This window comes from Nelumbo lutea, chromosome 7 (genome assembly GCF_056320005.1).
Source record: "Nelumbo lutea isolate HS-2025 chromosome 7, American lotus-T2T, whole genome shotgun sequence".
In the NCBI taxonomy this organism is placed as follows: domain Eukaryota; kingdom Viridiplantae; phylum Streptophyta; class Magnoliopsida; order Proteales; family Nelumbonaceae; genus Nelumbo; species Nelumbo lutea.
This window is the reverse complement of record NC_142690.1, coordinates 33,590,742-33,734,920: the sequence shown is the minus strand read 5'-3', so window position 1 is coordinate 33,734,920 and position 144,179 is coordinate 33,590,742. Positions and strand designations below refer to the sequence as shown.

The 144,179-nt window shown below is 38.2% G+C and overlaps 5 protein-coding genes, 1 long non-coding RNA gene and 2 other non-coding genes across 11 annotated transcripts; 6 read left to right on the top strand and 2 right to left on the bottom strand.

Moving 5' to 3' along the window:
• Positions 1 to 39,493: 39,493 nt before the first annotated feature.
• On the bottom strand, positions 39,494 to 73,290 carry LOC148846035 (uncharacterized). 4 transcript variants are annotated; one of them, XM_088955593.1, is made up of 7 exons: positions 72,940 to 73,237; positions 71,676 to 71,776; positions 63,914 to 64,158; positions 56,769 to 56,846; positions 56,529 to 56,600; positions 53,051 to 53,145; positions 39,494 to 40,650 (listed from the first exon to the last, which is right to left on the bottom strand). In XM_088955593.1, the coding sequence occupies exons 4-7, from the start codon at positions 56,816 to 56,818 to the stop codon at positions 40,037 to 40,039; spliced, it is 831 nt and encodes a 276-aa protein (XP_088811719.1). In that variant the 5' UTR covers positions 56,819 to 56,846; positions 63,914 to 64,158; positions 71,676 to 71,776; positions 72,940 to 73,237; the 3' UTR covers positions 39,494 to 40,036. The 4 variants fall into 4 exon arrangements, with proteins under 4 accessions (XP_088811719.1, XP_088811718.1, XP_088811715.1 ...); XM_088955592.1 differs by lacking the exon at positions 63,914 to 64,158 and adding an exon at positions 58,188 to 58,284 and having other exon boundaries at positions 72,940 to 73,215; XM_088955589.1 differs by lacking the exon at positions 63,914 to 64,158 and having other exon boundaries at positions 72,940 to 73,290.
• LOC148846036 (uncharacterized) lies at positions 63,010 to 63,876 on the bottom strand. The gene is made up of 3 exons (XR_016102412.1): positions 63,745 to 63,876; positions 63,481 to 63,580; positions 63,010 to 63,144 (listed from the first exon to the last, which is right to left on the bottom strand). It is a non-coding gene; the product is annotated as an uncharacterized LOC148846036 (long non-coding RNA).
• Positions 73,291 to 94,438: 21,148 nt separating the features above from the next.
• On the top strand, positions 94,439 to 97,079 carry LOC148846034 (uncharacterized). Its single transcript, XM_088955809.1, has 4 exons — positions 94,439 to 94,494; positions 94,670 to 94,979; positions 95,094 to 95,160; positions 96,661 to 97,079. The coding sequence occupies exons 2-4, from the start codon at positions 94,674 to 94,676 to the stop codon at positions 96,684 to 96,686; spliced, it is 399 nt and encodes a 132-aa protein (XP_088811935.1). The 5' UTR covers positions 94,439 to 94,494; positions 94,670 to 94,673; the 3' UTR covers positions 96,687 to 97,079.
• An 18,790-nt stretch (positions 97,080 to 115,869) lies between these two features.
• On the top strand, positions 115,870 to 119,881 carry LOC148846032 (large ribosomal subunit protein uL22y-like). Its single transcript, XM_088954107.1, has 7 exons — positions 115,870 to 115,934; positions 116,025 to 116,061; positions 116,291 to 116,331; positions 118,886 to 119,116; positions 119,211 to 119,313; positions 119,398 to 119,465; positions 119,609 to 119,881. Exons 1-7 carry the CDS (start codon positions 115,932 to 115,934, stop codon positions 119,675 to 119,677), a joined length of 552 nt encoding a protein of 183 aa, XP_088810233.1. The 5' UTR covers positions 115,870 to 115,931; the 3' UTR covers positions 119,678 to 119,881.
• LOC148846033 (small nucleolar RNA snoR74) lies at positions 116,936 to 117,066 on the top strand. Its single transcript, XR_016102755.1, has one exon. It is a non-coding gene; the product is annotated as a small nucleolar RNA snoR74 (small nucleolar RNA).
• Positions 119,882 to 122,536: 2,655 nt separating the features above from the next.
• LOC148846030 (large ribosomal subunit protein uL22y-like) lies at positions 122,537 to 126,566 on the top strand. The gene is made up of 7 exons (XM_088954106.1): positions 122,537 to 122,875; positions 122,968 to 123,004; positions 123,233 to 123,273; positions 125,560 to 125,790; positions 125,886 to 125,988; positions 126,073 to 126,140; positions 126,283 to 126,566. The coding sequence occupies exons 1-7, from the start codon at positions 122,873 to 122,875 to the stop codon at positions 126,349 to 126,351; spliced, it is 552 nt and encodes a 183-aa protein (XP_088810232.1). The 5' UTR covers positions 122,537 to 122,872; the 3' UTR covers positions 126,352 to 126,566.
• LOC148846031 (small nucleolar RNA snoR74) lies at positions 123,887 to 124,017 on the top strand. The gene has a single exon (XR_016102737.1). It is a non-coding gene; the product is annotated as a small nucleolar RNA snoR74 (small nucleolar RNA).
• A 15,825-nt stretch (positions 126,567 to 142,391) lies between the features above and the next one.
• Positions 142,392 to 143,615, top strand: LOC148846029 (putative lipid-transfer protein DIR1). Its single transcript, XM_088956084.1, has 2 exons — positions 142,392 to 142,755; positions 143,416 to 143,615. Exon 1 carries the CDS (start codon positions 142,443 to 142,445, stop codon positions 142,752 to 142,754), a length of 312 nt encoding a protein of 103 aa, XP_088812210.1. The 5' UTR covers positions 142,392 to 142,442; the 3' UTR covers position 142,755; positions 143,416 to 143,615.
• The last annotated feature ends 564 nt before the right edge of the window (positions 143,616 to 144,179 follow it).

Here is a 144,179-nt window from a genome sequence, read left to right as displayed (position 1 = left end):
ATGAAGATTGGAGAACCTTTGGATGTACTACAAGTGATTGTAATATCTTTTTGAAATTATAGAATGAATGAAGCAAAGTTCCTCTTTGGCTCAATGCTCAACGCGTGTACCTACTAAGTTCTTACGACTCTTCGGCCTCGCGACTAGCAGGGGCACACGGCTTCCTCTGAGGACTATGCCCCCTCGCTAGACTGACACCAAGACTTAATGAATTAAGTAGCGAACACCCTAGCTATGACTTAATGCGTCAGAATACACCAGGATGGTCGAGGGTCCCATGTGCCTAAGCACCCCTCCTCGGCGGCGGCTAGCCTCTTGAACTTTCACACTTAGCACTATCAGCAAAGGAAACCAACCTCCTTGGAGCGTTGCGCTCGACCTCATGGAAACATACGTGTGGGGATATGGGAGTCAAATGAGCTTTGGCTCTGCCTAAGCCCCATGGAGCTAGACGAGCGTCAGCTCTGTCTCGACCACCCACCAATAGGGCAGGCCATCTCAACTTTGCCAAAGCTAATGCACAAGGATACGTGAGCCACGCGAGCCTCGGCTCTGCCTAGGCCCCATAAAGCCAGACGGGCCTTAGCTCTACCTCGGCCACCCCTCAGCACGGCAGGCCACTTTGGCGTCGCCGAAGCCAACACTTAGAAGAATGGGTGACAGGCAAGCCTCAGCTCAGTCTCGGCCCCACTCTCACGTTGACAAGTCATCTTGCTATTTACCCAAGTATAAGTGGGGAAGAGGGCCAGGTGAGCCCCATGCTCTGCTTCGGCCACCCCCCATCGCAAGCCTCTTCAGCCTTGCCTAAGTGAATGCTTACAAGGGCATTAGGCCAGGCATGCCTCGACTTATCCACGGAGGCTTCGCCTCGGCCACCCCTTCACCATGCTTTTGACGCACAAGTAAAATAAAGAGAACTACACTTGTCTCACGCTATGACTTTTCTTTTGGAGGAGCATGGACCCTTCGACAGCAAAAGCATAAGTGCAAAAAAACATAAGGAAAAACAACACAACAAATGAAACATTTGAGACAAAGATAAAAATGCCACTGATTTTCATTATACACAAAAATTTTTGGCTTTACAAAATATTTTCATTGCCCCTCTACCCGAATGCATGTACATTGTCGAAAAAAAAGGGGAAGAAGAAGAAAACAGAAAAAACCCAACTTAGTGAAGGGATGAGAGATCCATCATATCGATGGCTGAATCTTGTAGGAAAGTAAGGGGAAATTTCAAAAGTTTCTCTCTCTCCCATCTAGGAATCACATTCCCTATTTTAGAAAATCTTTAGTTTCAAGGATCAATGAACTGAGAACTGAACCAGATCTAAAACCAAAAGGTAGGAGAGGGAGGTACCTGATACGAAGAAACAATATCTCCCAATGAAAGTGTTCACACCCAAGGAAAACTCAAAAGATTGCTCCCACTGAAGATGACACAGCATAGGGTGGAGCAGAATTAGTAGATTCTTCACAAGAACCGAATCCTTCAGCAAGAAGTCGATGGAGGGAATGTGAGTACAACTTCATATCATTTTTTCTCCAAAAACTGATATCAAGAACACTTCTTGATCGCTCCTACAATGGAGATCGAACTGGCAATGGCGGCAGCAGGAGGAGAGCAGAAAATGGCGCAGCCTTACTGTATCTGTCTTCTCTCTTTTTGTGATCTGAGATCTGTTGTGTTGAGATGAATGGAGGTTCGCCCTCCTCCTCCTTTTGTAGCCTTAAAGAGAGCTCCTAATCTCATTAGGAGTTTCCTAATACAAATTTGTATTTGGATCAGGACTTCTTTTTAAGAGATAAGGATAAGCCCTTATCTTATCTATAGATTAGATCAACCCTCCTAATCTTATTAAGAGTTTCCAAATCCAAATCTGTATTTGGATATGGACTCTCTGAGTGGATAAAGATAACTTCTTATCCTATTTGCTGATCCAAATCTCAGATCTGCCACCTTCTTTAACTAATCAAATTAGAACAGTTCGAATTGGGCTTTAGGCCCATCAAGTCCATGTGCTCACTAACCTTCCAAACTGCTGCCTAGTTGGGTTTCTTTGTATGGCATGGGACCCAAACATTGATCTACACATCAACCACATGGGTTCAGCCTGGCCTCTGTTACAAGGCCTGTCCGAATTCACTGTTATGGGTAGTGAATCCCTGAGCCCATCACCATGGGCTCTTAATGGGCCCAACACTTACACTAAGTGATCCCTGGGCCAAGCTACCTTATAAAAACCGAGGGACTATGGGCAGATGCAAAATTATCCCATTAGGTACTACCCTCAATGGTCTTACACTTAACCTCTCAGCCCATAATTATCAAACACTGCTCGACAAGAGAGGACCTCTCCCTCGGTTGCAAGGAACAATGTTGCATTCTCTACTCACATGGATCCTACGAATTAAAACATTTTGCAAACATTTTGAAACCATAATATATATATATATATATATATATATTTATTTATTTATTTATTTATATAAATGTATTTTGCAAAAACAAATTTCAACGATTGAATATATATATATATATATATATATATATATATTTATATAAATGTATTTTGCAAAAACAAATTTCAACGATTGAAATCGGCTGCCAGCAGCTTTGGTTTCCATCAGAGAGAGTGCATCCCCGATCATTACCTTTGTCCGACAAAGGGGCTGATCCTGTCACTATGATCACCCACTCAGATGAATTCTCAGACTGTCCCAACATACCCAGGTTTTGACCCCCTCTAAGGATCTCAATGATTGGCATATCAAAGACAACCCAATCCAATACCTAGTGTAGTATCATAATCGAGTTTAGGGGTCAGGTGTAACATTTTAGTTTTGCCCACTAATCACTAAGGTCTAGGGTAATACTGGAATTCTGGTCCGGTTCAGGGTTTCAAGTAAACCTACATTGCATGTACCTCGGGTCTCACCCTAGTAGTTGAGACAGGCTACCCCAACCAACTTGGCGGCACATCAGTATCAACCTTAGCAGGATAAATCTCCCTAGACTTATCCAACGGCTATGACCATTCTAAACTAACACGAGTCTCATAAGTGTCTAGTTTAAGGGTATTACACAGAAACACACCACAATAACATGAATCAAATATGTTTTTTTATTCATTTACAATAAATGTCATAATGTACATCATTCCGATTGGAGCTAAGGGCATACACTGTCTAACACTTAGGCCTCACCTCCTATCAGAGGGGGAAGAGCAGAGTTGGCAGCCTCCTCAAGAGAATTAGGGATCACCTTCAATGATTCGGCATCGAAGTCAAGTAGAGCCACCACGAGTGCCTTCTTGGTATCCTTGATCCCGTCCAGGTAAGCCTTGGAGGCAAGATCGACCAATTCCTCGACCCGCTTCTCTGCCTTCTAGGCCCTCTTCTTGGCCTCAGCGGCCTTCTGTTCGGCATCTGCAGCACGCATTGCAGCTCCTTCGACCCTCGGCTCCTTGGAAAGGCTCTCCTACGCCTCCTTTAGCTGTGCTTGAGCCTCCATCCGGAACTTCTATTCGTCGATGAGGCTCTACCAGAACTTATGGTACTTTTCCTCAGTAGTGGTGGCAACTTGCTTGAGCTTCCCCTTCTCCTTCTCTAGCTTATCCATCTGAGCCAAGGTCAGCTTCAACAGGTCCCCGAGACCAACATAGTGAAGGCAAACCTGCAGCGAAGAAAAAGTTAGTTTTCCATAGAGAAACAAAAAGGCATGAAGGAAAAGGGACAAGTATTACCTCGACCAGGCTTCCCAGGCCGTGGGTGTAGACTCTCTTGGGCGGGCTCTCCAGCATCTAAAAGTGGTCCCTCGAGAGGAGGGCCTCGCTCATCGGGGCTTGACCAACCCCCTCCTCCCGAATGAAGTCCCCCTCGTAGACGTTCCACTAGGGACGAAAGATCTAGTTAGACCGCTTGACGAGCTCCTCCAAGGGTGTGGGGGCAGAAAATGACCCCATTCATTGTTTGTGGAACCCCCACGAGGCGTCCCTCATCGAGCCCTCGGAGTAGGCCACCTTTTGTGGGGGCTGATCCCTCGCGGCTTCCTCGGCTAGCCTCTTCTTTCCTGCCTCGGTCTCCTGGGTGGGCTTCTTTGACCTGGTGGCCGACTTCGGCAGCACAGGTTGCTCTTGCCTCGGCTGCACATCCTTAGCGGGCTTCTTCCCCTTGGTACGGACTTGTGAAGTTGCTCCCTTCGTGGGAGCTACTGGAGTGGTCCCTTTGGTAGGGACCTATGGAATGGTCCCCTTAGCAGGGACTTGACGAGAGGAACCTCCCTTTGCAGGGGTAGAGACCTTCTCCTTCTGTCTGTCAGCAAGCCTCTAAGGTGTTTTAGCCCGCTCCTTTTGCATGGCGTGAGCACATTCCAACACAGCCTTGTGGGCATCCATCGACACCTTTGCAAAAAAAGCAAAGTCATCAATAATGTAGCAAAAAGAAAAAAAAGAGGGGAAAAGGATGTGTTAAGGGACTGCAGGGCCTCTCCTACCGAGGGGAGAAGGGTTGAGCCCCGCAAAAACTAGTGGGACCTCCTCGACCAAAGGCCGAGCTCGGACTCTCCCCAGGTTGAGCAACTGCATGAGATCATCGTTCTCCTCACTCGTGAGTAGGGGGACACTCTTCTCCATAGCCTGAGTAACCTATCCCCACCTCGACTTGAAGGACCAACCCTCGATACATGACAAATAGAAGAATTTCCCTTCCAATTATGCACGGAAGAAGGGTTGTCTATAGGCTTGGTCCTATGGGGTTGGAGGTTGTACATGTCATCATCGGAAGAATGCTTCATTGGCACAAACAACACCCTGGAAGATTCTTTGTGTTAGTTCCATCCACTGGAACCGAGCCACCACTAACATGGCCACTATAGTCCTAACGGCATTGGGCACTAGTTGGCTAAGAGTAATCCCGTACGCCCTCAACAGTTCAGAAACCGGTGGATGAAGGGGAAACTGAAGACCGAACTGGAGAAAATGTTGGTAGATGCAGATCTCCCCCTCCTTTGGAGTCCATGGCTGTTCGCCCACTTCGGGCACCCTCATACCATAGGACGAGGGAATGAAGTACTACCTTGCCAGAGTTTTGACCTGGTCCCCATTCAAAGAATACTCGAAACCCAAGTGGAGGACATCGGTCTCAACTACTGCTTGGGCAGCCCTCATCCTGGAAACAGGGTCTAGGGTTTCCTCCCCCTCGGCTGGGTAGGACCCTCGGCCTCTCTCAGTGTCACGGAGGCGGAACTCTCACAGGGAGGGTCCTTGCCTTGATGGCTGCTTTCAGCACTCTCAAAGGCTACCCTCCCCTGAAGCACCTCAACCCCCTATTGAAGGGGGGCAAGAGTAAAAGGACTCAAAGGAGAAACGGAAGAAGGGGAATGGGAAAAGCTCCCCTCCGACTCATTTGGAAGACCATAGCACTCAGGTCCAAAATCTGAGAAAGACATTGTTTAAAATTACCTAAGAAATGTGGAGGAAGAAAGAGCGAGACTGAAGCATTGAAGGTTGGAGAGTCTAGAATCTTAGTTCACTTGAAGGCAAAGACGCTTAGAGGCAAATGACAAGAGTAATACTGCTAAGGGCCCTATTTAAAGAAGAACGAACGGCCCAGATTTCTTGCGATCCAATGGCTGAGAAGCCACCGCCTCCACAACCCAATCGTGGCATGCCATGTGACGTTCAGCCTCGAAAGGCAAAATGACATGCCGATAACGACTCGGATCATTTCAAATCTAACGGATGGGAAGCACCTCCGCACTTGCGACCCAGCCATGCCACACCCTTGAACGCTCACCCTCGGAAGACGAAACAACAATGAAGACGAGCCAACGCGTCCACCCAAAGCGACACACTCACACATTGGTTCAACTAGAAAGTCATCCTGCGCATGAATCCTTGGTCCTCACGGGGCCTTCGACTTCATAGGTCCTCGACCTAAACAACCTCCGGCTTCACAGGCCCTCGGCCTAAACAGCCTTCGGCCCCCTAGGTCCTCGGCCCAAATGACGACACTTAAGCCGCCCACACTGGGCGTGTCTCTCGGGCCACCTATCCGAAGTAGTAGTGCCATAGATCACTCGCAACCTCGGCCCAACCTACAAAGACGAATCGGGCAGAGACACGAAAGAGGACACCACTGTAGGGTACACCTCAGCTGTCGGGCCCACTAGCGCTCACCACTACTACTCCCATCAGCCGAAGCTGAACTCTCCTCCTCAGCCTCGGGAGTGGGGGGACCCAACCTAACCCATTTAAGGCTGGAAAGCCTATCCCATGAGCACTAGACCTGGGAACAAGATCCGCTACAGTAGGGGTTACCTTGCTCCCCTCGTACGGAGCCAATTGCGGAGCATTCACATGATCCTTCCAATCCCACTGTACGCTTCTACACAACTCCCATCTCAGGAGTTCATCTCCACCTACCTCTAGGCAACTCAAGTATAAATAGGGGTGCCCCCTCCAGGTAATGGGACTAATCTAATATAATCTACTGTCTGAATCTGGAACTGGGCTCACAAACTATATTCTGGTTCCCCTCTTCGTATCTCGTACTAACTTGACCGTCGAAGACTCTGCCTCGGGTTCTCACCCAGGGCCTCTGACGCATTCTGCCTTTTAGTGCCTCGGCCATCTACCTTTGGCGTTTGCAGTACTCGGAACTCATTATGCCTCAGCCTATAGACCTCAACCTCAGCACAAGCTCTCTGAACCCTTGAAACCTTCGGAGTCTAGGGGCAAAATTACTTTGTTGTCCTCGGCTAATCCGAGCACCAACATCCTTCATTGTTTGTGGACTAACTAATTGTTTCTAATCACTATCAAGTTCTTCTTCGTTGCATATGACGACGGGTGGTTGCCCTAAATGCCTCCATGAATTCTTCACTCTGAAACCTAAAAGCCAAATTTCTCTGCTCATTCTGCTAGAAAATGGGATAACTCGATTCCGTGTGTAACCCTTTTTCAGGGCTCCGGCGCACAGCTTCACGGTTGTTTAGGTCCCCTACTGCTTTTCGCTTCAACTTCTGCTAGCTAGAAATAGAAGTTGTATGGTATTTCAAAGAACCATGTTCACTATGCAAGATCGCCCATTGTTGCTAATTCAGAAGGAAAATTTTTACAAGCGCTTAACAAAATTCCGAAAGAAAATTTAATTGAGCTTCCTGCAAGTCATACACAATTAACAGCCTGCATTTTGGGCATCGCTTTCCACATTTATCAGCTGCATATCTTAGACATTTCTCGTAAAAGCTGCGAGAAGAAGAAGAAGAGCAAGAATTCTTAAAAGGAGAACATTAATCAATCAAAATTTTCCTTTATATGTGACCACTGGAATCTCTGTTCTCCAGCAAACCTCCTGGAAACTTTGTATAGCTTCTTCTAGAGAAGCTGAAGAGAACGCCTCGACCAACTGGTCCATAACTCTTTGATCCTCCTGGTCATCTCCTGCGACTTCTCCATTCATGCGTACTTCTCTGTTGCCGCGCTTGCGAGCTCGCGACTTCTTCTACGAGGGCATGATCTCTTCAACAAATGCTGAATTCTCTTTGCAGAAATTCTCTTACATAAAACAATAAATATAGATGACGAAGAGCGTGTTGATTAAATCCACAGAATGACGAAAACAAATCTACGAGTTGCAGACACTTTCCGACTCTATATAAATAACGATGATGCGAATCTTTGAATTATGAAGGGTTTGCAGTATTGCAGACGTCGATCGTTGGCGGTGCTGGTTGAAACTCTAATTCAGGGAGAAGAGGAGAAGGCGAGGGGTTGAAAATTGTCTGAAAACTTGGTCCAGGCCAAATGTTCTGAGAAGCCAAACCGAAGGAACATAGCTTTTGCAGAAGGCTGCGGGAAACAGGATTAAAAAACCAAACGTGGTTGGCTCGGTTGGTAGATGTTGATTACTTGCTTTGGTGTGGGACGTGGTGCATTTCTGATCAGATTCAATCACGTCACCTTCTACATGGTCCTCTGTTTCGCATGTATGAATTAAATTAAAGGGGAACCGTTATTACCAGAAAAACTTCAATTCTAAGCACACATCATTAAAAAACGATTTGTAGTAATAGATTGTTCTTCAATCAAGAGGGAACCATTGCTATCAGAAAAAATTTCAGTCACAAGCGTACACCATTAGAAAATGATTTGTAGGAGTAGATTGTTCTTCAGTGAAGGCGTAGAATTCAATTAAACTTCTAGTTATGAAAATTCCTTGCATTCAAATGCATTTACATTAAAGAACCAAGAAGACATTTCTCTCAGAATCATTATTACTAGAAAAAAATAACCGTAATTTTATAAGTCGAACTCCTTTCAAGGATTCACCGAATATAATTCACTTAAACACATGGGTGGTTCAGATGATATTTCCAACTACCTGTTCTGGTCTGTTGCTCAACTTGGTGCAAAGTGCAGCCTGATGTTGCATAATACTCTTGCTGTAGCTTCATTTGTAAAAAGCAAGATCCTCAAGTGAGAAGAAGAACGCTTGTGAAATCAAACAATTTATTGAAGAAAGAAAATTTTGCAAAGCTCTTATTAATGGTGCCCAGGGAAGAATACAAAACAGTATAGAAAAAATTCCATTTCTTGCATTTGCAAAAGATTTCTACTCCTTGCATTTGTTTAGCCATCTAGGGTTTTGCAAGCAAGCCATTCGTTTTTTTAAACCTCTTTCATTCTTCAAACTACACAGTCAAATTCATTTTTTTATTTTTTCTTAAGTTCCAAAAAAAGATTATAGAGAAATAACGCCCCTAACTTGCCATTTAATTTAATTCGCACATGTAAGACAAGGGACCATGTAGAATATGACGTGGTTGAATCTAATTAGAAGGAGATCGGCTTCAGTTAGTGCAAGGCCCGAATACTGTTGGAATAGCCTTTATAGCTTTGCATGGGGAGCATCTCCCTGCTTCTATGCTTTATTTCATTAAGAGATATTTCCAATGCAAGACTATGATGGTTGTTTGAACGGGTTTTGCACTGAGTGAATCCCATTCCAATTAGAAGTGCACCACCTCCCACATGAAAAGTGAGTGCAGGAAATCCAAGTTTTGAGTTGGTATTGAAATACCTAAAAATGATGTGGCATTAAAAAGTAAGTAAATTAAAAAAAAATGAAAATTTTAGAATGAGGATTTTGGAGCAAATTGAAGAAGGTGACTCGTGGACCCATAGAGGTGTTTTAGGAGGAATTTTAGGTGGGAGATATATTTTAAGAGGGGGATTGGCTAAGTGATTGGGAACATGAGAGAGAGTGAGTTGGAGTGGGACTCTAGTGAAGAGGAGAGGGCTGCCATGGGTCACATGGAAGGGTTAGGAAGGGGGAATGGTGGAAAGAGAGGGAATTAAGGACAAAGCAAAAAAAAAAAGGTTTGGAGAAAAGAGAGGCATGCTGATATGGACCATTTTGAGTTATTTTATATTTTAACTTTTTAATGACCAATTTGATCGAACTCGACTCGAGTTGGTCGATTTTCTAGTATTTCTGATTGGCTTTGGTTTAGCAATTTTCCAACCCAACCAATTTAGGTTAGCTTTAGTTTGGCCATTTGTAAACTGACCCGACCATAGATATATATTAATGTTTTGTATTTTAAATATAAATTTTAATATGGTAAAGTAAGAAAATTCCCATATTTCTTAGTCTAAAATATTTTATATCATAAATTTATTTTTTAATTAATCTATTAATAATACCACTGCAATTTATTAAATTTAACTTTTAAGTTTAAATCTTTTGAACAAACAAACCAAACCGAAAATAGACCAAAACTTATACAACCCAAGTTGGCGTGTTTTCACTAATGACTAGTCAATTTCAAGTGGCAAACTCTCGACCTAACCAGGTTGATTTGGCTGGCGAAACAACCTGCAATCGAATTGAACCAATCTTTGAACATTCCTAATTTCAGCTAAATTAATAGTCTAATTTCTAATAAATAACAAGAGTTTAATCTCTAATAATTATTGAAAATTTATAGAAAAAAATACACAACTGTTAAAAATAAATTAAAAATGAAAATACAATAGATATTTGATAAAAATACAAAAATTACAAAAGTACAATAAATACTGAAAATATATTAAATTAGTCATTAAATAGTGTAATTTCAAATGATAGTTTAATCTCTAATAAATATTAATCAATAAATTATAAAAAATACATAATTACTAAAATTAAATTTATAACAAAAATTCAATAAATACAATACATTAAATTTTAAAGTTTAATAATAGTTGTTTAATCTCCAATAATTATTCACAATTTTCTGTTAAATAACAAAACAAAAATAGATTTATAAATAATTATTGAAAACATATTTATCAAAAAATTACAATAAATAATTACTGAAAATACAATAAATATTAAATTTATTATACATAAATATATAATGGATATACACTATTTTTGTAAAATTATTACTAATAAATATTAATTTTTTTGAAAGTTATTTTCTATAATTATTAATTGATATAACTGAAATTAGTTATTTACAATACTATTTCTCTATTTAAATAATAATGTTATTTATTTTTTAAAATATTAATTATTTATTGAATTTACTAACCCATAAAATTATAATTAGTTCTATTATTACATAATTTGTTATTAATTTTGTAAAATATTAAATTATTATTAATATAAATATTATGAAATCTATTATAATTATGTTTCTACTTTTAAGATTTTTTTTAGTTTTAGTTATTTTAACTTTTTAAAATTAGTTATATTAAATATTTCGTTATTTAAATATTTAAATAATATGTAAAATATTTAAAAATTTTCATTATTTGATTTTTATTTATTTTTAAGTTATTACATAATATTAAATATTTTCTTATATAATTATTTAGCTATTTTTAATGTTTTGCTATTTAAGATATTTAGTTATTGAAATATTAAAATAATTTTTTAATTTTTAATTTTTATTATTTGAATAATATTTAAATTAAATAATTCATAAAATTGTAATTTATATTATAATTAATTTTTGTATTTTCAATAAATATTTTTAAATTAGGCTCCGTTCGGTGCCTTTGATCTCTTAACACTGAAGTGGTTTTGTACCACTTTCAGCGCTAAAGAGGTGTTCGGTGACTCTTAACACTGAAGCCTAATTATAACTAAAGTACAAATGACTTGGTTCATTATTTTAATAGATTTGACCCATATTGCCCCTTTAATGCTCAATTAACTTATAACATCTCATATGAAGGTCCATCGGACCCACCACCAATATTTTATTTTCCCTACAATATTATTATAATGTAATATTATAATATACTACAATATTCATATTATATTGTTATAATAATAATAATAATAATAATAATAATAATAATAATAATAATAATAAAATAGTTCATTAACTATATTATTCATTATCATCTTATAGTGTTGTTAATAATTACTTATATTAGTTATAATTATTTACCAATTATAATATTACAATGAAACCAATAATTATTTATATTAAGTAGTATTATAAATTATGAATAATAATATAATATTCATAATACTAATATTATAGTATATTCATATAATATTACTAACATTATAAATTAATGATTAATATTATAATATTCATTATAATATGTTATAGTAATATTATAATAGAAATCAATTAATTACAATATTAATTATCATCATACATTTCATTAACTATTAATTATTAATAATATTTCATTAATTAATAATAATATTTCATAATTATGTAATAATTAATTATTAATTAACTAATCAATCAATCATTATTAATAGTAGTTAAATTAATTATTAACAATAGTTATTAATTAATCATAATAATTAATTAGTAATATTTATTATTAATTAATTAATTATTATTAATTATTAAAATATGTATTATTTAATCATAAAAATAAATAAATATTGGTTAATTAATAATTAGTGATTAATAATTATTGAATTAATTATTAATTGATTATGAATTATGAATTATTAATATTAAGTATTATACTAATTGATTGCTAATTAGTAATAATATTTCATTAATTAATTAATAATAATAATAATTCATAATTAAGTAATAATTAATTATTATTAATTGATTAATTATTATTAATTGATTAATTATTATTAATTGATTAATTATTATTATTATTATTATTAGTTAATTAATTGTTAGTAATAAATATTAATGATTAATAATAAGTATTGATTAATGATAAAAATAATTAATTATGAATTATTAATTAGTGATTAATAATTAATGAATCAATCGTTAATTTATTATTAATTAATTACTGTTAATAATTAATATAGGTAATATTTATTATAATAATTTTTAATATTGTTTCTTTATTGAATTATATAGATAAACAAAAATTCACTTATATGGGGTTAAATTGGACATTTGACATTTTTCAGAATTTAGAATTTGAAATTTAGAATTCATAACAATATTCTCTACATTCAAAGTTCAGTGGAAAGAAAAGTTCACCAATACCAATATACCTCTTAATGAAATTATTGCACTTTTAGAGGTCAGACATCAGACATCAGACATCAGAGCAAATGAACAGGCCCTTAGTATAAAATTTTGTTACAATAGGAGTTAGAGATAATGTATTATATATATAGGAATTAGAGACAATTTAGGAGAAAGTGGGGAAAATGATGCCACTTGGCTAAACATTAGAAAAGCAAATCCCTCTTTCTTTATGGTTATTAGAAATAGTTAAGATCATGTTATTTCCTTATTGGTTTAATGCATGGGTAATTATTTGGAATTAAAAAAATTAAAAATAAAAAAAAAACAAGAAATTAAGAAGGGGGTTTGGACTTTGGAGAAAAGAGAGGCATGTTGTTGTGGACCGTCTTGCTATACACACACATTTATATATAATAGATAATACTAAACTCCCTTGCACTTTCTAACAATGATGCAATTATACCCCTTTCATTATCTCCATGTTAGAAACTTAACTAAAAATGTCCATAATACGGTTTAAGTCTTTATCTATGAAGGCTAGATTTGAAAAGAGTACAAATACAAATATGTAGAGTGCAAAACCTTGTATTTTGTATATATATTTGTATACATATTGGTATTTATACTTCTTCCAAGCTTAGCCAAAATTTCCATTATGCCTTTATTTGACATTAAAGGTCTTTGTAGTTAAAAAATTGCACTTGTTTGATCAATGTATCGGCATTGTACATATTTGTATTTTTACTCCTTTCATCCACTACATTTCCACTGCAGTTTACAAACCCCTTAACACTAGAGTTGACAATTTGACCCATCCTTGTGGGACTCGCCTTGCCCCACCCCGGTTAGGGTGGTTTCTTTAACCACTGATCGGGGTTCAAAGCAGGGGTGGTATTTGTCCATCTTACCTTGACTCCAGCCCCAAACCCGTCTCAAATATATTATATAACACAACATAATATAAATGTTATGTTAGATTATATTATAATTTTATATATAATATTATACTATATTATATTACACTATATAAAATAATTCTAGGTTTCAAAAAAATAAAAAAATAAATTTGTAAGTAAATAAGTAGGGCCAAGTCGGGGTGGAGAAAATTTGGGCATCCCCATTCCCTATAGAGACAAGGATAGGGTTAGGATTTCTAACCCAATCGAGGTTCGGGATGGGGAGACAGGGCAGGGCATTTGAGTTCAGGGTCGTAGATGGGAAAGGCAAAACCCAGCCCTGCCCTGCCCCACTGCCATTCCTACTTAACACATAGAAGTAGAAAGCTTCACCGATGAGGAAGCAGCATGGGTTTTACTTGCAACAACATCGATAAAACAAAGTGGAATGTTGAAGGATTCACTCTTAAAATCATGTTGTCCTAATAGGGATAATGTCATCACATGAACGTGAGATCTTGGTCGTTAAAGTCGTTTTCCCATTAAAAAGGACTCACTCCATGGTTGGCCCCACATGTTGGTCATCAATCATCAAAAAGTGGTATTAGGTCCACACATGCATCATAATAGAATGTGGTGCTCCTCACTTCAGAAGGACTAAAATTTCTCAATCAACTTTGTTGGTGATAGGATGTGGGCCCAAGCCCACTCATTTGAAGTTTTTATTTTATTTTATTTTTTGTCAAGGGTCTTTGGTGTCTTTTTAACTTTTGTTTCTTTTATTTTCTCTTTGTGCTTGTCAATAGGTGTTTTGTATTTCATTATTTCGGGAGTCTTCAGTGGTTTTGTGGTCTCTGGATTATGACCTTTGTTTGATGGTGATTTCTTTATTGACGCCCATTGCAAAAATCTTGCTTGGTGACACTCCTAGTGCTCAATTGTTTTAGGTTGTTGTTTCTATCTTTGTGATGGTGTTTAGTGAGAGTTGGTTTGTTTTTATTGCTTTTTAGGTTTGAGTCTCGATTTCTTTGTTCTATGCCTGTTTTCTTGTAATCTGAGCATTATCGATGAAGAGTTGTCTTTTGGTGTAAAAAAAAAAAAGTTGCTCAATCAACCACTGTTTTCAAAACCGGACCGGACCAAACGGTTGGACTGGAAAAACCGGGAACTGGTCCATTTTCCTCCAAAACCACTGATTTTGGTCAATAAACTGTTGAACCGGCAAGTTAACTGTTTAGACTAGTAACCAGACCCCTGACCGGTTCGGTCACCGATTCCTTTTTAAAAACCATGCAATCAACACCTCACTAAAGTAAAGACAATTTGGGCCAAGCTTAGCCATCCATTTGTATCTAAGTGAGCCACACAATTCTTCCAATCCCTTGATCCAACGCCAAGATGCTTCATTTCTTAATTGTGTAGGTTGACATAACTCATTTTTTGCCATGATCGATCTTGCAGTTATGTCTTGAAGAGAGTTCGTTTTGTATTTATTTAGATATCAGAAACTTTCTCCCTTGCACAAACCCAAATCGTACAAGATATTTGGTTTTGATCATGTCTCTTCTCCTTGTTCCCTCCAATACTTCGCCATCAATAGCCCAACAAGAAGAGTAATATATATTCCTCATCTTCAACACCTCTAGCTCACTGTAGTAACCTACCTAGAACCGGATCCTTGTTTCAACCTAACTTAAAGTTTGTCGCTAGATTCTAGCAATCACCACCTTTGAACAACAATATATATATACCAATGCAATTACTATCTAGTCCCTAGAACACAATTCACCCATTAATTGAATGCCCTCTCTCATCATCTTGTTGTAAGGCCTGTTACATTAGTATGTAGGCCAAACCAACTAGGATTTATTAGCCAATTTTCAAAAAATTTCTATCCAAATACCAAGAATTGGACTCTCTAAATTTGGAGAATTGAATTCTACTAATATTGATATAGCATTGGATTGAACCTGATTTGTTTTCAAATAAAATTATTGGTGTACCTAATATGGAGAACACAATACACAACTCCTAGAGTGGTGGTTTATGCTCAAGATTCAAGATCAAATCGCCCTCCCAATTGAAGATGGCATAGTTGATGTGAAGAGGTCGATCTTGCAATGTAACTAGTTTTAGTCGATTTGTCTTTCCAACTAGCTTAGATGTGTGTAGTTGTTAGCTACTTATTTTTTGATGTTTTGTAAAAGAAAACACAACAGAAAACCAAGAGAAAGACTACTTCTCCTAGACCGGTGATTCATGCCCAAGATTCAGGATCAAACCACCCTCCCAATTGAAGATGACATAGTTGATATAAAGAAGTTGATCTTGCAACTAGTTTTAGTTGATTTGTCATTCCAATTAGCTTGGATGTGTATAATTGTAATTAGAACAATCCAAATCTGCTTTGGTAATAATCTAAACTGCTCCAACATACCCAGTATTTGACTCCAAGAAGATTTCACTAGTTGCATATTAAAAGCGGATTGGTTTAAGACCTACTACAGTACCATTATCAAGTTTAGGGTTCAGTGCAACTTTTTAATTTCAATGTTTCTTAAAAAACACCCACTGACGGTACTTAGGATCTAGCCCCAACAACTAAAACAAGTTCCTCTACTATTTCGTTAGTAGATCAATGTTACACTTGTCAAGATTAACTCTCCAAGTTTATCCAATGGTTGAAAACTTTCTCAAAGTCTCATAAATGTCCAATTTAAGGGGTAATACATAAAAATACACCAATCACAATCATGAAATAATAATAAATTAATTTATCATTTCATAAATCTCAATATACATCAGTCTTATTAGAGCGAAGGGCAAACACTATCAACATGTCCCTCAAACGCATGTGAGTGGCTTAGCTAATGAGTTTGCCACATTATCTTATGGTACCTTCTAAATTTGGATATATCTTCTCTCAACTATCTCCTGTATAATATGGTATTTTCTCATAATGTGCTTAGACTTTGAGTGAGATCTCTGATTCCTCAGCACGAGCAATGGCTCAAATGTCATAACACAATAGTGAAATGGGTGACATGTTGTAAGGTACAACTTCTTATTCCCAGATGGATTTCTTCATCCAAACTACTTCCTTGTCAACCTCATTTGCGATAATGTATTCAGATTCAGTTGTGGAATCTACTATGGATTCATGTTTGCTACTTTTCCAATCAATAGCACAAGACCTTAACATAAAGATATACTTTCTTACATCTAGATCCCATTTGGACATCGATATCTGTATACCTAATAATTTGTAGTAACCATCATTAAAGACAAGACAATATTCTTTTATTCTTCTTAGGTATTTAAGTATGTTTTTGACAATCATCCAATGTTCCTGTGCTAGGATGGACTAATATTTACTAACAACACTAATAACTTGATTAATGTCAAGTCGAGTGCATAACATAGTGTACATGATGTTGACTATGGCAAAGGTATAGGGAATCTTTTTCATGTCCTCTATCTCTTTAGAAGTCTTAGGTGACATATTCTTAGAGAGAGTGTGCCTAACAAAAATGAATCCCTTCATGGAATCTTGCAAGTTGAACCTCTTAACGATCTTATCAATGTAAGTAGATTGGGACAATCTAATTAGGGGTGCTGAATCGTGGGCCTATTTTTGAAACCGAACTAGTTTACTAATTTTTGGAAAATCGATAACCAAAACTGAATCAAAGCCGATTGGTTAACCCGTTAACCAATTCGATTAACCATTGGTCCAGTTCGTTGTTTTTTCAATTTTTTTTTTATATTTACAATATATGTTATAAAAAATATAATAAAAAACTAGAAATATATATATATATATAATATTTTAAATAATAAATAATATACTATATATTATATATATCTATATATAATGCATATTTATTAATTTATAATATATAAAAAATATTAAATATATAATGTACATAAATATACATAAAAAATATAGAAATATATATATTGATTAGTTTGGTTAATCATCGATTTTTTATATTGGTTAACCAAAACCGAACTGGTACCTTTGGCTTTTTATAATTACTGAATTGAAATTGAATTGACTGGTTTACAACAAGCGAGCATACCTTTGTTCACTTCTTCTCCACCAAGCATAGATGTTTAAGGATAACTGTAGGTCGATGGCTACCTAAGGAAACTTTAATTCGACCTGCTCCCCGGTTGGGGGGCATCTACCTCATCCCGATCAGAAGGAGAGGTTCACCATGATGGGGGGTATTTCTTTTTTTCTATTCCGTTTTAGGGGCACCATCCTTTTTTTTTTTCGGCATGCTCCTCAGATTTGCGGATTCGCAGGGGACCTCAGGCCCTACTTAGTTGACTGACAATAACAAAGGTTTGTGAAACTAAGTAGTGCCTTTTGAATTGAATCTTAAGTAGTCTATCAATGGTGCGAAGCAGCTTTGCCCCTTTTTAGTAGGGGAGTGAAAGGTTATACCTTAGAAAGTTAGCGAACATCGGTTCTTCTATGTAGGTATTGCGTTTCCCCTTGACTCTCCTAACATTGAGCTAAGTGAGCACTCCACTATGCGTAGTAGAATGAAGGCTACACATCAACTTTCTCTTATCTATTACCTTAAGCGTCTTCGCTAACTCACTCGCCTACTATACTATACTATAGTAGGGTAGGCTAGGCTAAATCAGTAGCTTATAAATGGTTGTTTTGTCATCTTGCCTTGTAAGCAAGGCTCACAACTTGGTAGATAATGCCTGAGGCAAGTCGATATGATATGTTTTATATCATATTCCTACTGTGAAGAAATAGAAATGACCAATTTTAACCAATCTTATGATATGTTTTATATTAATGTGACCAAGTCGATAATGCCTGAGGCAAGTAAGATTAACGGTTTTAGCATTCTTTTCATGGAGATGTGTTCCGAAGTTGTTTCAATCATATTTGTTTATAGGGAATGATGGAGTACATAACCGTACTTACATACTTTAAACACTGAAATTAAATTTCTTTTAAACTATGGAACATAAAGACAATCTTTAAGTATAATGATTCATTCCCTAAAACCATAAACTACTATTTAACTACAATTGTTATAGATGTCCTCATGTAAAGCATGGCCTCGTCATCACTTAATTTTCTACTTTTTTTTAACCTTTGCAAAGTATTACATGCATGAATAGAAGCCTAGGGTCAATACACTAGGATGCAAAAGTGACTAACATATTGGTCTCTATGACTTAAGTTTTGAATACACCTTCTTTCTTCTTTTTGAGGGGGCTTAAATATTAAGGACAATTTCTCTTCTGTTGCCCCATCTGCTTGTAGAATGAACACTCATTAGATTACTTATCTCTCTTCTACTTCTTGGGTTTGTGGCCTTCTTCTAAGGCTTTCTCCTGCCCTTATGTATTTTTTTAGTAAACTTGTTGTTAGATAGTGTATGCCCTTAGCTCCAATCAGATTGATGTACATTATGTCATTTATCATAAATTAATAGAGTACATAATTGATTCATGTGATTTGTTGTGTTTCTGTGTAATACCCTTAAACTGGACACTTATGAGACTCATGTTAGTTTAGAATCTTCATAGTCGTTGGCTAGATCTGTGGAGATTTATCCTACCAAGGCTGACACTGATGTACCGCCAAATTGGTTGGGGTAACTTGTCTCAGCTGCCAGGGTGAGACCTGAGGTGCATGCAGTGTGAGTTTTCTTGAAACCCTGAACTGGACCAAATTCCAGTATTTCCCTAAACCTTGAGATAGATGGGCAAAACTGGAATGTTACACCTGACCCCTAGACTCGATTATGGTACTGCACTAAGTGTCAGATTGGGTTGTCTTTGATATGCCAATTAGTGAGATCCTTAGAGGGGGTCAAAACCTGGGTATGTTGGAACAGTCCTTGAATTCACCTAAGTGGGTGATCATAGTGATAGGATCAGCCCCTTTATCGGAAAAGTGAATGATTGGGGAATGCACTCTCTCTGATGGAAACCTAAACTACCGACAGTTGATTTCAAACGTTGAGATTTGTTTTTGCAAAACATATTTATATAGAGATACACACACACACACACACACACACACACATATATATATATATATATATATATATATATATATTGGTTTCAAAAGGTTTGCGAAAGGTTTTAATTCCCGGGATCCATGTGAGTAGAGAGTGCAACATTGTACCTGGTAGCCGAGGGAGAGGTTCTCTCTTGTTGGGCAGTGTTTGAACATTTTGGGCTGAGAGGTTAAGTGTAAGACCATTGAAAGTAATACCTGATGTGCTAATCTTGCATCTGCCCACTGTTCTTGGGTTTTCATAAGGTGGCTGGATCCAAGAACCATTTAGTATAAATGTTGGGCCCATTAAGAGCCCATGGTGATGGACTCAGGGGTTCACTATCTCCTATAGTGAATTCGGCTAGGCATTGTAACAAAGGCTATGCTGAGCCCATGTGGCTGATGTGTAGATCAATGTAAGAGTCCCACGCCATACAAAGAGAGCCAACTGGGCAGCAGGTTAAGGAGTAAGTGAGCACATAAGCTTAATGGGCCTAAAGCCCAATTCAAACTGGGCTTAAGTTAGTTAATTAAAAGGGGCAAGATCTGGTTTATAATCTGATTAGGATTAGCTGAAGGATAAGATAAGTTTTATCCATTTAAGAGTCTAGATCCAAATATCAGATTTGGATCAAGAAACTCTCTCCTAATTATATTAGGAGGCTAATCCAAAGAAGACTATAAATATGGGCGAATTCCTCAGTTTTATACACAACAATCTGCAGATTTCTCCCCAGTTCTTGCTGCCTCTACCATGTTCGATCTCCACTTGTGGAACTGATTAAGAAGTGTTCTTGATATTACTTCTTGGTAAAAGAAGCAATTTGAAGTCGTGCTCACCAGCCCTTGTTCGATTCTTGTTGAAGAGCCATCCTGTTGATCCTGCCTCACTACACACCATGTCATCTTCAATGGAGGTGGGTTTTGGTCTTCTCTTTGGGTGTGAACTTTTGCGTTGGGAGTTACTGTTACTTTGTACAGGTACATCCCTCACTTCCCTTTGGTTTCAAATTTAGTCCGGTTTTGGATTCAAGAACGAACCTTGAAAATGTAATTTTCTAAATCTAGGAATTGGATTCCCGGGAAGGGAGAGAGAAATTTTTTAAAATTTTGCCCAACCTTTCTGCATGGTTTGGCCATCCATTCGATGAATCTCCCTTTCCTTCAGGAGGTACCTACATGGCAATTTCAGCTAGCTAGGGCATCGCCTAAACAGTAACTTAGGGGTCATTTGATAATAATTGAATATGCTGAATTGAAAAAGCTTATTGCTTTGTCTTTTAGTGAATAAGTTCTTAAAGAGGTTTTGGACTCCTTAATGACATAAACTGATAATACTAACTCTCATTAACAATATTCCCAAAAATTGTCCCTATTTAATCCTTGGGCCTTGCACATCATAAGGCTAAAAGGCATAGGCCTTTAACAACTCAAGGCCTAAGCTTTTGCAATGGAGGGAAAGCCTATTGAGGCCATGCCTTTAAAACTATAATTATATATATATATATACTGAGGGAAAGCCTATTGAGGCCATGCCTTTAAAACTATAATTATATATATACATATTGAGGGAAAGCCTATTGAGGCCATGCCTTTAAAACTATATATATATATATATATATATATATATATATATATATATATATATATATATATATATATATATGCAAAACAGTCCAACCCCCCCCCCCCCCCCCATTCTTCTCTCTCCCTCCCCCTTCCCACCACTCCCAATCTACAAGTCATCACCCTCTCACTCACTCTCCATTCCACCTATTCTTAGATAATGAAATGGGTAAATTTCTTAAACTACCCTTATGGTTTAACTAATTGACTAAGTGTACCCTTATTGTTTGAAAATTGACTGACGCTACCCCTATTGTTTTTGACATTTGACTAACTCTACCCTTATCGTTAACATCCGTTATTATTCCGTTAAAACCCTCGCACACGTGAGACAATGTGACATTTAAAATTCTTTTAGAACCCAATATTACACCCCTCCTTTGTCCCCTTCCTCCTCAGACCTTCGGTCTCTTTTCTCTTACCTCTCTCTATTTTTCTCAGCACAGTGGCGACAAACTGGCATTGACCCTATCCACCTCGGACTAGGTCCTTTCCTGATCTCTCTCTCCTCTCCCCTCTCTTTCCCCCCTCTTTTTCTTCTCTTTCTCTTTCTTCCTCTTCTTCTCCTTTCTCCATCTTCATCTCTATTCGTATGTATATATATATATATATATTGAGGGAAAGCCAATTGAGGCCATGCCTTTAAAACTATAATTATATATATATATATAGCAAAACAGTCCAACCCCCCCCCCATTCTTCTCTCTCCCTCCCCCTTCCCACCACTCCCAAACTACCAAGTCATCACCCTCTCACTCACTCTCCATTCCACCTATTCTTAGATAATGAAATGGGTAAATTTCTTAAACTACCCTTATGGTTTAACTAATTGACTAAGTGTACCCTTATTGTTTGAAAATTGATTGACGCTACCCCTATTGTTTTTGACATTTGACTAACTCTACCCTTATCGTTAACATCTGTTATTATTCCGTTAAAACCCTCGCACACGTGAGACAATGTGACATTTAAAATTCTTTTAGAACCCAATATTACACCCCTCCTTTGTCCCCTTCCTCTGACCGACAAGCCCTTCCTCCTCAGACCTTCGGTCTCTTTTCTCTTACCTCTCTCTATTTTTCTCAGCACAGTGGCGACAAACCGGCATTGACCCTATCCACCTCGGACTAGGTCCTTTCCTGATCTCTCTCTCCTCTCCCCTCTCTTTCCCCCCTCTTTTTCTTCTCTTTCTCTTTCTTCCTCTTCTTCTCCTTTCTCCATCTTCATCTCTGTTCGACGTCTTCTTGACGATGAACAGAGAACTACCATTGACGAAACCCTATTGGTAGACCGGAGTTGTATAATTCGACAACCAGAGTGCTTCTAGCTTCTACTCTATTCATCGTTGCTTGTGTTTTCCCTCCTTCCAAGAAAATTTAATTTTCTTCATCGATTTCCACCAAATCTAGCAAAGATTTGGTGCCAGAATGCATTGGTAAGCTACGACCTTTAAAAGACTGAGATTTTGAGAGAGAAAGAGAGAAACGAGAATCTCACCTAGTTATGGCCTTCAAGCAAAAGGGAAGCCTGATCCTATTAGAGTTTTCCCAGATTTCAGTTTCCATTTTTCTGTTGTCGGATACCCTACGAATTTCTGAATATATCAGTTTCTTAAAATTTTGTCTTTTTCCCGCTCGGAAGAGATGCTTCAAACTTGGGAAACCAGTCAGGAGCTCTTTAAATCCTGGAATTTTTTTGCATACCCTGCAGAAAAAAATGGCAGAGATGTAAAGGTGGAGTTAACAATATCTCTCGTCTTCGCTTCAAAATTTCGCTTCAAAAAAACGATAAAAAAAAACCCAGTCAGGAGCTCTTTAAAATTTCGGTTTCCATTTTTTTGCATCCTAGAAGTTTTTTGCATCCCTTCAGACTTAGTGGTTTTCCTCTTCACTTCAATATCTCTTGTTTTCTATTCTGCATTCTCCAGCCAATCCCAATGGTTGAGATTCTCTTGATGCGAAAGTGGAGTTAACAACTCCGGTGACTGTACCCAATTGCTTCAGTAACTGTACCCCTCCTTCCCCACCGTAGAATGCACTCCTCGAGTTCTTCACAGGTAAGATGAGCTGGCACAGGACCGGCTCCGCCAATAGCCCCTCAGTACTCTGCCTAACAGCCCCACCACCGCGTGAATGTGGAATACCCCAAGCGTATCATCCACCTTATTAATCAAAGTAACAAATTAAAACGATAAGTCATAACAACGTGTTAATCTGTACACTCCACTACCCACTACCTCTTTTTTTCAATGAATTAAATGCTAGCTAGCTGATCACCTTCTATAGGAAAGAAGACTTCTTGTAGACCATGGAACGCTGACAGACATTATATCCATCACTATATCGCCCACGATTGCACCACCCTTGCACGCACAGTACCAAAAAAATTTCCCATACTATGATCACAAAAAGACCTACCTGCTCTTGGAGTGATGCAAATGAGTCCGGTCATCATGCTTTGAACGGCTCCAATCACCGAGGGCCTCTCAAAGAAGAGCTCCAACAGGATTTGATGAACAAGCATTTATTTTCCCTTTTTCTTATTTTATTTTGAAAATTCGAAGAAAAATAATAGGTAAAATAGTTTTTTTTTTTTATCTTTTTGTTAATGAGCGCGAAGTATTAGTCAATTGTCATAAATAGTAAGGTAGCATTAGTCAATTTTCAAACAGTAGGGATACACTAGCTAAACCATCATAAGGGTAGTTTACCCTAATGAAATTGAGTCTCACCTATTCACGTTTAAAAACAAACAAAAATGGAATCCCTTCCCTTCTTTGAGTAATCTTTGGAGAAAATAACTGACAACATCTCCATAGTCCAACCATTCTGCCTTAATTAAAGGAGAGACAGAGACGTGCCCCTTCACATCTTCATCAAGACACATTTGGTTTCAAAACATCTCGTTCATAGATTTTTACTTCATCTCCCCTACCTTACAAATTCTTAATCCTTATGTCCTTACTTTTTCTTCAATGGCTGTCGAGTTCTCTTGGGAGAATAAAAATAGAGTAGTGCAACAGGTGATGATGGTTTTTGCATCATTGTTTACGTTTGAGCATTTTATTTGGAGCAATGGCCAATTGACTCCCTAACGTTTTTGTTTTGTTTTGTCTTTGCTGGAGTACGTAACACACATAAATCATAGATGACAGTGCCCTTCACAGCTTCACTCTATTTCAGCAACCTCAGACTCGCGATTTACGTTGTTCGGGCACGATAACAAATCAGTTTAATGACAGGTAGGTAATCTAAATTTCTAAGGCACAATCTAAACTCTTATCATTAATTCCTCCCAAGAATTGTTTCGCATGCTACACAGCATTTTTGAGTTACAGATTACCCGTTTTTCTTAATCGTTCACTCTTATTCACTCTCTCATCCACTCTCTTCCGTTTCTGTGTCCATTTTCAAGTTTTTGGATAGAGACGAACAGCGACCACATTAATTCAAATATTATTAGTTTTAATTAGTTTTCTAGCAACGAAACTTGAACAAATGTGATTTTGGGTGAAATTTTCAATGATGTGAGTGTTCATTAGTTTGTAAAATCTTTAAGCACATTAATGAACAAATGTGATTTTACAAACTTGAAGAAAGTATATCGGGTGAAGAAGGAGACATTTTATGGGTTATCAGGTCGGATTATCTATGTGTAAACGGGTCGGCAAGGTTAATGTTCACCAATTAATGTGTTTTACTAGTTACTGTTCACTAATTAATTAATATGCTTTACTGATTATTGTTCTTTCCATCGCTCCGATAACTGGTTATGTAGTGTTCACTAATTGATGAGAGTGTTTCACTAACTAATTAATGTGCTTTAATGGTTGTTGTTCATTAATTAATTAATGTGTTTTACTGGTTATTGTTCACTATTTAGTTAATGTTTGTTAATTACTATTTTTTTGTTAATATTTCAGTAATTTTCAAGCAAAATTTCTCAATAAATTTTTATTAAAAAATAAACCAAAAGTTAATTTCGGTAATTTGAGGAAAATTAGGTAAAATTATAACTTTAAAAATAACTTCAAAATAAGAAGTAAATATTTATATTTCCAAAAAATAAATTTTAGTAAATATCATTAATTAATTTTCTAAAATTCATATTCATATTTTAATTGAATAATTAATTTTTAGTAAATGATTTTTTTATATTTTTAGTAATATTATTGAATAATAATTTTCTGTAATCAACTAATTGGTTATCCACCCAATATAAATTACTGTAAATTGGTAATTAATTATTATTGAATAATAACTGATGATATTTTTTCTGGGTGGATTACCTCCTTTTCCAGTAAATGTCAATGTTTTTTCTAGTTGGAAAACCTCTTTTTTTTTTCAGGAAATATCAATAATTAGTTGGCAACTAATTATTTTTCATTAATTGTTGAAACTCTCAGTGAATATTAGTAATTATTTTCAACAATTATCGTAAATTTATTGAAAATAATAATTTTTATTAATGACAATTGTTTCTAGAAAATAAATTTCAATAATTATCATTAATTTCATTTTCTACAATAGTTATAATAATTCGTTTCACCAAAATTAATGTTGAAAATTAATTTTAGATAGTTCTTCTAACAAAAAATTTAATTAATTATTTGTTAGTAATTTAATTTTCAATAAATTAATTAATTACTCATAAATGTATAGTTAATCTGGATTGTTTGCACAATTAACTTTTCGGGTTATTGGGATGGGTTTTTGACATGATACTCGCTTTCATAGTTTGTCAAAATATTGTGGAAAATACTATTATTTATTATTAAAACAATATTAGATCCGAATATCACCAATTAGTAATTATTGTTTTTAAAAATAGTAATTTACTAATTGTTGTTTTTAAGCCTTGTACTTTGACCTCTAAAAAAAATTAAACAAAAAACTCCCGTGACATCTTTCAAATAATCAATTAATTATGTTAATCAACTTTCTGATTTTCCTGTACATCGCACGGGTCCCGCTTGTTTAATTATAAAATCATAGTTTGGTTCATTTGGTTTGGATGTTTAAACTAATTGCCCCCACCACCCCAACAAAAAAAGTGGTATCATTTCTAGTTGATTTTTAATTTTGTATTCCATTTCCGTCATCAATCAAAACAAGTTTTGTTTATTATAATGAATATGATATTAGAGACATGCACAAATTTTCATAATTTTTGTTTTTGAAAATATTATTATTTTATTATGGTGGACCGATAGACCCATTTTACCTAGACAATTAGACCACTAAGCTACCACTTGAATGGGAAAACAATTTTGTTGTTTGGTTAATTTTAAAATTTGTTATTTTTATCATTAATAAATATACTTCTTATTCATTATATGCTTATTTCTTTTTTTTGTTTAATATGATAAATATATGATATTACAGTGTTCCATTTTTCCTACAATTTTTTTATATTTTTAATTTTTTATCATATCTATTTTTATATTTTTATTTAATTATGACATCATGGATTTGACTAAGATGGTTGAACCGCTAACCTACTATCCAAATAAAAGAATGGTTTTAGTTTTTGTTTAGATTTAAAAAATATAATTTTCTATACTATTAAAATTATGTGGTATACATAGCCATATAGATTTGATAAGCAAATATATAAAATTAGTGGAATTCAATGGTAAGAAACAAAAATGAATTAAACAGGAATTTAGTGAGAGAAAACAGAGATTAAAGCGAATTGTGTAAATTAAAAGTCATGATGATGGTTCGAATGTTATTATTAGAACATGTGTAATAAAGGCCCATTCAGATACACAAGTGTGCCAACGGAGTTGCATGACAAATCACGAGTGAGAACATTTATGTTCCTTATGCATGGGACCCATGTGGGATGTGGCCTCTTGTGTACTAAATATCAGCATGTTGACTTTTATTTGATTCATTGCCAAATTTGCACATTAGTGTTTACAAAAATTTGGTGGCAATTAAGATAGGTAAACAAAAGATTGTGTACTGGTGGATTTGTTGTCCTTTAACTTTTTATTTGTATTTTACACTAATGTTTATTAATTTGTGATTAAAACAAATTGTTGGGAAATGGGGTCATTGTAATTTTGGAGTAGAAGCTATGAGGCACGTCTAAAGACACTGTCTTTAGAACATTATAGGCAAATTCGTTCTTAGGATCAACAAAGCATTGGACAAGAATCTGCAACCAGCAAAGTTGAAGAATCTCCGAAGAAACCTTATGTGAAACTGTAGCAAACCGAACTGAGAGAGAGAGAGAGAAAGTGGATTTCGAAAATGTGTGTTTTTGAAGTCTGATTCCTGCTACTTAAATAGTTTATGAAAGGTAGGTGTTTGGTTTAGAGAATGTACCTTGAATAATCACAATTTCAAACATTGTGACTGTTTAAAAGGTAGTTAACATTTAATGACTGTTAACTTTGTATTGCGCCTCTTGATCACACCCGATCAAATCACGACCATTGATCTCATCAACGATGATCAATGGTCAACATCGCACCAAAACCAAAGCCGCCCTTCGCGAGTAAAGTGCACCTCATTGCGTCGCGTGTGCACGCGTTGCGCAGTATCAAACCTCCATACTCTCCTCTAATATTTCTAAGGAGTGTAAATTAGCTCCTATTAAAATATTGAAAACAAAACTTATAATTTTCCGATGTGGGACAAGTTCAAAACTGGGTTTTGTAAGAGAAAAACTAATTTTTCAATTAAGTATGCATGTGCAATTTCTCATGTAATTGACCAATCAAACCCATTGGATTTAATCTCTTATGAGATTAAAATCCAACAATCCCCCACATTGATTAATCAATTACATAGTTCTCTCTCAATCCAAACTACTATGGCACAATTATGCATACAAAAAATGTTTATCAACTTAAGCATTTTGTTAGTATAGATATCTCAAAGTCTTGTTAAAGTTATTGGTGGTAAGGCCTTAAACCAATTACTCTCAAGACAGACCAGAGACACACAAACACACAAAAATGTCCAATCTCTGCAAGAGTTTCATGTTTTGCTCAGCATTGTTATGGCCATGTGCTTATTTTCTGGTTTCATGAACAATTTCGAGAGCAAACCCAAATTCTCATGAGAAGCGGCACCACTTCATTAAGAGTTTAATTCAACCTCTCATCATCACAGACAACATTGTTTATGTTGTGATGGGAAATTTCTCAATGTCAGTGCTAACAGTCATATTGTTGTAACTTGTTGTTACCCATTAAACCCAATATTGATGGTTTTTCAATTCAAGTCGAGTTACCATTACAGGTCACTAAGTAAAGGGTTTTAATTCAATTTCTTTGGTTGTAGTGATGATTCCATCCAAGTTTTTACTTGACTTCACATAGGTTATAGTGATGATTCCATCTTGAATCAGTTGCCTAAGAAATTTATGTCTCAGACTTTATGTCTGGATTTACCCTTGTAGGTAGCACTGTAGGCTCTTGATAGAGTTGTTTCACTATCACAGTAAATGGAAATTTGAGGCATAGGACTAAACCAAAGTTTTATATCCAATAATAAATTTGTAATCCATTCAGCCTCTTTTCCAGCAGCCGCTAAGTCTATGAAGTTGGATGCCATGGTTGAGTGAGATAGACAAGTTTGTCTCTTGGATGCACAAGAGATCACGCCCTCATCAAGGATGAAAAATCATCTAGAAGTGGACTTGTTATATCCATTACAAGTAATCTAACTTACATCAGTGCACCCTTCTAGTACAACTGGATAATCACAATAAAACAAGCCAAGTTCCAAGATTCTCTTGAAATACCCAAGAACTCTCCCAATTGTCTTCCAGTGCTCTGCACTAGGATTACTTGTAAACCAAATGAGTTTACTTACTGCAAATGTAATATCAGGTCTAATAGAAAGCATAGCATACATCAAGCTTCCTACTACACTAGCATACTCAAGTTGTACAATTTCTCTATCAGTATTTTCTACTAGCTTTATATTAGAATCATATGGCATGTTATATTCTTTAAACCCTAAATGCTTAAATTTGTCAAATACTTTCTCAATATAATGTGATTGGCTTAATGCATAACCCCTACTGTGCTTTTTAACTTTTATTCCTAAGATGATATCTACTTCTCCTAAATCTTTCATCTTGAAAACAGAAGATAAGTAGATTTTAGTTTCATTTATGCCAACCATATTTGTAACCACAATAAGCATATCATCAACATAGAGACATACAATTACTCCATAATTTTTAGTGAATTTTGAGTAGATGCATTTATCAACACTATTATGATTAAAATAAAAGCTAAAATGCAAGAATCAAATTTCTCATGCCACTGTTTAGGTACTTGTTTGAATCCATATAGTGGTTTAACTAGTTTACAGACTCTCTTCTCATTTCTAGGAAGAACAAATCCTTCTGGTTGTTCCATATAAACTTCTTCATTTAAATCACCATTTAAGAAAGCAGTTTTAACATTCATTTGATGAACAAATAAGTGATAAATGGATGCTAATGCTATGAGTGTTCTAATAAAAGTTTTTCTAGCCACTAGTGCATAGGTGCCAAAGTAATCAATTCCTTCATTTTGACTAAATCCTTTGGCTACCAATTTAGCCATAAAAGTTTGTCCAATTTCATCAGTATTGTATTTTCTTCTAAACATCTATTTACATTTGATTGGTTTTGATCCTAGAGGCAGGTCTACTAATACCCATATGTTATTTGACATTATTAAATCCATTTCATCATTTATAACTTCCTTCCAAAAGGCAACATTTCTAGAGGTCATGGCCTCACTGTAGGTTTTTGGATCATTTTCAATGTTTAAGACAATGGATATCTTATTTAAAATCTTTTATCTATCAGCATCAACAAAAAATACAATTGACTGAGTAGAGATAAAATCTGAACCTAAGTGTTTCTATGTTCTTTGTCTTTAACTTCTTCTAGGTTCTATTGTAGGTGTTATAGTTGTGTCATTTCTTCTTTCAGTCTCATTATTATCAACAGGTATTGAGATCTGAGTTTCTCTTTTACGTTTTTTGTCATTTTCTTTGGATTCATTTTCTGTAGATTCAGAACGCAGTTTATTATCAAAGAATTCAACATCTCTAGTTTCAATTATTATGTTAGACTCTAACTCTAGAAGCCTATAGGCCTTGCTATGTTCTACATATCCAACAAACATACTTCTCTTAGTTCTGAGTCCTAACTTAATTCTTTTAGGATCTAGAATTCTATAATATGCTAAGCACCCATACACTTTTAGATATGCTAAATTAGGCTTTCCTCTTGTCCATAATTCATATGGGCATTTGTTATTAACTTTAGAAACAATTCTGTTATATAAATGACAGACTGTTAGGAGTTTTTCCCCCACAAGTTTAAGGGTGCATTAGCTTTTAACAATATGTAGTTTATCATTTCTGTAAGTGTTCTATTTTCGTCTAGTTAATACACCATTGATTTCACATATGTCAGAATGAATTTGTTCTAGAAGTTGATAATTTCTCTCAACATTAGTGAAATGTTTCTTAGCCATTTTAGATTTTACACATATCTCACATTTTTCAGTTGATTCATTATTGTAAGCAATTATACCAAGCTTGATCATGTTTTTTATGGATTTAAAATTCAAGTGTGTTAATCTATCATGCCAAAAAGAGAAAGAATCAACAATATAAACAGAAACTTTTCCTTCATTAATACTTAATTTGAATATACCATTACAACCATATCCCTTTCCAACAAACATCACATTCTTGGATAGGGTTAGTTTGTCGGATTCAAAAACAACTTTGAATCCTCTCTTACAAACAATATTTACTATGACCAAGTTTTTTTTTAATGTCAGGGACATGGAGAACATTTAGGAGAGTCAGTGTCTTTCTGGAGGTGAAGTTCAAATCTACGTTGCCTCTTCCAACTACTTTGGCACATGTTTGGTTTCTCATTTGTACCTCCTGACCATCAGTCATTTCTTCATATGTCTTATACAAGGACTTGTCCTTGCAAACATGGACTGTGGTGCCTGAATCAAACCACCATCCAGAAGACGATTCTGCCATGTTGACTATAGTAATCATGGTCACTAGATTGTCTTCAACCATATTTGCAGACTTGGTTCTGCCTTTCCGATGTTTGCATGCTCGGGCATAATGCCCATTCTTTCGACAAACATAGTATGATCATTTCTTATTGTTGCTCTTCTTGAAGTTCCCATCCTTCTTCTTTTACTTGTAATACAGGGTTAGTCTTTTTCGATTTATTTTCCACAAAATTGACCTTAGAGTTCAGCATACCGGCCAGGGTCTTATCCCTACTGTCTATAATCTGAGACTCTTCTTCAATACGAAGGTGTTGCTAAATTTGCTCCAAGGTAAGTTCTTCAGCCTTGTGCAGAAGCTTCTTCCTTTAATCCTTCCAAAAGGGTGGAAGTTTGGCAATGATTGCTCCCACTTGGAAAGATTCAGGAAGGATGATGTCAAGGGATTGAATTTTGTTGACTATCACCTGTAGTTCATGAACTTGCTCCAGTATGGGTTTATGGTCGTTCATGGTGAAGTCAAAGTATTCTGCAATAAGATACTTATTCGTACCTTCTTCTTGCACCTTGTATCTAAGTTCCAAGGCCTTGTAGATTTCTTTTGGAGATGTAAATTCCTTGTAGAAGTTGTAGAGCCGGTCTGATAAGGAAATCAAGATGTGTCCTCGGTACAAAAGTGAGTCATCTTCTTGTTTTGCTCTTTCCTTCTTTAGTGTTTCTGAGTCTTTGTCAGTGGGTTCAGGAAGTGATTGCAGATTCGGGTCCAACATATATATACTTTTTGAGGGGTCAGAAAGAAGATCATCTTGTCTTGCCATTGGCTAAAGTTTGCTCCATCGAACTGGTCCAGTCGAACAAGATCTTGATTCATCATCTTGATCGAAGTCATGCTTGATTCCGCCTCCATTGTAGAATAACATTCTAAAATTGATGGGAAATGGAGTCACTGGAACTTTGGAGGAGAAGCTCTAAGGCACATCTGAAGACACTGTCTTTATAACGTTATTTTCCCACTCAGTTTCATTGAGTTTTCTGTTAGGTTACAGGCAAATCCGTTCCTAGGATACAACAGAGCCTTGGCCAAGAATCTGCAACCAGCAAAGTTGAAGACTCTCCAAAGAAACATTTTGTGAGACTGTAGCAGACCGGATTGAGAGAGAGAGAAAGAAAAGTGGATTTTGAAAATGTGTGTTTTTGAAGTATGATTCATGCTACTTAAATAGTTTATGAAGAGGTGTAAAGAAAAAGTAGGTGTTGGTTTAGAGAATGTACCTTGAACAATCACAATTTCAAGCATTGTGACTGTTTAAAAGGTAGTTAACATTTAATGACTGTTAACTTTGAATTGTGCCCCTTGATCATACCCGATCAAATCACGATCGTTGATCTAATCAACGGTGATCAGTGGTCAACATCGCACCAAAACCAAAGCCGCCCTTCATGAGTAAAGTGCACCTCTAAAGCGCCTCATTGCGTCGCGTGTGCACGCGTTGCGCGGTATCAAACCTCCATACTCTCCTATTAAAATAATAAAAACAAAACTTATAATTTTTCAATGTGAGACAAGTTCAAAACGGGGTTTTGTAAGAGAAGAGCTAATTTTCCAATCAAGCATGTAGGTGCAATTTCTCATGTAATTCACCAATCAAACACATTGGATTTAATCTCTTATGAGATTAAAATCCAACACAAATTATTGAATCGATTAAGCTATCGCCTTTGATCTAACCATTTCCTTGGCTAACAACTAAAAGGCCTTCTTTGTTAAACTGCTTACCTACATAATTTGGTCAATAGGACATGAGTAAGAGATTAATTTTTTTATAATTTTAGCCATTTTCATCTTTAAAAATAATAGATATCATTTTCCACAAATGTTTTTTTGTTTAACATGATGAATATATAATATTTAAAAATGCTTAATTTTTTAGAATTTCTACGAAAGTTGTTATTCTTTTATTGTTATTATTTAATTTTTGAATCACACATTTATTTATTAGATTAAAATATAATTCCAATTGATTTTTAGAACATCGATTTTAACTAGTTTTTTTTTTATCCTATGCTCAAATAAATTGGTTAGATTGGTTAATTTGTCACTTGAACAAAATCCTATCCATTTACCACCAAACTACTTGTCTACAAAAATAGTGACTTCACTATTATGTTATTGGCATAACAAGTTAAACCATTGATCCATATAACATGGTCAATGGGTTTATGGATCTCATGTGCATAAGTTTTGATTATTTATTTTATATTTTACAATTTTGTTGAGCAAATTAAATGAAATGATGTCTATGGGTTTTTTTCTCAAAAAGGTGGGATTTTGGGTTAGACGTAAATTCTCTTTGCTCATGACTTTTTTATTGTATTAGTAGTAAGTATGCATGTGCTTTGCATGTAATAAGTTTTTATGATGATGATAGTGAATGCTATGTTTCTAAAATTTTTTATATTTCTATCTCTATAAAAATTATTCTTACCTGCCACACGTTTTTTGTTTAATAGGATATTAGAGATGTGCCCCAATGTTTTTTATGATTTTTTATACATTTGTGTACTTTCATCTTTTTAAATTTTTATTATCATTTAACAATGACATCAAGGGTTGACACATTTTCACCCAAAAGCTTGAATTGTTGGCTGACCACCAAATAAGAAAACAACTCCATTTTTGGGTTGGTTTTAAGTTTGTATTTTAGTTTTATCATCAATAAAAACAATTATTCTTTGTTACACTTATTTTTCTTTAATATTATTAATTAATATAGGATTCAATGAAAGAATGATAGTTAATATCCTAAATATAAGACTTAATGAGAGGCAATTGAATGAGGAGAAATGCAATAGTTTAAATTACATTTTGTGCCTCACAATTAGAGAGGACCAAATTAAAAAATACACCCATTTTAGTAAAAAATATTATTTAATGAATGTTAATGGGAGTTATTGCCTTAAATATAAGACTTCATGAGAGGGATTGAATAAGCAAGCAAGTGTTTGCTCAAATTACATGCTTGTCCTTACAAGTAGGGAGGGACTAAATTAAAAAAGTGGGGTATTTTATTCAAACAAAAGTTTCACATTCTCATTCACACTTTTAATAACAATATAGATTTCTTTCATTGATAAACAATAATTATTATTTATTACACTTACATTATAATATAACAATTATACTTTAATAGAAACTTATCCACATTTTCTACAAATTCATATTTTTATAAATTTTTTGTTTTTCTATTTATTCTTTTAACTTGTATTACTTGAATTATGACATTATAGGTTCACTTATTTGATCTAGATATCTGCACTATTCACCCACCACTTAGATGGAAATATCATTTTCAAACAGTTTTAAATTATACATTTCATTTACATCATTAATAAAAACATTTCTTTTCTTATCACACTAAATGTTATTTGATATAATTAAGATATAATATTAGATATATGTTCAATTTTCTATCATTTTTTTATGTTTTTATGATTCTTTATGATTTTTAATTTTAAAAATTTTATTATTTAACTATTACATCGATCCATTTGACCTAAACCACTAACCCATCACCCAAATAGGAAAATTCCATTTCCGTCATTATAAGGCTCACGACCCAAAGTTGTTGCTTGGCCAAGTTAGGCTTGATTTGTATGGCATGGGACCTCACAATGACCTCATGTAAGCCCACATGGATTCAACCCAGGCTCTGTGAAAAGGCTTGGCCAAATTCACTGCTAAACGTAGTGAACCCCTGAGCACATCACTATGGGCTCAAAATGGGCCCAACATTTACACTTAAACGATCTTTGAATTCAGCCATCCTATGAAGACCCAAGTATAATGGACTTAAGTAAGATAAAACCCATCAGGTATTCATCCCTTAATGGTCTCTTACACTTAACCTCTCGACCCATAATGATTAAACACTATTCGATAGGGAAGGACCTCTCCTCTGGCTACAAGGTGCAGTGTCACACTTTCTGCTCGAATGGATCCCAATAATTAAAACATTTTGCAAACATTTTTCATAAAACATAATATATATATGTATATATTTATATCATATAAATATATTTTGCAAAACCAAATATGAAATATAGTTGAAATTCACTACCGACAATTTAGGTTTCCATCAAAGAGATTGTAAACCCTATCATTCACTTTTTTTGACAAAGGGGCCGATCCTATCACTATGATCACCCACTTAGATGAATTCTCGGATTGCCCCAACATACCCAGGTTTTCACCCTCAATGGATATCATTGATTGGCATATCAAAGATAACATAACCCGACACTTATGCAGTACCATAATCAAGCCTAGGGGTTATGTGCAACTTTCCAGTTTTGTCCATCAATCTCCGAAGTCTAGGGCATAAGTGGAAAATGGTTCGGGTTCAATGTTTCAACCAAACACAAACATTACATGTGCTTTGGGCCTAACCCTAGCAGCTGAGACAAGCTGCCCCAACTTCTTTGACAACACATCATTGTCAGCCTTGGAAAGATAAACTCCCCAAGTCTATCCAACGGCTGAGAACATTCTAAACTAACATGAGTCCAATAAGTTCCAGTTTAAGGGATAAATTCACAAAAACATACCAATATTAACATGAAACAATAATGTACTTTTATTCATTTACAATAAATGTATATGTACATCAATCTGATTGGAGTTAAGGACACACATTGTCTAACACAAACCACATACTGATACTTTAGTTGTGTTTTTGCAGAGATACAACCAAACACTAAGGAGTTGCTACTAGAGGCGGCTAAGTCGCTGAAGAAGACCTCGGGCGAGGGCCCTTTGAAGAAATAAGTGTCGAGAGGAGGGGCGTCAGCCGAGAAGACTCACGCAAGCGCCTATTGGTGCTGAGGCTGAGAAGGGGAGACAACCTGCCTAAGCGAACCAGCGGCAGGAGCTCACCACCAAGAAACCAACTAAGACCCTTCAGCCTTCGAGGGGCAAGAGGCTGGCAATGAAGGACCACCCTACCGAGGTCGGTGATGCAAGCACGCCGAGGGGACACCTAGTTGAGGCGGTCATCGAGGGTCCCACCAATCAGGGCCTCGTGACTTGTCCAAGTTGAGGGGCAATATGCTGCTGATGACGCGGTGCACATTCCATCCCCAGTGGAACGTCAAGGATGGAGACTCCTTGAGCACCCCAGGGGTTGGTCAGGCCCTATTCATTGGGATGGTGCCGACAACCAATAGGAACACCATGACCCAGAAGGGCGTGCAGGGTGTCCAAGACACCCTTATGAATCGTATGGCCAAGGTAAGTAGTACTTGCTTTGTCACTTAGGAAAATTTTCTTGTTCTTGCTTTCCTTTTGCTGACGACCATGTTTCTGTTGCAGGAGACTTGCTATGCCGTTGGCCTATGTGATAAAGTGGAGGTCCTTTTATCTCAGCTGAAGGCCTCCAAGGAGAAGAGGGAGTAACTCGAGGTCTAGGTTGCTGAAGCAAAGAGTGGCCGATAGGCAATCGTCATGGCCATGCGAGAGGAGCGTGGTCTGAGGCAGGTCCTAGAGGCTGAGGTCTCGACTGAGAAGGAGTTGGTGCGGTCCTTGAAGGACGCACTAAAATCGGCAGAGAACAAGTTGAATGCTTCCAAGGATAGGCGACTCTCGGCCGAAAAGTGGTGCGAGGCTGTGTTGAAGAGGGATAAGGAGGCCGTGGAGGCATGGAAGAAGACTCTAGATTATCAGAAGGAGTTGGCTTCTTATGGTGCCTCTTCGTATCTGGAGGGCATTAAATACACTAAGCCCCAAGTGTTGGCCTTGATGCCTGAGTTTGACGTCAACCAATTGAGGCTCCTGCTAGATCCAATGGCCAAGGGACCCATGCCCATCAACAGAGAGAAGCCTTCTGAGGACTAGGCCGTTAGAGAGCAGCCCACGCCAACCGAAGCAGCCAAAGGGGATGCCGAAGTATGAAGGATCGCCTTGAGTTGCTCTTTCTTCCCTTTTCTTTTTGTTCAAATTTTGTAAGGGGCTCGACCTCTCCCATCCGAGGCTATTTTTTGTAAAGATGCACAGATGACATCAATGAAACACTTTTTTGCTTAACTTGTGCCTTTCTTTTGCTTTTCTCTTTTTTTTTTTTTTTTTGCTAGGGGCCAATGCCTCCTTCCGAGAGGTCACAAATAGTGAAAAAAGGTAGTGGCCTATTACTTAGATGTTCGTGTAGGAAACCAAGTTAAGGGAGTCCATCCGAGGCCGAGCTATGCCATAGAGGGCTCGGGGCCCCTTTCCTTAGCGGGAAGGAAAGGGAAGCGAATGCCTTATCTCTTCTGGCTTGTTCTCCATCCCCATCAAGGTTGCTAGGCTAATGCCAGCTACACTACCTAGGGTTCGAGGCCCCTTTCCTTAGTAGGAAGGAAAGGGAGCCGAATGCCTTAGCTCTCTCAGCTTGTTCTCTATCCCCATCAAGGTAGCTAGGTCGAGGCCAAGCTATGTCGCAGAGGATTCAGAGCTAAGCGTGTGCCTTAGCTCGCTAGGCTCAACCTTTCTTGGGGATTTTGGGGTGTGAGCCTATGGTCAGCCGAGGTCATGGGGATGTGCTTAGCCAAGGTCATGGAATGCTTCCTGTTTTAGCGAAGTACTTAGCTCATTCTAGTGTGTTTGTTCATGGTAGACCGAAATCTTTGTCTGCTGCCATAGTTGAGGTCCTTGTGCTTTCATGCCTCGGCGAGGAGGGCAAGTGGGCATTTGATTCATTGAGAGCCATTTGCCTTGGTTGTCGTCCAGTCCAAGCATATAACCTTGGTGAAGGTTGTTTGCTTCGGCTAGTCGCACGGCCGAGGGGTCCTGGTAGTTAAGCATAATCAAAACGTTTACACTAAAGCTGAAGTCGAGGGGACCGCAGACTCTTGCCACGCTTCTGTCGAATGGACATGAGGGAGACGACGGTCTTCTGGCACCATCGACTGCTGACAAAGTGGGAGAGGAAAAGATTATCGAACTTCTCCCATGAGCTGATGGAGTGAGGTGGGAGCCCAGAGAACCATTGGCGGGCTGCCCCCTTGAAAGTCTCTTGGAAAGCTTGACATGTCAAGGCGCCAAAATATTTGTAAAGGAGCTTGAATGCTCGGAAGCTTTTTAGGTAGTCGTCTAGGTCAGTGGTTCCATCGTACATCTCCAATGTGGGGGCTTTAAAGTGGGGCAAGAGGGGCTCCAAGGTGGTGGAGTCGATGAAGGCGTCCATTCTACTAGGCGAAGGGTTCTGGCTTGTAGAGGCATCACATCGGCTCTCTTTAACTTGTCGAAGTTCATTTTGCATGGTGTCGATCTGCACCAGTAGGTCGACAATCATTTGGCCGATGGGAGCTTGAGCCTTGTCCTGGTCCTCTCGGACGTGGAACGGGTCAGCCCTATTCCCAAAGTATTCTGACACGAGTACATCCTGATTCCTTCGGGCCCATTGTTTGTTGAGGAGTTCTCATAGAGATTTGATACATGAGAGGGAGAGGCATGGCGTTAGCTTCCAACCCTCGGAGGAGGACTGTAGTTGCCAGAGCACCCACCTTCGTCCTGGGGGCTTTCCACTCGATATTGTCGATCATGGCCCTGACAGTTGTCATGGGACCTGGCTGGATCTCCTCCCTGTTGATTGGAGGTCTTCGACGGGCTGCTGCTATTGGACACTGAGGGTCGGCTCTGTTAGGTCCAATGGGGCACTGGATCAGTGGAGCTTGGGAAGAGCATCCACTGTGAGGCCCCCAGGCTCCCAGCGGGGTGGCTACCTTGTTGGCAGCCTCTTGCCGAGCACCCTACCTCATCCAATCTCTAAGTGATGTTGTCTAACCAGTTGAGGACCATCCTGAATTACATGTGTGCCTATGTCATTGGGACTGCCATGTGCGCCTACATCAATAATAATAGTCAAATTAAAATAACAAATTGATTGCAATCCCGTCAGAAATTGAATTTGCAATCCCCTCCTACTCTACTAGTAGACCCCCCATAAATCACATCACATCCTGCCCGTGAATTTGAAATCAATTAATCCACGGGCAAGATTCAGTCCACCCCTAGTCTAGTAGTAGCTCCACCTAAGGGTGGGTGGACTAAACGGTAAAATCTCCAAAATAAAATCTATAACCTGGTCTGGTGGCCTTTGCAGTTTAATGAACCGTCCATGTCTTACAACGTTGACTGAATCACTTAAATCCTACAATATTGCGTCTTTCTGTTCTCTGGGTAAGAATTTGATTCACCTAAACGTGCAATTGAGCCTACCTTTGAGGCTGACTGATAAATAGAAAAAAAAAAAAAAAAAAAGCCTGACTAGCTATTAGTTATAAATAATCTATTTGACATACCGGAGATAAAGTTGACAAATAACAACTAAATACCGCAAAAGTTGGTCTTTAGCTTTCCAAATTATATCAACAGGCTAAGAAAGAATAATCACGGGAGTATCCCGCCCCTTCTGTCCAGTGGAATATTTGTCGGAAAATTAAAATTTTGATTAGATTACCCTCGGTATAGGAGGGATGATAATTTTCTCCTCATACCACCAATTTGAAAGGATAAACACCCTTGCAATGAGAAACCAACTGGACTAAATAGTATCAAAATTCAAAACAAACCCACGGCTGGACAAATATATCACAAAAGCCCAAGTATCAATTTCTCTTGGCTGAGAACTAAACAATATGCAGATTCAGCTCGTAAACTCTTTTCAGATCAGCAACATACTGAAACCTCTGTTTCCCATAAGATCCCTGGCTAGCTCTCCTTTGCCCAACTACAACATTCGACCCTTTTTAGTATTTCCCATGAACAAGCATGTATAAAAAGTTTTTGGGAAGCTATGAAATTGTCATATATCATGAGTCATGATTTCAGATTCCCACCTTAGTTCCCTGAAGGTATCATACCAACCAACCGCTTTATCATATAAATGCTTATTTGTGCTTTCTCTGGTCAACAAAGTCACGAGTGCTGCTCTTGAGTGAAATGATTATTTAGCTCATCTTTTCAGTATCTATTCATGGTCAATAGGTTTTGTTTGACTGCATTTCACGAGACCAGGGTTCTCCTTGGCTGAGTTTCGGCCCAAAGCATGAGCAAGCATTCTCCTTGCAGCTCCCAAATGCTCTTGTTTCATACTGTCCCTGCAAACATCTCTGCCATAGCTTCCATTCTGCAACATACCAAAGCTTGAGGATTTGTTATGGGATGATTCCTGCATCTTTTCTGTCTGCGATGCATCATCACTTGCTAGGCTTCTTGCTGTTGGTTTACCACATGAGTTACTAGGTTGCAATGTCAACTTCTGGCTGCATGCGAGTCTTTCCCGAGAAAGTTCCAAGCTTGAACTATGACAAACTTCATTGTTCTCTCTACTGTTCAATTTCTCCTTTTCCCCTTCATATTCTATATTGTTTGGAAGAGTGGCCTCATTGGACAGGTTAATTCTTTGACCCAATGCATGTGCAATCATCCGGCGAGCAACCACAGGGATGTTCCGTGGCTTTTTGCCAACAGATTGTTTGGCCTCATTGTCATCTATAGAAAATATTCGTTGACGAGCAGCCAGATAAGCTGCCTCCCTTTCCTCAAGTGATGATCGAAATGAAGGCAGCCTTCTTGTTGAGTCTGAAAGAGAGAAACAGTATAAAGAACTTAGATGCAATCTTATAAGTTTATAATTTCAAATTAACAGTTCGCACATAGATACACAGAAAACAGATTGTTCAGATAGATTCCTACTGTGTGGAGAAGTATTTCATACTGTGTTTTTGAGCTAGCAACTTAAAATACATACAAGTATTTCATACTGTCTTTTTGGTTTTAGTTTTCTTCCTATTTTTGAATTCCAGGGGCTTCATCTATTTATCACATCGCTTGATACTTTTCTAAGGGTATGCACTTTGTCAACACTCTTGGCCGAATAGAGAAGAGAACAAGAACAATCTTAGGTGTCCAGAATGGTCGATCCCCACCTCAAAGAGTCTTATATATTAAAAGATATGTACAATTACAAGAACGAATAGGGCTGAAAGACAAAAAGAGAATAAAGAATACATGTAATGTACAACATTTATTATACTAACAAGATACATCAAGCACAAAATCTCCACACTCCCCCTCAAATTGATGTATAGACATAAACATTAGTTTGCCTATAGGAAAGAGGTGTTGAACTCCTACATGAGGAAGTGATATAAACCCAACAGTGAAAAGATTTCGAGTAAAGTAGCAATCCACCTCGATGTGCTTGGTCCTCTCATTTAAGACTGGGTTAGATACAATCTTGATGGCACTCATAGCGTCTACATAGAGGAATAGGAGTAGGAAGCTGAATACCAAGATCCATAAAGAGAGATTATAACCAAACAATTTTTCACTGCAAACAAAAGGCATTGCCCTATACTCTGCTTCAGTAGAAAACTTGGAGACTGTCTGTTGTTTTTTAAGCTTCTAAGAGATGAGAGAATCACCCATAAAGAAACACCACCCAAAAGTGGACCCACAGATGTCAGGACAACCAGCCTAATCTGCATCAGCATATGCTTTCAACCAAATAGGGGAGGAGGAGAAGAAGAACAGCCCCTGAGAAGTTGTGCCCCTAACATACCGAATTATGCGAAACAACAATCATATGAGGTTGACTAACAACCTGAACAGCATGAAAAATATCAGGCCGAGTCATAGTGAGATAAATGAGAGATCCCACAAGTTAGCGATACAAGGTAGCATCGGGAAGCAATGGACCTTTAGATTTGGGTAACTTAATATTATGCGCCATAGGTATATCAACATGTTATCAATAATACCAGTAAGTTTAACAAGGTCAGAGGCATACTTCTATTGACAAACAAAATACCCTTAATCACTACGATGAACTTCCAGACCCAGGAAATAGGAGAGGGGGCCTAAATCCTTCATGTGAAAGAAATTATGAAGTAACAACTTCAATTCACAGATACCTTCTCCATTATTCCTAGTCAACAACACGTCATCAACATACAATAGAAGAATGGTAATACCTTGATGTCGTCACTTAATAGAGAGAGTGATTGGAGGAACTCTAGCTATATCTACAATACACGGATACCTTCACCATCATTCCTAGTCAACAACACATCATCAACATACAACAGAAGAATGGTAATACCTTGAGTCCATCACCTAATAGAGAGAGTGATCAAAGGAACTTTGGCTATATCTAGCAGCAACTACATCTTGAAAGTATTCAAACCATGCATGGGGAACCTATTTTAGACCATTTAGAGATTTTTTTGAGGTGACATACTAAAGAAGAATCACTGCATTATCCAGGAGGAGGCTTAATGTAGAATGTCTCCTTCAAATGATCATGAAGAAAGGCATTCTTCACATCTAACTAGCAAATGGTCCAAATTGGACAAAGGAGAATGCTAAGAGAACATGGACTATGGTGATCTTTGCAACAGGAGCAAAGGTTACTTCATAGTCGATGCCATACTCCTGACTATATCCCTAGGCAACTAAACGAGCCTTGTATCGATCAACAGATCCATCAGGTTTTAGCTTAATGTTGTAAACCCAACGGCTCCCAACAATAGAGGCATTCGGAGGAGCAGTCACAAGGTCCCAGGTGTCATTCTCATGTAATGCATGAATCTCTGCATCCATGGCTTCCTTCCAATGAGAGCTACGATAGACTAGCCTCTTGGTAGGAGTGAAGAATATCTGTGGAAGATAAGAGTCATAAGACAACAAACAAAGAGCTAATGGTTTAAAGGAAAATCATAGCGGTCAGGAGGTCTAGATATACAAATAAAATGACAAAGGGGAACAAAGGTAAGAGTAGTATCTGAAATAGATGTATCACTTACAGGAGAGTGGTGAGATGATGATCCGAATCAGGAGGAAGGGGAGTGACGGGCACAGGGACTGGAGCACGTAATTGCTTGTGAGAAAAGGCGACAAGGTCCTTCTTAGTAGAAGGAGGTGGAGCATCATATGAATCAAAGTTTGGCAAAACAGAAACAGATGGTATAGAAAATCTAGCAATTCCAACAAAAAAGGCAATATGCTCAAGGAAAACAACATTACATGAGATATGAATACAATGAATAGAGGGATCATAGCAAAGAAATCCTTTGTGGTCAGGATTGTAACCCATAAAAGCACAAATGACACACTGTGTAGACAATTTAGAACGTTTACGAGCGGGAAGACGAACCAAGCACACATCCAAAAACATGATGCATAGATAAATCTAGACAATGACCAAACAACTTCTGAAAGGAAGAGAGATTACCAAGAACATAGGAAGGAATATAGTTGATCAAAAACACAGTTGTACTGACTACCTCTACCCAAAAAGAAAGTATGGGACTCTTGCAACACTAAGGATATGTCTATTCTTGCGCTCAACCACATTGTTCTATTGGGGAATATTTGGATAGCATTGTTGCACTTGATGCCATGATTCTTCAAATAGGATAAAAAGTTTCCAGCAGTATATTCTCCCCTTGAATCTAAACAATGAATATGCACTTGTGATTGAAACCGAACCCATGGAACAACCTAAATGTTGGGAATACCTCTAACTTGTGGAAAATAAAGTATGCCCACATGTACCTTTTACAATCATCAATGAACAATAAAAAAATATTTGTATTCAAGTTGAGAAGTGATAGATGTAGTGTAGACATCACTATGAATAAGCTCAAAGGGAGAGGTAGCATGCTCAAACATGTGAGGAAAAGGTAAAGTACAACTCTTACTTAAACAACAAGAAATACAATATGTATCAAAAGTCTACAAGAAAAGAATTTTATTCTTAATAAGACCTGAATAAAAAAATAATAATTTCTCAACATGTACATGACCCAAATGTTTATGCCATAAATCCCAAACATTATTTCTATGATTCAGAAAGGAACTAGAAGTGAAGGAGCTGAAGTAAGTTGATGATGCTGTTGTTTGAGACTTCTCGAACTCCAATGCAAACAGATAACCCAACCTGCACCCCTTCCCCTTTCACCTTCCCAGTGTTTCGGTCATGAATCAAACATCCATCGTGAGAAAATGTGAGAATGTTGCCTTCGTCAACTAATTGGACAACAAAAATCAGATTATTGAGATTAGGAACAAGAAAGGTCTTGGTAAGAGGGAATGACACGATGGGTGGAAGCTTAAGATACAGACTGCAACCAATGATGTTTAACTTTTCACCATTGGCAATAACAATATGTTTGTGATGGGTTTCAAGAAGGTTTCAAGAAGGTTACTTGGTTGGCTAGGGTAGGATCCTGTCATATGGCTAGTAGATCTAGAGTCAATGATCCAAACATGAGAAGGAAAAGAACAATAACTGGAGAACTCACCAGATAAGCCAATAGCAGAAAAGGCAGAAGAAATAGCAGATGTTAACAGTAACATCAATAGTACCAATCCGATAGGTAGAAGAAATAGCAAATGTTACCAATAACCGGAGAACACAATCATAGATGCCGGAGAATCACCACCAATAGAAGATTTCTTACTTCAATGTGCTACAACAATAGTGTCAATCCGATAAGTTGATCCATCGAATTTCACAAGAATAATATCAACTCTATCAAAGGCCATTTCAGCAAAGAAACAATAGCCCAATCACAAGAATATCAGAGAAAACAAAACGTAGCAACAATCCACTCTAGTCCAGGGGAATAGAAAAGAATTCCAGTACTAGAGGAAGTCAAGAAACTCCACAAAATACCACAAACAACTTCAGAAGAACTCAAAGTTGACAGTCCAAAAAAGGAAAGTTTTAGGACTGTCGAATCTAAAAACTCTCAACTATCAATCTAAAGTCTGAAACAATTAAATGGGAAGCAAGAGAACCAATGGATGACATCAGATATAGGGTTATAGGTCGATTGAATCAGCCGATTGAGAGAAAATTGTCATTTACCAACATATCAGATGTCTTTTCCAAGAACAAGGAGGAACCTTGTGCTGATCAAAACAGCCCTCAGAAAAACTTCAAACTAGAAACTGAGTGTAAGATTAAAATGAGCTTGAGAGAGCCCTTCAATCTGGAGAGAAAAACTTGTAGAGACTGAAATCTAGCCATAGGGCTATTTTTGTATTTTACTTTTCTTTGTTGTATATCTATTCTTTGTATTATTTCTCTCTTGTACATTAAGAGCAGATTTGTCCTTTTACAACTTAATATAAATATATCTTTTAGGGTGTCGACTGACACAACGTGTCACACCCACCATTCGGTTGTTCTCTCTCTGTCTGTCTCTCTCTTTCTTTGACTTTCGAATTGACTCTAACATGGTATCAGAGCAGGTCACGACCTGAACTTCACTTAACACCTCGGCTACTACTGATTCAAGAACTCCATAACAGTATTTGGAAGTTCTTAAGTATCTTCTTTTCTTCTCTTCTTGGATCGGCTACAAATCTGAACTCTACAGATCTGTTTTCTGGACTGTTGCGCCACTGGGTTCAATCTTTTTTTTTATATCTCTCTATAGAGACATCGGATCAGCCTGAAATTTTAGATTTGGTGTCGCCCAGAGCAGATCTATTGAACATCTTTGGTTTGGTTTGGATCGGTTTCGTCTTCGAGGGGTTTTGATCCACTTTTCGGTTCAGCAGAACTCTACAGTTGCCTTTGTTGAACATCAGCCGAAAGGTATTCTTCTTTTCTTCTCTGGTTCGAATTTCTTTTGGTTTTTGGAAATGTGTGTTGTTGCCCTTTGTCATTCGATGGCATCAGAAAGGATGGATGTTCTTTCTATCAAGTTCAACAGTACGAACTACGCACTATGGAAGTTCAATTTCCAGTTCCATGTCAAAGCTAAGGATCTTTGGGGGTACCTAGATGGATCTGTCTCTAAACTTGATGACTCTAACACCAAGGGACTTAATCAGTGGAAGATCAACAACGCAAAAATTGTGCCATGGACTCTAGGCTCAGTCGAAACTGATATTGTTATCCCTATGAGAGGGTACAGGACAACCTATGAGATGTTTCAATACCTTGAGAAAGTTTATCAGCAATCAAATACCTCTAGACAATACCAGATAGAGGTTGACATATTTTCTTACTATCAGGGAGATGAAAGGTCCAGGAGTACTATGTCAGGTTCATTAACATTTGGACAGAATATGAGTTAGCTCACATGGGAGATGATCCTTCAGACTATTGTGTTAAATACATGAAGGAACACTTCGACAGGAGAAAAATTATGCATTTCCTAATGCACCTAAGGCCAGAATTTGAAGTCATCCGTTCTAATATCCTACGGCGAGGAACACTTCCTAACTCAGATACTATTCTTGGGGAGATTTTGAGGCAGAAACTAGATTGACTACTCAAACTACATTGGATGGAAGGAAGGATTCCAACATTGATGTCGTCTTCTTGGCAACTAAACCAAAGGGGAAGAAGGATTTCTCTGTAAGGAGTATGGGCATGTTGTCTCCCATTGTAAGAAGAAAAACACATGCACCTATTGCAAGCAGGTCAGCCACATCATCACTAAATGTCCTATTTGGCCGCAGAAAGGTAGTGGTCCAAATCAGAAGAAAGGGAACTACAAGGCCTATTAGACTGTTGTAGATGGTTCAGATGCCTCCTCCTCTATCACTTCTATAGCTGGACAAAATGACACCTCCAACAGTATGTCTGAAGAAAGGATTCGACAGCTCATGTCCTCGGTCATCTCCTCAGCATTTTCTGCTACCGGTCTGTCTGGTAAGTCACCGACCTATTGCCCTTCACTGAACCACCTCTGGTATATAGACTCAAGAGCCTCTAACCACATGACAGGGGCTACTCTTGGTCAGTATCCCAAACCCCATCTTCCCAATAGACATATTATTACTGCAAATGGTGAGAAACTTGACATACTTGGTTGTGATGATTTGTACTTATCTACCTCTAAATCATCTCCGTTTCATTTATCCAAAACTCTATTTGTACCTAAACTCACCACTAATTTGATTTTTGTTGGCCAACTTGTAGAGGAAGGTAATAATGTCTCATTTACTTCTGATGGTTTTGGGTGTAGTCAGAACCCTTTTACAGGATTCCCATGTACCCTCTTGGTTTTGGGTGGAGGCGGCCAACACTGTTATATATCTCATAAATCGTCTTCCATCATCTGTTTTGAATAACTCCTCTCCTTTTCAATCTCTTTTTCACAAACCTCCAGACCTATCCATGCTCAGGGTTTTTGGTTGTGCTTGTTTTGTCCACCTTCCACCCCATGAACGCACAAAGTTAACTACACAAGCAGCTTTGTGTGCTTTTATGGGGTACAATTCTGAACATAAAGGGTTCCTTTGCTATGATCCCTTGGTTCGTCGCTTTCGAATCTCTTGTAATGTAGTTTTTCTTGAAAGTGTCTTTTTTTGAACATATTGTGAAATTCTCATCTCCTATTTCCTTGTTGCACAGTTTTGATTCTACAGGCACCTCAGATATTCCATTGTCACCTCCGCAACAGCTTCAGACATACTTTAGGAAGCAACGACCTTCTTCAGTCTCCATCCCCCCTTCTGCTCCGCCTCCAGTTGTTGATCCAGTCACTCCAGCTCCCTCAGTAAGTGTACCTAACCTTCCTTTGAACCCGCTTTACGTCGTTCTACTAGAATCTCTCGACCACCTAACTGCTATGGTTATTCACTAGACCATAGTTCCTTTTCTGCTATTTTATCTACCACAGACATTCCCAGACCTTACCAGCAGGCCATAGCAGAACCACACTGGAAAGATGCCATGGATTCTAAGATTCAAGCTCCACCAGAAGCCTCTCTCATTGGAAGTTGATGGGTCTATTCTGTGAAACTGAAATCTGATGGGAGCCTAGATAGATATAAAGCTAGACTTGTTGCACAGGGATACAAACAGGAATACGGGATAGACTATGAGGAGACCTTTGCTCTTGTAGCTAAAATGACTACTATACGTCTTCTAATGACCATATCTGCAGCCAAACAGTGGACAATCCATCAGATGGATGTCAAGAATGCTTTTCTTCATGGGGAGTTAAAAGAGACGGTCTATATGAAGCCCCCCCAGGATACTGTACAGATCCGTAACTTGTTTATCGTCTGAAAAAGTCACTTTATGGCCTAAAGTAAGCCCCTAGGGCATGGTTTGAAAAGTTCAGATCCGTCATCACCAATGTTGGCTTTACCCAGAGTCCTTCTGATCATTCCTTATTCATCTTAAGGAGGAAGCAGGGAGTAACAATGTTACTCCTCTATGTTGATGATATACTCATTATAGAGGATGATACAGAAGGAATTTCTAGGCTACCACAGTTACTTAGTGAATCCTTCAAGATGAAGGACTTGGGGCCTTTGACATATTTCTTGGGCCTGGAAGTGAGCAGAAATTCTCGAGGCTACTTTGTTAATCAACAGAAGTATGCAGTTGACCTGGTTAAACTGGAAAATCTTAGTGACTCTAAGATTGTGGACACTTCACTAGAACTAAACCTAAAACTTAGCAAAGATGATGGGTCTCCCCTTGAAGATCCTACCCTTTATCATCAGCTAGTGTGAAGTTTAATCTATCTCCCCATGACTCGGCCAAACATATCTTATGCAGTTCAGATAGTAAGTCAGTTTGTTTCTTCTCTGAGACAACCACATTTATTTGTAGTTCATCGGATTATAAGATATGTGTGAGGCACACTGTCACCTGGGATATTCTTCTCCTCATCATCTCCCATTCATCTTATGGCCTATGCAGATGCTGATTGGGTTGGATGCCCCGACACCTGACGGTCCACTACGCTGGTGTGTCTTCCTAGGCAACTCCCTTATCTCCTGGAAGTGCAAGAAACAAGCTACTGTGTCCAAATCTTCCACTGAAGCTGAATAAAGGGCTAGTCTTCCGTGTGTAGTGAGATCATATGGCTTTGGTCTCTTCTATTTGAAATACTAAATGAGCCATCATTGTTTGTTCCTCTTTATGCAGACAATATCAGTGCAATAAAAACTGCATCCAACCCCGTCTTCCATGAGCGCACCAAACACATAGAAGTTGATTGCCACTTCATTCGTGATCTCCTTCTTGAGGGTACCACATCTCTTCCTCATGTCTCTTCCGGGCTTCAACTAGCAAACTTGTTGACTAAAGCAATGACACGGGCTCGACATCTATTTCTCATGGACAAACTTATGCTTATTCCTAGGCATCAGTTTGAGGGGGAGTGTAGAGACAGTGAAATCTAGTCATAGGGCTATTTTTGTACTTTTACTTTTCTTTGTTGTATATCTATTCTTTGTATTATCTCTCCTGTACATTAAGGGCAGATCTGTCCTTTTACAACTTAATATAAATATATCTTTCAGGGTGTCAACTGACACGAGGTGTCACACCCACCATTCGGCCGTTCTCTCTCTATCTGTCTCTCTCTTTCTCTGACTTTCGAACTAACTCTGACAAAGCCTAGATCATGGGCTGGTGTAGAATGCCTGAAGTCCAAAGCTATTGCAGTCCAGAAACGAAATTGTACACTATTGCCACCCCAAGAAGAAAATCAGAACTTCGAAAATTTCACCAAATCAGATGCTAAATGTAGGGTGAATAGACCAGGTCAAGGCAACACTAGATCTGAAGTTTGGCCTCAAACCAAGGTCTCCCAAGAGAGATCTAATAAAATCTCTCTTGTTGGTTGTGCAAAGTAGACTGAACAGCAATTAGGGTTGATCAAAACAGCCTTAATCTTTCTCAAGGAAGAGAGAGAAATAAATCCTAATAGGACGATAGGATTAGTGCTTCTAGTGAGAATCAAGAGAAGAGAAAATAGATTAGAGAGCAACCTGCCCTGATAACATTACAAACACCAAATCGGTTGAGAACTCAACAACTGAAATACATTTAGATGTTTAAACTCTGGATTGACAGAAATCCAGGATATCAGTGTACTGCATGCCGCCTGTCCTATCTCCTCAGGGCTTTTCACTTTTTGATTAAATATTCTGTTGTTTCTCTCAGACCAAATGGCCCAGAGCACGGTTGCTGGGTTAGTACTCCAGACTAACTTTCCTTTTTTCTTCAAATTACTGATCTTCCAGCTACTGAGCACCTCCTTTACAGATTTAGGCATGACCCAACAAATCTCCACTGCCTGTAAGAAGTGGTTCCACACCTGGGCAGCAACCGGGCAATGAACACAAAGGTGATCAGCAGTCTCTGAGTGTGAACCACAAAGAGCATGAGTCATCAATTATCTGCAAGCCGCTTCTTTCTAGGTTGGATCTGGACAGGCATTTATTTAAAGCCATGGTCCAGACAAGGAAGTTCACTTTTGAGGGACTAACTGAGTTCCAAATTTGCTTAGATGGAAAGTCTCCCACTGCAACCCTACTACTGAGTCTACTGGCCATTGATTTTATTGAGAAGCTACCCTCTTTAGACCACTTCCAAGTCCACTCGTCCTCCTGAATACAGTCAATACTCTGAGCTTGCAAAATTTCCAGCAATCTCATAGCTTCTTCCATTTCCCAATCAAAAAGAATTCTTCTAAACTGTGGAACCCATGTCACCTCAATTCCTGAGAAACTGTAAGAATTGGCAATCGAAGCATTCTGATTGGAGGCACATTGATAAAGAGTAGGGCAATCTTCAGCCAAAGGGTGATCCAAGTACCAAGGATCCTTCCAGAATCTAATTCTGTCTCCTATGCCTACTTTGAAGCTTACACCCTCTCTAAAGGAAAATATCTCATTATGCCTTTCCATAAAGAGCAGCCCCAATTTGTAAGGGGATCCCTTGACCTCTAGTTTCCCCATTCTACTCCAAACTTGGCAGTTATCAAGCTTCTCCACTAGGCACCCCTTTCTGTGGCAAACCTCCAGATTCACTTACTAAGAAGAGCCGAATTTGTCACCTTTATCTTCCTTAAACCCAGACCCCCCTTCTTCTATAGGAAGGCATATTTGGTCCCATTTGACAAGATGAATCTTCTTTCCTTCCTCCCAACCTTTCCACAAGAAATTCCTTTGGAGAGTCTCCAATCTCTTAGCCACTTTTGTTGGGATAGGAAACAGGGAAAGAAAATAAGTGGGGAGATTTGAGAGGGTACATTTTAAAAGGGTTACTCTTCCTCCAAAAGACATATATTTTGCCTTCCAAGTGGACAATTTTTTTTCCAATCTTTCTATTACCGGGTCCCAAATGGCTGAAGAGGAACTTTTAGCTCCCAAGGGCAGTCCCAAGTATTTTACAGGAAGCTGTTCCACCCGACAAGCCATAACATTGGCGCATTCCTCCAATTTAGGAACCTGACACACTGGAATAATTTGGCTTTTGCTGAGGTTGACTTTCAGACCTGCCACTACTTCAAACCAGCTGAGAATCCCTAGTAGGTTCTCCAACTGCTCTTGGGAAGCATCTATGAAATATGAGGTGTCATCAGCAAATTGGAGGATATTGACTTTTTCCTTCCCTGGGAATATAGTAAGCCCTTCCCACAGACTACATTCAGCTGCCTTCTGACTGAAGAGAGATAAGACCTCAGCAATACAAATAATGAACAGAGGAGAGAGGGGATCTCCTTGCCTAAGCCCTCTGGAGCTCTCAAAAAAACCTGCAGATTGTCCATTTAACAGGATGGAAAATTTTGGAGAGGATACATAAACTTTCATCCAGTTCCTCCATTTTTTACCAAAATTCATTTTTTTCCAAGACACTATCTAAGCATCTCCAACTTACATGGTCGTAGCTTTTTCTATTTCTAGTTTGCACATCAAACCCGGTCTCCCCTCTCTCTTTCTTGAGTCAATCAATTCATTTGCAATGAGAACTGAATCAATAAGTTGTCTTCTCGGCACAAAGGCACTTTGAGTGCTTGAGATCACACTACTTAACACTTCCTTCATCCTTTCAGCTAAAACTTTAGCCAGAATCTTGTAGAAGCTGTTCAGAAGACTTATTTTCCTAAAGTCTTTTAACTGCACAGCCCCCTCAACTTTGGGTATAAGAGTGATAAAAATGTTGTTCAAGCTTCTTTGCAATGAAGCACTTGAGTGGAAGGCCTGAAAAGTATTTAAGATGTCTTGCTTCACAAAATCCCAACACTTGACATAGAACATGTTGGAAAAGCCATCCGGCCCAGGAGATTTCTCATTCTCCAAAATGTTGATTGCTGACTTAATCTCCCCTCCTCAGTGAAAGGTCTTTCAAGGGAGCACCTTTAATCTTCACTCAACCTCTTAAATGGGAGATTTAAAGGGAGAGGTCTACACTTCCAATTCTCCTTATAAAGATTTTTATAAAAAGAAGTTGCAATAACTTTAATTTCTGCAACAGATTCTCCCACCTTATCGTCCCAAATTAGTTTGCTAATTGAAGAATTTCTGATTCTAGCATTTGCCATCTTATGGAAATAATGAGTGTTCCTGTCCCCTGCTTTAAGCCAGATTGTCTTAGCTCTCTGTCTCCACTTTATTTCCTCCTTCACTGCCAGTTTGTCAAAAACAGATTTTGACTTTAACATGAGAACACTGTTCTCTATAAAACTAATTTAAGAAATAGAAATTGACCCAAAAAACTTCTAATTGGTTTAGAACTAAGACAAACCTATAGAGGCACTCAAATTTGTAACTCATTACAAATCCTATTAAAACTAACTTAATGTAAAGAAACCAGAAATTATTAAAATAGTAAATCATGATTTCACTATGAATCGTGCTTGCAAGAATTTCCATAAACCTAAAAGTTATTTATTATAGATGATAATGTTGATTTTTGCTAAGAATGGTAAATTTCTAAAAGCTCAAAAAATACCAATATCTTGATCACCCAAATTTCTGAAATTGCTGTAGGAATCAGAAGAGTGGTTTATCTCTCTACTGATTCTTTTGTCACTTAATCTGTATCATATTTCAAAACAACAATATCATTGTCACCTTTTACAGTGATTCAATTGTTGTCTTGGTTGATTTTCCTATTTCATTACTTATGGTGCTGTATGTTGGGCAAGCAAAGATAAGATGGGCTTTGGCCCAAAACACAAAAGTGGCAAAAGGAAAAGAAAGTCACCTGGTAAAGCTTCTTTTCTCCTTAGTAGTTGGTGTGTTGTTGGAGATTGACATTCATCATACTGCCACAAAATATCACTAACAAGGATGGGAGGTCTGCATTTTAAAATAAAAAAGGTTATATAAACAAGTGATCAACAATATGGCACTAAACAGAACGGAATCACAAAACAGGATTCATGCAGCCAACCCCATATTGTTGGGATAAGGCTTAAATGATCATGATGATATAAACAGGTGATCAGAAAACTTTTCCAAAATCATCATGTTGAAGTAAATGTCATATCTTTCAAATTTGTCCAAAGAAACCATGATAAATGCATCTGCAAGATGAAAAGGAGAATCCAACACAACCCTAAAGTTACAAAGTAAAATACAACAATTAATATTTATGATGACCCTGAAAAGGCTCAAAACCTTTTACTAGTTTTGGCTTCTAGATCTCATTCACACAACCCTAAGGTCTTAATTTGAGCCTCACAACTAATCATGAGATCAAAACCTTTTATTAGTTCTGGCTTCTAGATCTAACTCACACTAGTGAGACTACATTGTATTTGCAAGATCCTCAACCCATGAGATCCTGTCACTGGATCTCGCTTGATCTTGAAACATCACGTTTCTGCAATCTTGTGAGCCCCCCAAAAGGGCTCCTGCGAGGCTGTCTTTCTGTGATATCGAGGTTCCAGTGACCTCACACTCCCAGTCGATGCGTCACTCTCAAATATATATATACTCTCATATTAGCTCCTTGCTTAATTGATCCCCTCCTGATGAGTGGTGCTCAAACTCAACTTCAACAGCTGCATCCTTGGAAATCTGGGGCCCTTGGGAGTGGATGGAGTTGTTAGAGATCATGGATGTAGTATCATACCAAGCTTTTCAGGTCTGGTGGGCCAAGGGAATTCTTTAAGGGCTGAACTTCTGGCCTTGGTTCAAGGTTTGAAGTTGTTGGGTAGGCAGGATTGAAGGAATGTGGAAGTAGAGGGTGACTGTCAAATGGAATTATGTTGGATGACATGTCAAAGTCAAATCCCTTGGAAAATCAGACCTCTAGTCAGACTGGCTCAATCTCTAGGTGCTGCCTTGAATGCCTCATTCAAGTGGGAGCCTAGGAGTGCCAACATAATGGCTGATTCTCTGGCTAAGGCTGGGGTTGGAAAAGTTTGTTTAGATTGGGGATGCCCAGGTCCAGCTGCTAATTTGTAACAAGTAATCAGTTTGCTGTCACTTGTTTTTGTTTCTGTTGTTACTTGTGGTAAGGCTTCTCTTGGGAGGCTCAATGTTGTCCCCTTTTTTTCTGCATAATTTTTGTGTGCAGTTTGGTATTGAATGAATAAATATATACCCTGTTACTTAAAAAACAAAGGCTTCCACACTTTAAACTAGTAAAAGAAGTTCCTTCAGAGCACTATGCCCCAGTCCAAAAAGGTCTCTTTAATCCTTACCTGAACCACAAATAGATTCTGCTCCAGTTGGTCCAAATTTTGGGCAGAAATCTCCAGAACTCTTTCTGGGTGACATCAACCAAAGATGATCAGCACTTCAATCCTCCATACACCCTGCTGATCCTAGAGTGTACAAATTCAAGGAAGAGGAAAAAGAAAAAATTGTGGCTTCGATACCAAGATGTGAATCAGAAGTGTAATATGAGATTTAATCAAAAAAAGTTAGAGAATAGGAAAAAGAAGTTCCGACAAAGGAAGAAGAAGGTTTGAAGAATAGGGTGAAGAGGGAGGAGAATCTAATGTTCTCATTCCCCCTCAAATCCTCAATTGAATTTATCAAACTATTCATAATAGAATGTAAAACTAAATGGATGCCCCTAATAGGGCAGTTGCATATAAACTAAAACATAAAGAGAGCTGTAAGAGCATAAATAATAGTAGGCCCAAAGGATTACAAAGCCCAACAACCCCTCGGCCCACTATCCAAGTATTTCTACAAATTTCAAAAATATTAAAAATAAAATCTATACAAAAATATTAATATTTACAAATGCTATAAATTTATTATAACAAATCTGTATGAAATTTCTGATACTTTGATTTTTTTTTTATTTTAAGTGGTCAAGATTTCCATTGAAGCCAACATTTTAAACCTTAGTTGGGGAGGAGTAACTTTGTGGCACTTCCCTCCACTGAGGAATTCTAAAGTATATGGGTGTGCATTGATTCTTCTGTTTGTGTTTTGGTTAGGCGTTGTGCTTTTTCGGTTGGCCTTAGCCTGTTTTTTTTTCTTTTTGTCATAAAATATCAGAATATTAACTCAATAGTGAAGAGAAAGTGTCATGAAAAAAAGAAAAGACATAGAAGATAACAGTGGAGAGAAAAAACAGTCACGCAACTGCAAGTCTGCAACCAACTATTATTTATTCCTAGAGTCGGTTATAATTTAAATTACCAGACTACCCTTACATGAATTCTCCTTACATCTCTGCACCTTCAAATTAACACTGAACCAGTCCTTGTAGCCAACACACTTGGGAGATAAACCAGAAACTTTCACATGTACAGCACACTGCACACTTTTACACTGTCAAACAGCATACACAGGCTTCTTGATTAACACTTGCAGTCTTCATTCTTCACCAAACACAAGGTACTGTTATCAACAATATTCCCTCCGACCTGCTGTGTTCCACACAGCTTCAACTCTGAACACTATCGTCACCAGCTACCATGTTCGTCTTTCAAAGGTCAATGAGGAAACTAAACTACAACCACAAACACCTTACAATCACCAACCAAAGGTGACTATAAGTGAAAACAACAAGCAAAATATTCACAAGTCTGAATAATTATGAGAAGGATGGATTCAGATCTGTGATATTGCAGGTCTTTATAAAAGAAAGAAAAAGACAGGTTGAAAGAAAGAGATTATTCCCAGGTTAAATTAGCTGAACTCTTTAGGTGTGTAGCAGATTGTGGAAAAAATACATGGGGCCCACACCGAGATTGAATGGTTGTGGGCCCCATGTATTTTTATGACTGGTGTGGAGTGTTATTATTGGTTCCACAGCCTGCTAAACAGCTATTGCATTCAGCTAATCCTATCTCAGTTAATGCTTTGATACCATATCATAAAATATCAGAGCATTAAGTGAATAGTGAGAAAAATGCTTGTATAAGAGGAAAAGAAGAGAGAGGAGAGAGAGAGAGAGATGGTGGAGAGAAAATCAGTCTCCACCTACGCCCAACCATTACTTTTACTAGTTACAACTGAAATTACCAGACTACCCTTAAGTAATTTCAGAGAGATGGACAGAATTGCCTGCTGCCTACCCCAATGCATCCTACACTTGTAACATATTTAATAAATTTTTGAAACATAGACAAACAAATTTCCAAAAGGTTGTATTACCATTAAAAGGTTAGCTAATAAAGCATAGCACCTGAGACTAGGATGGAATGCTTGTAATAAAAATTTGCAGATAAATGAAGGATTCCTATGTGAAGAATTCTTGTAACTCAACGTACATTGCTGATTCTGGACAACGCTCCAAAATCAAATGGCGATCATCTCCATCACCAACAGAGTTATGGGAAAACCTAGGATGTGAAAGCAATTATTTCCATCATTGACAAGCCAAAGGAAAGAAAAGATTTATATTTGAGAAAATAGTTAGGAATCCAGAAAGAAATGGAAAAAGCAACTACATTCAGATAATGCATAAACAGGATGAGAATCTAACAAAAAAGTATTAAAAAGAGACATACCCAAAAATATCTGCAAGGCGATGGACAAGAAGGCGGTTGTAAGGACTCATAGGTTCCAGCTCCAGGACCCCATCTGGACTGCAATTACATGGTGTAAAAATACATTTCTCACATTTATATTTTACACATATAGATTGATTCCCAGTTTCAGAAATTATAGGAGCTATGGGAGAAAAATGACAAAGAAAGAAGGAACTTGAAATGCATCTGTTTTATAAGACTGAGCACTTCATAAAACTTGAGCAATAAATACAGATTCACCCCCTTCCCCCAACCAAGGTTTGCAATTTCGATATTGACAAACATTTCGCTATTAGGAAATAGAGAAATATCAGAGAAATTTTGCTAATTTTTCTAAGATATTTGGAAATATTAAAAATAAAATGAAAACTGATAAAAATGGAATATGTAATTGTGTTTTGTATTATATAATTATATATTATACATTTATACTAATTTATTATACATAAGTATTTTAGACATTGTTTATTATGATTTATGCATATATATTAATATGTAGGGATCACTTATTTGGAATTTTTATTAGAACTTTGGTTACATAAGAGCTATCACACATTTATTAAAGGGTATATAAAAACTTATTGAAGGGTTTAATCATAAACAAATAGGGGCTTATTAATAATTAGTCAAAGTAAATGACTTGTACAAAAATAAATAAGTCCTTATTAAATAAATAAGGACTTATTAATAATTACCAAAGGATTTATTATGAATAACAATTTATGAAGGGTTTATATGTGAAATTTTTTAGGGGTTATTTAGTAATTACATAGGGACTTAATCAGTATTTGAAATTTATAAAGATTTCTTGTAATTTATAAACTTTTAACTTAAACCTTCAGTTATAAACTTGCAGAGAAGGTGAAAAACTCTTTGGTTTCTCCTCTCTTCTGTGATTCAGCTGTGATCTTACAACGAAGATATTTGAACATTTTTTAATATGAAGAAATAAGGAATAAGCCAAAAAGAGAATCAAAGCTTGCACAAGATGATGCTTCCAACTTCCTGCTCGCAAATCACATCGTGTAGGGTTTTGGAGCTCACAAATCTGATGGATGGGGCTAACCAGATAATCAAGGCTTGAGCACTCTTTTTCCATGCATTTTCAACTTTAATACAAGTAAAAATGTATCAAAGACAAAACTCCATTTTTGAGTCCCTTGACCAAAAGGTAAGCTTGCACTCTACAAGCCTTTGTTTCCCTTTCTTCTTCTTTCTCCTTTCTCTATTTTTTCTCTTTTAATCATTTTATGAGGTATTTTACGCTTGTGGCATGTTGCTGATTTAGCTCCTGTTTGTAGTACCTTTTTGTTTTTTGCTTTTAGTTTAATAAAAAATATTAGATGGTTTTAACGAAATTTTAGCAATATATCGGCGATATAGGGAAAAAACGATTACATGATGGTATTATATCACCCCTAGCTATCTTCCAATATATCGGCGATATTTTGGCGATACTACAAACCATGCTCCCAACAGAATACACATAGACAGCCTGAAACAAGAGCTAAGGTATTATCAACAAAATGACAATGCACAAATCACTAAAAAGTCAAGAGCGTTAAACAGATAAATGACAGCAAGGAGGGAGGAAATCAATAAACTGACATTAAATATGATCGAGGTATATCTATTAAATTTTGAGTATTCATTTGATTCTTCTCAAGCTGTGAGGAAAAAAATTCTGAGAAGCCTTTTGAAAAAGCATAAAGAGAATATTCGAAAGTGTCTTTACCTCAAGTTATGTACCTAGTTGTAGGGAACTACCATTGCAGTGGGAAAGCCATTTTCTATTGGAAATGTGATTTTCATGTCCTCATTTAAAGCCAAATATCTTTGCACATTTGTGCTTTTTTATGAAAAAGGTGAAGTAAAATTTTATTGATCTGAAAATGAAATGATACAACAAATGGAAAGGGTGCCAGTGCCAACAAAGAAAACCCAGCCTCAACTACATCAACCATCCCCATAACAATAGACAATTATAGAGCCGACTTGGGGACTGATCAGCAAACTCTTTGGATACAGAAATCCAGGAACCAATATTCTGCAAACTATAAAGATCAACTCCTAGGCACATTTTGACTTGCTTAGAAACACCCTTCTATTCCTTTCAGTCCAGATGGTCCAGGTAATAGCTGCTCGGACTTTTCCATAAATGAAGCATTTATCATATAGTTATGCATCATGCATAACAAGGTCCTAAGGTAATATTGTATAATATTTAAGGCAGAGGGGAGAAACAGAAGGATTCAAGTTGGTGACAAAATGGAAGAAGGAAATCAAGGTTGAGGTGAAAAGTTTCTATTGAAAATTTGAAGATCAGAGGAAAAAGCTGAAGTTCAGAGAAGAGAAGAGAGCAAATGTTTTTCTGGTAGGGGGTGTGGTGAGTTGACTAAAGGGGTTCCTCAATGTGGCAATGCAATCAGTCAGGCGCCAGGCTGGAGGAGCATTCTGAAAACAGAAGGGAAGAACTATTTGTCAGAACAAAGAAAAAACCTGAAAGGGTGGTTCCTCATGCTCATAGAGCAATTCAGACAAGGTCAAAGACAATTTGTATGTTTCCTGGAAGGCTGGAAGATGGTAGCAAAGTCTTTACAGGAATACTTACAAAGGTGCAAAATGACTCAAGAAGTTGAAGAAACAAGTAGGGGAAGTCAAGAGACCACACAAATCCAAAAATGAGGTGAAGAGTTGAAGGTATCTCTGGTTTGCTCTAAGACGGCTCTGAAAGTGGTTGTGAGTGCCAAGAGAGATGGGAGCAGAGAATGGAGGTTCCCATCAAGAAGGAGGTGGGGGATTGGCAAACAATTTTGGATGAGATTGTGAGTAGGCTAGAATTGAATGATACCAAAAACTTATTGTAAGAGGATGGATATGTTTAATTACCATTGCATCGCATAAGAGTATTGCAATTCCTTGGTATTTGGCCTCTGAGGTTCGCTAGTTGGCTGAGTCTCATAAAGGTATTTTCTGCCACATAGCCTCACAACACACATCAAATCCGCAGAACGGCAAATCCCATTACTAAGGTCTGGCCTTGCAACTCTTGTGTTCGGAAAAAAATAGTACTTTACATGTTAAAGGTATAGCAGCCCATATCCCACCACATGGTGAGATGAGGAAAACCACATAGGTTGGTACCTGGTCCTCCCCCTGGACATGCATCTTCACCCAAGGTGGTCCAAGATCCGGTGTTGCAACTAACCACCGCCTTAGAATATTCTGGAATGTTGAGGGTTGTTGATGCTCGAAATAGGCCGAGGACAACACTGTCAATTCGCTCCTAAGACGAGGTGTTGCTGAGTGGTCCGAGGTCCGAGGTGGCCAAGGACTAGTAGGCCGGTCCTGCAAGGAGTGAAGGAGGGAGGACGTTAGAGGCCCCGGGTCAATACTCGAGGCGGAGACTCCAACGCTCAAGTTAGTACTAGGTGGTACGAGGTGGACGAAGCCTGAGGTATGAACACTCAAACGAGGCCACAAAGGAGAATAGGAGATCTCGAGTGCTTGCTCTTGAGTTCAGGTTCCAATCCCTTACCTTGACGGAGCCACCTCCTATTTATACTTGAGGTTGCCTGGAGGTAGATGAGCCCGGACAGTTCGGATGCAGTCCGTATGTAGGGAGAGCGACCATCGAAGGCCGCTAGGTGACTCTGTGCCATTGGTTCTGGAAAGCCCGCCGAGCACTGCTCCGCGTGCACGCTGATTGGATCCATTCGGTGTGTCACCGCCTAACGCATGCTAGCCTCCTATTGGACCGGACCACAAGCACCCACATCAAGGGTCATGCGTGATTGCATGGCCAGCTTTCCCTTTTCCCTATAAATAGGGGATTTGGTCCCCTTGGGCAGGGGAACCTTTCAAAAACGTTCTCTCCCCACTTGAATGAGCTTTCATCGCCATCATAGTTGTTAATGCATCTAGGAAAATCTAAGCGACAATAAGGCACCTAGGCGATACCCAAGCGATAAGAATTTCATTTAAAAAAAAAAAACAACTAAGTTTTTCCTAGTTCTTTAGTTCCATATAAAATTCAGCATGCATATTAATTGGAAAATAACAATTTTATTTATTAATAACATTAAATTTCCTCTCAAAACATGGCAAACCAACATATCTAGGACATAGTACTCCAATACTTCCAAAAATGGTTCTAATATAATAAGTATTTAAAAATGAAATTTCATTTAAATTAGCAACTAAAGAAGGTAATGCTTTTATATGATAATAAAATTTAAGACAAAGAGTATGTAAAAGAGAAAATGAACAAGGGTGGAGCTGCTGTTTTATTTAATGTAAGAGGGAAAGATTATAAAAAAAGCAAAAAAGAAATAAACTTCCTTATAATTGCATTTTTTTTTTCTTTTTCTCTTCTCAAAACCTCTGGATTTTTTAAACTTCAATAGTAAAACTTTAAAACAAACTATAATGACACAAACACAAACAATATTAATAGAATGTAATAACATACATATTAGTAAGATGTAGTAATATGAATGATATTATAACAAGGTACCCACTTTGTCATTTCAGTCGCTTAGGCGGCACATTATCACCTAGATAGGCACCTATTCACCTGGATAGGCACCTAATTACTATTATGAAGATGTTTAGGCAAGGCACCTAGCCAAGGGTACCTAATTGCCTTGTTGATGCCCAGGCGATGCCTTGACAACTACGACCACCATATCATCTTCAGCATTCAAGCTCAATTTTCAAAACCCCACAAGCTATCCTTAGATGATCCTTTTCTTGATGATCTTAATCAAGAATCTCTGGTTTTGGTTTTGATCTTGAGGAAGGATATCACCACAATGAGAAACTCCATGAGCAAATGAGCAACAGACTCCAGTAGAGGCAGTAGATCCAGCACCGCCAATGCCGGAGGTTGAATCTCCCTTGATTGAAGAGAGCCCAATGATAACTAGACAAGTTTGGAAGAGAAGCAACAAGAATGGTTGAATTGGTTGGAAGAGAAGCAGGATCAACTTTTCACTTGGCTACAAAAACTACTTTTAGCAACTGCAACAGCTATAGAGGCCATCAATGGCGGCAACAGCCCTAGTGACCAGAGATTCGGCTCCACAAAGACCAGATCTGGAGCCTACAGTGTTCCCGCCTAGCTACCAAGCTTCCAATCCACCGCATTCCCCTGCAAATCAGCAGCAACAACTATCAAGGCCAGCACACACCTCCCTGCAACCACCTTCTCTAGGTCAGTGCCCACTGTCTCTGGGGACATTGGATCTTGGATCTGCTGCGGAAGCACAGCAGTTCAGAGATCATTTGCAAAACATGACCAAGGAAGAGTTGATGGATCGTCTCCAGTTCATTATTGGATGTACTAGCAAAGCCAAATTCGCCTTGTATCAGCACCCCTCTCCCTTTAGAATCATGTAGAAACCATACCTCGGGGATACTATCCACCCTCTAGTTAGCAACTCTACAACAGCCAACATGGGAACATGCAGGAGCACATCAGTAAGTTTGAATATGCACTAGGTCCATTCTCCAAATGGTAATCTGAAGGTAAGGGAGCTCTTGAGGACATTAACTAGCCCAGCTTACACATGGTTTCTGAATTTCGCCCTAAATAGTATTCAACATTGGGAAGATCTAGTATAGAAGTTTCTAATGAAGTTCTTGAGGACATTAAATAGGCCAGCTTACCGTGGAAAATTTGAGGAATGTCCGTCAAAGCAGCATGGAGGTACTGATAGAGGTTGTTATGCAATTCCAAAAGGTGTCGCAATAAGTACATGAAAAGCATGTTCGAGAAAAGATTTTGTTGATGAGAGTAGACCCTTGAATTGCAGTGTAACATTTTTTTCTGATTTCTATGTTTTCCAGGATTTGACTTTTGGGAGAACGATTGGTACAGGTCTTGTAGTTGATGGTCTCTACATTCTGGATGAAGTTGCTGCTTTGGAGTCAAGTAATACAACAAGTTTTGTGAGTCAGTTTGAGAGTCCGTCTAATAAAGCCCAGCTTTTATTGTGGCATTACCGCTTGGGTCATTTGTCTTTTCTGTCTTTGGGAGTCTTGTTTCCAATGCTATTTAAGTCAATGTCTGAGTCTTCACTTTGGTGTCCAACTTGTCCTTTAAACAAACATTGTAGAACAAGTTTTCCTCCAAGAAATAAAATTGCTGAGTTTCCATTTCAAATTGTTCACTCTGATGTATAGGGCCCTACTACTATTATTGTTGAAGGAGGTTACGGATATTTAATTGTTTCTGCTCCTATGAGAATTTGCTGATCCTGTGCAGCTTCTGTTCTGTTCAATGAGATTTTTCCTTTTCTGCTATCCTCCGGTTTGCTTCTTCTCTCCCCTTCTACAATGGAAGATGATAAATCTGGTGAGGAATTAAATGAAGCACATCAGGTGACAGAAAGTCTGTTAGCAAAACAAAGATCTGGGCTAGGTGAAGACCTTGTGAAACATGTGAGAATAATGGGCTCTTTCATGGAGATACCGGTAGAACCAATTGCTGAAGTGGAAGACCACATCCAGCGAACTCTCAGAGGATGTATCTTTCCTCGAATCCAGGTAGCGAAAGAAAATGTCAAGGCCTTTGTGAGAAGTGCATAGGCTCTTTGAGAGTAAGGATGATATGCAAAAGGTAGTGGATGGAGGGTCTTAGTTTATCCGTTCTAGCTGGATGCTGGTTGAAGATGGATAGATGTCAAACCTGGTAAAAAGGTAAAGATATGGCACCAGAAGGCTCTGGGTGCAGATGCATGATATCCCCCGTAGATTCATTTCAGACCATCACTACAAACTTTTTGCCTCTGCAACAGGAAGAGATTTGCCAGAAAATAAGGAAATTCAGATGAGTATTCCCACCAGAGGTAAGATGATTCATCTAAGGCTTGAAGTTGATCTCCGTAAATCTCTTTTCAGAGATTTCGCCCTCAACAACAATAACGAAACAACCTGGGTTCATTTTGCTTACAAAGGACTGACAAAACTATGTAGCTTCTGTGGTTTAGTCGGCCACCCTTGGAGAAAATGCATACAAATAACCCCCGGTACTTCTCTTAATCAGATCGCGAAAGAAATGGAAGATTGTATAGTAGACTCTCCGGGCGACTGGTAGAGAGCTGAACATAAATCAGACCAACCTCTAAAGTATCCAGACCTTTGCTGAGGATACTCTCCTTGCCGGAAGTTACAGTTGGTCCACCGAGACTGGAATTCAGATGAGGACTCCGAAGAAGAAAGTGGCGCGAACAAAAAACAAAGACTGTCTGAAGGTACCCTTCAGCAGATCAATCTCTCTTCCGACGAAAAGTCTAAAGGTCAGAAGTTGTAGCATGGAGGTGGCAAGTCGGGTGAGATCTTCGAAGCATAAGCAGAACGAGTCCAACTACAGTACAAATCACAAAAAAATAAGAATCACATGCAATGAGATTATAATTTGTCAGATAATTTAGAGAACAGTAAGGTGCATATATACTCCACCCTCTCCGGTGGTTTAACTCTGATTAATCAGACAACAGTAGCAAAAAGAAGAGGTCGTCCTGCTGGTTGGTAAGGTCTCCATCTGTCGTAGCAGAAACTTGGGATTAAATCCCGCCTGCACCTGAGTTGGGGATGTTATGGGTTGGGGGATGGGCTACCCCCTGTTGTGTAGCCCTTCAGAACACATCAAAAAAACAAAAAACAAAAAAAAGAAGAGGTCGTTCTTTCAAGTGTGAAACCTCCCTCAAGGATAACCTAAAAGGCAAATCCATAGGCAGATCCAAAGGAGCCACTTCACTAAAAATCTCAACCACTGAGAAAACCACTCAACCTGCAAATTTGGATTCCAATAAAAACAAGATGACAAAACAGACGAACAGTGCAGTCCCAGTGCTCCCATCAGAGCCCAGCCTGTTTCCCATTGAAGCTGAGGCGGCCCTCAAACAACTGGAACCTTTTGACAACTGGAGGATTCAGACTGGTGGAAGTATTGAGAAACTCTACCAAATTCCAAGCAGCAGCTTGCAGCTATAGCCACTCTGTTAATCCAGGTATTCGATACTCTCTATACTGTGTATTTTTCTTTAGTAGCCTCAATCTATTACATCTACTTTTACTTCTCTCTGCCTTCTTCTAGTTCTACTACTTTGGAAATGAAAATTATTGCTTGGAATGTTCGTGGGGGTGGGGGAAGAGCAACTCAATGTTCTATTAAAAAGATTTCAAATGATTATAACCCAGACTTCTTATTCCTCTGTGAAGCTAAACTCCCTCAGCAGGAAGCTTCAAAACTTTGTAAATTACTGAAATATTTTAACTTTAAAATAGTTGAAGTGCTAGGTCAAAGTGGAGGTCCAATCTGCTGCTGGAAAGATGGACTAAAAGTTGAATCTATTGATTCAAACAACAGACTTATTGAACTGAAAGTCATACAAGGCCCACGAGGTAAAAACTGGTCCCTTCTCTTCCTCTACGCCATCCAAGCAAAGGGTGATAGAGCTCTCTTCTGGCAATATTTCTCACAAAGCAAGAGCTATCTATTAGACAAACCTTGGATGATGATTGGTGATGTAAATGATATCTTGCTTCCAGAAGATTACGAAGGCTCAAGTCACTCCCCTCACATCTCTCTATCTCTGAAAGGCATTCTAAACACCTTCTCTCTCACTGAAGTTGGGAGTTCAGGCCCTTACTTTACTTGGTCAAATAAGCAGTTTGGTAAAAAGCTTGTTAAAGAAAGGCTAGATAGAGCCTTTGCTAGCCTTGACTGGCTGGACCTTTTCATAGAAGCCAAAGTCATAGTCTGTTACGATTCATTTGTCCCATGTTGGTAGTATGGGATGCTAACAGAAGATATCCCACACCGGTAGTATGGAATACTATTGTGTGGTATATCCGTGCTTGGGTTCCCTCCCTCTAACAGTTAGCTTTTAGGGGCGAGTTCTCCAAAGGCACATAACAAATGGTATCAGAGCCTACACCATGCCTCCCAGTTGTAATCGCGTGGCGCAGGTGGTGACATCGATATTGTTGTGTTTGGCTGAGACTAGGTGGACTAATGCAAAGTAGCCTGTGTGGGCGTTGAGACTGCGGAGCGTGGTGGAATGTTACAATTCATTTGTCCCACGTTGGTATTATGGGATGCTAACGTGAGATATCCCACATTGGTAGTACGGGATGTTAGACAGTGTATGCCCTTAACTCCAATCAAACTGATGTACATGAACATTTATTTGTAAATGAATAAAGTACACTACGATTTCATGTTCATATTGGTATGTTTGTGTATTACCCCTTAAATTAGACACTTATAAGACTCGTGTTAGTTTAGAATTTTCTCAACCATTGGATAAACTTGGGGAGTTTATCCTAACAAGGCTAACATTGGTGTGTTGCTAAATAGTTGGAGCAACATGTCTCAGCTGCTAGGGTTAGACCCAAAGCACAAGCAGTGGGTGTTTGGAAGAAACACTGAACCCAGACCAATTTCCAATTATACCTTGGACCTTGGAGATAGATAGGCAAAATTGAAAAGTTACACATAACCCAAAACTTGATTATGATACTGCACTAAGTAATGGATCGGGCTGCATTTGATATGCCAACTAGTGAGATCCATCAAGGGTCAAATATCTGGGCATGTTGGGACAATTTGGGAAATTACTTGAGTGGATGATCATAGTGGTAGGACCGACCCCTTTGTCGGATAAAGTGAATATCAGGGTTTACACTCTCTCTAATGGAAACCCAAACTAATGGCAGTGGATTTCACCTGTGTTTGAAATCAGGTTTTGCAAAATATATATATATTTTTATATTATTAATTTTCTGAAAAAGGGTTACAAAATGTTTTAATCTCGGGATCTATCTGAGCAGAGAGTGTGACACTGCACCTTGCAGCCAAAGGAGAAGTCCTTCCCTGTCGAACAGTGTTCTGATGATTATGGGTCAAGATGATAAGTATAAGAAACCATTGCAAGGTTGATTACCTAATGGGCTTTATCTCACATAAGTCCATTATCCTTGGGTCTTCATAGGGTGGCTGAACCCAATGATCATTTAGGTGTAAATGTTGGACCCAGACTGAGCCCATGTTGATTGGCTCAGGGGTTCACTACCCTAAGTATGAATTTGAACTAATCTATTTCAGAGGTGGGGTTGGACCCTCATGGACTTGTGTGAGACCTTTGTGGGGTCCCACGCCATATAATATCACGCCCAAAGTGGTCATGCAACAAATAGGGACGTGAGCCTTTAAGAGAAATGAGCCTAAGGCCCATTACTAATATGATTACTTAAATTGTCACATGACAACTTAAGTTGTCATGTGATTTGGGTCAAAACTAGGCTTGGATATGGGTATGGAGCATTTATCCTCTTAAGAGGATAATGTTTATCAAAAGAAAGGTTTGGATCATCTCTTAATTGGATTAGGAGTCTTGCTCCATAAAAAGATACAGAGAGAAAAGGGCAAGTTCTTCTTGAATTCCTCTCATTCTTGATCTCTCTTCTTCTCTCTTGTCTCCCAAAAACCCTATCACGACCTAGGCTTTTCAAGAACTGATTTCTATCAGTTTTCTTCAATGCTTTTGCAAGAAAAACATTGAAGAAATTCAGGCTCACTCATCCCACTCGATCCAAGTTAGTTAGATAGCAGATTTGCAGAAATCAGAGTTGTTGAATCGATTTCTCCTGTACACTGCGCCATCTTTAGTTGGAGGACGATTTTGGGACTGATAATAGGCGTGAACTACCACCTTGGGAGCTGCAATTTATGGTCTCCATATCAGGTATAATCTCCTTTCAATTTGGTTTCAAACCTGGTCTGGTTAAGTGCAAGATCGATCCAGAAAATTCAGTTCAAATTCTTTGGGGAAAAAAACTTTCATTTTCTACCTATGTGAGCTGATCATGATGATTGTGAGAACTTGATTTTAAGAACTAGAAAAAACATGTCCAAGGTTTGTTGGCCTATAAAATTATATGTAAATTGAAAAGTATCAAGGATGACCTAAAGAATTGGAACAAGTGCACCTTTGGAAATATAAATAAAAAAGTCAAAGATCTGGAGGAAGAGATTTAATCAATCCAACAGAACCCTCTGGACCCTTAAGCCACATGAAACTTAAAGATCTCAAAAATCAACAATCATTGGCTGACTTACGAAGAGAAGCTCTGGAGGTTAAAATCTCGTGAATTATGGTTAAAAGGAGATAGAAACATCAGATTTTTTCACCTCTAAACAAAGCAGAGAAGATGGAACAGCATTGAATGGCTAAAACAAGGCAATCAAAGTTGGGTGTCTAGAAGAGATCAGATAGGGAAAATCCTCAAAAATCACATTCTAAATATTTGTGGCCAAGAGGAAGATTTCAACCCAAGACTTCTTGAAGGTCTAATCTCTCCATTCTCTCAGAGGAAGAAAAGCCTCAACTAATCTTAATCCTTGATGAGAAAGAAGTTAAATCAGCCCTCTTTGAAATGAATCCTCATAAATCACCAGGCCCTAACGGTTTTACTCTGTATTTCTTTCAGAAATACTGGCATATTCTAGGCAAATATCTCACAATATTAATGCAAAATTTCTTTACCAGTGAAAATCTCTTAAGAGAGCTGAATCATACCCACTTAGTTTTTATTCCAAAGAAGGTTGGAAATGAATCTGCTGATCACTACTGGCCTATCAACCTATGCAATGTCACCTACAGGGTGATTGCAAAAGTGCTTGCTAATAGGCTAAAATCTCTCTTGCCTAATCTCTCCGAATCAAGTAGCTTACATAAAGGGCAGGCATATTACTGATAATATCATTCTAGCTAAGGAAATAGTACACAAATTAAAGCATCAAAAAGGAAAACAAAGATGGGCTACGCTCAAAATCGACATGGCAAAGGCTCTCAATAGGATGGGATGGAATTTCCTTCTTCAAACCCTACGGCAACTAGGTTTCCAGAGAAGTGGTGCAACCTAATTCAGCAATGTATCACTAGTTCACTACAATCTTTTTCCAATTAAACTAAATGGAAGCTCCATTGAATTTTTCCATACTAAGAGAGGTCTCCGGAAAGGAGACCCTCTCTCTCCTTACCTTTTCATAATAGGAATGCAGGTCCCCTCCAAATTGCTGGAAATGGAGGAGGTCACGGGAAGGCTACAAGGAATTAAACTTGCAGGAAGCTCTACACCTCTTGTTTGTGGATGATTTTCTTCTAGTTTGTCAAGCCACTCCAGATTCCCTACTGGCAGTAAAATCAGCTCTAATTCTCTTTGAAAGGATAGCAGGGCACCAAGTCAGCTACAACAAATCTGGTATCATTTTCAGCAGGAACACCTATCGAGTCCATCAAAAACTTCTTTGTAGACTCATGGGTATGAAAAATAATGAACTTCAATAGCAAATATTTGGGGCCGTGGACTGATGAACAAAGAAACAAAAGTAAACCTTACAAAGAAGTGATCACCAAAGTTGAAAATAAACTAGATACTTGGAAGGCCAAAGTTTTATCTCAAGCAAGAAGAACCACCATATTACAAGCTGTAATACAAAGTATTCCATCCTATCTTATGGTCACAAATCTGCTGCCTAAGAAGGTTTTGCTAAAGCTCGAAAGGATGCAAAGAAATTTCTGGTGGCAAGGTGATAAAGGAAAAGATTTTGGTCACAATATATCTTGGAAAAAAAAAATTTGTAGACCAAAAAATGCCGGTGGTTTAGGCCTCAGGTTAGCTGAACCCATGAACAAAGTGCTTTTTGCAAAACAACTTTGTAAATTCCTCAATGGTGGATAAGAACTTTGGATAGATCAATGAAAGACAAAATACTTGAAAAACAAGAACTTCTTCAAATGCAAGGCAAAACAGTCACATTCTTGGTGGTGAAAGTGCATTCTAATGATAAGAGATCAAATCTCCTCTCATCTCTGTTGGAGGGTTGGAAGGGGAGAAAAAATAAATGCCCTAACTGACCCATGGATTCCATGGCTAATCAATAACAAGTCTCTGATTAAAGCTTCATCAGCCCCTCATCAAGGGAATCAAAGGTGGACTGTTAAAGACCTCATTACAGAACAAAGAGAGTGGAATGAGAGACTCCTCCATCAACTTTTTGAAGCCAGCTCGGTCAATGCAATTCAAAACATCCCTATCAATCCTCAAAGAATGGAGATTTTTTTTGCTCTGGTCAACAAAAGCTCCCTACAAATGCCAGATATTTGGATGGAAAAATCTGCTAAATGGAGTTAAAACTAAACTGGTGCTTAAGAAGTAAAGGAGATACTAGCTCCTTGAGGTCACTTGACTTCCTAGATTGGTGGTCAAAGAGATACTCTGGATCAAAGGAAATGAAAAATTACTTCATGGCTAGGATTTTAGCCATTCTTCGTAGCATTTGGGATCACAGAAACAATGTGATCTTCAGAGGCAAATCACCAAATCCTCGTGAAATTGCCTTACTAGCAGACAGGTATGTCCCACAAACAGGAAATCTTCATTTTGCTGAAAATCCTAATGAACAAAATTCTACAGATTCCCTCTCCCTCCATTGGTTCTCTTTTAGTTGTCACTCCCTGGTCATTGTGGATGGATCCTGGGACATTAATACTCACTCAACTTCCACAGGTTTATATTTGTTATCTTACCCCCACAATGTTTGCATTCCAGAAGGACAACCATGCCAAGCAAATCACCCCTCAGAAACTGAACTCTGGGCAGTCATCTGAGGCTTAAGAAGACTAGTTCTTCTAGGAATCCTGAAAGCTACTCTAATATCTGAGGAAAAGGAAGTCTTGTTAAAGCTAAAGGGAGCCACTGAAAACATTAGATGGAATGAACAAGCTTCACTGGATCAAGCCAAGTACATTCTTACTCTTTTTGATAATATAATATGATCTATGCAAATAGGAAAGAAGTTGTTGTTCACAATCTAGCAAGAAAAGCTAATGTAAATAGAACTGTCTTTTTGTACTAGCTTACCCCCCTTAGCTTCAAATTGTCACTTCTGTAAAAGGGGGCTTCTTTTTGTATCCTTGATGTTTTAAGTGGATCCTTTTACCAAAAAATTGAAAAAAAAAAAGACACTTGAATTTATTTACTTTGTTCATGAGAAGAAGTTCCAAAATGTATATTATCAAAATTAGTTTTTTTCCCAGCATGGTACCATTCATCTAAATACTTGCCCCAGGACTTCACAACAGAATGGTATTGCTGAGAGGAAGAACAGGCATCTCTTTGAAATGGTTCGTAGTTTGATGTTGCATATGCATGTGCCTAAGAGATTCTGGGTTGATGTTGTATTAAAAGCTGCATTTCTTATCAACTGTATGCCTACTCGTGTTCTCAAGTTCAAGGCCCCACACTAGCTCTTGTTTCATCAGTCCCCACTAGTTTCTATACCTGTCCATACTTTTAGATGTCAGTGTTTTGCCCAGGATTTGTCAGTGTCCCGTGGTAAGGTAAGCTTGAACTGCATTCTATTCCTTGTATTTTTCTGGGATATCCCACCATTCAAATTGGTACAAGTGTTATGAGCTCTCTTCTCATCGCACTTTCATCTCCATGGATGTGTCTTTTCCTTTTAAAGTTTAAACTGAAAAGAAAAAGACCCATTAAACCCAGAGCAATCTTTCTCTAAAAATATTAAATAAATAAAAAATATTAATTATAGAAGACCAGGAAAATGAAAAGAATTAAGTAGACAAGACCTAAACATCCTTGCCAATTTGCACCTAGGTGCCACATAAAAGCTTGTTTCCTGTTTCCAAAGTACTTTCTGAGTTTTTTTTATTTTGTCTTTTTCTGCCTCCCTTAACTTTTCTCTCTTTCCTTTCCAACTCTTTTAATCATGGTTGGATCACAAATGTAAATAATGAAAACCACAGAAATAATCATCAAGGACACTCCCCCATTATTTAAGTGCAATATCACCTTGCGTCATCCTGAAGAAGGTTAACCAACGTTTCCTCCATAGAGAGAACAAGATGCTTGCAGGGAAGGTTATCTTTGATAAGAAGTGCCAACTCCTCAACCTGCAGTTTAAAGTTTGATGATGATACTTAAATGCAACAATGGAACAAATTAAATAACACAAAGCTATAGGAACCTAGTAACCAAGGAAAACATCAAAACCAGCACCAGTTCATATCAAACACAGCAAGATCAAGAAGAACATTGCATAAAACTTCCCAACAAATGAACAAGACATAATTTTGTTTAAAACTAGAAAGCATTCCATGTAAAACAACAAAAAAGCCCATTAACTGCAACAAATTTTTCCCTGGGAGTTGGAACAAGCAAGAAGTAAAACTGAATTCAAAGATGAGGTATGTGAAACTCAACTGCTCGGAAAAGGAAATTGGAACTAAATGACTTATTTTATAGGAAACTTCTGAACTAGTAAGATTGTTGCCTTCACTACTAGCAAAGAAAGGGGAAAAAAAGGCAAATTTCTAAATTTAAATACAACCAAAACACGACTTTGTGCCAAGAATGTTTGACCTGTTAGGCTGTCCCTGGATTGAACAAAATTGGAAATATGAGATGCAAAAGGAAACATAAATCCGCAACATTAAGGATGTCACGGCTTTGCTCCAAAGACAAAGCCATCTGAAACCTGGAAAGTAGAAGACTGTATACCAGGTTTTTCCATTGTTCTAGTGTAAAGTTGAATCCATAGAAGGACTAGTTTTTTTGAGGCCCCTTTAATTTCACTTCCTCAAGCTTTTCCACTTCCACCCATTCAAATCCAAACGCAGCCTTATGGAAATAATCCCACAATCAAAATATTCAAAAGAATATGATATAAGGGCAGGCTTCTAATTTTATCCGAAAAGAAACATATCTACCACCAAAATAACCGGTTGCAATCATAATCTAAATGCAGGTTGCTCAGTAGATGACTCCGAACAGCTTTTTAATAAGAAAGCTAAATCGTTTTAAGATTCCTCAAAGTTCTTGGTATCATACGAAGGTGCAGCTTAATATATGTAACTGATTTTTAACTGACTGGCATGGAAGCTAAAACATGGAAAGAACCTCCAATTCACAATTTTAGCATAATTTCACTTATCAATCATGAAGAATTGAACCAGAAGTAGTAAACAAAAAAAATAGCACCACTTGAAATTAACAAACTAAAGAAAAAAAAAAAAAAAAACAAGAACAAAGACTAAGAAAGATGTAGGGAGATTACCATTGCGAATTGAGTGATGCTCATCCTGGAATTTTGTATTGGAAATTAAAAAACCACAGAGGAATAATGTTGGCGAAAGCTCTCGTGCACGAAATTTTGTAATGAAACCCTAGAAAGTGAAGAACCTAGATTTGATTTTAAGTCTGGTTCTTTTTCTTGGTTTTGGTTCAAGGTTTCTTACAGGAAAACCGCTGCCGCAAAGGTTTAAGGGACCTCGATACGCGGGAGAAGACAAGCCAAATTGCCGGGGGGAGAACAGAAATATATAAGGTTTCCAATTTTCGTTACTCACAGTCACACGTCAACTTAGGAAGCCTAGACGCCTATACAGTACCCGAGATGGAGTTGACTGTGTCCCTTGTTGAAAATGGTCCGTTTTAGCATGATAGCATCCAGCTCGGGAGACCAGATCAGCTCCTCACACCAGGCGCCTCACACACATCCTTGGGAACATCTCCCGTACTTTTTTGTTATTATTCACGGGAGATGTTCTCAATGCATAGTAGATATTCATGTGAGGCGCCAATTTGTGAGGAGCAGATCCTATCACCCAGCCTGGAATGCAACTTGGGCGGGCTCAACCCAAGCCCGAATCGGCCCAATTCAAAATTTTATACGAGTTGGGCTTCGATTTTCGGTCCTCATGCTAGGTTCGGGCCCAAAAAATTGGGTATTTTATATTTTTTAGGCCAAGCTCAAGCCAACCCTTAAGTAGACTGAACCCGACCTAATTATATATATTTATACATACATACATATATATATACACATATTTGTATATATAACATTTATATAAATATTTTGCATACATATTTACATACATAAATATATGTATATATATATATATATATACATATTTGTATATATTACATTTATATAGAAATTTTGCATACATATTTACATACATACATAAATATATGTATATATATTTGCATAAATACATTTATATATTTATAATTTTAGAGTGGGTTCATTGACCAACCCGAGCCCAAGCCCAACCCGAGTGCAGCAAATTATAGGACAGGCTGGGCTTGGATTGAGAAAATCGGACTGGACTTCGGGCTCGAGCCAGGCTCGGGCTTTAAGCCCAAATTTTAGGGCTAGGCCTGGGTTGACATAAACCCGGCCCAACCCGCCCAACTTGCACTTCTCAAATCATATAAACATAGAAACCTCCATTGGATCAAAACCTCTCCCTCTCTCTCTCTCTCTCTCTCTCTCTCTCTCTCTCTCTCTCTCTCTCTCTCTTCCCTTTTTGGATCAAAACCTCCATTGCCCGATTCTTAGACCATTGGAGCTTGACCAGTGACCACCACCATGGATTCCATTGCCTATACATATAAACACAGAAAAAAGTTGAAAGAAAAACAAGAACAAGAACAAAAAACAAAGAAACAAAGGAAAAAAATAGTAAATTACAAATTACCACCTTGTACTTCGGAGGTAGTGACACATAGGCACTTGAACTTTCATTCATGACAAAGACGCCCCCTAAACTTTCAAATTTGACATTTTGCCCCAATCCAACTAACGGAATTGATAGAAAAGATAAAATTACTAAACTACCCATTTGAGATTACTGTACTCTCAAATCATATTCCAAGAAAGCCCTGTTTCTAGACCAATAAGGATTGGCATCCTAACCATTGTGCTTGGGCTTAAGATGGTTTTCCAATGAGACCTCATCGATTTTTCTAGACTATTACTTATAGATTGGCTTATACAACAATATTTAAAAAGAAATGACTGAACCACTAAGATATGCCAAAAAAATCGTAAGCCAAGTGTGAGCACCCAATTAATTTGGGGTGCACTTTATGGCTGAAATGTGAAGGAGCCGCCATCTAGCTAAGAAATAAACATGAAAGTAATGGGCATCCCATGTTCAAGAAAGTCAATATGACTCTCATGCCCAATTTAAATCTTTTCTAAGTACTTTTAGAGTAGAAATGGAAGGTGTTAGACACCCCTCTCCTGTAAGCAACATACAGTACCAATTCTCCAAGAAAATGAGCAAATGAATGAGTTAAAAACTTGAAAATTTTTAGTCACTCCTATATTGAAACTTTCCCATGCCAAGAAAATAATGAACACTTTGAACACTTCAATCCACTAAGACCATTTCAAAGACTTTTATTGGAGCAAAGAAAGATTGAGGTCTCATCCCCTATCTTTTTTATCCAATAATACTTCTACAAGAGCAAGCTCCATTCTAGTGTTGAAGCAAGGAAGTAGGGAGATCTCCTCTCAACCCCTTTTTATCCAACACTAGTCATTTTACAAGAAGGCAAAGTGAATTGAGTTGTTTAAGGATTGCATTATTCTCTTAATAGCCACTCAAATTCTCTAACAAGTTATTGTAACATGTTTCCTAAACTTTACCACAATGAAACCGATATAAAAAATTGTATAATATCATCCAACAACATGAGAAACGAATGCTAAAAGTAGGAAACTAACCAAAATATTAACAAAATTGAAGAAAAGAAAAGGACAAGGATAATAATAAAAGACAATACAATGAGGTGGGGAATTCACCACTTTATGGCCTTTGGTCAAACCCTCCAAGAATAGTAAAGGTTTTGTTGACAATTCGAATTTGAGCTACACAATGGGGGGATTCCTTCTTGCTTTATTTTTTGGCTAAATGTGGTACTCTCTCTTGATGTACAATCAAATGGGGGAGTTGGCTTTTCTCATTTTTCTTCTTTTTTTTGTTTTTCCTTCTTCCTTCTTTTTCTTCTTCCTTAAGCTAGTTTGGCCTTAGGGTCCAAGGTTCTTGGACTAGATTTCTTCAATAGGGTTCGATTGGGTTAATGGAGTGAATCAAAGGGAAAGAGAGAGGATAGGGTTTGGTAGAGTGGGAAGATGGAGATCAGAGAGGTTAGGGTTTTGATTTCAGTTGGGAGAGTGAGGGGGAGTGGAAGGGAAGAGAGGAAAGAGGATTTAAGGTTTGAATTTGGGTGATGGAGGAAGGAAAGGAGGTAGGAGATGGTGGTGGTGTGTGTGAGAAAGGGATTAAGGTTTCTTACTTGGCCGAAAAATGGATGGGAGACTCTCTTTTCCCCCTCTTTTTCATTGGGAGAACCAGCCCATTTTTCTCGTTCTTCTTCTTCAAATGGCTGATTGTAGAGTTTTATTTTCTCTCTTTTTTATGTTTGTTTGTTTCTTTTTGAAGATGGAGGAAGGTTGATGGGGGCTGGTTTGATTGTGAGTGAGAGAGGGTGAGAAGGGTTTGGTTGTGAATGAGGGAGGGTGAAAAGTTATACTTGGCTAAGGAACAAACAACATGTGGGTGGCAGTGAAGATAAAGGGAGTATGTTGGGTGGTGGCATTGGACACAGGTTGCAATACGAAAGGAGTTAGATTACTGAAAAAAGGCACAGTAGTGGTTGTAGGGGTACTGGTAGGTAGAGGAATTGTAAGAGTCACGGTAGGTAAAGTGATCAACTAAGATTGAGTTGCAAGTTAGGCTAAGACCTCATCCAACTTTTCTTGGAGTTTCAAGTATTCACAGTAGGGAACCATGGTTGGCTCCCCTATTTCCCCTTCGCGGGCCCATACTTGGGCTTCAAGATGGGAGGACATTGGCATGTCTGCTGGTAGGTTGGTCTATGCCATCACACAAGCAATGGGTTGAGTTACGATTCTTCTTGCAAATTGCCATTGTTTTGCAATTTTGAAATATTGTCTTAAAAACGATTACCCTTAATAGAAATTGAGCCTTCTTGTTTATTTTTATTACTTGTTTTCACTTTTCTCATTGTTCCTTTCTTTCTTCTTTTTTCTCGATCATCCCTTATTATTATTGTTGTTGTTGTTGTTGTTGTTTCTTTTTATATATCGTTATTAACACTTAAGTATGACATTAAATAAAAACTTAGTAACAAAGGAGATCCATGGTAAAAAAGAGAAATCTTTCATTAACATTAAGGAAGAGTTATTCATACAATCGTATTGAAGTAGATAAACGAAAGAAATAATAGAAAAATGTATCAAAATGGCACGGGTGGCTGAACCCCATCTCTATTATATAGGCTTCTAGCTACATAATACGAGCTTGCATCTGGCCCATTGTGTCATCTATTGTAATGATCGACTCTGGGTAGTCCTTTTCAACTATATTTAAGCAAATATCATCTATCAACCCACGTATGGAGATCTCACTCATTCAATATTTTGCGTAAGCAAGCTCCTTTTGATATGTCTCTAGTTGAGCCTAAGCCTCTCATAACTAACTCTGCAAATACTTCTCTCTAATATGGCTTTTCTCAACTTCTTTCTGGAGCTCTTGAACCTCATCTTCTGCCTTCTTCCTTTTCTTCTCTGCAAGTCTAACTATTGATCTAGCATTCTTGGTTTGCTTTGTTGTGTTTTGCTTCTCTCTCTTGGACATGTTTATTATAGCTTGTATGAAATGATCCACAAGGGCTACTTCAAGCTAGAAGCTAGAAACTTCCTTGAGGATAGTGGCCTAACTAGAGTGGGCAACTTAGCAGGTAGCAGGAGGAGGGACCTAACTTTACCCTTATGAATCCAATCAAGATAAGCACTATACAAAAGGGGAGGGTGGTGGCCATTAGAATGGCAAACTCCCTCCTAGTGGACCCCACTACTCGTCATACCTTGCTTTCATACATTCGTTAAAAAGAGAAAATCCTCATGGTCCTTGTTGAGATCATCAATGATGGGAAGTGTCTATTAGTAGCCAAGTTGATGAAGGATCTAAAAGGGTACATATTGTGCAAATCCTATTAATCAAGCTAATACAATGTTATGATGAAACTTACTAGCCAAACAGGGTTGTTCATGGTTAGTTTAAAGGAGGAGCCCAACTTTTTAGATTATATTAAGCTCTTATAGAGGTAATATGTTGAAGGTAATGCTCTAAGGTGTCTTGGGTCAATCGAGGCCAATAGGTTATGTTAAAGATGCTCTAGAACATCCATTGAATTGGTTGCTTAAGGGAAATTAGTGTAGGGATGTGCATTATTGAGCAGAGCTATAGCAATTGAAAGGACCCCTACAAAGCACAAGTCCCCCTAGTGTATGGTTGCATTAGGCCACAGAGAATTCATGATAAGTGGGACCATGATGCACTTGATCTTCTTGAACTACTCTAAAATCGATACCCATGTTTGATGTACTCGACTTTGTTCAAGGGGTGCTAGTACGTGACCCACTAGTACAAGTAAAAATGTGTTCCTTCTCCCTTTTTGGACCTTTCTCTAGGTTTTCTCTGGGATAGATGGTGTGGCTCCTCTACAACATGTAACTCAAGTGGACCGAGTGTTCAACGAACATCTCTATCATATTCTTTTTGCATGTAAGGAATTCAGATAGCTCCATTTTGTATCCTTGTTGGGTAATGGGGAAATCTACTTTGTTATGCAGTCTCATGTACAAAAGGAATGTAATCTCCTCCAATGCCGGTTAGGGTTGTTCATGACTTGGGCCAAACTGACCAATCTGACCCAACTCAGATCGAGTTGGGTTGGTTTTCTTAAATTTTTGGTCGACTTCGATTTAAAAATATAAATAAACCGACTGATTGGTTTGGGATGTGGTTTATAAATTTATAAACCGAGTAAAATTGACCCAAATGGCTATATATAGTGTAATATAGTATAGCCATTAAAAAAAGTGATCTTTCTCATATAAGAAATGTCCCACTTTCCTGTAAACCACATTTTTACAATGAAATGACCTATCACTTACTGTTGTGTCTGCAACCTAACCCCTACCCCTAGGCCTATTTTAGCAACCCCTACCCCCATGATCTATCATTTCATTAAGACATTAATTTTTATTTTAATATTAGAACAAAATATTCAAAATTTTGAATGATGATTGCTGACTTTTTGTCATAACTCTTGTCCTAAAACTATATCTCTTCGGTTCAATTGACAAAATACTGTATAACAGAACCAAACCGACCCGTGAATAGCCTTAATGTCAGTCACATCTGATGCAGACCAAATTTAAAAACCATGGCCTTGGGGTCCCACAATTGGAAAGTAGCCTTTAATAGTAGCCAATCTAGCTCGATCTTTGAAAGGTTCATTGTATTGTCCCAATAAAGAGTACCATTCAATGCCCACATGGTATCTCCCTTTTCCTTAATGATTTCCCTGAATTGAATGCCACACACAAGGCATTCATATAGGTCGTAAAACATTTGCAAAGGAAAAGAAGAAAATGAATGTGTATTCTTAATTTAACAAAGAGGGCTTGTATGAAAAGACTCTCTCTTGGATTTCTTTTTTTGCCTTGTTTTTCCCTTGTGTTTTCTTTTATTTGCTTCTCATATTCTTTTTTCTTTTCCCCATTTTTCTTTTTTCTCTTTTTTATTATTATATATTGTTTATTTATTTTCTCAAATTTTCTTATCCATGTGCTTAACTTTCATCTTTGGCTTATCTTTTCTTTCTCTTACTCTTCCCTCTTTCCCTTTTTTTCTTTTAACATTTTCTTGATCTTCTTTCTTGTTTTTATTTATATATATATTGTTTATTTATTTATTTAATTTCTCAAATTTTCTTATCCATGTGCATCCTCCCATTACCCCATATTTTCTTAACTTTCATCTTTGGTTTATCTTTTTTTCTCTTACTCTTCCCTCTTTCCCTTTTTTCTTTTAACATTTTCTTGATCTTCTTTCTTGTGTAAAGCTTTTATTATTTTCCTCATCTTTTTTTCTTTTTCTTTTTTTTTTTGGATTTTTTATCATCATTATTAATTTTTATGTTAGGATATTTTATCCTTGTTTCAAGATTTTATTTCATTTTTTTTGCTTCATTTCTTCTTATCTTTTTGTTTTTCACATTTTTTACATTTTTATTATTGTGATTTTTCTTTTTCTTATTTTTTTGGATTTTTCTCTTTTAAAAAAATTAGTGGACTTAAGCCTATTTATAGAAACAACACCCACATGTAAGAGAAAGGTCATATGGTAGTTATAAACTTAAGCTGGGGTAGACATGTAGGATGATGGGGTGACACCTAGACACAAGGCTCCAGTGAGGTTGGTAGCCTTCAAACTTCCACCACTAAACAAGTGGGCTTTTTAGGTTGGTGGCTGGTCTAAAGCTTTCCAAGCGACCATAGGATACTTTGGTCATAGTGGCTTACTTGCATAGGTCCTTACCTATAGGACATGAGTTTCTATCATTCTAAGATCATATGCAATGGATGTAAATGCAGAAGGAAGTACGCAATAAGTGAAATCACAAATATAAAATCAAGAGCAATCAACTATATTCACAAAAAAATTGATAGCAATACCACACATTAAACATTCAATGATCATTATTATGGGTCACAAGGGTAGTCAAGGAAAGGGGGATAATTCTAACTTGGGTCATGGATTTGGGTGTAAATGAGTTGGGCCTTGGTTCATATAACCTTAGTTGGGATTTAGTTCTAAGTTGGCATGGGTTTAGGTTTACATCTATTGGACCTTGGAATGGGTTTGGTTATATGTTGGCATGGATTTGGGTTTAAACGTACTTGGTCTTGAACCTAGTTTGGTGTATGTTTGGTTTTAGGCTAGGAAGAGGTTGAGACTAAGTCCAATTGGTCTTGATCCACATTTGGTTATAGGTTAGGATAGCATGGGCTTAAGTCTACTTGGACTTGGATTAAGTTGGATTCTAATGGATATGATAGATCATCCATAGAATTATGATATATTCAAACATCGTGATCAAATGACAAAACATAATTTATTAATTATTTATTTTATAATTCTGAAAATATAAAAAAAACTATTAAAGAACAAATTTCAATTGGTCTATGGATATGAAAGATCATCCATAGAATTATAAAAAAAAATTATTAAAGAAGAAATTTCAATTGCTATATGGATATGATAGATTAACCCATAGATTTAAAACATATTTAGTCTTTATAGGCAGAGAAAAATTTACATTTTCAATTTTTTGTTAATTTATATTTTCCCCAAATATCTTCATGAAATTTCCATAAATCTACTGATAATACAAAAAAAAAATTGTGATTTTGAATGTAAGAAATGTAGATCAACATAAATTTAAACATTTAAGAAAGAAATTACAAGATATTATAAAAGTTTGAAAAATTTTACCTATTTTTTCAAAATCTGAAAATTCTTTAAAAAAATTAACGATTCACATTTGTTTCTTGCAAACTTTTGCAAATCTAGCACTCCAAGAATGAAATTTTGAGTTTTAGAGTCATTTGGGGGGTGAAAGAAGGGTTATTTCGGGGAAACAATGTTGCTTTCTCCCCTTTAATTTCTTTTATTTTTTGGTCATATCTTTTTCGTCGATAAGCCCCTATAAGCCCCCGATACGTCCTTGATACAGGTCTGACATGCATGAAAAAAGACAAAATGTTCAATTTCCATGCATATTTTGTATCGGTTTTTCATAGATACGATACGATATGCCCCATATCGAGCGTATCGTATCAAAATTTTAAACCTTGGTAGAGACATATAATAGCCACTCAAATTCTCTAACATGTTTTCTATAGTTAACCACAATGAAACCAATTTCAAAATTATATAACATCATACAACATGAGAATTGAATGCTAAAAGTAGGGAAATAACCAAACATTAACAAGATTCAAGAAAAGAAAAGGACAAAAGGGATAACAATAAAAGAAAATACAACAAGGTGGGAAACTCACCCCCTTGTGGCCTTTGGTCAAACCCTCCAAGAGTGGTAAAAGGTTTTGTTGACAATTCAAATTTGAGCAACACAATGGGGGATTCCTTCTTGTTTTATTCTTTGACTTAATATGGTGGGCTCTCTTGATGTATAATCAAATGGGGGGAACTGACTATAAGGAAAACTTCTTACTTGTAGCCATGTTGAAGTCCATTAAAACCCTATTGGCAATAGCAATACATTATGATTATAAGATTTGGCAAATGGATGTTAAGGTATCATTCTTGAATGGAGATCTTATTGAAGATGTCAATATGAAATAGCTAGAAAGCTTTGTATTAAATGTCAAGAACACATGATATGCATGCTAGATAAGTCAATTATGGATCGATGCAATCTTCTAGGAAATGGAAGCCTGGAACATTTGGTTTGACTTGATAGTGAAATAGTTTAACTTTGAGCAAAATTTAAATAAACCATGTGTTTATAAAAAGACAATGGGAGACAATGTTGCATTTCTAATACTATACATTGGCATCCTTCTCATTCGGAAAGACATAGAGATTTTATCCTTGGCAAAGGTATGACTTTCGCAGTAGTTCTCTATGAAAGATTTTGGAAAAGCTTTCTACATCTTAGGACTTCGATTCTATAGAAATATATCAAAGTGGACCTTAGGACTGTCATAATTTACTTACATAGATAAGATCATGAAGAGGTTCAACATGCAAGACTCTAAAATGAATTTGTGACGTTCCAACATGGAGTTACTCTCTCCAAGGGTATGTCACTTAAGTCTCCCAAGAGGATCAAGTACATGAAAAAGATTCATTATGCATCTATTACAAGGAGTTTCATGTATGCTATGTTATGCACTCGACTACTTAACATCGTGCAAGTTGTCAATGTAATGAGTAAATACCAATCCAACTCAGACAAGAATACTAGACTACTATGAAAAACATACTCAAATACCTAAGAAGAACAAATGATTCTTGTCTCGTCTTTGATGTCATTTTACTATAGGCTGCTATGTATATAGATGCCAATTTCCAATCATATTCAGATGATAGAATGTCAATATCTGCTTACATCTCCTTGTTGAGATCTTGTTCAATGAATTGGAAAAAAGTAAGCAAAGTTCTACAATGGATTACATGACTGAAGCTGAATATATTGTTATAAATGAAGATGCCAAGAAAGTGGTGGGCCCATTGATAGAGGTGATTCTCTTAATGTCTAAATAGCAGTCATAAGTGGTCTAGCAGTGATTCATGCCATTTATGCATGAGCTTAAACTGGAAAAAAGTGGAGAAGTGAATTAATCAAAAGGGTTCATGTGAAAAAGGAGCAAAAGTAAGAGAGAAAAGGAGTGTGAAAAGATTCTATGTAAAAAGATTTCCATCTTTGCAAGAAAAGCTAAAAAGCCACACATGCTTAACTTATCATCACCGAGAAACTTGAGTATCTTAAAGTGTTATAGCCCATATATTGTTGTGTATCCTCTTGCATCTGAATAGTTTATCTTGTTTGTGCACACCAGCCTTACAATGGCATTACCTCAATTATTATTTGTTTATTTTATATAATGTTGAGATTGATCAACTAGTGGATGTCTAGCTAGATTGATTTAAGTGTTTTTGGATAGAAAACTATATACAAGGTTTAAATAACACCTAGGAATCTATTTAGTATTTGTGATCATTTTGATTGGCACTTGGGAAATCCAACTATGTCGTGGATTTGAAATTCTTAGGAGGTTGCCTAAAGAAAGGGCATAGGCTAGGGATAGGTGACCCTTATCCTTTGTATTGATTCTTATTTTTACACTTACTTAAACATTGCTCTCACGTTATTCTTACACTCTTTGTATATTTGCTAACCCCCTCTTGGGTTAGTTACTTGAGTAACAAATATTTGGTAAGGTCACTGATGAAGGGTGATTTGGCCCGACCTAGTAAAGAGGGTACACGTGAGCATGACCTAACCAAGAGATGACAACTCAGCCTAACATAACCAGTCTACAGCAGATCGAGCTCGGGTACCCAACCACCCTAAGCTAAAGTGATCTCAGGACAAGGCCACCTCGAGACGAGATCGCCTCAGTACCAGATCGCAACAAGAACACCTCGATGCCAAGGCACTTCGACACTCAACCCAGTTCGGGACTTAAAGACATCAGCTCAGGGATACCAACATGCCACTACGTGGTGGTCCCAAAAACCCCTCCAATGGATCCTAGGCCTCATGGGATCACGCCATGTAACAGCTAGCATTATCTCCCTGATCGGTTTGGGCAGAAGTGATGAACCTTATCGGTTGGCAGCGTTATCTTCCAACTAACATGAAAACGGGCCTTATCGTGATGAAGATCCCGGAACTGATCCGCGAAACCCGCGAGGACTCAACTATATGAAGGCTCCACCCCCGGAGGTTCAAGGTACGCTTGATTTGTAGGCTCTCTAGCTCTCTGCATTCTTAAGCTATTTCAGCTCGCAACAAGTATACTAACTTAAGCATCAGAGCGACCTCGTTGGGCTAGCAACCCCGGGTTCTCTGATCCTACTCTTGTAGATCCAACTTTGTCCACCGTCCACCTGGAAAACAGATCACCTCCAGCAGGGAGCAGCTAGATCGCGTAGCATCATTTGGCGTCATATGTGAGAAACACTACAAAAGGCCTTTCTCCACCATCGATAACATAATCAAATCCATGGCTTCCTCCAGCAACGCCGGACAAAACAACGAAGCGAACATCTCCGGGGGCAGCCTCAGTTCTCGTCTGTCTTTATCGGTTAGTTCACCATACCGCTTACTGAAGTTGGGGCCCCAACGCTGACCATGCCTCAAGCGACTACACAGGTAAACGCGCCACTCCCCCCAGTAGTTGACGCGACCTTCGCTGAACCATCGGTGGTTTCCCCGGGAGTCGGGTAATCCCAGCTTGATGACCTAGTACACTGCGTTCGGGCCATTTAGGTCCAAATGCAACAAGTACAACAATTCCAGCACTATTAGCAACAAGTTCTCCATCACTTCTACCAGCAACAGTACCGGCAAAAGGTCCTACCACTATAGCAGAATCCGTAGCCGGTTCCACCTCGGCACTCAGCGACACAGCAGAATCAACTCCGCCGTCGTTAGCAGAATCACTCTCCCCGCCGAGGCGAGACCTCCCAAGTCCCACTTCCTCTTGGGAGTCAGGTCATGAAGAACAGAATCCACCGAAGCGACCTAGGCTCGAAAATCCCATTTACTTCACAGAAGATGATGCACGCGGGATCTAGTACCCCCATGACGTTGCCATGGTGATAAAGATGAGACTGAATGACTTCGAAGTGAAGTGCGTCCTAATGGATTCGGGCAGTTCGGCTAACATTCTATTCAAGGACACCTTCGACAAGCTTCAGCTCCAAGAAAGTGATCTTAAGCCGACAGATACTCCCCTTATAGGTTTCAGTGGTGAAGAGGTCAGGCCTCTAGGACGAGTCTCAGTACCCGTAGAGGTTGGCACATGACCCAACATTGCAAGATTCAAGCACACATTCTTGGTGGTCGTGACTCCCTCCCTGTACAATGCCATAGTAGGTCGACCCATTACCCACGCACTACGCGCGGTAGTGTCCACCTACTACTTGGCCATGAAGTTCCCAATGGACTATGGAGTAGGGGTTGTGCGAGGCGGTCAGCTCGAGTCTCGCAAGTGCTACGTTGCCGCCCTCAAGGGGAAAGCCAAGCTAGTGGCTAACATCGAGCTCGAGCGACCTACGGAATACGCCGAAGAGCGAGCTACACCAACAGAAGAGACAATCTATATCTCGATCTCAGCAGATGATCCAGCTAAGACTCTCCATATCGGTGCTTCGGTCAAGGAACCATTCTGCTCTCAGCTGGTAAGTTTTTTAATTAAAAATTTAGATATATTTGCCTGGTCTGCGGCAGAAATGCCTGGCGTAGATTCCAGAATCCTAACTCACAAGTTAAATACTGATCCTTTAGTCAGGCCCGTTAGATAGAAAAAATGCAACCTCACCCCAAAGCACTGGAGGATAGTCGATGAGGAGGTCGAGAAACTCTTAGCAGCCGATTTCATTAGGGAGGTCCATTACCCGAGCTGGGTAGCTAACCCAGTTCCGGGAAATGGTGCATGTGCGTCGATTTTACCAACTTGAATCGAGCCTGCCCAAAGGATTGTTTCCCACTCCCTAAGATCGACCGTCTAGTGGACACAACCGTAGGGCACGAGTTGATAAGCTTTTTGGATGCGTACTCGGGATACAACCAAATCAGGATGGACCCTATCGATGAGGAAAAAACAACCTTCATAACCGAAATTGGACTATACTGTTACAAAGTTATACCCTTCGGACTAAAAAATGCCAGGGCAACCTTCCAAAGATTTGTAAATAGAATTTTTGAGCTATTGATCGGCAATAAGGTTGAATGTTATGTAGATGATATGGTCATAAAGACCTAGTTTTCAAAATTTTTATTGAATGATTTGCAAAGTGTCTTTGAAATTTTGCGTAAGTATAACATGAAACTAAATCCTAACAAGTGTGTCTTCGGTGTCACCTTGGGTAAATTCCTGGGCTACATAGTCAACCGACATGGCTTCGAAGCCAACCCCAAGAAAATAAAGGTCATTCTAGATATAAGGCCACCTCGCAAATTGAATGAGGTTCAGAGACTGAGCGGTCGTATAGCCGCTCTGAGCCGCTTCATGTCTAAATCGGCAGATCGTTGCCTGCCTTTCTTTAAGGCTATTAAGAAAAGTAAAGACTTTGAGTGGACCACAAAGTGCTAGCTCACCTTTGATGAGATGAAAAAATACCTAGTTAGTATCCTGATTTTGACCCGACCCGAGGAAGGGGATATTTTAAAGTTGTACCTCTCTGCAAGTGATGAGGTAGTCAGCTCGGTACTGATAAAAGAAGTAGATCGAGCCCAACGACCTATCTACTATGTCAACAAGGTTTTGCAAGGTGCCAAAACATGGTATCCGGAGATCTAGAAGCTAGCATACGCACTGGTCATAGCATCTCGGAAGCTTCATCCTTACTTCCAAGCCCACACCGTTGTCGTCCTCACCAACAAACCTCTAAGGCAAATCCTACTCAAGCCCAAGGTGTCTGGCAGACTGACAAAATGGGCCATTGAACTCAGCGAGTATGACATTCGGTACAAACCTCAGACGACAATAAAGGCCCAAGCCTTAGCCGACTTTGTCACAGAATGTATTTTCGCCACCACAGTCCCTGAAGTGACTGAGCTTGGGCACATGAAAGAAGCATCAACCAGTCCAGCACCAATCTTGGTTCGAGCAAGTTCAACCTGGAATGAGGAGCCCTGGATCCTCCATGTTGACAGCTCATCCAACCAGCAAGGAAGCAGGGCAGACATTATTCTTTATGGTCCAAGCGGGGTGAAGCTGGAGTACGCATTTCGGTTCGGGTTCACAGCATCTAACAACAAAGCAAAATATGAAGCATTGATAGTCAGGCTCACCTTAGCGAAGGAAGTGAAAGTTAAACACCTCATCATCTGTAGTGATTCCCAGCTCGTAGTCAACCAAGTCACCAGCGAGTACGAAGCCCGCGACCCCACCATGGCTACTTATTTGGCCAAGGTTAGGGAAGTTCTACGCGGCTTCCTATCTTATTTCGTTAGGCAGATCCCGAGATCTGAGAACGCTTAGGCTAACGCCTTGTCCCGGTTAGCCAGCACAAGCGATAACGCAATGAGGACCGTGTACATATAGGACCTGCCTCGGCTTAGCATTCTCGAGGGGGCAGGAGAGGTCGCTCCTATGATACAAGCGGAGCCGAGCTGGATTGACCCACTCGCGGGATATCAGTTTCATGGGACCCTCCCTACAGATCGCAATGAGGCCCGAAGAGTAGAGCGCCAGTCAACGAAGTACGTCATTATAGATGGACAGCTGCACTGGAGATCTTTCACACTCCCCAACTTGTGCTGCTTGCGACCCTCAGAGGCAGAGCTTGTTCTTCGCAACACTCATGAAGGCTTGTGTGGCGGAAACTTGGGGGGTAGGGCTCTTGCCCAGAAAGCGCTGCGACAGGGGTACTATGGGCCCACAATGAAGGCATACGCACTCGAGCTTGTCAAGAAGTGCGATAAGTGTCAAAAGCATGCCAACATCCACCACTGACCTGTTGCCGACCTCAAATATCTCACCAGCCTGTGGCCCTTCGCATAGTGGGGAATCGACATTCTTGGCCCTTTCCCGCCAACGACAGGACATAGGAGATTCCTGGTGGTAGTAGTGGATTACTTCATGAAGTGGGTGGAGGCGGAACCCCTAACAACGATCACGGCCCGCAACATACAAAATTTCTTTTGGAGGAATATAGTATGTCGCTTCGGGTTACCTTGGGTACTTATCTCCGACAACGGAAAGCAGTTCAAGGACCTCAAGTTCCATAATTGGTGTGCCGAGATGGGGATACAACAGAACTTCACCTCGGTGGCACACCCTCAGGCAAACGGGCAGGCAGAGGTTACGAATAGAGCCATACTCTGTGGACTAAAGGCTGGCTTAGCCCGAGGTAAAGGATTGTGGGTGGACGAGCTGCCCAGTGTGTTATGGGCCTACTGAACTACCGTTAAGACCGCCACAGGTGAGACCCCCTTCAACCTCACCTACGGCATGAAAGCGGTGATCTCAGCAGAGATCGTGGTGCCTACGCTATGATTGGAAGCCTACAACGAGGAAACAAATGACGACGAGCTCCGTACCAACCTCGACCTGGTGGAAGAAGTACGAGACCTGACATACATTCGGATTGCAGCCTACCAGCAAAGGGTGGCTCGGTACCATAACGCCCGAGTGAAGAAATAACACTTCCGTGTCGGCAACCTAGTTCTTAGGAAAGTTATGATACCTGAGCCTGGTGTCGGTAATCTCATACCGAACTAGGAAGGTCTGTACCGAGTAAGATGGGTAGTTGGGGAAGGGACGTACGAGCTCGAGACCTTGGAAGGAAAACAAGTACCTCGAGTGTGGAACATCGGCAACCTAAGACGATACTACTTGTGATCGCCGAACTGGAGAGAGGACTACGAGTCACTACCAGAAGTCCAAGGACTAAAGTGCCGAGCTGATAAAAGACCTCGGCACTACGATAAGTCCCAGTCGCCTCCTCGGCAAGGGCACATAAGACCCAGTTGCCTCTTCGGCATGGGAAAAACCATGGGTAAGGAGAGTGGACTGCGAGTCACTCCCAAAGCCTAAGGGCTAAGGTACCGAGCTGACAAAAGACCTCAGCACCACATAAGACCCAGTTGCCTCCTCGGCATGGGCATACAAGTCCTAGTCGCCTCCTCGGCATGAGCAGACAAGACCTAATCGCCTCTTCGGCATAGGCAATTAATCTCCTCATGCCTAAGGTATAAACAGCTCGGGTATAAACCCTACGATGTCTGGCCCACTTCGGCATATAATGAAAAAGTTGAACCCCAGCAAAGGGACAACTAACATTACCAAGTAGCCCGCGCGTAGATAAGTCGGGTATATGACCTACAATGTCCACGCACCTCGGCGTACATCATGTGAAGTTACCCCTACTGGCAGTCCAGCTCGGTAGCTCGACAGTTCGGGGTAACCTATACCTATTTGGTTAGTTCGCCAGTTAGGGAGTTATTTGCACTTGGAACATTTGACAAAAAGACAAGTGTATTTGATTAATATGAAGAGTTCATTACAAAAAAAAAAAAAGAGATTTCTACTGTAGACCAAGCTCGCAAGCCTGGGGTATACAATACGAAGGTCTATTCATCTGGGCGCTCTTCGCCCTTGCCCGAGGCTTCAGCAAGAAGGTTCACCCTCTCGTCAGCACCGGTCTCTTCAATGTCGATGAGCAGCTCGCTGTCACTTTCCACCTCGGAGTCCGGATCTTCAGCAGCTTCAACAGCCATCTCATCTGTGACCCTTGAGGTGGTGATGGCGCTTAGATTGAACTGCGAAAATTCACGTCAGGTCAGCCACCTGCTAAGCTTAAAGCCCTTACGGTAGCGTTCCATCCCCGCCTCGATCAACTCTCCGTGGAACTTCTCTGAGGTCTTATATTCCTCGACGGCTTTGGCCTTGGCCTCCTCCACTGCTTGGAAGAGTATTTCAGTTCGCTCCTTGACGTGGGCCTCGAGGTTCTCTACCTCCCGCTTCAGTGTCGCTTTCTCCCTCGCGAGCTCCTCCTTCTCAGACATCAGCAATGATATCAGCTCCTTCTGAGCCTGTGCATCGTTCTTCAACTAGGATATTTCAATATAGGCCAGATTCAGCTTAGCGTGAGCTTCGCAAGACGAGGACTCAGCTGCAATAGCTCACTTCAAGTGCAGTTTGGACTACTTTGTCAAAGCGTACACAATGGAGTTCACCTACCAAGAGAAGAATAGCAGTTAGTACAAGAAAAGTTCTCAAAGTACAAAATTGAAGAAGTAAAGACAACTTACCACCATACAGTGAGTAGTCGCTCGAGCTTCGAGCTGAGCGACCGACAGCTCGGCCCAGTTGGAGACCTCCTCGGCGTATACCGCGCTCTTTCTCTTGAGGAGGCTATACTTTGGAGTTAGGATGCTCTGAACTGCCCCCTCGCTGCCCGAAGAAGTGACAGCAACAGGGGCGGGCTCTGAAGATGTTGCCTCCTTAGGCGCGCGGGGCGGGGAGACCCTTCCTGGTTCCTCCTCGATCATATCGATCATTGGAGGTTGCGCAGTAGAGGGCTGCTTGGGCTCAGGGATGGTAGCCTACGGAGACTCAACCGAGGTCTTTTGACAGATCACTTTTTCTTCCCCTTCATCCTTCCGAGGAGCTCGTTCTCAGGAAGCTTCATGGTTGCTGTAACAAAAGCAAAACGTCAGAAACAATATCAAAATAGAACAAAGGCAGCACAAAAGTAACAACCTACTAGGACTCAGACCGGCCTGCACGAGCTTGTCTTCGGTCACATAGTCCGCGAACTTGACACTGAGCTTCGCCCAGGACTGGAGCGCTTCTCTTGTCTTCAAGTCCAACCTGACACCGGGATCTTGGATGGCCGCCCTCTAGTGGGTCGGGAAAGGCCGCCCCTCAGTGTTATGGACCAAAAAGTAACCCCTTTTCCAGGCCAGGACCCTGTTTGGGAGTTCGTGTAAGAGCTTGTAGCCCGTACGTGGGGATAAGTAGTAAATCCGCCTGTGCTCAGGTAAGACACAAGAAGACTTCTTTTTTATTGAAATGATGGAAGAGAAGATGTCGAGCTTAAGGGGTAGGTTATAGTCATGGAAGAGCGAGATGGTTCCTACTATGTTATGAATAGAGTTCAGATGTAATTGATCTATGGTGATATTGAAGAGTTTTATGACCTCTATGATCAGGGGGTGAAGTGGGAGATGAAGGCCAGCTGCGAGCTATTCCTCGAAAATCACGATTTCATCATGACTGTGCTCCCAGGGAAAATTACCTAAGGGAAGGCTATATACAAGTTTGCTTGGAAGCCTATACCGAGCTACTAAGGTCTGGAGCCTGTCCGCTGTCATCGTCGATAGAGCAAAGTTATTTGGCTGCCGACCTCGATGCGAGGTGGACGCCGGACCACCAGAGGCTTCTCATGCCTCCCGAGGTGGTTCCACCTCGGGAGGACCGCAGACCGCTCCTTGACCTGAAGTAACTTCTTCAGTGGGGTGATCTATGACTTGAGCCGAGGTACCCACCTCGGCCCCTACGAAACCACCATGCTCATCTAAGAGACTATTGGAACTATAACTAGACATTGCGAAGAAAAGACAAATCAGAAAAGGAGAGCTAGGGAAGACTCACCAAAGAAAGACCGAACTGAAAGAAGACACCGGACAGGAGAAATCGAGTTAAGAAGCTTGAACGTGACCTTAGAACGAAGATTTGTGAATTTGTGGCGAATCAAATGAGTCTCGGTTCCCCTATTTATAGCCGGTATGTCCAAAAATCAACGGTTGAGATTGAAGCAATCCAACGGCTCCTAAGAAAACCAACTGCACGACCCCCGAGGTTGAAATCGGTTTAGCACGTTTTTTGACGTCTACGGAGTTTATAGATCGTGTGACGTCCACGCGTAAACCAGACGTGACCTGGGTTATTCTTGGTTGAGCCGGATAGCCGAACAGGTCCGACCAGCGATTCGTCCGACAAGCCGCCCGGACCTCGAGCCAAATCCACTTGTCTTGTCTTGAACTCCCTGCACCAGGTCGGGACCCCTGGCTCAGGGAGGGGACACGTGGACACAACCTGACTAAGAGATGACAACTCAGCCTAACGTAACCAGTCTACAGCAGATCGAGCTCGGGTACCTAACCACCCCGAGCTAAAGTGACCTCGGGACAAGGCCACCTCGAGACGAGATCGCCTTGGTACTAGATCGCAACAAGAACACCTCGATGCCAAGGCACTTTGGCACTCAACCGAGTTCAAGACTTAAAGACATCAGCGCGGGGATACATGCCACTACGCGGTGGTCCCGAAAACCCCTCCAACGGATCCCGGGCCTCACGGGATCACGTCGCGCAACAGCTAGCATTATCTCCTCGACCGATTCGAGCAGAAGTGATGAACCTTATCGGTTGGTAGCGTTATCTTCCAATTAACGCGGAAATGGGTCTTATCGTGACGAAGATCCTAGAACTGATCCGCGAAACCCGTAAGGACTCGACTATATAAAGGCTCCACCCCCGAAGGTTCAAGGTATGCGTGATTTCTATGCTTTCTAGCTCTCTGCATTCTTAATCTATTTCAGATTGCAAGAAGTATACTAACTTAAACATCAGAGTGACCTTACCGGGCTAGCAACCCCGGGTTCTTTGATCCTAGTCTTATAGATCCAACTTTGTCTGCCGTCTGCCTAGAAGTCAGAGACCGCATAGCATCAGTCGCATATAAGGGGCATTTCTCTAAGGAATCTGAATCACACAACTTGATGTACGTTGGGTTAGACCTCAAAGAAAAATGCATAAAGCCTTTAAACCGAATTCACATGCTTTCTTGGGCCAATCATCTAGGAAAAACTACTTCATCTCAATAATTTCTTTGATACCAGAAGGGTGTGATACATGAAGAAGTTTAACTAATAAAAACCCAAATTTGAATTAATACCAGTTCATTGGTTATCAATTCGATGATGATGATTGATTGATTGATTAATTATCGGCTTTTTAGGTATTGATATGTTTTTGGTGGGTTAGACTATAAAGACATAATACATGAGAAACATGTAACATATCAACAAGTATCACAAGAGTGTTAAACAATTAGATGGTATTTATCAAAATTCATGGTTTTTATTGTCATGGTCGAATGGTTTGGATTTTAATGAATAAGTTTATTGGCGAGGGTATAATGGCTAAAGTTGGGTCAATTACTATGCCCTCCTATTAATGCTTTAAAAATTAACTTGGAAATGGAACCACATTTCCATATAGGTAGGCAAGTATGCAAATGAATCGGACTGGATTCAAATCAGGGTATATCCAAATCCGATCTGATCAAATTTCATAAAACATGGATTTGAATTTGAATCTGATGAGGCAGTTGGATATTTGGATCTAATTCAACCCAATGTGATTTAAAAAAAATATAAATAATATAACAAATTTACAAAAATATAATATAAATAATATATTTATAAATAAATACATAACGTATATATATAGATAGATAGATAGATAACATAACAAATTTGAATTTGGTTCTACTTTTGGCGATCTGATCAAAAGATTTGAAATGGGGCTATCCAAATAAGAGAATATATGATCGGATTGGATTATGGTCCAATCCATTTGCACCCCTACAAGTAGGAGGTCAAAATGGTTTAAATGGATCAACCTGTGACATCTAAATAAAATATACAAAAACATATAAAAATATGTAAAAAATATTACTATTATATATTCATTATATATTTCAAAAAATAAGTGTAATAAACAAGAATTATTGATTAAATTAAAGATAAATGAAGAAAAAAGAGTTGGCATAACAGTGACCTTATTTGTAGGACTAATGGTTCACTATTTATTTCAACCTGTTGGGACACTGAGCCATTAGTCAACATTTGTTTTTGAACATGAATTGTTCAAGGTCTAAGCATCGGGTTAGACGGTGGTTAAGAACACTACCTCTAATATTTTGGTATTTAATTATTGGGTAAATTGCTAAAACCTCCCTTGAAGTTTTTGACCATTGTTGAAATCTCTCATAAAGTTTGGTAATTGCAATCACCTCCCTTGAACTTTACAATATAGTTGCAAGAAGACTCCTTCTGTTTAAACTCTCTAATAAGAGGCATGAAAATGTCCAAAAATACCTATACAATTACTACCAAGTAAGGTTGTAATCAAATTGAGCTCTAATCAAATAGTTCAGGCTTGAATTCAATTAGGATCGATTTGAGTTCGATTCTAATTGAACTCGAGTCGAGTTCGAATCTTGGGGTAAACTCGATTAGTTATTCGAGCTCGAGATTGACCAATAAAAGGTTTGGCTTGATTAACACATAGATACATACATACATACATATTTTATATTCGATAATATAAAAATATACTATAGATAAATACTTGTTAGAGGATTCTAATAGAGGGGTCTACTTGAAATTGTGTCAAAAAGTTCAGAGAGGTGATGGTAATCACCAAACTTCAGGAGTTGTTTCTGCAAGGGGATACAACAAAACAATAAGTCATTCTTTCAAAAAAAAAACAACAAAATAAATAAATGTCATTCAGTTCAGCCATTATCAAACGTCTCCTTGATTAAATTTCTTAAAAGGTTTCCCTCAACTTTTGTTTCTCTTATATTTTTTTAAAACCAAACACAGCCAAGTCTGACCACACTTCCCTACTCCAAACTTGGTCATCTTCTAACTGGTCTTTCCTTCAGGTAAGGTATTCCCTCCAACTGAAACACTCCCCAACTCCCACCCTTCAAAAGCAACGAAAATCCATCACCCCTCTGTGAGAGAAAGAGAAAGTGAGAAAAACTCGCCTTCTCTCTCTCTCTCTCTCTCTCTCTCTCTCCTCTTTACCGTCTTTTGCTCTTTTGCTTTTGTTTTTAGGAAAATGTCGGCGGTTGTGGGGGTTCTCTCTAGCCCCCAGGGAATTCCCTTCAATCCTTCTCAAATGGAGAAAGAAGAGGAGAAGAGCACCACCAGCAATAATGATGAACAACAGGAAGAGCCACCTGAGAATAATGAAGCTGAGAAACATAACAGGAAATCCAGCTGTTCTTCTGTGTATTCTGCGGAGAATGAAGATGATTTTGATGACGATGGAGATGAGGACGACGATGATTGTAAACTGAAACCCGATAAAGAATCATGTCTTGGCCCTCAGTTCTCCCTTAAGGAACAGCTAGAGAAAGACAAGGTCTTCATAGTGCTCCTTTTTCTTTCTGGTTTTGCTTTCCTTCTCTTGCATCTATATATGATTTCATTGATTTTACAAATTGGGTTGTGATAATCTGAATAATTTATATTTTAGGATGATGAGAGTCTGAGGAGATGGAAAGAACAGCTTCCTGGAAGTGTGGATCTCTCTTCTATTGGAGGTACACAACTCTTTACTTTTCTACTTAGTGCTCCTCTTTTTGTGCCTTTTTATCTGGTCATAGAACAATAATTGATTTATTGTTCTATGCATGTGGCTAAAGCCTAATGAAGATGTTGGACTTAAATAGATAAGTAATAAAAGACATTAATGAAAGATTCGGTATTAAATATAGATTAATTGAACATGGGAAACCGAACATACAAAAAGATATGAAACACATGAATTTTACATGTTCTGTGTATTGATTTCTTATGGAAACGGTAGCTAAACCGTAGCTAAAATTTATAACTACGGTGGCTAAAGCCTGATTCAATAATTACATATACAGTTTTAGCTACTGTTTTTAAGTTATTGGTAGTTACAAATTTGACTCTATAACTACGATTTGTTTTATAACTGTAATTAAATGTCATTCTATTGCTACGATTTTGCGGTGTCCCTAGTAGCTACAGAATTTAAATCTATAGCTATGATTTTGCGGTGTCCGTAGCAATAAAATTTAAATCTATAGCTGTGATTTTGAGATGTCTGTAACTAGAAATATGAATTTATAGTTATGGTTTACTTTGACCTTAGCTAAAAAATATACATCTATAGCTACTGATTTATGTTGTTTGTAGCTAAAACAAAAACCCGTAGCTGTGGTTTAAGCAGGCTATAGTAAGAAAACATGAATCTACAGCTACGGTTTTTAACTGATATAGCTAAAATTGCTAATATATGGTTGATGGCTAGATCCTGAAATTTCTTCATTACTTTTTTAAGCTTCTTTTTTTATTGTATTGAATACAAGCATAACATATTCCATTCATTATAAGATAAAACTTAAATGCAAAATTTTAATAAAAGATTATATAATAAAAAAATAAATTACATCTCAAGGTGCTTTAATACATACTTATGTTTAAAATCTATTACAAATTCAAGGTTCTTGAATACATGAAACTCAATCTTAAAAAAAAAAAAAAAAAACTTGAGGTGTGAAATTTGATCAAATTTGTCTTCATCTACATATGTGAAATATCTCCTTTAGCATGTTTAATTTAACCTATAAGAAAATAATAGAAAATAAGTTAGAAATTACATTTTTAGAGATATAAAATCATATATGAAAATATAATTATTAATAGTGCAATATAAACTTATCTACTTCATTCCAAGCCTATTGTTTAAACAAATAAAAAGTGCAAGGACTAAATATTAGCCACAAATTATATATTGAGCAATATAATGGCGTAGCAATGTGTATTAATTTCTATTTTCCCAACAAATAATTAAAAGGTTGACCTTCAATAATTTTTTCTTTTGGTTTAAAATCAATCCTTTTAATCATGGATCTCAGCTTTCTTTTGCTCCAATTCATTTGTATCAATGGATGTATATGCCCTATCTAGGCCATGTATGAGCGTGACTTGCTATCAACTTCAACAAGCTTTTCTTCAACTCTGTGTGCAACTTTTTTCAAGTTTTGCTGAATTTTCTTTTCCATTTGTTGTAGCAAAAGGACAAAACAACAAGACATAGTTGAGGTCATCAAATGGTTATTTCAGTGTGGATGATCTCCAAGACAGGGCCCATCTATTGGTGACTCGGCAAAATCTAAACACAACAATAAAGTTGGTTAGGTTTCTGTGATGGATGTATTGTTTTCTCTATTCTTGTCACTTGTATATTAACAGGAACCCATATCTCTTACATCTAAACAAGATAATTTGATTAAAAAACCAAGTTAAGGAGGTATAATCCATACAAAAAAAAAAATGTTACATCTAAACCCAACAATTTTGTTTGTCTCAATTGAAGGTGTCCTTCAACAAACCCAACAATGTTATATGCAAATGATATAGAAACCTTCATGTTATTTCTGTACCATCTGTATTCAACAAAATAACTTTTCAAAAGATATGGTGTTCCTTCTATTCCCAAGAGTGTATCTATAGCCATACCTATAAAGTATCTCTTATAGGTATTTATATCTTCTACTCTAGGTGTTTGAACAATACCTTTCTCAACTTAATCAGAATAGGAATAGAATAAGGGTTCAACTGTTAGCACAACTACTTGGGCCTTGTCGAACCTAATCAAGGTTATTTCTTACCAACTGTTTCAGTTTTTCAGTGTAAATTCCATGCATGGTCTTGTCTATTATGTCCTTGTTGTACCTAATATCATAGTTTATAGCAGCCAATAATCAGAAATGCAGAAATTTGTACTCCTGTTAATAGTTTTATTTTAGAGGTCTGGCTATTTGATGCAATCTACTTTTTAAAGAGGTCAGCTGAACAAGTTTCATTGTGAATCCATGAAGAAAAGACTTGCAGGCTTTTATCCAAATAAGGACTTCCCAAAGGCTATCCAAAGTTCAGAACTCTAGGTGATTAATTGATTGGGCTGAAAAAGAAGAATGGAATAAGATACACTAAGCCCTGGTTTTCAAAACCGGACCGGATCGAAAAATCGGGAAACAGTCACTTGACCGGTTCTGTTTTTCCCCAAACCTGTTTTTTTTCCCCAAAACTATTGATTTTAATCAATAAATTGCTGAATTGGCCGATTAACCGTTCGAACCGTCCGAACGGTTTGAACAGTTTTGACCTTTTTTAAAATTTTTAATTTTTTAATTTTTTTATCAAAACAGACCGGCCAATCGAGTCGAACAGTTAGACCATTCGAACTGGTAACCGAACCCATGACCGGTTCAGTTTTAAAAACCATGCACCAAGCTATAAATTTCAGACCTTGTTCATGACCTTGTATCTTGTAAATAAACTGGGCACATGCATTAAATAAGTAGCTAGTAGCTGGTAGCCAATTCTTATCTTTGGAGTTTGAACCTTCTTTTATAGATTTGTAACTAGAGATGAAATAGGGTTTATTAAATAACAGAAATGATAAAATTAAGAGAAGAAAAATGTAAAAGAAGAACCAAGAGGAAACCTTGGACTGATCCATCATGCTGCTCTTAGACCCATAAAGTAGATTAATCGGGTAGGTTTGCACCATAAGTCAAAATTTTCTCTTTCCACCCCATTAATTCCTGATAACTTTTTGGCTAGTTTCCTGTTCGAGAAGAGCAAAATGTAGCCTCGGATACAATGTTGATACCAGCTTGGCTTGTTCCTTCTATCACTTTTCCTTCCCACCAACACATAGTATTTGCCTCTACCTTCATATTCCCAAAACACAACCCCTTCAAGAGAGAAACTTAGCACCAATAGAATCAATAGCACCCATGAATTTCTAAGTACATCTTTGATGCTTGAAGGTCTGAAGTCCACCTTCTCGCAATATGTCTTAGGTGTAAACTTTCTTAGGAGATCTCTTCCCACCTTAAGACCTTTACTTTTGGTGGCGTTAGAATGTGCTACATAACTTTGATGAGGACATTTCACAAAAAAAAAAAAGAAAAAAAAAACTTTGATGAGGAGCTAGGAACTATGTGACCTTAAGTTCATATATTTAAAGTATCCAACCCATAGGGGTTTCAATGATATTCTAAAATCCGATTTTGAATTCGATATTCGATACAATCAAATCGAATTTAGATAATTTGAATATCTAATCGGTCGAATTTGGATATCTTATTCATACCGAATAGCTAATCGGATTTGAATTCAAATATGACATGATTCAACTTGATAAATATTCGAATTTGACCAGTTATTTAATTCTTATATATAATATATAAAATTTTTAAATATTTTATATAATTATATATAATAATTAAATTATATAAATAATTTATATACATTATATAAATAAAATATTTATTTTATATATTTATTAATTACCTAAATAATTAATTAGTCGAATTCGAATCGAATATTTGAATATTTAATCGGATTTGAATTCGAAAATTAATTTTTAATATCCGTCGGATATCGAATTTTTTAATTAGATTCAAATTGGGATAATGCCTGATCCGATTCAAATTCGATCTACATCCCTACCAACCTTATTATTTTTTCCTCATAAATTCTAGGTACATCCTTGATTCCCGAAGGTTCTTGATGAGGGCAGATTTGGCCGTCCACTAAAATCATGACACATGGCATATCAGAACATTTGGACTACATCCCAACATCACTTAGGCGACAATTTGCATTAGCCAAAATGGGGTCCCAGCTGGCGACCTGCCTCTGCCGCCAACCTAACGACCTACTTATGCTGTCGACCTCGCGACTTGCCTCTGCCGCCAACCTGGCAACCTACTTCTGCTATCGACTATGTGACCTGCCTCTGCTGCCGACCTGGCGACCTACTTCTGTCGCCAACCTGACAACCTGCCTTTGCCGCCGACCTGGCAACTTGCCTCTGCCGTCGGACCTGGCGACCTACTTCTACCGCTGGACCTAGCGACCTACTTCTACTGCCGACCTGGCAACCTGCCTCTGCCTTTGACCTGGCGACCTACCTCTCTAAAAGCTTGCCAATTGTCTCCGAACCTTTTGAGATCACGCCACGTAACTGTAGGTTGTATCCTCATCTCGCCCGAATCGAAGGGAAATGGTAAGCCTTATTAACTGGCACACTATCCTCCTTCCAAAGCGAAATGGACCCCTACGTCGTGGGTTGAGGATTTCGGGAGCATTTCACAAAGACCGATGGCAACCCAACTATATAAGGGCATCAGCCCCTAAGACCCAGGCAGATGCGCAATTTTTGGTTCTCACAACTCTCCAGCTCTCTCACATTTAGCTATCTTAAAATCTCTAATTTGCGGACTTATGCATCGGAGTGCCTACCCTGGATAACGCAATCTGGGCACTTTGACACTATTTCCTTGTAGGTCGCATCAGAGCCACCTCTCCAACTTGTCACCATTCAGCTAGGCATCAGAGTCACCTCTCCAGCTCGTCACCATTCAGGTAGGCGTTAGAGCCACCTCCCAGCTCGTCACCATTCATCTAGGTGTCAGAGCCACCTCCTAGCTCATCACCATTCAGCTAGGCATCCGAGTCACTTGCCAGCTGGGAGCTGCCAAAATGCACATCATCAATTGGCGCCATCAGTAGGAAACACTACAAAAGGCTATGTTCTCACCCTATTCACTAAGCCTCAAGTAATAACATCTTCAAGCAACAACAACAGCGCTTGATCGAAAGAACCCCCTAGGGGGGCAAAAACAAAATGATTAGCCCAAATGAGTTCTCATAGTCTTGCCTAGAAAGAATCTCCCTAACTGTGAGGCCACCCCCATATGTCGAGCTCTACGTGCTCTCTGCGAGAGTTGATGGCCAACAAAATGTGAGGCCACCCCCATATGTCGAGCTCTACGTGCTCTCTGCGAGAGTTGATGGCCAACAAAATGTGAGGCCACCCCGCAGGTCGAGCCCTCCGTGGTTCCCGTGGGAGTTGATGGCCAACAAACTGTGAGGTCATGCCGTAGATCGAGCCCTCCATGCTTTATTTGGGAGTTGATGGCCAGCAAGTTGTGGAGCTGCCCTCGTAGGTTAGTCCTACCGAGGTGACGAGGTGTCTATAGGTCGAGGTGCTAAGAGCAAAACTAGACTGCCAAAATTCCGACGACTTGGATACCCGATGACCTACCTCCAAATTGGCGACCAGCTTCCTTCGACCTAACGACCTACTTCCACCGACCTAGCGATTTGCCTCTACCACCGAGATGGTGACCTACCTCCACCGATTTGGCAACACACGTAATCAGCCCAGACGAGTCTTTTTAGCCCTGTTCACAAGGTCGCCCCTACAGGTCGAGCCCTCCGTGGCTCCCATGGGACTTGACGGCCAATGGACTGCAATCGCCCTTGCGGGTTGAGCCTTTCAAGGTTCCCATGCAAGCTGGCAACCTGCGGTTAGTAAAGCTGCCCCCGCAGGTTGAGCTCCTTGTGGCTTATCATAGGAGTAGACAACTAGCACCTTAGAGGACCAACACAGTGCAACTGTGACACCGACCTACTATTTAAATTCCAACATCGATGCACATATCGCAAGGGGAATCCAAACCGCTTTCAGCATCAAGGACCCCTAAGCCGACCTTGAAATATATTGGTAACAAGCCAAAGGACCTACGACGAAGCACAAATCTACTCTCTTCACTGAGTTGATCTCAGCTCAGGAGTGGGGGGCAATTGATGAGGGTAGATTTGGTCGTCTACTGACATCATGACACACGGCATATCAAAACAGTTGGACTACATCCTAGCATCACCTAGGCAGCAGCATTCCTTAGCCAAAATGGGGTCCTAGCTGGCGACCTGCCTCTGTCGCTGACTTGGCAACCTACTTTTGCTGCCAACCTAGCGACTTGCCTCTGTCGCTAGCCGCCGGCCTGGTGACCTAGTTCTGTTGCTGACCAGGCGACCTGCCTCTACTGGCGACCTGTCTCTGTCGCCGACCTAGCGACTTGCCTCTGTCGCTGACCTAGCGACTTGCCTCTGTCACCAACCTGGCGACCTACTTCTACCGCCGACCTGGCGACTTGCCTCTGCCGCCAACCTGACAACTTGGTGACCTGGCTCTGCCGCCGGCCTGGCGACTTGCCTCTGTCGTCGACCTGGTGACCTACCTCTCTAGAAGCTTGCCAATTGTCTCCGAACCTTTTGGGATCACACCATGTAACTGTAGGCCTTATCATCATCCCACCCAAACCGGAGGGAAACGGTAAGCCTTATTAAATGGCATGTTACCCTCCTTCCAAAGCAGAACGGACCCCAACATCGTGGGTTGAGGATTTCGGGAGCGTTTCGCAAGACCCACAGCAGCCCCACTATATAAGGGCATCAGCCCCTGAGACCCAGGTAGATGCATAATTTTTAGTTCTCGCAACTCTCCAACTCTCTAACTCTCTCACATTTAGTTATCTTAAAATCTCTAATTCGCTAACTTGAACATCGGAGTGCCCACCCCGGGTAAAGCAACCCAGGCACTCTAACACTATTTCCTTGCAGGTCGCATCAGAGCCACCTCTCTAGCTCACCACCATTCAGCTTAGCATCAAAGCTACCTCTCCAGCTCATCACCATTTAGGTAGGTGTCAGAGCCACCTCTCAGCTCATCACCATTCAGCCAGGCGTTAGAGCTACCTTCCAGCTTGTCACCATTCAGCTAGGCATCTGAGTCACCTGCCAGCCGGGAGCTGCTAAAATGCGCCTCATCAATTCTCAATTCACCTTCTTGCTATATGTTTTAAGTGTAAACACTTAGCAAATCACTTCCCACACAAAGACCTTTACCTTTGGTGGTGTTAGAATGTTCTACATTTTTTGACGAGGAAATTGATCGAGAATGGGATTGTGTGACTCTAATTCCCATTTAACATATTAGAAACATCTAATATGTTTCTAATATGTTAAATGGTGCACTCTAATTCCAATGCAAAAGCTTTGAAAGCAAAAGCAGAACATGAATGCAGTCCAAACAAAACCCAAGAAGGTTTCAAATGGAGTCTCTAATGTGTAGTTGTATAAAGTAGAGATCAGATATGGATTAACAAATATGATAACTGATAATAATTGAAAACCAAAGATAGGATTTACAACATTCTAGCAAAACCATTGACCATTACATGTCATTCAAGCAAAACCAAAATTCGACTAAAATACTGTTGGATAAACCAAAGCTAAAATTTCAATCCTTGTTTTGATCTGTAGTCTTGATTTCTTTGGTTTCAACATGTACTGTTGTAGATAATTTTTTTTGGCTTCATTTAATTATCAAGTTATATGGTAGTTTGATCTATGAAGTATTGAGGTATTCACAAGGGCAAGGTTTGCAATCTCTCTCTCTCAATATGGCTTAGAGCCAAGTGGAATTTTTCAGTGATTTTGTTTTGAAGTTTGCACTTGTGATGACATGGGAATAATTAGCTAGGAATTGGATGTGCAGAAAGCATGGGGCTCACATTTTATCCTATAGATCCATTAATTATTACTGAAAACAGAGTTGTTTTGTCACTAAGCAATAGAATAAAGTCTTTAAGAAAAACTTTCCACTTCTTAAAAGTTCCAAACACCAGTACCCACAATTCTCCTAGACAAAGAAAAAAGTATCCCCATTATGTATTGCAAATTAGAGAGATGTTCAATTAATAAAAATATATATTTTTTGATATTTCCCATTGTTTTTATCAATCACAGACAAGATGAGGACAATAAAACAAATCCTTTAAGAAAAAGCCTGTTACTTCCTTCAAAGAATAAAAAGTAACCCCAAATCGAGTTCAAATCAGCCTCCCACAATGGGTGCCCCACATCATCCCACAACACATCAATGCCATGAATTGGGAGCATCTTTTGATGATACATCATAATTTCTAGTACTATCATCGGGAGTTGTCCCCAATATATGGCAAGGATGTGATATGAGACGTAGTGGGAGGCTGATTTGATCTCCCCCAAATCATTAGTCAAATAATAATATATTACACCACTATATGGTTCAGAAATCCCATGACATCCCACATTATATTAAAATAGAAAATAGGTAATCTTGTACTGTAACCTATAAGAAGGAATTTAAAATATTAAAAATCAGTTTTCTTGTAATTATCCTTACTTTCTCAAAATAAAAAAGAGTATCAAAGAGATAATTTTAAGATATGTATCAATATACACCTAAGAAACACATGGATATATTGATATAGCAGTATGCCCTACGAGCCTGCTTATGGTCTTGAGCCTTGGTTGGCTTAGGCCTGACCCTACTTATGGTACTCGTGGTGACATTTTTTTGGTGTTGTTCATGCCCTATGGGCCTTGTATACCTTTTCTTTAATGAAATTCATTCCTTACCCTTTTCAAGAGAAAAAAAAAAAAAAGAAAATATAATGAAGGTGACATTTTCTTATCAAGAAATGATATTGTATGGTAGAATGAATCACATTACTATTTCTCATGGTATTTGGTGGAAGAATGTGACATTTTTTGGCAATTAATACTCACATTTTGGAAAATATTCATCATTTTTTTAGCCACTTTGCAAGCACTAAGACATAGTACAAATATTCATTTTCATAAAAAAACATTCATTTTTGTTCATGAAACCAAATCGAGCTGATGTAAAATTATTGGAAAAAAGCTACCCTATTTATTCTCCAATAATAACTATATTGAAACAAAATATAAAGCATGTTGAAACAAAACCATTAGAAGCATTAGCAAATGGCATCAATTATATTCTAATGAGAGGAAAAGGGTCTTGCAAGATACCTGATGTGATTAGACACAGGATTTAACATTTTTATAGATGCAAGAGTTCGACAACAAATGGAGAAGAAAGAGGTATAAAATTGCTAGAAAATTAGTCATTTCAATTCCTAGCTGGTTAAATATTCAAATCTGCTTAGATGTCCTTAGGGGAATTGGCATTCTAGAATCTTATACATAATACACTCTAAATTATATCCTATTGGTATAAGGTCTTATTTTAACGTCTGAATAGTCTGTGTCTAGTCTGATCTTGTCCATTTTTTTATCAATTGGAGCAATGGTTATAACCTTTTCTCTTTGAACATGGGTATGAGAAATATTTTTGTCATTAACTAGAATAGTTTTAAAATGTTAAAAGAGTAACCAAGCATTCACACATACAAGTAATAAGTGACAATTGGTGATTTAAATCATTCAAGCACTTATTGGTTAAAGAAAATTTCAGATATAAGTGGGTTAGCTATGTATCAAAATGGGAAGACCACTTGCATGATTAATATCAAATATAATTACAAATAATTTAAACTTCCAAAGCCTCCTTAGATGTTTCAAACCAGCCTGGGGGGGTAGGTGGGTGGATTTTCATCTACTGTCTTAAGTATATGAAGGAATAAAAGCAAAATCAATGATCCTGTGAATGAATTATTGTTTTAATTTGGATCTTCATCTACTGTCTTAAGTCTCAGCCTAGTTGAATATAAAATCTTCACATAAATCAAACTTGGGTACATTGCTTGAACCAAACTTTTTACACATTTATCTTTATCTTCTTAGCAATGTTATGGGCCTGCAATTAATTCTTGATTTTTCCAACATTGGTTTTGTCAGGTGTTTCTGTAAACACAACCACCGATACCGTTAAGTGGTTAGGTTAAAATGGTATTGAGCTTCTTCTTGCTTTTTATGATATTCTTTTACAAACAAACATGACCCTCTAAACTTAGTGCTTTGATGAATTAAATGTAAAAACTACTAAATACTAACATAAACTAGACCCATTTGGATGGTGAAATTATTAGTACCCTGTTCTAGATCAATATTGTCATGTCAGTCATTTTATCAAGTTTCATGGGAGATGGAGAAGAAAGAGGTCATTGTGAAATAGGGAAAAGGGCTTTGATAAGAAAGAAATGGGTTGAGAATACTTGGGACAGTTGGGCAAAGAATAGGGATGCAATTTGGTATGAAGTCCAGAATCCAACTAATACAACCCAAAACCCTTGTTGGATTAGGCTTTCTCGTAATTAAGTTGCACACTGTAAAGAGACTGGGCCAAATGGGCCCTAACAGCCACTCTTGTAATATCTTTTAATTTATGTTGATGGGCCACATTTAATGGGCCTATTATTTATTCTTGTTTTTTTTTTTCTTTATGTAACTGCCAAGTTGGCCGCCCACTTAAGGGCATTCTTGTCATCATCAAATTTTTAGATCTTAATAAAATACGGTTAGAGGAGAATGGAGAATAATAAGACTCCTTCTTCTCTTACCTCTTCTCTTTGCCATCTTCTTCTCTTGTACAACTATTCAGACCTGTTTTATTCTGCTAATCACTAAGTTTAATCTTGATATTAGATGACTGATTTACATATTGGTATCAGAACAGGTTTAGTTCATTTTCCATTTTTTTTCTTCGTTTCTATACACTTTAAAATCAAGAGAGTGTATGGAGAGATAGGTTCTCTATAGTATAGAGAATCACTTGCCTAGTTGGTAGAAGGGTTTAGAGAGCTTAGTTCTGGCTAGATTTTGCCAAGAAGTGATGTTGTTTTGTTGCTGCCCGAAACCCTAGCCAACTAGAGATTTTCGAGGTTACCAGGAAAGGTGAAGCTCGGGTGTGGCGCTCTGTGCTTGGAAGGTGTCTTGTGACTACTAAAGGAGGGCGGTTCAGGTTTGGAAGAGTTTGGGTTAGTCTGGTAGGTGCGGCAGCATCTTCTCTCTTCCTCCCATCTGCTTGATGGAGCAAAACCTTAGTTTTTCAAGCACTCGAGATCCGGGTCCTTGGCTTTAAAACTACTTTTAGTCTTTTCTTCCCAGATGAGGATCTCTTTTTTCTTCCTCTCTGTGTGTTTGGGTGTACTTGCTATGTGCATATTCATAGTCACCAAAGGCACAAGTTTGAACCTAAGGCTCATAAGTGTGTGTTTCTGGGATATGCTTTCACACAGAAGGGTTATTACTGTTTTGATCCAGTTCATGGCACCCGCTTTGTATATCGGGATGTCACCTTTGCCGACTTGACTCCCTTCTTTAGTATTCTTCCTAAGGGGGAGAAATCTGATGAGCCATTTGCTATGTCTCCAGTTGTTCCTCTTCCCATCCCTTGTGAGTCTGATTATGGGGTGTCCACTTCTTCCACTGGACCTACCTCCGATATCCCTGCTCGTTGTCCTGCTTCTGCTCCTGCTCTCCAAAGGTGGTACCAAAGGCAGAGATTCAGACATGTGCAGGTTGTTTCTACTCCTTCAAAAGAGCACCTTGCCACTCCATCATTCCTGAGGAAACAGGTCAGCCCTCTACTCACTGGCCCATCTTTGACTGTCCCAAACCTTGATCTTCCTATTGCTCTTCGCAAGGGCAAGCGGAAGTGTATAACCCATTGTATCTCCAAACACTTTTCTTACAACCTTCTCTCCCCTTCCTACTACTCCTTTCTTGCCTCTGTTTCTTCCCGTGTGATACCCAGGTCTATACCGGAAGCATTATCTCAAGCTGAATGGCATGATGCTATGATGACTGAACTTGATGCATGGCATAAGATCCATACCTGGGATATTGTGGACTTGCCGAAAGGGATAGAACCAGTGGGTTGTAAATGAGTGTTTACCATTAAATATCACTTTGATGGCTCTGTTGAGAGGTTTAAGGCTCGGTTGGTTGGTAAGGGTTACACCCAAATGCATGGCATTGACTATCTTGAGACATTTGCTCCTATTGGTAAGATGACTTCAGTCAGGGTTTTACTTTCTCTAGCAGCTACTTTTGACTGGCCCCTACATTAGTTTGATGTTAAAAATGCCTTGTTGAATGGAGACCTGCATGAAGAGGTCTATATGTCTCTACCTCCAGAAGTGTATGGGAAGGAAATGAAATGCAAGGTGTGTAAACTACACAAATCTATTCATAGTCTCAAACAATCTCCTCGGACTTGGTTTGAGAGATTTCGGGCTACTCTTGTCTCCTTTGGCTACATTCAAACACAATTTGATCATACACTATTCTTGAAGAGAAATGACTCTTTGGTGACCTTCTTGATTGTTTATGTTGATGACATTGTGGTCACGGGTAATGACATTGAAGAGGCTAGTAAACTAAAAGGATTTATCAACTTTGAATTTGAAATCAAAGACTTGGGAGATCTTCGATATTTATTGGGCATTGAAGTTGCTTGATCTAAGGATGGTATCTTCATATCTCAGCACAAATATGTCATTGATCTTCTTGTTGAAGCTAGTAAAATTGGAGCTAAACCCATCTCCACTCCCATTGATCCTAATCATAAGCTTTCTGCCACAGATGGTGAACCTTTGTCTGATAAGGGAGTGTTTCAGAGACTGCTTAGAAAGTTGTTATACCTTTGCATGATTCGGCCAAATATTTTCTATTTGCTAAGCATGGTCACATGAAACTGGAAGCCTTTACTAATGCAAATTGAGAAGGATGTATTGATGACGGATGGTCCACCTCTAGTTATTGTGCTCTGGTTGTTGGGAATATTGTGTCTTGGAGGAGTAAGAAACAATCAGTAGTTGCTAGATCCTCAGCTGAAGCAGAATACAAGGCAATGGCTCATGGTGTGTCAGAATTACTATGGCTACGATCCCTTCTAGAGGAATTGGGGGTGGATTACGAGAAACCAATGATGCTCTATTGTGACAACCAAGTTGCTATCAACATTGCACATAATCCTGTTCAACATGACAGAACTAAGCACATTGAGGTTGATAGGCATTTCATAAGGGAAAGAGTCTCTTTAGGAGAAGTTTGTTTACCATTCATCACATCGGAAGAGCAACTGGCTGATATCTTGACCAAGGGAGTTCCAAGGGGGAAATTGACAAACTATATAAGCAAGTTGGGCATGATTGACATCTATGCTCAGCTTGAGGGGGAGTGTAAAGACACTGGGCCGAATGGGCCCTAATAGCCACTCTTGTAATATCTTTTATTTTATGTCGATGGGCCACACTTAATGGGCCTGTTATTTATTCCTGTTTTATTTTCTTTATGTAACTGCCAAGTTGGTCGCCCACTTAAGGGCATTTTTGTCATCATCAAATTTTTAGATCTTAATAAAATAGGGTTAGAGGATAATGGAGAATAATAAAGCTCCTTCTTCTCTTGTACAACTATTCAGACCTATTTTATTATGCTAATCACTAAGTTTAATTTTGATATTAGAGGATTGATTTACATTTCACACCTTTGGCACCCAAACCAGTACTTGCTTTTAGGGAAACAAATAAAAAACAAAGAATGTTTTACAGCTTTTTGGTGAGAGAATCAAAGGAATTCTTACCTAAGCAGTCATTAACTTGAATGTTCCTCTAACAACACCTGAACCAACTAATGGATTGTTGGCTATGGCACCATGGCTTAATGGAAGGATTTGTAGTACAACAACCCAAACAGAAGATGAGGGTTTTGTGAGTGGTAGCAAGAAAATAAGAAACATAGATCGAAGAGTGAAGAAAAAGGTAGAAGGGGATTTTGTGAAATAAGAGAAAATGTGAGATTGATCAATAGAGAAAGATGGTTCAAGCGGAGAAAAAGACTAAAGAGAAAGAGCATATAGTGCTTTTGGGGGCGCACGAGGAAGGAAAGAGAAAAGAGAGAAAATACATCACCGTGGGCATATTTTCAAAACACCAAATTCTAATTTCGGTATTGTTAAATTTGATAGTTATAGATACGGATAGTTATATTATAGCTATAGCCATAAAAAACTTTTACCAACGAATAAAATGCATTTTAACCATGAACAATATGACCATAGATAAATGTTAATATTTATTTATATAATTTATAGCCACTGATAACTAAAATCAGTGGCTATAAAAATCTTTTAGCTACAAAAAAAACTAATATCTAGCCACAGGCATAGGGTCGTAGCTAAAGATCAAATTGTAGCTTCGGACATTTCATATATGTGGCAATATCCCATGCTTTAGCCATGGATTTTTGTGTTTGTACGTAACTAGAGTATAGTGGTTATAGACAGATTTTCTTGTAATGCAAATAGTTTGTTTGGTGATATTCTTGTCTTTTTTTCGTCTCATTTATAACATAGCTGACCTCTTGTCTTTTTCATTAGGGTGTAAAATAGGCAAGAGTTGGATTCATCGGTAAAGAACTTCTAAAGAGTATCTGGATGTTGTTGATTAGTTTATTTGGTTTGCTTTTAGGAAGGCAGACCATAAATAAAAATTTTGATATCCTTGTACAAAATGTGGCAATATTTTGTGGATGCATCAGATTGATGTGAAATGCCATCTAATCTTGAATGGATTTCTTTAAGGTTATACAGAGGGGATATTTCATAGAGAGTCAATTTCTATGCATACGACATATAATGAAACTTGTTGTTGTGATAACACAATTGAGTGTGGTGATATGCATGGATGATTCATGATGCATGTGACATTACTACAATGGAACATTGGGATGAAATGATGGATATTCCAGTACAACCTAATGAAGGGCCTAATCCTGATGCTCAAAATTTTTTTAGCCTTTTACAAGATGTTAAACAAGAATTATATCCAGGGTGTACAATATTCTCAAAGCTTTCATTCATTGTTAGGTTGTTTCATATTAAATGTTTGTATGGGTGAAGTAACAAGTCATTTATTGAGTTGCTTGAATTGTTCAAGGAAGTTCTACCAGAAGGTAATCAAGTACTAAGTTCTTTATATAAAACTGAAAAGATGATGGAAAATTTTGGACATAAGAATGAAAAGATTGATGCATGTCCAAATGATTCTATGTTGTTTTGGAAAGAACATGCTAATTATGAGATTTATTCCATGTGCGGTGATTCAAGATAGAAGCTAAATGATGACCATGAGAACATCACTAATGTGGCAATTGGTATAAGGGAGAGAAAGATTCTTGTGAAGGCCCTACACCATTTTCCTTTAAAGCCAAGGTTGTAGCGTCTTTTCATGTCAACTAAAATGCCATATCTTATGACTTTGCATGAAAATGGATGTATCAAGGATGGTTTCATGAGACACCCTGGTAACTCTCCTATTTAGAAGGAATTTGATACTAAGTATCTGGATTTTGTAGCTGAACTTTACAATTTTAGGCTTGGTTTGCAAGTGGTGGAATAAATCATTTCAGAACACTCAGTGTCACATACATTACATGGCCAATGGTATTGATTCTATACAATTTGCCCATATGGATGTATATGAAACAACCTTATATGCTTTTGTCATTGATTATTCCTTATCCAAATGCTCTTGGAAATGATATTGACGTGTACTTGTAACCCTTTATTTTCGAAATCAAGGAATTATAAGATGACGGTGTTGAAATATATGATGTATCAACTAATAAGAACTTCCAACTGTATGTTATTTGTTAATGACAATAAATGACTTTCCTATATATGGTAATTTATCGAATTGGAGTACCAACAGAAGGTTTGCATGTCCATCATGTAATAGTGAAACATGTTCACATTGGTTGAATCATGGTCAAAAGTTCTGTTACATGGGTCATCGGTGATTCTTGGATGCCAACCATAGATATAGACATGAGAAACAATCTTTTAATAGAAATCAAGAGTTTAGAATTGTAACTACTCCACCAACTAGCATTACTATATTGCACTAGTTAGAAGGATTACAGTTCACATTTGGTAAAAAGGACCAAGGTAGTAATGGGAGAAAAAAAGAAATGCAACACTAGTTAGAAGGATTACAGTTCACATTTGATAAAAAGGACCAAGGTAGTAATGGGGGAAAAAAAGAAACGCAACACTAAGTTGGAGAGTTGTTTATTTAACTAGAAGAAGAGGAATATATTTATCTTACTACCACCATATTGGCAGCATAACTTTATATTGTCATAATCTTGATGTGATGCATATATAAAAGAATATATGTGACAATATAATGATGACTCTCTTGAACTTTGATGGTAATATAAAGAATAAATGTAAAGGCACATTTACATTATAGGGTTAATGTGAATAAGGTTTGAGCTTCATCCTTAGTAACATGGATCAAATATTGCATATTTGCCCCCTACGTGTTACTCCTTATCTTCTATTGGTAAGGAAGTTTTTTTGAAGAGTATTGAGATAAAGTAAGGTTCCATGTGGATATGCATCTAACATATTCCGACAGGTGGTTGTAAAGCAACGAAAAATTCGAGGTCTCAAAAGTCATGATTGCTATGTTTTAATGCAACAATTGCTTCCATTGGCCATGCAAAATACATTGCCTAAGAATGTGTGTTCTCCTTTGATTGAGTTATGCAAATTTTTTCAGAAAGTTGCGCTCAAAAGTGTTGACCTCAAACGAGTTATACAAAATGGAGAGGGAGATTGCACTAATACTATATTGTCTAGAGAGGATATTTCCTCCGTCATTTTTCACCATCATGGTCAATTATTCAATACATCTAGCACTTTAGGCTAATACGTGTGGCCCGGTACAATTTCGCTGGATGTGTTCAATTGAAAGGTAAATTTTTATATTTGTTCCATTGCTTAATACATACACACACATATCCAATTAGATGAAATCACATGGGCTTAATCTCATCGATATGTGTTATTTAATTGTGACAAAGTGATTCCCCATAATGAGTAAGTTTTTTATTGAATATGATTTTTTATATTTTTAAATAAACTTCAATTTTAAAAATTTTAAGAATAGTAATTTTAAGTTTGTGTAGACAATATGCTATAATTATCAAGCGTCAACATTGACGTATTCATCTAAGAGAAAAAAAGAGATAAAATAAATTCAAAATCAAAAATTTCATGAATGGTTTAAGTTAAGTGTAAAAAACTTTTTCCATTGTGCAACTTCTTACACCTTGTTTGTAAATGTAAATCCATTTCAAACAATTTTTTATGGTGTTTTTACGTTGCAAACTTTGAATAAAAAATAATCTTTAAATTTTGGAGGAAATTAAATGATTGGCTAAAGGTCCATCGTGTAAAGTGCAGAGGTTCAAGGGGTTTATTGTAAATGGTTTTAGATTTCACCTAAAGATCGTGAACGACGAAGAAAAATCTAAAATAGTGGGGTTGTTGTCACAGTAGAAACATCAAATTTTGCTATTTCTAGAAATATAAATCCAATTTCTAGGATGCCACTTATTATGTAATATTAATCGACATCATTGAGTTAATTAAATTACTATAAGAAGTTTAGGGTTGTATTATTTAGATGTGATTGGGTTGATGTGACACAAAGTAGGGGAACAAAACAAGGTAGGATGAGCCTTTCATTTTAGTCTCCCAAGCCCAATAAGTTTTTTTATGTGAAAGACACTAATGAAGATAATCGAAGTATTGTTATCAAGACAATCCCAAGAGGTTTATTTGATATGCGGGTTGATGAGGTTGATGGAGATGATTTGGAAATTGAACCACTTAGAACACATGTAATAGAAAATACTCCCGATGATAATATTGATTGGGTTTGTGAGAATGTTTATGAAACATCTGTTAAGATTTAAAACGTGGTTTTAACACTTATTTGTACGTTCAAGTGATATCACACATTGTGCCTCTTTTTGGTAACTTTGTTTGCATTTTGGTAATGAAACTTTTCCAATATTAAAAAAAAAAAAAGATGTCTCTGGTAGTAGATATGCTATTCTAATATGCTTGTGCAGTTTAAAATATTATGCTTGTATTGTTTTATTATAATAGATCTATGTGATTTGAAATTTATTGGAAATGTTTGTTTTCTTTCTCCTAGTAAATTACATTTAGTTATTGTAATGGCTGAAGAAACTGTTGGTATTATTTTATGAATAACTTTTTATTTGAGTCTTATTTTTATCATATCCATTTTAAATATTTTAACTTTTTATGTACTATGGAATAGATACACTTTCTTGCTGCCCCACTATACCTTTTTTCCCTCCCACATTTTCACCTTGTTCTTCTATATTGGATTTTCCAATTTCAATATTTGATATTTGGACTTAATCTAGAAGGATTACAAATACAAATATGAAGAGTGCAAAACCTTGTATTTTGTATTATTTATATGCATTTGCACTGTATATTATTTGTACTCTTTTCAAACTAAGCCTTGGCAACAATATAATAAACTTAAGCTTAAGAGATAATCAAGAAAACGGAACATGAAAGAACAAACTATAAAAAAAAGGCAGCTTGAAAAATTCTAGAAATGAGATATTACCATTGCTAAATTGATACAATTAAACTTAGAAATTACTAATTGGCTGAGTAGATTTAGGCAAGAAATATGAAAGAACTACTTACTAAGGGTTCGAATGGATTGGATTATGATTTAATTCGATCCTATTTGGCCGAATTCAGATCACCCCTTGTTTGGATCTTTGCATTGGATCAAATTGGATTATAGGATCCGATTGAAATCGGATTGGATCCAAATCACCCCTTCTTCAATTCGAGAAGATCCAATCAAAATTGTTTATATTGTATTTTTATAATTTTTTTATATTATTTAATTTTTACAAAGAAACATGTATAAATATGATAAAAATAATTAAAAAATACATGTATTTTTGTTTTTTTATTTAAATTGGTATATTTTATTTTTACTTTAAAAATTTATTAAAAATTAAAGAAAAAAATAGTATCAAATCATATCCAAAGATCTGACTTCTCGCTTGGATTTGAATTCAAATCCTTCCCTATCGGATTGAATATGTCATGAACAATATTGGATTGGATTCGGATATACTTTGATTCGAATATGATCCAAACTCTTTGCACCCCTACTACTTATGTAAAGAGAGATAGAGAGATACTCCTAAATATTCCAATGATATCATTAATAGATAACAACATTCAAAGAAACCCAACAAAATAGAGTAAAGACTTAAAAGAACATAGGAATTTCAAAGTAGATGGTAATCATTTTCGAAATTCTAAAAAAAGTTTCTTGAGAAAAAGAAATATTAAAGTATGTATTATAGTTCAAGATTACAAATCTAAGCAATCCCTTCAAAAGAAAGATGAATAGAATATTAACTAAAGAAAGTCGAGGTTATGCGTTCAAGAGAAGAGAATCTCGATTAGAAGTTACCCTAAAAAAATTTCTTCAACGTGTGTCTTATATCAATTTAGCTTCTTTAAAGATGCCGCTAAGAAGTGCCTCATATCAATTGCTTTAATTGAGCTACTTTAAAGATGCCACTAAGAAGTTTTGATAGGGCTGTCAATGGGTCTGGTTTGGGTTGGGACCGGTTAGAATTGAACCAACCCGATAGGAATTGAGGACTCGGAATTGAATTGGACCCGATAGGGTCTATAATTTTTAGACCCATAATCAAACCGATCGCTTGTCAAGATAATAGAGTCCTGATAGATCTGATTATAGTAAATAAATAAATACATTTAAAATAGATTAAATATTATATATTATACATTATATATTATATATATTATGTATTATATGAATATAGTTCAGGTCTGATTTAAATCGGTTCGAAATTGGGTGGAACTGGTTATGAACCAATAATAATCAGGGCACAGAACCGATCCGTCGGTTTCAGTTATTGGAACTAGAACTGGCCCAATCGGTTCGGTTCATTGAATCCGACCCAACCCATTGACAGCCCTGCATAGGGCAATGCGAGCAGTTGCATATGTTGTGTTTATGGAAACAAATTCTTTTGATTTTCACCATCCGATTAAATTTGAGAAAAGGGAGAAACTTGGGAAAATAAAATTCTATTGTTGACGAAACAAGAGCGTCTGAAAACTCCCTGTTTTATTATATGGGTTATATGGAAATGCCGAATCCATTAATTTGGTTAATTGGATTTTCAATTCGGTTTAGGGGTGTTCACGGTTCGAGTAATCAAATCGTGGGCTTATTTTGAAACCGGATTGGGGTTACCGGTTTTTGGAAAACAGGTAACCGAAAATTGAACCGAAGCCAATTGTTTAACCAGTTGACCGGTTCAGTTAACCATAGATTTGGTTCATCGGTTCATTAATTTTTTATTATTTATAATATATAAAATTAAAATATCTAAATATATAATAAAACACTAAAATATATATAATATTATATATTAAATAAAAATAATGTATTGTATATTATAAATACATATATTGCATATTTATTAATTTATAATGTATAAAAAATAAAAAATATATAAAATACTGAATCGAAACTGACCAAACCCGAATCCGTACTTTCGATTCGGTTTTGATCGGTTCGGTTTTTCAGTTTGTCTTTCTCACCTTCGATTTTATTGAAAAATGAAAACCCTTTGATGCAATGGTTGGGTTAGGGTTTCACTTTATTCTTTAAAAGGGTTGAAGCAGCCGGAGAAACCCTTTCGTTGGTTTGGGGACGAAAGACACCCGGCTTTGCTCTTTCAGATCATTCGCAGAGGATCAGTCATGGTATCTTATCCTGTCTTATCTTTTTGGTTCTTCGTATATGATCCTTCATATCTTTTGATTCAAGTTTCCAATTTTCTTTCTATCTTGTAGGTGAAGTATTCCAGCGAGCCGGACAACCCAACCAAGTGTAAGCATTCTAAAGCCATTTTCTCTGGTTTTTTAGTTGCCTTCCAAGTACCATTGAACTGAAAAATGATTTCATTAAGTCATTTTTCGTTGCACCCTCACATTCTAAGGTTTTTTACCTCGTTTTCTTGTCGCTGGTAAATTTTATTCTCTGGAAATTCAATTTGTCCATGTTTCGATTGTTTTTAATTCATGTTTTCTTATTTGTTTTTCTGACATTCATCTTGCAGCCTGTAAGGCCAGGGGCTCGGATCTGAGAGTTCATTTCAAGGTGTGTTGTTCTGAACTTGTTGTCATGTCTGTTATTTTCTTATGTTGATGTAAACTGTGATATGATTCTCCATCATAGTTTTCATTTGCTTGGCAAAACAAATTCATGGTTTTGTTCGCAATATTAGCGTCGTTATTGTTTTATTTGTAAACATATGGAAAGGAATTGTGGGACTTAGCTTAATTTCTGGGGTTATAGGAAAACTGGTTTATTTTTCACTATTGGTCTTCTTTCGAGGGTTCCTTCAAAGGCCAAAAGTATAAATAGGATGATTGTATCGATTTGTTGGAGGGTTAAAACTTTTATTTCCGAACGCTTTCTTATCTTGGAAGAGGTAATTGGAATGCGTTGTTTGACTATCTCTTTAAATTCTAATTAGGATGATCGAGTGTCTGGATGTATGAGTTCGTGAGGGTATTTTTTTTTTTTTATGGTTGATGGAGTTGTATATCTACTTCTGTAGTATTTGACTATTAGCATTCTCTTCCCCTATTTGATTTTCAACTGTTATGCTGATAGGTTGCTATACTTGTTTAGTTAATGAATACTTTTGCAAGAAATTACTGCTGACACTGGCGCCAATGGTTGGTTTATACACCCGATGATAAAAGCAGGGTCCTGTTGCCCATGTGAACAGATCTCTCGTAAACTTCAGGGAAATTATTTACATTGTTATTGGGTGAACCTCTGTTTGTATCCTTCATGGCAGAAGGTTCAGTAAATGATGTTACATTATAGACTCTATTTGATGCTTTGTTGGTGATTTTTGATTGTTCATATTATTAACTTTTAACTAGGATGGTTGAGTGTCTGGATTTATAAGCACGTGTGTTCTGATGACTGAACTGTATCGGGGTATTTTTCTTATGACTGATGGAGTTGTAGGAATTAAACACAAAGCTCAATATATCTGTATAGAACCAACATAAACCTACAAAATTAAACACAAAATTAGGTTTTTCATTTGCTGCCCTAAGGCCAAGATAAACAAAAACTAAGACAAGGTTATTCATTCAGTTAAACCATCAGGAACAAAACAACTTTGAAAAATTTTGGCAATGCTTAAGATCATGAATGAGCTGAAGTAAGCCATATCTAAACTGTTTAGAATTCGCTATTACAAGCCATGGCTCTGCTGTTGCACCATGTCTATATCATGACAATAATTTACTAGCTCAAGGACCTTATGGCTCCATACTTCATGGTAGTTGTTATTATCAATCTTCTGTAGCCGCATGATGAGTTCCCATGCAGCTTTACTGAAATTCTTTAAACTGATAAAAGAATAAAAGGCAAATAAAAACTTAAGTAGCCAAAATAAGTTCCAACTATAACCAACTACATTTTTTTTTTCAAAGATGGTACCATAACCAACTATGTTGCTTTTCAGCAATAGCCATAGCTAACCATATAGTCTCAACAAAACAATAAAACAATTTCCTTAGACCCAGAAAAACAGGACAATCTACATACCACACCCTGAACATCAATAATAGTTGTTTATGGGCTTTATTTGGTGCTTATTGTCATGTCTTTTAGTTATTTTGTAGAAGCTGGGCTCTATTTTGTGAGCCCATATGTTCATGGGGCCCGATTGTTTAGCAAACTGGCCCAATGCAAACCAAAGATAGTCCTCTATGGGCGTAGGAGTTATTTTCTGTTCTTTCTTTAATTCTAAATTTCTTGTTCCCTGTCTGAGCCTGACTTAGAGAACTAAGTACTGAATCAGTAACTGGGCTAGCCCAACTCAACGTCCAACATAATTTGCAATACTAGAAGCCTAGAATATAAATTTATATGGTGTGGTTTCACGTCAGATCAGGTGTAGACAATTTGGGTAGGTAGCTGATACAAAAAGGTCGCTTTATTAATGAACACATTCTTTGGAGGGGATTGAAAGAGGAGGGGGATACACAGTTGATGTTAGTCATTGCTTCTTTTAATTTTTTAATATTTTCTTGATGCAACAAAATGCAATAGCTTCTCAAGCTTGTCATTTTCCATATTGTGTTATTGATGTGTTCCCCACATGATTCCATGATAAATATTTGCCATTGAGTGATGTATGTATACCTATATATGTTATTATTTTCATGAATGGAAAAAATGAATGAGAATGAAATTTGTAACCAAACAGGTTACCTATTTTACTCTCGTTCTTGTTGTAAAAGTAAAAATCATGTTTTAGGAAAGAAAGCGTTTGGTCTGTAGCAATATTCTCATTTTTCCTATTTTTATTCATTCTTTTCTATCTTTGAATTTTATCTTGGTTAAGAATGAGAAAGATGGGAGTTGAACCAAACATGACCTAAATTAATGATGATAATCAGCTACTGGAAGGGAGAGTTGGTTTTGGCCATGGTTATATTTTTGCTTCAACAAATTAAAATAAACGCAGTTTTCCTTTAATGTGTTTGTTTTATTTATCTTTGCTGGGGCCAACACTGCATGCGTGTTCATCCTTTTGCATTTGTTGTGTTTTATTTTCTGTTTTTTTTTTTAATTCTATCAATTTGAATATCTTAAATTTATGCTCTATTCTTTGCTACCTCAGAACACTAGAGAGACTGCCCATGCAATTCGAAAGTTGCCTCTGGCCAAGGCTAAAAGGTATTTGGAGGATGTGTTAGCCCATAAGCAAGCCATTCCATTCCAACGCTTCTGTGGGGGTGTTGGTCGAACTGCTCAAGCAAAGAACCGTCATCCAAATGGACAGGGACGCTGGCCTGTTAAGTCTGCCAAATTCATTCTGGATTTGCTTAAGAATGCTGAGAGTAATGCAGATGTATGTTTGATTCTAGCTGGTTATTGATTTTGTTTTCCTTTTCAATTTTTAGTTAACTATCTACATTCTAATGTCACCCTTGTTTCTTTTCCAGGTGAAAGGGTTGGATGTGGGTTCATTATATATTTCTCACATCCAGGTAAACCAGGCTCAGAAACAGAGGCGCCGCACTTACCGAGCTCATGGGAGAATCAACCGTGAGTTTGTTAACTTGTTATTAAATTCTACCATCTTCTTTTAACTTTTCTGTGGCTTTTAAGTGTGAATGTTTTGTATGGCAGCCTACATGTCTTCTCCCTGCCACATTGAGTTGATCTTGTCCGAAAAGGAAGAAGCCGTAAAGAAAGAGGTAACCTCTATTATTGGATTATTGGATTATTACTTTATTAGAGGAATAAGAGCATCAATGAAAGGAATAAAGAAAGAAAAATGTTGGTAAGACTACTCTTGTATTTAATTATTTTCCTGTCGTTGGTTCTTTCTGTTTTGTAGCCTGAGATTCAGTTAGCTCCAAGGAAACCCAGCAAGGCTCAAGCTCTAAGAAGTGGTGCTTCTTCTTGAGAAGTGCGGTAAAGGGGTTCGATGCTGAAGGATGTTATTAGTCGTTTCAACTTCACTTTAAAGGACGATCTTTGTTTCTTCCGGATCAAATTTTGTTATTTAGAGGCATTGAAATTTGGACCATGAAGAAATAGTTAAATATTAAGGCTGAGTTTAACAACGGTTAGATTTCTGAGTGTAAAAAGCAAATCGGCTTTATACTCATTTTATACTCTTGCGTGTTTGGACGATCGATGTAAAATCTCCTCCCAATTGCAAAATTTTCTTCCATTGCCGCTGCCTTTCCGATAAGTGGTGTCATCTCTCGCCAGTGGCCAGAGGCGATAACAAGACGAACTCCCTTGTCGAACCCCATCTTTTAACTGCACGAAAACGCAGCAGATACTATGGGTTTGATGCTGCAAGATGGGAAACCCTAGCTGCGGTTAAGAGAACGGTGTCCGGTTATGATTTCCTAGCCCCCACAATGAATTGAGTTCGATGAGTGTGCTGGCAATGACTGATTGATGAGGACGATGATCGAGATCGTTGTTTGAGGCAGCCATTGTTATCAATGACGGCGCTGATGGGAAGACACCGAGAGAGACAAGGAGGGAGAAAGTAGGAGATAAGAGATGGTGGTAGCGAGTTTGTTGTATCTTGTATGGAGGTGCAACTGTCGAAAGCAGTGATGGTATTGCAATATCAGGTGGTGCTCAATGAAGTTGGGTGGCGGGTGGCCGGATGAAAAGAAACTAGAAGAGTGGAAGGGGAGGGGAGGGAAAGGAAGAAGGAAAGAAAGGGAGGATTGACTGGACTTAATCAGTTCCGATATTCCTTCTGATCGGCAGAGGAGGGAGAGAGAGAGAGAGAAAGGAGAGAGCAAGAAAGAAGGGAAGGGGGGAAGTACTAGGAGAAGAAAAAGAGGGCGGCTGATTGAGCTGGCTGCAAAGAACGTTGAATGCAATGGATAGAGCAGACACCACATAATGAGCAAGGTTCAAAATATCGATATGCTCGATATGCCGGTATGGGCGTATTGATTGGGGGAATCGATACAGTTTTTTAGTGTTTTATTTTATTTTATTTTATTTTTTTGCAACTAGTTTAGGAGAGTCGTTTTAGGCCTCAACACCCTGAATCGGTCAGACCCCCGATACACCCACTGTAGGGGCGCATCAGAGGGGTCCTGGAATGATGTGTATCGATACTTTGAACCTTGATAATGAAAGTATAGTCAGGTAGAGAGATGTTTCCATAAAACGAGTTCGTCTTTGCCATGACTATTGATCTCCTCCACTTCGGTTCACAATAGGCCTTCGATGGCTGGATTTGCTCCAATGCGGCCGGTCGACACCACCATCTGTTAAGAAGAAGAAGAAGAAGAAGAAGAAGAAGAAGAAGAAGAAGATAGGGGGCGAGCATTCGGTTTATTTGGTTAAAAACCAAACTGAATAAACCAAAAATTTAAAAACCAAATTGAAACCAAAATTTAGAAAAACTGAAATAATTGAAACCGAAATTTTTAGTTCGGTTAAAATCAAATTTTAATAATATATACTCTATTATATATTATTATATATATATATATATTATGAAATCAAATTTCTATATATTATATATTAATATATAAATATATAATATATTATTTATTATATGTTACATATTATATATTGTATACTACATATAATAATAAAAAGTTTGGTTAATTTGGTTAACCGAAATTCTAATTTCAAAAACCAAAACCAAAAATCGAAAAACAAAACCGGTTTAACCAAAAATTGAAAAAGTCGAATCGAAAAAACCGAAACTGAAATTTTTAGTTTAGTTTTCGGTTTTAACCCAATAATGCTCACTCCTAGAAGAAGAAGAAGAAGAAGAAGGAGAGAGAGAGAGAGAGAGAGAGAGAGAGAGAGAGAGAGAGAGAGAGAGATGTAATTTTCAATGTAAAATTGCATGTTTACCAAATGCCTGCAAAATCGAACAGGGGTGTAAAGTTTACCCTGGTTCGATTTTACACCTCTACCAAAAGCAGCCTAAATGATCAGTAAAAAGTAGTGCGATCATTTCACCCATAAGCTGTGGGAATGGGATTTGCGGAAATGTTCCAAATGCATAGTAGGATGTGCGTGTGAGGTGCCCTGTGCGATGAACAGATCCAGGTCTCTAAACCGTGGTTGCTCAAGCATAAATCATTCTGGCACTACATATCCATCCAATTTCAAGTACTTGGCAAGTCAACCTGAACAAGAGACTATTCCCTTTAAATCGAGTATTTTCTGTGCAAGAAATAGAGATGGGAGCAATTGCTCTCTGTCAAATCACTCACCTAAAATTGGTCTAAACCCATGTTTTGATGTTTGGGAGAAACTTGGAAAATAAAATCCTGTTATTGACCAAACAAGAGAGCCTTAAACCTCTCTATTCTATTTTAAGGGTTATATGGAAATACCGAATCGATTAATTTGGTTAATCGGATTTTCAGTTCGGGTTAGGGGTGTTTACTGTTTGCATAACTAAACTGTGGGTTTACTGTTTACTGTTTGCATAATATATATTTCATTATTTCTAGTGTTTACCATTTTTTAGACCAGAATTGAACCGAAACTCATCGATTTACACGTTGGTTGATTTGGTTAACTATTGTGGTTTGTCGGTTCATTGTTTTTTACTATTTATATATAAAAGTAATAAAACACTAGAAATAATGAAATATATATAAAATATTATATTTTAAATAATATATTATATATTATATATTATATATTATAAATATAGAAATTTATATATAACACATATTTATTAATTTATTATGTATTAAAAATATAATATATATATAAAAAATATAAAAATATATACCGATTGATTCGATTAACCGTTGCCGTTGGTTTTTTATTTTGATTAACTGAAACTGAATTGATATCTTCGATTTATTTTTTATTTTTTATATATATCAAACTGAAATCGAATAGAAAATTCGGTTTTTTAAAATACCGAAATCAAACCGAATCGAATCGGTTTTTTCCATCGTTCGGTTTTTCTTGCTCACCCCTAGTTCGGTTCGATTTTATTGAAAACCCTATTTGATGCAACGGTAGGGTTAGGGTTTCACTTTATTCTTTAAAAGGGTTGAAGCAGCCGGAGAAAACCTTTTGTTAGTTTGGGGACGAAAGACACCCGGCGCTGCCTTTTCATATCATTCGCAGCAGATCAGTCATGGTAGCTTATTCTGTTTTTTATCTTTTTTGTTCTTTGTGTATGATCCTTCATATCTTTTGATTCAAGTTTCCAATTTTCTTTCTATCTTGTAGGTGAAGTATTCCAGCGAGCCGGACAACCCAACCAAGTGTAAGCATTCTAAAGCCATTTCTCTGGTTTTTTAGTTGTCTTCCAAGTACTATTGAACTGAAAAATTATTTCATTGTCATTTTACGTTGCACCCTCACATTCTAAGGTTTTTTACCTTGTTTTCTTGTCTCTGGTAAATTTTATTCTCTGGAAATTCAATTTGTCCTTTTTTCGGTTGTTTTTAATTCCTGCTTTCTGATTTGTTTTTTTTTGACATTCATCTTGCAGCCTGTAAGGCCAGGGGCTCGGATCTGAGAGTTCATTTCAAGGTGTGTTGTTCTGAACTTGTTGTCATGTCTGTTATTTTCTTATGTTGATGTAAACTGTGATATGATTCTCCATCATAGTTTTCATTTGCTTGGCAAAATAAATTCATTGTTTTGTTCGCAATATTAGCGTCATTATTGTTTTATTTGTAAACATATGGAAAGGAATTGTGGGACTTAGCTTAATTTCTGGGGTTATAGGAAAAGTGGTTATTATTTTTCACTATTGGTCTTCTTTTGAGGGTTCCTACAAAGGCCAAAAGTATAAATAGGATGATTGTATCGATTTGTTGGAGGGTTAAAACTTTTATTTCCGAACGCTTTCTTATCTTGGAAGAGATAATTGGATTTTGTTGTTTGACTATCTCTTTAACTTCTAATTAGGAATTAGGATGATCGAGTGTCTGGATGTATGAGTTCGTGAGGGTATTTTTTTTTTTTTATGGTTGATGGAGTTGTATATCTACTTCTGTAGTATTTGACTATTAGCATTTTCTTCCCCTATTTGATTTTCAACTGTTATGCTGATAAGTTGCTATACTTGTTTAGTTAATGAATACTTTTGCAAGAAAATACTGCTGACACTGGCGCCAATGATTGGTTTATACACCTGATGATAAAAGCAGGGTCCTGTTGCCCATGTGAACAGGTCTCTCGTAAACTTCAGGGAAATTATTTACATTGTTATTGGGTGAACCTCTGTTTGTATCCTTCATGGCAGAAGGTTCAGTAAATGATGTTACATTATAGACTTTATTTGATGCTTTGTTGGTGATTTTTGATTGTTCATATTATTAACTTTTAATTAGGATGGTTGAGTGTCTGGATTTATAAGCACGTGTGTTCTGATGACTGAACTGTATCAGGGTAGTTTTTTTATTACTGATGAAGTTGTAGGAATTACTTCTGACACTGGCATTGAGAATTGATTTCTCATTGTATTTATTTATACACCTGATGGTAAAAGCAGGGTCCTGTTGTCCATGTAAATGAATCTCTCGTAAACTTCAGGTTTCCAGAAGGTTCATTAAATAATGTTACATTATGACACTAGTTGATGCTTTGTTGGTGATTCTTTCAATCGTTCTGAACTAATGCTAATGTGATAGCATATAACTTGCACTTGGTGTTTTTTGCATCAGTAGGGGTTCTAACATGCCATTCCTCAGAAAATGTTTTAAATTCTTTAACCATATAGTGGTACAATATCTTTGTTGAAACCCCTGAAAGTAAGCAACAACTAAGTCCATGTTTGGTTTGCTGCCACTAGCCTCGTACTTATTTCTTTTAATTCTTACCGATTCTGAGAAAGAATGCACAATAATGACTGAGATGTGGGTGTTTGGATAACCAGTGTTTTAAAAGCGCAAGGGCCAATTTGCGCCTGATGTGCAAGGCGAGGTGCATGCCTTTTTAAGATAGGCGCAAAATTATAAAAAAAGCTAAAAAATAAAAAAAATCAGAAAATTAAAAAAAACCATTTTTTTTTTAAGAAAATGCAAAAATATTATATATGATGTTAATAAAAATATAAACTTAAATATTCATAAAAATATATAAACTTAAATTTTAAAATAAATGATTTTAAAAACTTATCATCTAAAATTAATATACATAAACATAACCTGTAAAGTGTATTCAAATGAAAATTTAAAAATAAAAGCAAACATGTAAAGCATTTTCAAGCATGTAAAACCCACAATGTCTTTTTTTCCTTAATTGCATTGCTTCAAGTAGTTAATGTCATGTAAAACATATTGCGTTCTCGATTCTGAGTTGCCTTTGTAGCACACCCCTTGAGGCAATTCCGAACAAGTCTATGTTAGGGTCTGAAATTCTTATTTCAAACATAAAAGTAATGATTTTACAACTTTCATTCCCTTTTACGAAGATATTTTATTGCACTGAATGAACGAACAACATCAGCAAATAGGGGTTCTCGGAGCTTCTGTGAGCGAGCAAATTTTATTTTCCCTATTTTTATTCATTCTTTTCCATCTTCGAATTTTATCTTGGGTAAGAATGAGAGTTAAACCAAACATGACCTAAATTAACGATGATAATCTGCTGCACTGGAAGGGAGAGTTGGTTTTGGCCATGGTTATATTTTTGCTTCAACATATTAAAATAAATGCAGTTTTCCATTGATGTGTTTGTTTTTGTAATCTTTGCTAGGTCCAACACTGCATGCGTGTTCATCCTTTTTCTTTCGTTGTGTTTTATTTTCTTTTTTTGATTCTATCAATTTGAATATCTTAAATTTATGCTCTATTCTTTGCTATACTTCAGAACACTAGAGAGACTGCCCATGCAATTCGAAAGTTGCCTTTGGGTAAGGCTAAAAGGTATTTGGAGGATGTGTTAGCCCATAAGCAAGCCATTCCATTCCAACGCTTCTGTGGGGGTGTTGGTCGAACTGCTCAAGCAAAGAACCGTCATCCAAATGGACAGGGACGCTGGCCTGTTAAATCTGCCAAATTCATTCTGGATTTGCTTAAGAATGCTGAGAGTAATGCAGATGTATGTTTGATTCCAGCTTGTTATTGAAATTGTTTTCCTTTTCAAATTTTTAGTTAACTATCTACATTCTAATGTCACCCTTGTTTCTTTTCCAGGTGAAAGGTTTGGATGTGGATTCATTGTATATTTCCCACATCCAGGTAAACCAGGCTCAGAAACAGAGGCGTCGCACTTACCGAGCTCATGGGAGAATCAACCGTGAGTTTGTTAACTTATTATTTAATTCTACCATCTTCTTTTAACTTTTCTGTGGCTTTTAAGTGTGTATGTTTTGTATGGCAGCTTACATGTCTTCTCCCTGCCACATTGAGTTGATTTTGTCCGAAAAGGAAGAAGCTGTAAAGAAAGAGGTAACCACTATTATTGGATTATTAGAAGAATAAGAGCATTAGTGAAACGAAAAGATAAAGAAAAATGTGGTTTGTTGTGTCTTGGTAAGACCACTCTTTTTTTTTAATTATTTTCCTGTTGTTCGTTCTTTTTGTTTTGCAGCCTGAGACTCAGTTAGCTCCAAGGAAACCCAACAAGGCTCAAGCTCTAAGAAGTGGTGCTTCTTCTTGAGAAGTGCGGTAAAGGGGTTCGATGCTGAAGGATGTTATTAGTCGTTTCAACTTCACTTTGAAGGACGATCTTTGTTTCTTCCGGATCAAATTTTGTTATTTAGAGGCATTGAGATCTTTTGTTATTAAACAAACTTTGCTGGAGTTAAATATTAAATGATCAGTAAAAAGTGGGGCGATCATTTTGCCCATGAGCCGTGGTTGCTCAAGACTAAATCATTCTGGCACTACATATCCATCCAATTTCAAGTACTTAGCAAGTCAACCTGAACAAGAAATCGAGATGGGAACATTTGATCTGTCAAGCACTCACCTAATTGGTATAAACTCTAGACCCATGTTTGTGATGTTTGGGAGAGGGGTAATGAATGTCAGTTGGTGGGTGGTTTTGTTTTTTCTTTTCTTTTCCGTGATTTCTCATCGTCTGGTGTTGTAGTTGTATTTTACTTTATTCAATTTAATGGATTTCTTTATTTTCTTTTTTATTTATTCTCAAAACAATAAATGGTAAGTTAACCAAAGTGAATTAACTAACGTTATTCATCCAGTCTTCCCCCCCTTGTGAGATGGATTTCTTCCTCCACCCTGCCAGCTTTTTGGAGAACCTTTCCACCCAGGCCACCATTAGATTTCAAAACACTAAAGGTATGTTTGGTTTGAAGGAAAAGGTAGGGAAACGTAGAAAAACTTTTACAGACCTATTAGTTTTCCCTACTTTTCCCTTCCTTTCCCTACCTCTTCCTTCAAACTAAACATAGCCTAAAGATCTATGGTTGCCCCCATGAGGTAGACCCAAAATACTTGCCATTGTGATCTTGAACAACCCAATATATTTGTACCACTCCTTCCGCCAAATTTATATTCTGCTAAACAGCTCTTACCTAGGTTTACCTTCATGTTGGACACCATCCAGATTCGGTCCCCTTTTCCAACTTTCTTCATATAATTCTAAGTACTTCAAAATCATAATCCTAAAGTATCTCACTGTGTTCTGAATATTCTACTCCTTCACCACGAACCTCCTGACTGATTTTTTCTTCTCGAGTTTTCTATCATGTGTAAGAAGTTGGTATTCCAAGTAAGCTTACCCCTTCTTCCCTCTGAGGAAGAGCAACGGACCTTCTCATGGAGGCACTGGCATGTAATTAACGATATAAAAGAAATCATGAAGGAATTAAGGGCTACTGGCACAGGTATCAAGATCTTCCAATGGACTAAGAGATGGTTTAAAAAATCGAGAGGCATTAAGAAATCGGATGTTTCGAGGACATATACCCCAAAGGGAGGAAGTTGTAAAAGGATCCTAGATGAGGTGGTTAACCAAGGCTAACCACCTTTGTGGAATTTACCTGATGATGTGTGAATACACTGTTTAATACTCTTTTCCATATCTTTATCAATAAAACTCGGTACTTTTTTTGAAAGATAATTTTAAACTATTATTTTTCAAAAAATAAAAAAACTCAAGGCATTATACTTTCATGGTTAGGATTCCATGGATTACTCAAGGGATTGCCTATTTACCTTCTTTTTCTGTGAAAGAAAAGCATTCTGAGTAAATGGCTGAGTTCTTATTTGGTAAAGCGGTTAACTTTCCTTTATCTGATCTGGATATCTTCAGAGGCTTGCGCTGTCAGAGAAGGTATTTAAATGGCCAAAGAGTTACAAATCACTCATGTTTGGATTGGGGGTGATGCTCAAAAGATAGTCCAAGCCCTGTTGGATGACCGACTTGAAATCCCTTGGTGGTTCTTTCCCATTATTACTGATTGAAGGGACTTTTTGAAAGAGTGAATACAGGCAGAAGAGCAGCACATTTAATTGCAAAATTTGCTTATAATCTCTCCAGGACCCTAATCAGTTTGTAGTCCCACCGGTTTATTATTTTTGATGTTATTTTGCTGCTATGATGCTGTTAGCTAGCATTTGTCTTTCTAATGTTATTGGCTGCAGGGGTATTCCCATCATTTGTCTTTCTGCTCCCTTTTCTTCTATTTTTTTGTTCTCCTCTCTTCCTCTGTTCTAGTTTTCTTTGCTAAAACAGGTCTGAACCCCATCGGTTTCGGCAACTTTTTGTATAGTCCCAATTTACAGTCATCTGGTTTACATGGTATGATGTATCCATCATACAATTTTTGAAGCTAATGTAATATATATACAACCATGCATAATGAGTCACAGCTTACCATGGATGGAAATCCAATGCTATCATGGTAATCCCGAATAGCTTCTGATAATTCAAGCATTCCACCTACAATCATGGTTTTAAAAAATGACTTGGAAATAGGACCGTTTTGGTCACCGGTTTTTGGGTCAACAGTTTGACCGTCCGGTTTGAATAGATGGCTTTTTTTGACAAATAAAAATTAAAAATATAAAAAATAACTAAAAACAAAAAACGGCCAAAAACCGTTGAACGAAACCGGTAGTTGCCTGGATGGTTCCTAGGCCAAACGGTCTGATCGTCCAGGTCAAATGACGGTTCGAAAACTATGCCTACAATAAAGAAATATATATTTAGATATCAAGTTGCTAAAACAAATTTTCAATAAATTAATAATTACTTTTTAAGATAAATAAAAAAAGGGGCTTTTACCGCTCAGTCCACCCCTAGGTGGAGCTACTAGTACACTAGGGGTGGACTGAATCCTATTCGTGGATTGATGCCAAATTCACGGGTAGGATGCAGTTTATAGGGGGGCTACTAGTAAACTAGGAGGGGGCTACAAATTTGATTTCTAAGGGGGATTGCAGTAAAAAAATCCCTAAAAAAAAGCAAATGTGAAAACTTCTATAGAAGCCCAAACTGAGATAGTGATTTCAGATCAAGAATCTCATCTTTTTCTATTGCATAAAACTAAAGAGCAAGGGTGGCTCATTTTCTTAATGGAATACAGATGGAACCCATCCTCTCCTCATCCTTCTAATCCCCAACCTTGTCAACTGGCTCAATCTCCCTACCTCTCATTAGATATCGACTTTGGTTTGACTCCACAAACACAACTTTTGCTGGGATTTCAAATTGCCTATACCACTTATTGGCACCTTAGATCCGGTATAAGGGAATTTATAGTTTAACCCATAGTTGTAAACCTGAAGGTGTCTCACATTTGGGAGCTTTAACATTCCAATTGGTAATTCAGATACATAAGCATGTTTGAAATCCAATTTCTCTTATCCTCAGTTTGGAAAGAGTATAAATATAAATATGTACAATGCAAATATATACAAAATACAAGGTTTATACTCAAATTTGTATTTGTACTCCTTCAAAACTGAGCCTTAGGTTTGTAAGCTTTTCAATAGAGAAATTGCCACATACATAGAATGATTTCAAAACAAGTATGAAGCATAAGAGGAAGGACACTATTTTGGATCAAGTAGTGGTTCGAATTAAAATAGAAGAAAAGAATAGAAAGAAAGATGAAGATGAGAAAAATCAGATTTCCAAAACTAGTCTGGTTGAGGAAACGACTTCAAGATTAAACAAGAATCTAAATGTGAAAAATGATCATAAATTCAATAAGCAACAAAAGAAAGGAAAATGCTATGTATGTGGCAAACCTGAGCACTACAAGAAAGATTACCAGTACAAAAAGAAGAAAGACTCTAGGAAACCAAAAGTCAATTTGATTGAGGATATTATTGGAGCCACGGAAACTGGGGCACACTTGGTTAATAAACCGAAGGAGTGCGTATTGGACACTAGTGCTACTAAACACATATGTGGGGACCATAGATCCATCTATGAGTACACAACTCAGTCTGAGAGAGAGCAAATCTTCATAGGAAACTCACAAACTTTGAAGGTCATCGGCAAAGAAAAGGTGCTCCTAAAATTGACTTCGGGAAAAATCCTAATGTTGAATGATGTGTTGCATGTGCTAGAGACCAGGCGAAATTTGTGTCAAGAGCACTCCTCAACAAAGTAGGATTGACGCTCACATTTGAAGTAAACAAGGCTGTATTGAATAGAAATAATGTATTTGTTGGAAAATGATACAATTCTGGTGGACTATTTATACTGAACATTTGTAATATTATTATGAATAAGAATGCTTCTTTTTTGCTTATATTGTTGAATCATTTGATATTTGGCATGCTAGATTAAGACATCGTAATGCTCCTTATTTAAAACGGTTATGTGAATGATACATGCATGTGCATGCATGCACTAGGCGCACAGCAACCGAAGACCCGGTTAAAGTGGATAGCAGTAGAAGACCCGATCATGTTAGCTCTTAGTTGGGATAAGCCTTAGCCATTCAGTTTTAATTCTATTAGAATAGATAAGTCTTCAATTCTGTTCCTAGATAAGTGCATTCTGTTTCCTAGATAAGTGCATTATGTTTTTCTATTGATAAGCTCCTAAGATTAAGGGGCATTAGTTCCTATTTCTACTCCTAATTTGTAGCACAATAAGGCTACAAATATAGCCTGAATGAATGGAGTTGGCATTGGCTTTTCTACAAACAAACTCTCTCTCTCTTCTCCTTATCCTAAATCCTTCTCCCTCTTGTTAGAAAACTTGAGCGTATCATGGGTATTAGAGCCATGTTTGACCATTGACACTCGTGGAAAGACTAACGCGGAGTTCCGCAATGAGGTCAATGAAACCTTAGCGCGACATGAGTCGAGCATTGACCAAGTGAACACTGTCTTAAAAGCAGTGTTAACCGAACTCCAAGCCCTTCGAGCCTCATGAACCACTCCCAATACTACTCCTGAGACCAACCCCTTCGCCCATGAAGAATCCTCACATCCCCATACTTCCCGTTCAAGCTAAACCCATGACCACCCTTATCAACACGTCAAGCTGTCATTCCCAAAATTTAACGGGGATGATCCGAGCGGTTGGATTTATAAGGCAGGACAGTATTTTGAATTTCAAAATATTATTCCAGACCAACAGGTGTAGCTAGTTTCCTTCCATTTGGAAGGCATCGCCTTACAATGGCACAGGTGGTTGACCAAGCATCGTGGACCGCTCACATGGGAAGAACTCTCCAAAGTGGTGTTACAACGGTTCGGCCCCACCGACTATGAGGACCCATCAGAGGCGTTAACCCGCTTGAAGCAAACCACCACTGTGATGGCTTAACAAGAAGCCTTCGAGAGGCTCTCTCACCGAGTTGACTACCTGCCAGAGAGTTTTCTCATTGGCTGTTTCATTGCAGGACTTCGTGATGACATTCGTTTAGATGTGAAGATCAAGCAGCCTTGAACCTTGATAGAGGCGATTGGAGTGGCCCGATTAATTGAGGAACGAAATCACTTACAACGGAGAGCTAGCCATCCGGTTCGATCCCCATCAGCCATGACAACCCAGAAGGCGTCACCCAACCCCATGGTCGGTGTACTTGGGCCTCCACCAGGCTCGTGCGCGAACCAGGTTTCTAGTGCTCCTTCCCCAACAATCCGGTGACTCACCAACCAGGAGGCGCGAGAACGTCGTGAGAAGGGGCTGTGTTACTACTGTGATGAGAAGTTCACCCCCGGCCACCGTTGTGCATGTCCACAACTATTCATGATTGAGGATCCAAAACCGGCGGACGTGGAAACTGTCGAATCAGGGGAAGAAAACCAAGAAGCCATCATTGAAATCTCCTTCCATGCTATTGCAGGAGCTGAGCATCCACAAACTATACGTGTTCTTGGGAAACTGAAAAACAAGAACGTGACCGTATTAATTGACGGCGGCAGCACCCACAACTTCATTGACCAAGCCATCGTCTCCAAGTTCGGGTTGCCAGTGAACTGAGACAAGAGATTTCAAGTTATGGTGGCCAATCGTGAAAAGATCAAGTGCATGGGTTAGTGCCGAGCTCTCACCCTCGCCATTCAAGGACACCCCGTTACCGTTGACTATTATGTTCTTCCCATCACAGCATGCCAGTTGGTGTTGGGAGTACAATGGCTAGAGACGCTTGGACCCGTCGAGATGGATTACAAACAACTAACCTTGACGTTCAAAAAGGAGGGACTCTCTTGCACCTTCCAAGGATTGGGACGAACCAGCAATGAAGCCTTAACCAACAAGGAATGCAATGGGTTACAAGGTACAAGATTTTTTTTTTCAAATAGTTCCTTCACATAGCAGTAGCCAACCAGGTTTTCTTCCACCCGAGATGGACCACCTTCTCACCGAATTTTCCCATGTGATTGAGCCGCCCACAAGCCTGCCTCCTAAACGACCACATGACCACCGGATTGCACTGCTTCCTGACAAAGGACCAGTTAGTGTGAGGCCATATCGATACCCGTATTACCAAAAGACCAAAATAGAGAAGATGGTGAAGGAGCTTTTGCAGACAGGGCTGATAAGACCAAGCAATAGCCCATTCTCATCGCCTGTTTTGCTAGTGAAGAAGGCTGATGGAGCTTGGCGGTTTTGCATGGATTACCGAGCACTGAACGAAATCACTATTAAAAACAAGTATCCCATCCCCATGATTGATGAATTATTAGGTGAGCTCTACGACACCAAATTTTACTCCAAACTAGATCTACAGTCGGGATACCATCATATTCGAGTGCAAGAAGAAGACGTTCCTAAAACGGCCTTCCGAACACATGAAGGGCATTACGAGTTCTTAGTGATGCCGTTCGGCTTGACGAATGCACCTGCAACTTTTCAAAGCCTCATGAACGACCTCTTCCGCCCATACCTCCGGAAATTTATTTTGGTCTTCTTTGACGACATTCTGGTTTATTCTAAATCATGGGAAGACCACCTATCTCATTTGAGAGTTGTCCTAACTGTATTATCCTCTAACAAATTATTTGCAAAAATGTCAAAATGTCAATTTGGTGTTTCGCAGGTCGAGTACTTGGGTCATGTGATTTCAGAACAAGGCGTGTCCGTTGATCCAGCCAAAATACAAGTTGATCTCGCATGACCTACACTGACATCAGCAAAGGGGGTCCATGGCTTCCTCGGGTTAGCAGGATATTACCGGAAGTTCATCCGCAACTTCGGAAGCATTGCAGCTCCCTTAACCCAACTATTGACCAAAGGGGGATTCCAATGGAACGAGGCAGCAGAGTTGACCTTTCAACAGTTGAAGAAGGCACTCACTTCACCGTAATCCTACGTCTACCAGATTTCTCCCAACATTTTGTGATTGAATGCGATGTGAGTGGAACCGGGATTGGCGCCATCCTCATCCATCAAGACCGACCGGTGGCCTACTTCAGTGAAGCATTGAAAGGTTCAGCCTTGGCATCATCCACCTATGAGAAGGAGATGTTAGCTATTGTCAAAGCCGTTAAGAAATGGCACCCATATCTGCTTGGGAAACCATTCACAGTCCGCACCGACCAAAAAAGTCTTAAATATTTACTCGAGCAGAGGATAACCACACCGACACAAACACGGTGGCTGCCAAAGATAATGGGCTACGACTGTGAGATCGAGTATAAAAAAGGGGCTGAGAAAAGGTGCGGATTCCTTGTCACGTATGGCTGAATTTTAGTTTCTTTCCATCTCTATACCACACGCAGATTGGTGGCTGACACTACAGGAAGAGGTCAAACAAGACACCTTTTATGGGGAATTGATAAAAAAGCGACCCTCCCACAAGTTGCTTCAACGGGATGGGGTATGGTTCAAGGGGGACAAGATTTATTTGAGCCCCGCCTCCACCTTGATTTCAAAGGTGGTGGCGGACTACCACTCATCCCCTGTAGGGGGACACTTTGGGTTTCATAAGACCCTCTCTCGCATCAAGCACAACTTCCTTTGGCCCCACATGTGTCGGACGGTGAAGGAGTTCTTGCAGCAATGTGACGTATGTCAATGCTTCAAAACAGATTGCATGAAACCAACGGGATTGCTTCAGCCATTACCAATTTCTACTCACATGTGGACAGACATTTCCATGGACTTTATCGAGGGATTGCCTCCCTCCAATGGGTACACAATTATTATGGTAATTGTGGATCGATTGACAAAATATGCCCACTTCATTCCCTTAAAACACTCATTCACTACCACCACAGTCGCGAAGGCATTTGTTGCCAACGTTGTCCACCTACACGGAGTACCAACATCCATTGTTAGCGACCGTGACAAGGTATTCATCAGCTCATTCTGGCAGACACTTTTTCAGATGCATGGGACGAAATTGTGTATGAGCTCAAGTTACCACCCCCAAACCGACGGGCAAATTGAAGTTGTTAACCGGACGTTGGAGCAATATCTACAGTGCTTTGTAGGTGACCAACCGCGAAAATGGTTAGAGTGGGTTCCTTGGGCAGAATACAGCTACAACACCTCCACTCACTCTTCCACCAAAATGACACCCTTCGAAGCAGTCTACGGGATCCCACCCCCTAGTCTCCTGACCTATGTACCGGGTACTGCTCGAGTAGGGGCAGTTGATGAATACTTGCGTAACCGGGACATCATCCTACACGAGCTACAACATAACCTCCAGGTAGCCCGGAACCGAATGAAATGTCAAGCGGACCAACACCGACGAGAAGTCTCGTTCGTAGCAGGTGACTTCGTGTATGTGAAGCTACAGCCTTACCGACAGACATCGGTGGCGTTTCGGCATTCCATGAAGCTCGCCCCACGTTATTTTGGGCCATACCCAATCATTGAGAAGATTGGTCCAATAGCCTACCGCTTAGCCTTGCCCCCCAGCTCTCAAATCCACAATGTGTTTCATGTCAGTTTGCTGCGGAAGCACTTGGGACCCATCACCCCTACTTCCACTCAGCTTCCTCCAATCTCGGATACTTCGACCATCCTACCCTAACCGGAAGCAATCCTGGATCGTCGTATTATTCACAAGGGCAAATACCGCATAAAATCCAAAGTCTTGGTCAAATGGATTGGGGCACCAGCTGAGGATGCAACCTGGGAGAATGAATGGCACTTCATAAAATCTTATCCTGACTTCCTTGCGGACAAGGATCCTTCAGGGGGGGAGGAAATGATACGTGCATGTGCATGCATGGACTAGGCGCACAACAACCGAAGACTCGGTCAAAGTGGATAGCAGTAGAAGACCCAGCCATGTTAGCTCTTAGTTGGGATAAGCCTTAGCCATTCAGTTTTAATTCTGTTAGAATAGATAAGTCTTCAATTCTGTTCCTAGATAAGTGCATTTTGTTTCCTAGATAAGTGCATTAGATAAGTCTTCAATTCTGTTCCTAGATAAGTGCATTCTGTTTCCTAGATAAGTGCTTTCTGTTTTTCTGTTGATAAACTCCTAAGATTAAGGGGCAATAGTTCCTATTTCTACTCCTAGTTTGTAGCACAATAAGGCTATAAATATAGCTTGAATGAATGGAGTTGGCATTGGCTTTTCTACAAACAAACTCTCTCTCTCTCTTCTCCTTATCCTAGATCCTTCTCCCTCTTGTTAGAAAACTTGAGCGTATCAGTGAATTACGAGTTTTGAATGTTCTTATTAATTTTACAAATGAAAAATGCCAAGTATGTGTTGAAGCAAAATTCACTAACAAACCTCATAAAAGTGTATAAAGATAAACTAAATTATTGCAACTTATACACAGTGGTCTAGGAGACCTTAAGTATCATGAAGCTATAGGAGGAAAAATATATTATATAACTTTCACAGATGACTTTTCTAGATATGCAAAAGTAATCTTACTTGAATAAAAAGATGAGGCTGAACATCTTTTATAAATTACAAGACTGAAGTAGAAAATAAGTTAGGAAAGAAAATAAAAAGACTTAGAACAGATAGAGGGATTGAGTATGATGGAAAAACCATCGGAAAATTCTTTGAAAAAAAACAGAATGATACATGAAACCACAACCCCTTATCAACCTGAATCTAAGGGAATTGTAGAAAGACTTAACAAGACATTAAAAGAAATGATGAAGGCTATGCTAATTAGTTCAGGTGCACATTTGAACTTGTGGGGGGAAGCAATCCCAATGGCATGTCACTTATATAATAGAATAATACCCAAGAAGAAAGGACAAATACCTTTTGAACCGTGGCATAACAGAAAACCTAGTTTGAACAATTAAAAGTTTGGGATTGCTTAGCAAATGTTGGAATACCTGGACCTAAAATAAAGAAATTGGGACCGGAAACTTGTGACAGTGTGTTCATTGGATATGCACAAAACAATGCGGCTTATTAGTTCCTTTTAATTAAAACAATTGATAATGTTGTAGAGAATAACACAATAATTGAATCACAATATGCAAAATTCTTTGGGCACATTTTTCCCTATAGAAAAGAAACAATAAATAGAGAACCCTTCCAAATCCATAACAGAAATCAAGAACAATTGAGTGCTCAAGGAATCAATATTTCACTTAGTGAAGACAACACTGATTATAGTAATCAAGAACCAGGCTTAAGGAGTAGTAAAAGACAAAGGAGAGAAACAAACTTGGGTGACGGAATGTTCACATTTCTCGTGGACACGGACCTAGTAACCTATCAGGAAGTCGTAACCTCACCTGATTCAGTATTTTTGAAAGAAGCCATAAAGTTAAATAGGCTCTTTAGTCAGAAATCATACTTGGGAACTTGTAGATCTCCCTCTTAAACTAAGGCACCCGATTGTAAATGGATTTTTAAGAAACAATTAAAACCGGATGGTACAATAGATAATTTTAAAGCCAAATTATTTACTAAAGGGTTCAGACAAAAGAAATATGTAGACTTCTTTAACACTTACTCCCCGGTTGCAAAGTTAACTACAATTAGAGTCTAGTTTGCTATAGCATCCATTTACAAACTAGTAGTTAATCAAATAAATGTAAAAACAGATTTTTTAAATAGGGAATTAGAGAAAGAAATATATATTAAGCAACCTAAATATTTTATAATGCCAGGACAAAAAAATAAAGTATGCAAATTAATTAAGTCTCTGTATGACTGAAAACAATCTCCCAAACATTGGCATAAAAATTTTGATAATGTATTAGTAGCAAATGAAATTAACAAAAATGATTTTGATAAATGCGTCTATAGCAAATTTGTAAATGATAAAGGAGTCATGATCTGTTTATATATAGATGATATGCTAATAATGTGAACAAGTTTGGTGGTAGTAAAAAAAACAAAACAATTTCTAATGTCCAAATTTCATACCAAGGACTTGTGTGAGGTTGATGTAATATTGGGGATTAAAATCCATAAACAACAAGGAAATTTTATTATCTCCCAATTACACTATTGTTAGACAGTGTATGCCCTTAGCTCCAATCAGATTGATGTACATATCCATTCATTGTAAATGAGTAAAAGTACATAATTGTTTTATGTTATAATTGGTGTGTTCCTGTGTAATTACCCTTAAACTGGACACTTATGAGATTTGTGTTACTTTAGAACATTCTCAGCCGTTGAATAGACTTGGGGAAGTTTATCTTGCCAATGATGACATTAATGTGCTGCCAAGAAGGTTGGGGCAGCCTGTCTCAGTTGCTAGGGTTGGACCTGAAGCACATTTAGTGTGTGTTTGTTTGAAACACTGAACCCAAACTAATTTTCAGTTATTCCCTAGACCTTAGAGACTGGTGGGCAAAACTGGAAAGTTACACATAACCCCTAGACTCGATTATGGTACTGTACTGGGTGTTGGATTGGGTTCTCTTTGATATGCCAATCAGTGAGATCCTTTGGGGGGTCAAAACCTAGGTATGTTGAGGCAATGTGAGAATTCAGTCGAGTGAGTGATCATAGTGACATGATCAACCCCTTTGTCGAACAAAGTGAATGATTGGGACTACACTCTCTTTGATGGAAACCAAAACTATCGGCAGTCAATTTCAACTGTGTTTGAGATTTGTTTTGCAAAATATATTTATATGATAATATATATATATATATATATATATATATATATATATATACATATTATTTTTTAAGAAAAATGTTTGCAAAAGGTTTTAATTCCTAGGACCCATCCAAGCAGAGAGTGCGACACTACACCTTGCAGCCAGGGAAGAGGTCCTTCCCTGTCAGGTAGTGTTTGATCATTATGGGCTGAGAGGTTAAGTGTAAGAGATCATTTAGGGCTGTTTTACCTAATGAGTTATGTCTCACTTAAGTCCATTGTCCTTGGGCCTTCATAGGATGGTTGGACTCAATGATCATTTAATGTAAGTGTTAGACCCATTAAGATACCATACTGATGGACTTAGGGGTTCAGTGTACTTGATAGTGAATTCGGCTAGGCCTTTTTCACAAAGGTTGATCCGAACCCATGTGGGTTTATGTGAGGTCATTATTGGGGTCCCACGCCATACAAAGAGAACCAAGTGTGCCAATAACTACTTAGGGACATGAGCCACTTGCTTATTGGGCCTAAAGCCCATGATTAATTGGATTATCAGAGTGTTACATGACAACTTAAGTAGTCATGTGATTTGGGCGAATATGGGTCTAGATCAGCAATTAGGATAAGAGGATAAGTCTTATCTATTTAGAGAGTCCGTATCCAAATAAAAATTTGGATTAGGAACCTTCTAATTTGATTAGGAGTGGTGATTCTTAAGACTTATAAAAGGAGGAGGGCAAACTGCTCCAGTTATCATTTTGCTCTCTGCTCTTGCTGCCCCAGAAACCCTAATTCGACCTGTAGTTCTTGAACGAATATAAATCAGTTCTGAATTGTAATTTTTGCAAGACAATATTAGATCCAATTTGTTCTCACCTCCCTTGTTCGACCCAAGGTGTTGGATCACAGTTTTGCTGAAAACTGTATTGTTGAACCGGTTTCAATTCAATGCGCCATTTTCAGTGGAAGCTAGTTTTGGAACTACCTTTGGGAGCTACATTTGTGTAATCTATATCAGGTATACTTTTCCCATCCTTTTGGTTTCAGACCTAGTTTAGTTTCGGTCCAAGAATGATATTTGAAAAATGTACTTTTTCTAAAATTTGAGAATACGATTCCTGGAAGGGTAAAAGAAATTTTTTGAAATTTCGCCCAGCCATCTAGCATGGTTCGGCAATTCACATAATGAATTTCCATTTCCTTCAACTATGTAGAGAGTATTCTTAGAAAATTTGGATACTATGATTGTAAACCTATTAAGACACCTCTTGACAATAGTATTCATTAAGGAAACATGTTGGAGAACATGTTTCACAAAAGGAGTATGCAAGTATAATTGGATTTATGGCTTACATAATGGATTGCACAAGACCAGATATAGCTATAGTTGTTGGAAAATTAAGTCAACATATAATCCTGGAAATGAACATTGGTAAGCTCTATTCAGATTATTAAAATATTTAAAAGGAACTATAAATTTTGGTTTACACTACTCGAGTTTTCTTCTTGTTTTAGATGGCTTTACTGATGCAAATTGGATTTTAGATTCAAAGGATAGTACTTCCACTATTGGATATGTTTTTACCCATGTGGAGGAGTAGTATTGTGGAAATTGGTAAAGCAGTTCTGTAATACTAGCTCAACAGTGGAGGTCGAATTCATTGCATTAGAATTGGTAGGGTCTGAGACAGAGTGGCTAAGGAACTTATTGGCAGATATACCACTTTGGCCACAGCCAGTTCCGTCTATATCTCTCCATTGTGATAGCCAAACAACAATAGTCAGAGCCAAGAATAAAACTTACAACGGTAAAAGAAGGCATATCTGCTTAAGGCATAACTTGCTAGCACGGCATGGCCCGTAGGCCTTACCAGGCCATCATGCCCTCCCTTGGGATAATTTGGGAGGTTGGCCTGGCACGGCCCACATTCCAAGCCCGTAGGATAACATGGGACTATAGGACTTTTACAATTCTATGCTAGATTGAGGAAGAGACTCTTTTTTTTTTTTTTTTTTTTACAAAAGCTATGGCATCATCCAATGCAACAATGATGAAAATGTACTCAAGATATCTAAACCCCCAAGAGGTTCCTTGCAGGTGGTGCTGATGGCATTGATACATTGATGAATGGAATCAAAGTCCTTAATCATGAGTTGATATGGGGTCAAGGCAAGTACTATTATTTTATAATAAACATATACGTAAAAAGAAAATTAGCTACCAAACTCTTGGTCCTAGCTAGGCTTGTATTGTTAGAGTAGGATTTCTGTACCATCTGTAATATGATTGAGGAATCAAGATATAATAAAATTACTAATAATGAAACTGCCATATCTCTATAAATTTTAACTCAATATAATGCAGAGACCATATAGATGACTAGTCTCAAAAACTTCATACTCATAGCCTAAATGGCTTTAAACTTCTATTAAAAACTTGATTTTGGTTTGTTTATCAATAGAATGATTTTGATTTGTTTTGCTTTCTTAGCAATATAGGTTCGTTTAGAGGAGAGGCTTTCAGAAACCATAAACAAAGATTCCTTTGTGTGTATTTTGGTCCAAATGGTGGCTACAAGAATTGGGTTTGTGAAGAGATTCTTTCTTGGGTCATCGTCGAAGGTTAATGACTTCTCATGAGGACTACTTAAGGTCTTTGGGCTATTGTCCATTTCGTTCCAGTTAGGGGTGCCAATTAGATTGGATTTGGTCCAATCCGATCTGGTCCAATGTGAGTCTATTACAAATGGACTAGGTCCAATCCAATCCATGAATATTTTGGATAATTTTTTATCAGTCCAATTCAATGTTTGGACCGTTAATATGCTCACATTTCTTTTGATTTAGATTGGTTTCAACCCAAATCCGATCTGTTAACACATATATTCTTATCTTATATCGATGGACCTAATATTGACTTAATCCAACCCAATCCAATATAAATTTATTACGGATGGGTGGGTCCAATCGAATCTAATAAATATTTTGGGCCGGATTGATCTAATCCAATATGTCTTGTTGGTTGGTCCAATCCATCCAAATTGATTTTGAACTGAACAGGGTCCAATCCAAAACCGTTCCATTGACACCCTTAGTTCCAGCTATCTGTCATCTATAGTGAAAAATGAACACCTTGCTTAGGTGGCTACCTGGATCAATTGACACTTAACAAATCCATTGGCTAAATAGAGTTAAGAACGACTTGTATTTGCACGATAACCATCTTGAATATAAACAAGGTTGAGCGGTTTGTTGCTATCTTTATAACTTTTAAGCTGTTCTGTGCCATTTTGGTGGCTTTCTTGATCGCATTATTTATTTGGTGGGATTATTCTGGTTTGATCCCACACTTCAGACATATTTTGTTTTTGGTGCAGATTAAGACAAGGTTTTTAATTAAAATCAACGTGGACAACTAACCGGTCAGGGGTCCGGTTTTTGGGTCGGACGACCCAATCATTTGAACTGAACGATTGGCTCGTTCTGACAAAAAAATAAAAAACAGTCAAAACCGTTGAACAGTCTGACCATTTAACCGTCCGGATCAACGGTTTATTGACCATACCAACATTTTTTTAACTAAAATTCGGTTTTGGGTAAAACAGAACCGATCACCTGACCAATTCCCAGTTTTTCTGATCCGACCGTCCAATCCGATCCGATTTTGAAAACCATCGACCAAGAGAAGAGCTAAGGGAAGTGTCACCCCACGGGTCTCTCAACATGTTCCTTGCACACCAACTTCTAATAAACAGTTCATTAAGTCATACAAGAAATTGCAAGTGTTGCATCGGTTGAAAGAGTGGTCAACTAGCTTAATTTGAAGATAATTTAATTGGTGGTGTTGTTTATTTGTGTTGATTATCTTTTAATTCTTCATCCCCGATTCCCCGTGGCCTCTTACAGTCTTACTAGTACATATAGATAAATGTAAACTGTGAGATGTGTGAGAGGTTCAGGTTCAGCGAATCAAAACTTGTGCGAGCATTAAGAAACATCATAAGACAAAATGGTTGCCACGACCGAGAAACATTAACCCTTATCTCTACTTCACCATTCACGAGAACCACAAACCACAGTTCTACTTAATACTTCACTGCACGTAAACTATCAATGACAGCCAGCTTTTTAAACCGAAGAATGCAAAAAGAATACTCTACTGTGGTCCAGCTTACTCCCGTGAGTTTTGAGTCACGACAGTCCTCAGTCACGGGCCCCAAACTTGTGTTCCTGCTGATCTCTATATAAGCGGAGGAGAGACTGCTCCATTGCTGTAAGTGAGGAGTTCAGAATAGTGACAGTAGTCCAAACATGGAAATGCTCGCAAGGATTGTGGTGGTGTTTCTGGTCATGACGGTAATATTTGGGACGAAAGAGGTGATGTCCAAGGAAGTTAGCTTGTGTAACATGAGCGAGAACGACCTATTAGCTTGCAAGCCGGCGGTGAGCAAGCAAAATCCTGCAGATCCGTCGCCGGCGTGTTGCAAGGCTCTCTCCGGTGCTGACTTGTCTTGTCTTTGCTCCTACAAGAACTCCATCCTCTTGCCTTCTCTTGGGATTAATCCTGACTTTGCCATGCAACTCCCTACGAAATGCAACCTTAATCCACCTGCCAAGTGCTAAGGTCTCCCTCTGTCTCCCCCACCTTGCTGCGTGTATATGTGTGTAGGGATGCAAGTCGAGTGGGTTTAGTGCCCGGCCTGAGCCTGAGGTTAAACCCAAATTATTTGGTCCGAATTTGGGTTTGAATCATTCTTGGGTTGGAGTCGGATCGGTCAATTAGCTTATACTAAAAATTGGTATATATGTGTATATATATATGTATATATGTTGTATGTATAGTTTATTAAAAATGATATATATATATATATATATATAATTGGGTTAAACTTAGATTGGGATAAGTTTGACTGAGTTCGGACTTCTTAAGGGCTATGCCTGAACCCAGTCCGAAAAATATAAAAGTCCGAGCTTAAGCCCATCCCAAAGACAAAGAATTTAACCACAGCCTGTGTAAAATTGTGGGCTGAATTGGTCAGGGCTCGGGTTGTGCCCACCCAAGTTGCACCCAATCTGTGTGTATGCGTCAAGTAGTTAGATTCATGATTTTAATATCTTTTCTGTCCAGTTAAATTCGCTGGTTTGATGGTCTGATTTATTAGCTTTTATATCAATGATGATCTATAAGATTGCTGGACATAATATAAAGTAGATATACTAAATTGATAATCCTTCTATTATAATCAAGGGGACCTTATTGTGGTCGATGTCTTTGTTCTTGCAGGAAACAAGGAGCTAATGAAGTGGTTGCTCTTATCTAAATGTGTTTGAAGGATGTGTTATGTTTTAGTTGTCCTCGTATCGTCATGTAGTGTATGCTTGTATTGTTCTTCTTTCTCGATCTTTAGTTCGGATGTGGCCATTAAACTATCTGTAGTTTGAAGGGTTAAAAATATAATAATATCTTAGCTAGTGTTTGGCCAACTCTTCTGTGCTTAGGCTCAGTTTGAAGACATATATATAGCGCAAATGCATACACAATACAAGGTTCTGTCGATAGCCAGCTTGACTTATTTGGCTCAGATACTGCAACATAAAATGCGTGGCTTATGTAGAGAATGCTGGGATCTGATGGAAATGATGAATAGAGCTGCACCGTGGACTCAAATTTCCGTTTTGAATTTCTAATAAGGAAACAATTATACATACTTATTTCTGAGTTGATCTTGAATATTTGAATTCTAATTAAGCTACCTGACCAGACAGACAAGCGTGACATACATTATCCTATCATCTCCAAAGAATCAGTTCTTGTGAAATTATTTGCCCAAAAATTATTTGGGTCTTGTTTGGTTCACAGGAATAGAGGTCTGGAAATTCCAACTGTTTGGTTGGGAGGAATCTGAATCCCAATTCCATTTCTGGTGGAATGGCATTCCCCCGTTTGAAGGAATGACCATTCCCTCCCCTTCCCTTGGGAATGGAATCTCATTCCATTTGATTTCAATTCTAATTCTGATTCTTATTTTATGGGAATAAATCTTTCAG

What these genes read in the sequence shown, in the direction of transcription:
- LOC148846035 (XM_088955589.1), bottom strand. Translation starts at nt 72,963, where the DNA reads ATGAGCATCACTCAATTCGCAATG. An exon ending in GCATCACTCAATTCGCAATG is followed by an intron (nt 71,777 to 72,939) that starts GTAATCTCCCTA and finishes TTTAAACTGCAG; the next exon opens with GTTGAGGAGTTGGCACTTCT. An exon ending in CGTTGTCCAGAATCAGCAAT is followed by an intron (nt 53,146 to 56,528) that starts GTACGTTGAGTT and finishes TTTAAAATGCAG; the next exon opens with ACCTCCCATCCTTGTTAGTG.
- LOC148846034 (XM_088955809.1), top strand. Translation starts at nt 94,674, where the DNA reads ATGTCGGCGGTTGTGGGGGTTCTCTCTAGCCCCCAGGGAATTCCCTTC. An exon ending in AACAGCTAGAGAAAGACAAG is followed by an intron (nt 94,980 to 95,093) that starts GTCTTCATAGTG and finishes TTTATATTTTAG; the next exon opens with GATGATGAGAGTCTGAGGAG. An exon ending in GGATCTCTCTTCTATTGGAG is followed by an intron (nt 95,161 to 96,660) that starts GTACACAACTCT and finishes CATTTGTTGTAG; the next exon opens with CAAAAGGACAAAACAACAAG.
- LOC148846032 (XM_088954107.1), top strand. An exon ending in GCCGGACAACCCAACCAAGT is followed by an intron (nt 116,062 to 116,290) that starts GTAAGCATTCTA and finishes TTCATCTTGCAG; the next exon opens with CCTGTAAGGCCAGGGGCTCG. An exon ending in AGCTCATGGGAGAATCAACC is followed by an intron (nt 119,314 to 119,397) that starts GTGAGTTTGTTA and finishes TTTGTATGGCAG; the next exon opens with CCTACATGTCTTCTCCCTGC.
- LOC148846030 (XM_088954106.1), top strand. An exon ending in AGCTCATGGGAGAATCAACC is followed by an intron (nt 125,989 to 126,072) that starts GTGAGTTTGTTA and finishes TTTGTATGGCAG; the next exon opens with CTTACATGTCTTCTCCCTGC. An exon ending in AAGAAGCTGTAAAGAAAGAG is followed by an intron (nt 126,141 to 126,282) that starts GTAACCACTATT and finishes TTTGTTTTGCAG; the next exon opens with CCTGAGACTCAGTTAGCTCC.
- LOC148846029 (XM_088956084.1), top strand. Translation starts at nt 142,443, where the DNA reads ATGGAAATGCTCGCAAGGATTGTGGTGGTGTTTCTGGTCATGACGGTA.